Source organism: Castanea sativa, chromosome 5, assembly GCF_040712315.1.
Source record: "Castanea sativa cultivar Marrone di Chiusa Pesio chromosome 5, ASM4071231v1".
NCBI classification, from domain to species: domain Eukaryota; kingdom Viridiplantae; phylum Streptophyta; class Magnoliopsida; order Fagales; family Fagaceae; genus Castanea; species Castanea sativa.
In genome coordinates, this window is record NC_134017.1 from 44,152,440 (window position 1) to 44,294,212 (window position 141,773).

Sequence of the window (141,773 nt, forward strand, 5' to 3'; positions counted from 1 at the left end):
ATCCATCTCAAACAGCTTTGTCATATCTCAAGCATGCATAGACAAATCAAACAACAACAACAAAAACCAAAAAAAAAAAAAAAAAAGGCAGTAAAACAAATTAACTCACCAGCAGATGCAACTTGTTGGGGGTCTCTGTTGGAGTCCAGAAAATAGAGAGACACACTTCGACCCTCCGGAGCTTCATTCTGAGCTGCGATTTCCATCGCTGTTTGCTCTTCCTTCCCTATGCGGGAATTCACATCAACGATGACACCGATATTTATTTCTTTGTTCTTATAGGAATTAGCTTGGGCTCCATGATGACCATGGGGGAGGAGAAAGAGAATGAAAAGAAAGTAAACGAGCACAGGACTGAACAAAGGTTTCGAAACAGTACAAACTGTTATGAATGGAATAGGCATTTGGTATCGATCTAACTTTCTAATTACACTCAATTATTACACACACACATATATATATTACATGTTGGGAAATAAAAAGTGGCCATAGTCGAAGTCATGAAGTTGCATCTGACTGCGCGTGATTGCCGAAACGTGCAGTTGTGGGAGCTTTTGCATGGTCTTTTAACTTTCGGGGTTAGAACCTTTGAGTCTCCAGTGTCTTTGAGTTAACACTATTTTTTAATTTCTTACTCTTTTTTTCTTTTTAAATTTTGGATTTATCATGACTTTGCGTCTTTGAATTGGTCAAAATTAAATATTTTAGTGATCATTATATATAAGTATTACTACTTTTCTTGTTCAATATCTTTGAATTTTCCGTACCTGCATCATTAACATATCATAGACTCATTCAACTATCATTCAAGTTAGTTTCTTTCTTTCTAAAAAGTAATAATACTGTAATAAAAAGAAGAAGAGAAGGAAAGTTACATGTTTTTTTCACCATAAATTATATCACATTTTACATTATCCTCCCGAATAACAAAAAATGTATGATAAACCCCCCTAAACTAAAACTCATGTAACAATTTACTGTCTTTGGTCACTTTCTCAATTAAGTCTAACAGAATGTAGGATCAAAAGACTAATTTACCCTCTACTATCAATTTTAGAGGAAGAGGTATGTAAATTGGTCTTTTAATACTAAATTTTATTAAACTTAATCCCAAACAAATGGCAAATGATAAAGTGTTACAGAGTTATAATTTTGGAAGGTCAATCTTGCATTTCAATAGTTCATGGGTAAAAATGTAAAAATGGAGTATAAACCACTACAAGAAATTTGGGTTTAGGCGACGTTTTTAAAACGTCACTATAGGCACAAATGGTCTATAGTGACTTTTTTTTGCGACGTCCAAAAACGTCGCTATAGAGCCATCACTATAGGCCTATTGCAACATTTCGAAAAATGTCGCCATATGTTACTCTTTAGTGGCGTTCAAAAACTATTAGTGACGTTTTGGAAAACGTCACTAAATATTATAACATTTTCGTATATAATGTAGGAAAATACATTTAGCGACGTTTTTTAAAACGTTGCTATAGGATTGATTATTTGCAGCGTTTTAGATATGTCGCTAAAAAGGATTCCTCTTACTTTTTAGCGACATTTTTAAAACGTCACAAAAACTTGGTCATTATTTTAAAAATATATATATGTTAAAATGCTATATAAACCTACTTAAAATTCAACAATAACTAACACAAGCTTGTAATAGATCAAAATTCATCAATAACTAACACAAGCTTGTAATAGATCAAACATACCTATTGATCATCAATATTCCACAATAACACATTAACCACAGATTCAATATATATATATATATATATATATATATATATATATATATTTGTTTAATACCAATACATGTATCTTCTTGAATTGAACAAAACACTTGTCTACCTACACACACACAAAAAAAAAGTGTGGACAACCACCTAAACTATGACAATATTAAACAAAATACAATACTTCCAAAATAAATGTGGTTGTAACAAAACACCTGTCTACCTATACAAAAAAAAAAAAAAAAAAAAAAAAACCACCCAAACTATGGCAATATTATAAACAAAGTACAATAGTTCTAAAATAATTGTGGTTGTTCAACTATGTAATAGCCCATGGAGTCCTTAAAATATTGCATGTACCGCTATCCGCTAGTTTCTTGATGGGATGAAGCCTGTGATCTATAAGGAGTTGGAGATTGATGATCTAAACCGAAACCACTCTAAATACAAATTAAAGTATCTAATAAGTTCACAAAGAAATCATTTCGAGTAACAAGAAATCATAAAGAAATCATTTCTAATAAGTTCATGGTAGATATTCAATGTAGAATAAGGATATCCATATGAATGTTCTTGCTCTGATGATGATGTAGAACAATTAAAGCATATTAATATAGAATAATACCTTCGTTTTTGGTAAACTCCAATACTGAACAAGTCTATCAATATCCTAAACAAACCGTATCAAGTCTATCAATATCCTCATTCACACAAATGGACTAAGTCTTTAACCTCTTAAGAAACAAGCAATAACCATCTAAAGAGGATTACAAATAAACTTGTCCTATAATACACAAATGACTTGCAAGTCACACCAAGGTCCTAAGTGTAGGCATAAGGAGTCAAAATTCGTAAGTAATTTATTAATACATTCGGTAACTAATCAATATCTCTTGATAATTGCCATTTAGTTTGCATGTTCGACATGTGAAAGAAATGAAATAATCAAACTACAATTTATCACAAAGCAATTATCAATGCAAGCCATCCGTTTGCTCCAACTAAAGAATCCACCACAAAACAATTATCAATATAACAATATAGAATGCTTACAAGTATTGAAGTCTAAAAATTAATCAACAACCATAACTCAACCATATCCATCCAAATTTCCAAATTTAATAAACACTCTCAATATGAATATAAACCTCTTTATAACACCATGCAAGCCACCCGCTTGCTCCAACACAACAATCGTCCCAATACAATTGTCGTAATCACAAATATAGAATGCTTACAAGTATTAAAGTCCAAAAAGTAATCAATAAATATAACTCAAAAAATATCCATCCAAATTTTCAAAAAATAGTAAACACTTCCAATATGAATGTAAACCGCCTTATAGCACCATGCAAGCCACCCGCTTGCTCCAACTCAACAATCTACCCCAACACAATTACCATAATCATACATATAGAATGCTTACAAGTATTGAAGTTCAAAAAATAATCAAATAATATAACTCAACCATATACATCCAAATTTCCAAATTTAATAAATACTCTCAATTTCAATTGTAACAACATTATAACACAATGCAAGCCACCCGCTTGCTTCAACACAACAATCCACCCAATACAATTATCAATATAATAATATTGAATACTTACAAGTATTGAAGTCCAAAAAGTAATCAACAAACATAACTCAACAACATCCAAATTTTCAAAAAAAAGTAAACACTTCCAATATGAATGTAAATCACCTTATAGCACCATGCAAGCCACCCGTTTGCTCAAACTCAACAATCCACCCCAACACAATTATTAACATTTCAAGTACAAAGTTTTAAGCAAAAATTACTTACTATGCTCAATCCAAGCAATCACCTTTCTAAAAAAGTCCAAGCTTATCACAATAAATGAGTACTTAACCTGCAAAATAAAAGAGGACAATTAAATGATGTGGAAGGCAAATAAGGGTGCCATCGCAAAAAAAATTTATGAGTTAGGACTTGGAACAATTAGGCAAAAAAATTAAAGACCACTTCGCAGAAAATATTTGAAGTTTCATTGTATCCAAACTTTGTCATTTAGTACACATAAAGAAACTTACCCATTATGCCTAAATGTCCCAACTGAAAAAGGTACTCCAAATCATCCAAATTTTGCATATGAGAATGCTATTGCAAAAAATTTTAATGAGTCATGGTGCATGAAAATTGAGTACCAATATATATATAAAATGAGTCAACAGTCAATATAATGAGTCAATATATATAATGAGTCAATATACATTAAATGCATTTGTCTCTTTAATGAATCAATAGTTCTAGCACAATAGTTCCAACACATTAATGAGTCGGTGTTATTAAAAAAAACTATAATCACAATGAGTCCATGTCACTTGGTTTATTTAATAATTTTTACCTTATACTATAGTGGTTTGGATAAGCAATATTATTAGCTTAGGTGTTCAAACTTTTTTAGGAGAGAACATGGATGAGAGCAAAGACAGTGATAAGCAAATACTTACAATGATTCAAATACTTAAAATGATTCAACCCTTAAAATACTTACAATGATTCAAATACTTAAAATTAATCTCAAGCTAGCTAAACAAATACTTACAATGATTCAGCCCTAGATCCTCAAGTGCTTTTGCCCAAGAAGCCAAATCTGAATAAGAGAAAAAATTAGTATAAAACTCCATGACCCATTAAAGAAAAACCAAATCAAAGCAAACCCATAAGCCAAAAACAAATACTTACACTCCAAAGAAACTTGAACAACAAAAACCTTCCAACCAAAACCAAAAAATAGCAAAAATTAGCACAAAAGCTTCATGACCCATTAAAGAAAAACAATACAAACGCAAACCTATAAGCCAAGAATAAAGACTTACACTAGTTCGGCTTGCTACTAATTTTAACCAAATTGAATTTCGCCTAGTGGTTGATTTAAGCTTGTAAGCTCCATGGTTAAATAGTAAAAGTAAATAAATGACAACACCCTAAACTTGGCTAGGGTCTTGTGAATTATGTGAAACACAACACCCTATAATTTTGGTTTCCTATGAATGGATCTTGTTAGACCCATACCCATGTAAGACTTAAGGCTAACTACATAAACACTAGGACCATCAGAGAAAAGCTAAATATGCAAGCTAAGCAAGTTGATCAGCCACAATATAAGCAAAATAATGATCTTAAAAGAGAAGATGATCTTAAAATAATGATCTTAAAACAGGGCACAGATAATTAATAAAAAAAATTTTGTATTTCCCAATCAAAAGCTATAGCGAACTACTCAGAGGAGTTAATATGATGCTCTACTAAAAAATCTCAATATTCTTACCATTAACACTTCAATCTACTGCTTTATTTTAAAGCCAAAGGCAAAAAAAAAAAAAAAGAGTAATATTTTGGCATCCTAAAAGTATCATACGTAGTATTTAATAGATATGGGTTACTACATGTGCTCCAAAATCAGCATCAAGATGAATTAGAAAAAGATAATAATCGGAAAAATGATTTACCTGCTCAAAACCAAGCATAAGATTTGCCCACTCTAGATTCCTAATAATCAACAAATTGGACCTAACAAGGAGTGCAACCTGGGCCAAAATAAATCACAAAATGCCAAGTGAAACATTATCTATATGTTTCATAATAAAAAACTAAATATTTCATAATAAAACAACTAAAATGAAGTGAAAATGGCCAAATCTACCAAATAAACCTTGTGAGATCATGTAAATAAAGAAAATATGGAATAGACTCCCTGTGTCTTTGTGCCTTTCTTTTATTTTCATGGGTTGTGGGATGGGTATGGTGAGGAGGAGGGAGAGGAGTGAAGAAAGAGAGAGCAGATCGATGGCTTAGGCGGTGGATACAGCAGTGGCTATGGCTAGGGCGGTGGGTACAGCGGTGGGTATGGGTGGCGGCTTGAGGGGAGAGTGAGAAGAGGAGTTATGGGGAGAGAGAGAAGTGGTGGGAGGGGATAGAGAGAAGTGGGAGCTGAATGAACAAAAGAAAGAAAGAAAAAAAGTGTAGGAAAAAAAAAGTGGGAAATGAAAAGTTAGGCGAAAGTTTATGCGGGAAGAAAGAAATTTCTGGGGGGAACATATAGTTTCATTCTTTAGCTTCTGGGGGGAAATGAAATGAAAACGTCGCTACGTAGTTTCATTACTTTATCTTTCCTTTTGACAAGAAAGTTATGGAGTTTTTTTAATAACTATAGCGACGTTTTATGAAAACGTCGCTATAAGCCAAATAAATGCCCCTAAAAATGTATTTGTTGCGACGTTTTAAGAAACATCACTATTATTCAGGGTTATAGCAAAGTTTTTTTTAAAACGTCGCAAAAGATACACTCTTTAGCAGTGCTTGTCAAAAACATCGCAATATACCACTTATAGCGGCAGATTTGAAAATGTCGCTAAAAAAAACGTAGCCTAGACCTAGATTTCTTGTAGTGATAGTGTATGATGAAAATGTGTAATTTTTTCCCCAAAAAAAAAAAAAGTTATTTAGGACTGGACCATGTTGGGCTCCTAACCCAATCCATGAACGACACAAGCCCTCAATATTCATTCATACGACTAGTGGTGGATTATCTTTAAGGATGGATGATTTCTTCCTGGATTTGTTGCTACTAATTCTTCCACGAGCTTTTCCCCTACTCATAGATAGGAAATATATTTTCTTCATCACATCATATGAGAATTTGGTGGAATATTGTTCTAGACCTGTTAGAGTTTGTTCGTTGTACAATGGATGTCTTTAAGAATGTGTTCGGTGGAGTTGAGCATTATTAGTCCTTCCATTAATTGTCGTTACTCGTTAGTCTCCATGCCCCTAATGATCGATGCATTGTTGGGTTTCTATTAGCATATGGGTGGCGATGCATTGTTGGGTTGCGTTGGTGTTGGTGCTGGTGTTGTTGGAGCATGCATTCTGGCTAGGTTTGGGAGGTGGCGCCGCATTGGCATGGGCTAAACCCTCCATCAATTGGTTCATTATATTGACAATCGGGTTGATGCTGCGCAAGTTTCATGTGCACATGTGTCTAACAAGTGGCAGCAGCAGCATGGGGTGCCAATTACCAAGTAATTGTGGCTAGGGCTTACTTTGTGCATGTGTGGGATTTTTAAACAATGTATCCAAGGGGCATTACCCATGTTGTGGCAGTAAACATAGAAACAGTTACTTGGCTAAGTAATTGCTCATGCCAATTTTTTCATGCAATATAAAAACCTAAGCTGTTGGGGATGTCAGCAACAAGTGTGTATGGGAAAATTTTGTCAGTGTTAGGCAAAGAAAAACAAGGTTTCTTTCTATAGGATCATAGTATCTTTGTGTAGGTTATATATAGCCTAGGTGGCTGGATTTTTAAACTAAGGCAGATTTTGTATGAGGTAAAAGCCTTGGCATTCCTTTGTACTTTGAGATAAAGTAATAAAAGGTTGGAAGTTTTGCCATTTGTGTTGTGTATTTGCTCTGCTTGCTATGTGCTTGCATTGTGTGCTTGTTTATATTAATTCACAAAAATTGGTTTGGTGTCCCTAGTGTGTGTGAGTAGTGGCTGTTGGCTGAGACTAAATGGGCTACTTAGGGTGTGCACGTTTGGATATCGTTTAATTTGCTGAAAACTGAAAACAATGTAGCAAAATAATTTCTAAATATGTGAATAGTGCATGGGACCCACTAATGTGACATAAAGCCACTGAAATGCGCTTTTCCAAAAAAAAAAAAAAAAAACAAAAAAAGCAGACTTAAATACCGCAAACGGTCAGTTAGTGTCATCATAAGGTAGAAAATTTGAAGCTAAAATCTGTCATGTGACACTTGGATATGTAGCTGAGTTTTCTTTTTCTTATCTTTTTTGATGTAGCTCAATTTTCTTTATCAAAACAATTAAACAAAGCCACTAAAATAAACAGTTGTTAGATCTAAAATCTTCTTTTATTACATTTGAATTTTATATATATCACTTAAAATTTTTTTTTAGCTACTACCCCAAATCATAGAGAAATTAAGTGTAAATATGCCAAAAGTTTTTTTTTTTTTTTAAGAATACTAACTATTTTTAACACACACATAAACGGGAAAATGAGAGAAGATTTTAAAGAAACTTATAATAGTGTATATCCAAAATGGTCTAATTCTTAGATACATAATACAAGCTTTAAACCTCGATATCTCACAATGCTAAAAGTATATTAATTGTGCATATCAAATGAAATAAAATAGTGTAAAAGACGCACCAAATGGCATCGAGTGTAATTCATCTACTTAGGAGGTTAAATAGTAAGGTACTAAGGGGATGTTTAGTAGACTATAATAGACACTGTAATGTAATAGCTATTTCTATGGTTTAGCTATACAGTTGTTTGGTCATGTTTTTATTACATGTAATAATCATTCCATATGAATCCCTATTCTTTAAAATGAAGAATAGACATTCCTTATTAAAAGTACCGAATCCCTATTCCTTTACTAAACGTAATACGCTCTACTTAACAAAAATCCCAAAATCCCCCGCAACCCGTGTCTTCTCCAAAATTTCTTTCTCCTTGCTCTGTTAACAAAAATCCCAAAATCCTCTACTACCCATATTATCTCCAAAGTTCCTTCTCCTCTCTCTGTTAACAAAATTCTCAAAATCCCTCACTACCTGCATCTTCTCCAAAATTTCATCTCCTTCCTAAATTTTCCATCTCCCTCCTCTCTAAAATTTATTTTCCCGCTACTAGAGATCTATTTATATGGATATTGTCTTTCTCTCACCCTCAATTGTTGCTCCCTCTTCTCAAGGAAAATTTGTTTTCCTTCTTCCCTTAGGTCTTCGATTTCCACATGTATTGCACCCTATCTCTCTTCTTTTTCTCTATTGTTTTCTGCTACTAGAGATCTATTTGTATGGGTATTTCCTTTTTCTCACCCTCAGTTGCTACTCTCTCTTCTCAGGATTTTTTTTTCTGCCCATAGATCTGCAATTTCTATAGGTATCGCCCTCTATTTCTGTTATCAATATCAAAAAAAAAAAATTTGACATCATATCAAATTTGCCATATTTGATACTTTATAGCTGTGAGGTTCTATGAAACTGAGATTAGAAACAATGACCTTGATCAACTAGCTAATCTAAAGCGTATCAATGATATATAGAGGTGTGCAAACCATCACTGGAGCCGACAAAACCGACCGGCACCGATCCTCCCACACCGCCACTAGCACCGACCGACGGAGCCGATGCCGGCGATCGGAACGCGAACGGAGCTTCGACGCCGGTGCGGTGAGGACATTGGAGACGCAAAGCTTATACCGAATTAGAGCCGAACCGAACCGATACACAGGCATAGAGAAATAGTTTCAGTTCAGATCTGGGATACGGCGTCGTTTAGGTGTGTTCATTTTAAATTTTTTTACTAAACGTCGTCGTATTGGGTTATTATAATAAAAATAAATAATAAATAAAAACACAAAACAGCACCGTATAATGTAGGTTTTCAGATATACGACCTTAGTTAATTGACCTCACTATAAATTCACTCTTAACTCTCTCATAACTCTTAACTCTCTCTCTCACTCTCGCCCCAGTTGCCTCTATCTCTCGCCATCTCGCTGGCTTGAGTTACGCCTCGAAGGTCGCAACAACAGCAACTCACAGCGGGCCGACGGCAAACCATGGTAAGCCATCAGCCCCTTTCCTCTTGGCTAGACAGTGGACACGCATCATTGTCTGGGCTGTATTTAAGTAGGAATTGTCCTACTGAGACTTTGGTCGTGTAGTTCCTTACTTCCTTTGTTCTTTTTCTCCTTTACCAAACAAAAAAAAAATTATTTATAGTTATCAGTAGTAGATTCTTTCTTGCTCTCTTGCTTATAGTTATAGTTATAAATTTATAATGCTTGTCAGTTGTCAGTTTAGTTAATTTATACCGTGTAGTTTTATAATACTCTCTGGCTTTAGTTGCTTATAGTAAATGCTTGTCAGTTATAATGCTTTTGTGTGTTGGCTGAGAAAAATAATATTTGGCATTTTTACGTTTTTTTTTTAATGACTTTTCTTTTGCTTTTGTTTTATGTTTAACTAGGTTGGCACAGGTTTCATGAATTATTTGGTACATGTTTATTGGACAAGTTGATATATTGATATTGGGCTTGAAAGCCCAATTTTTTTATTATTAAAAAAAATAGTTTTTTTTTTTAATATTTCAAACTGACCAAACCGACTAAACCGCACCGCTATATATCAGAAAACCGACCTTAGGCGGTGTGTATCGGTACCAATTATAAAAAAAAAAAACCGATCTCTATCGGTTCGGTAATATATATATATATATATATATATATATATATATATATATATATATATATATATATTCCTAAATATAATGCCAAAATGCACAATTGAATAAAAATCGGTACCAATTATAAAAAAAAAACCGATCTCTATCGGTTCGGTAATATATATATATATATATATATATATATATATATATATATATATATATATATATATATTAACATGTCTGATATATAGCAAATTGTTCAATGCTATTGTTTGCTGTTATGGCCCGTTTGAGTTTAGCCACAAGGAATAGGATAAAGAAAGGAAGTTGGTTTGGTTGTGATGTTTTGGTTGGATATGTTACACATTGTTAGTATGTTTTTTCAATTATTATGCTTTATAGTAGAGTACTGTGTTCGAAAAAGATCATTGAAAGCAACATATGGTCATGATTTTCATTCAAGGAGAGGGGAAAATCACTGTTTATGCTATGAGAGTGATGAAACTTCCATTAACCAACTTAGGATGAATAGAAATGCATTTACCAGGTTATGTGATATACTTGAAACAATAGGTGGCTTAAAAGATACAAAACACATGTTAGTAGATGAACAAGTTGCCATGTTCCTACATACACTAGCTCATCATGCAAAAAATCAAGTCATAAAACACCATTTTAGGCACTCAGGAGAGATAGTGAGTAGATATTTCAATGACGTGTTACATGCTATCATATGTTTACAAGGAGAGCTATTTAAGAAACCAGATTTAGTTCCAGAAAATGCTTCAGATGAGAGAGGGAAATGGTTTAAGGTATCCAACAACACGAATTTTCTTTTCAAGTTATGAAGTAGAAATATTGAATAAATTGCTAATTGCATTTTTTTTTTTTTTTTTGTAACTACAATATTGTTTAGGTGCATTAGATGGAACATATATTAGGGTGAGAGTGCCTTTAGAAGACAAACCTAGGTATTGAAATCGTAAGGGGGAGAGTGCCTTTTGGATTGCTTAAAATACGATGGGCTATTCTTAGGAGTCCTTCACTCTTCTCAATCAAGACACAAAATCGGATTATTATGGCTTGTTGCCTTCTCCATAACTTCAAAAGGAGAGTGATACCTGTGGACCCAGTAGAAGAGGATTTGGACAATGATGAGCAGTTGACAGAAGGAATTAATGGTGACCCAATAACACATATTGAGACTTCAAATGAATGGAGTGCATGAAGAACCAATTTGGCAAATGAAATGTTTAAGATCTAGAGAAATAGGAGAGAAATATAGTTTAATAATATGATACTTTGATTTGTGACTTTTTCATGTATTGTTTCCTTGAGTTAATAATTTTTTTATTGCATTGATGTTAAACTGTTTGTTATGTGTGTCTAAAATTTTGCATATTATTTTATCATCTTGCCATTTTATTGTTAGTATTTGGAGAGATATGGAAACGACTATACTTGATTCTCAAAATCCTTCTAAATGAAAATGGACTCATGCTAAAAATATAGAACAAGTAGAGGCTTTGGTAGAATATCACCATGAAAAAGAAGGTAACCCTGAAAATAAGTTTAAGCCCGAATATTTGAAAATCTTGGAAGGAAAGATTTCTACCAAATTACCTAATACTGGGTTAAGAGCAAAACCACATATTGAGTCAAGATTAAGGACTTTGAAAAAAGAATTTCAAATTATCCATGAAATGTTGACTGGGCCTAACACAAGTGGGTTTGGATGGGACACTGTGAGGAAGTGTATTACTGCTGAAAATGATGTATGGGATGCATATGTGCAGGTAAAGTTCACCATCTTATAGATCCATGTATTTTATCTCTTTTGGTTTAACATAATTTATTTAATTTTATCTTTCCAATTTCATATTTTTGTTAATTGTTTTGTAGAGTCGTAAAGGGGCAGCATCTTGTTGAAACAAATCATTTCCGCACTATGAAGACCTTTGCATTGTGTATGCAAAAGACCATGATACTGGAAAAGATTCTCAAGCACCTGCATATGTTGTTGAAGAACTAGAAGCAGAGAAAAATGATGACAAATTAGATGATATTCATGAAGATGTGGATTGCACGCAAATTTCCACCCCTAGTAGTAACAGGAAAGAACAGAATGCTCGAAAAAAGAAAAGAAGAATTCAAAGTGGTGAAGATAATATAGCAGAAGCGATGAATGAAGATACAATGATTCTTGCTGCTCAGTTAAAGGATGCATCAAATAACCTTAGCAAGGCGGTCATTGGAGTAGTAGCAGCTAAAAGCAGGTCCAAAATCAATAAGGAATTACTGAAACTACCTAGCCTTACAAATAAGGAGCGTCACAAGGCAACTAAATTGATTGATTGTCAACATGAACTAATAGATGTTTTCTTGAGCATGCTAGATGTTGAGAAAGAAGAATGGGTGAAAGGCCTTATTAATGGTGACTTTTGAGTGGCTGACAAAGGTTGAAAAATTCAATTTTCATATATGTGTCTTTTTTATCCCACCTAAACATGGGGCTCCTAATAATTTTGGATGATTGTGGTGTTTTTTTTAGGTAAATGAGATGTTATGTTATTGAAATTTGATATAAATTAGGCATTTTAAGACTTTTTAATGGTTATTCAACCTTTAGTTTCATCTTTCTTGTTCTTTGATTTCATTCATGTGCACCGTAATTGTAATTTTGTTGTTGATACTCTAGCTAAAAAAGCTAGGAACATGGTGGGGTGTTAGGTCTAGTTTGAGGTCATGTTTGAAGGCATTGCATGATAGTTTGCTTTGATGTTCATTTGGTATTATTCAATATATTCCTAGGCTCATCTAAACTTTCTAAATGTTTAAATGCTTTTGGTCCAAGATACTTCTAGTTATGTGTACCTAAGGCATTGTCTTAGCAGTGCCAACTCCCCCGTTAACCATATATATATATATGGGAAAAAAGATATCTATAATACTGGGGCAGGGTCTAAGATTTAGTCTTTTTCTCTTAAGCTCCTAATAGAAACAAAGAACGTACATCAATAAAAATGAATGAATGGAATTTCAAAGTGAGATAATGAAAGAATAAAGTTGAAAGAATAATGAAATAGTAATAGTGTTTGTTGGGCAAATTTTACAGGTGTGAGACATGAGCATCAGCATTGAAGATTTTATCAATTTCCCACCCCTGGACACGTAGAGAAACAAAACTTTTTTTTTTTTTTTTATGAGATAGAGAAGCAAAACTTGTTTAACAGAGAAGAAGACAAGTTAATTTTATTGCAATGAAATGAAAGTAACACTTTATTATTAAACCAAAAAAAAAATATTTTCATTGGAGGTCTCCATTCAAGATTGGGTTTATTAAAGTAATCCTTATAAAAAAATGTATTTATTATAATAAGGGCATTTTAGGCAATTTGATTTTAAAAGCTTTCATTACATTGTTTTAAGATGTTGTACCAAACATGTGGAATATAGATTCAAGGTTCTATTACTATAGGGTTATCAAACAACTGAATAGGAATAATTATTACATTACAGTATCTTGCATTCTTTGTAATATCTATTCCTATTCCTATGTAATTATCATTATTGTGGGGAGTAAAAGGACCCAAGTGGGCATATGGGCCTTTGGACTGTAGCATGGAGGGCCGACCTGCTCCAAAATTAAACTCTATGAATTGGCCCATACACCGAAGATCCGAGGATATAGCCGAGGGAGAGCTTCTCCTCGGACAGACCCAAGAAAACTCAAAACTTCATTAGGAAGGTCAAGGTACAACTCTGGAAAGACTAATGGTTAAAGGGGGACACCCTGAACCTTCTAGATGTACCAGTGTTAAAGAAAATATCAAGAGCAAAGGCTGTCACCTCCGCATTAAAGGCTCTGCACCTACTTCCCTGGTCGCATTAATGAGGAAGTGACTCCTAAACAGTAGGGCTGAAACTTCTAGTGACTGTCCAAAAAGTATCAGGGAAGGAAGTATTTAAGGGGCGTGAAGGCCAAAGAGGAAGGGGATCGGGAACTAAGAAAGAAATTAAGAATTGTAATCTTTAAAGAAGAAAGAGAAATAGTAAAGAAGTAGTCCTCGGCTCAAGTCCAAGGAGATCCATTTGCAATTATCATTCGTTATTTACCAGTATTTATTTATAAAAGCCTGTTATTAAGTTCTCAGTACCTTTAATCTAGATTTCAAACCCACCCTCTACAAATTTCATTGTTTAAGGCTCATTGGGCCTGAGCCCATAACCATCTTTGGGTCCAGGTGCAATTGTGTACTTACAATTATAGTCTACCAAATGTACCCTAAGGTTGCACATGTAAAATTGCTAATTTAAAAACTTCTAAATTTTAGCAAAATTTTTTAAAAGTAGTTTTTTTTCTAACCACCTTTCTGCCTCATTTTTTGCTCACACTCTCTCCCATGTTGATTTTTTTAACTCCTAAATTTTAGCTGAATTAAATAAATAAATAAATAAACATTTTTTTCGAGCTACTTTCTGCCTCCTCCACATCTAAAGAATATAAAGTATAATAGTATTTTTTTTTTCTCTCATTCTCTCTCTCATGTTCCTTTTTTTTGTTTTTTTTTTTTTGTTGATAAACTTTTTCTCTCACGTTAGACATCTAGCCTCTAGGGAAAATTAAAAATAAAAATAAATAATCGTAGTAAAATAACTTAACCCATTACCAAGAGGTTTAACTTAACCCATTACCAAGTAGTTATCCAAAAAATAAAATGCAGTTATTCAAATTTAAAATTCCATCGAACCTATTATGAAATACTACAATAAACAAAGCCTATGGTGATGAAATCTAGTGAGGGAAATTTATTTCATCGCCAAATATGAACATTCAGTGATGAAATTTATATTTCACCACCCAACATGGAAAAAAGAATTAAATTAGCGATGAATGAAATTTTCATCACCATATGTCTCAAAAAATTCTTGTGCCAATATTATTTTGAGTGTGAAATGTGGTAGGGGAGTATGGTGAAAAAATATGTTGCCACAAAAAGGGAGCTCTAGGGTGATGAATATTTTCGTCACTAAATAGTGACAATAGGCGATAAACTGTCCAAAAAAATAGTGACAAAAAATGACATTAGGTAATGGAACTTTTTCGTTACTATAGAGTTTGATGAAATTTCAAATTCCAACACTCCCAGCCTCTAACTTTACCAAATATCACACACACACACACACACACACACACACACACTCTCTCTCTCTCTCTCTCTCTCTCTCTCTCTCTCTCTCATGTTATCAAAAAAAATATATTAGACTCTATTTCTTCTCTCACCTCACCCCTCATGACCCTCACAGCCACTCATGCAGCCAATGTCATAGCAAGTCATCACCTTGTCGTCACCAGTTATTTGTCGTCATCTCCAATTGGTGATCTCTCTCTCTCTCTCTCTCTCTCTCTCTCAAACACAAACCCTAGGTCCTTAGTCCTCAAATTGTGATGATGTTTTTGTTTATTGCAGAAAATTATTATCATTTAATTTAATTTGTTTTTTAAATATGACATTGTGAAGAAGGTAGTAGTTTGTAAATTATGTAAGGCATGGCTATATTTAAGACTTTTGAGACCAAACCTTTTGTTTCCCTTCAAATTTGGTGTGGTAATTGATAATTATAATTACAAAAAAAAAAAAAAAATTGCTCAATTTAATGGTCTTACAATTTTGGTTCAACTTGTATTAGATTTAGAATTGAACTAGTTATGTCATTTGTATAATATCATCCTATATATGCTTTTTTTCTTTTTTAGTGAATAAAAATTATATAACATGTGAATAAGGACTAGAGTTACAGCTTTAACATGGCTATTGAGTTATTTTGCTTTCAAAAAATAAATTTTTAATTTTTCGATAAATGTATGTGATTCTAATGAAAGGTTGTGTGCTTGGTTTTTGCCTTTTATGTTTTATTTTTGTTCTTTGTTTTTTGCTCTTCCGTTTTCAAATTTTCTTTGTTCTGTGTCTCAATGGATTAATATTTAATTAAACTATCGAAAATGGTTTGTTTTTGTTCCAATAACACTTTGAATGTTTCTCATTGATTTTTTTTAATTATTAATTGTTGCGTACTAGGAGGAAAGTCGTGCACAAGAACACAAAAAGAAGGGCAAGTGAACCAATAGTTAAGTTAGTACACTTGGCTTGAGTATAGTATGCACTTTAACTTAAATACTTTTTAAATTGTATAATGAAAATGATATGGTTGATGTTATGGTGGATTGTTAAGTTGGAGCAAGCGAGTAGTTTGTATGTTGTTATAAGGTGGTTTAAGTTAATATTGGAACTTGGAAGTGTTGATTGCTTTGTATATATTTGTTTGATCATTGAAGCGTATGATATATATAAAGTGCTTTGTGGATAAGGTGGTTTAAGATAATGTCTAACTAACAAAGCTATTCCATGCCAACGCTTGAAATTTTGTGTTGGTGGTGGTTTAAGTTAATATTTAACTTACTTTTATGTTTTAATAGTATATTGGCTCTTTATTTCCTTTTTAGATTGTATGGATGATTTGTTTTTGATGTGGTTGGAAATGAATGGATGATTTGTTTATGTATGTGGTTGGAAATGAACAAGTTAATGTAATGTAATGTAATGGCAAGTAAATGTGAAGAACATTAATAAAAAATATATATAAAAATGGTGACAAAAATTTTTGTCACCAATATCTGACTATAAGCAGAAATTGGTAATGAAATAATTCATCACCTAATTTGTTGAAATTGAAATTTTAAAAAAGAAATACAATCAGTGATGAAATATTTTATCACCTTATATGGTCAAATAAAAAAAATTACAAATTAAAAATCATTGGTGACGAATTTATTTCGTCTCTAAATATAATGTTTAGTAACAAAAATAATAGCTAACAAAAAAAATTTGTCACTTATCATTTTCTTATTAAAAAATTTTAGACCTATTAGTGATGAAATTTTTCATCGCCAGGACATTCAGTGACAAGGTTTAGGTAAAGAATGTTGTTTCGTCACCATATGTCTTTAGTGACGAAAAATTTTGTCACCATAGTCCACTTTTGTTGTAGCATGAAACACTAAAAAAATTATTAAAATTTAAAACTCAAAACTCCATCTCCAAACCCACTACTACACTTACACATACTATTTTTTCTTCGTTCTTCATTCTATCATTGTTTTTAAACTCAAATCAAACCGGCAGGTCTAACCTAGTTAATTGGGAACTGGTCCTTGGACCGGTTCTATAAGAACCCAATTCATCCATATCATTATTTTGGCTCTAAACCCACTACTACAGTTACACGTACTTTTTTTTTCTTTGTTCTTCATTCTACCATTGTTTTTATACCTGAACTAGAACGGTCGATCTGATTGAGTTAACCAAGAACCGGTCCTTGGATTGGTTCTATAAGAACTCGGTTCATCCATGTCATTATTTTGGTAAAAATTGATGAAAATATGAACCTGCTCTTAGCAAGTGAAATAATATGTCCAGCATGCAAACCATTAGACCACGCACATCTTGTTGGTCAGGAATGAAAAATTAATAAATATAACCCAATTTAAGTATCACATATAATAAAAAATTAAATGACACATCACGGTTTGACCTCAATTGAACCTCATTCCGATCTCAAAAATCTTGAACCTCTCCCTTTCCTAGTTCATTGGACAGTCCGGGTTTCAAAACCATGCATTCTACATGTCTCTCTATCTTTATCATCTTCTCTTTCTTCTTCAAATTCTAAAAAACAAATCCAATCATTACATCTATTCCCATATTCCCACTAATTTTAAAGGAAGGCAATCACTCAAAACTCAATTAAGAAACCATTTGTTTTTAATAAATTTCAGTGTATTGCTTTCTCTTTATATATTTTTCTCTAATTGCTCCTTTTTTTTAAAAAAAGTGCCTCATTGCATGTGCAAAGTGTGTGTGATGAGGCTAGGTTTTTTTTTTTCCCCTTGTACTTTAAATGTTTTAAAAAATTCAAAATGATCTAAAATCAATAATTATGTTATAGATAAAATGTTTAAATTCAAGTTTTTGTACTTAAAATTGCGTATAAAAGATGGATACTTTGATCGAACATTAAATAATATTAGATTAACACAAAACTGGGCATGCATGTTAAGAGTTAAGACCAAAAAAAAAAACATATAATTTAACGGTGATATTTTTGAAATATTAATTTATTAAAAATTATTAGATGGTGTAACTTTACTTAGAGTTATACAAGTCACGAGTGTCACAACCCAATCAATATTTATGAATTCAATACTTAAACTTTAGCTTCTATAATTTCAACATTTAGGTTGCATTTGGCATTGGTTTAAAAAACCAGTTTTTTTTTTTTTCCTATTTAGCTTATTTTGCTACTATTTATAGGTTTCATTGCACTTTTTGGTACTATTCATGAATTCCACTGTACTATTTTAGCTACCCTTTAGCTTTATCTACAGAACTTTTAACAAAAAAATTTTAGTTCCTTTTTTTTTTTTTAAAGAGAATCGTCAACTAAAATTTCATTCAAGAAGCTGTAAAATCTAATAACAAAACAAAGGAAATATTTGGAGGAACAGACTCCATCCAAGCCTCAAACAGAAAACAAAATTTGGCTCTCCTAGCTAAGGCATGTGCTACAGCATTGCCCTGCCTTAATATATGAGAGAAAGACAAACTCCGAAAGGAGCTTACAATGGACAAAGTGTCATTTATTAAATGACCCATAGAAGATTTCTGCATTTTGCCATTTTGTAATGTAGAGATGATAGTCACAGAATCTCCCTCAACAATGGTGTCTCTGAGGCTGACTTCTTGAGTAAACAACATTGCACGATGAGCAGCTAGTAGTTCCACCATCTTAACAGTGGATGGGTACTGAATTTTCTCCAACAAGGAAGCCATTACCTCACCCTTAAAGTTCCAGACCACTACACCAATGCCCGCCTCTCCTATTTCTTCAAAAATTGCACTATAGAAGTTCACTTTGTATATTCCAGCTAGAGGTGGCTTCCATTTTGCTCTTGTCGGTAGCTGTTTCATCCTTCTTTGTATGTTCCTATTCCTATAGGATGCATGGAAATGTTGGGCTTCGGTAGCAACCTTGTATAGGGGCAGCACTAATTCTTGGAGGCGCAGTTTATGTTGAAGCTTATGAAGATGAGTTAGAGGTCCAACGATAAGAGGAGCAAAACGACATCAGTAACAGAGTGTCAAAACACAAAACGGTAAAGAAGAAAAGAAAAGAAAAATGCACCATTTAACTAAAGGAAAACGCATCGTTTAATTTAAGAGTTACATTAGAAGCCAGCTGTCATTGTGTTATTGGTTGAAGTTTTGAAGAGGCAGTTATCTGGTTTAGGCGCCAAAACTCTCAGCCTCTGTTTTCCATGTATATAAATTGATTTAGCTATGTAATTTTGTAACTACTTGTAACAAATTTTTCTAAATCAATTTAGTGAATATAGTTTTCTCTCAAGCTGTTTGCAAGTCTCTTCTTTAATTTTCTCGTTTTACATGGTATCGGAGCACATTTTCTTTCACTTTCTCACTAAACAAACAGAGTTTTTCCTTTTACATTAGCTTTGTTTAGCTTTCCATGGCTTCAGATTCAACGAGTGAACCTTCTTCTTCATCTGCACCATTTATAAGTGTAGTCATGGCAGATGAATCTGCTAATAACCCATTCTTCTTGCCAACAAATGAGAATCCTGGTTTGATTCTCACATCTCAGCCCCTCACTGGTCCAGAGAACTACATGACTTGGGCAAGATCTGTGTTCCTGGCTTTGAGTTCCAGAAACAAGTTTGGGTTTGTTAATGGTTCAGTTCTGGAGCCAGATCCAACCACACCTTTGTTCAATTCTTGGAATAGATGCAACACTACAATCCTCTCATGGCTAACCAATTCACTTAGTCCAGATCTTAAGGCAAGTGTAATGTACATCAATTCTGCAAAAGACTTGTGGATTGATCTCAAGAATAGGTTATCTCAGGACAATACGCCTAGATTGTTTGAGCTTTAAAAGGAGATTTCACACTTGGTACAAGGATCACTCTCGATGAGTTCCTCTTTTACTAAATTCAAGACTCTATGGGATGAGTTTGTTAATAATCAACCTTTCACCGTTTGCACTTGTGCTTGCATTTGTGGTTCTAAATCATCTCAGTTAGATGCACAACAAAAGGAACGTGTATTTCGTTTTCCAATGGGCTTGAATGATCGCTATGGAATTCTGATTGGGCAAATCTTGCTTATTGAACCTTTTCCTTCCCTTAGCAAAGTGTGTTCTTTGGTTTTACAAGAGGAGAAAAGGAGAAATATAGGACCTACTGTTAATATGGTTCAACAATTGGATGTTGTGGCAATGTATGCTAATAAAAATAGGTCATTTCAAGGAACTCAAGGTCAGAATAGAGGTGGTGGGAAAGGAAAGAAAGACAGACTTGTTTGTACATATTGTGGTTTTACTGGGCAAATAGCAGACAAGTGCTATAAACTTCATGGTTACCCCTTGGTTACAAGCCTAAAGGTGCTAACAAACCAATGGCCAATCAAGTTTCTACAAATTTTGGTTTTGATGCTAGTACCATTGCTCAGCCCAAATTTAGTGCTCAATCTGGTTTTGGGAATACTATTGCTGCAAATTCACCTTTTGGTTTTGTACATGGTGCATCTGGTGGTTCTTTCCTGCAGTAGAGTTCTTATTCTTCTCAACTTCACACTAAATGGAGTAGTTACCAAATTCTAAACCACATTATCAAATTGGACTCCAAAATTAGGCAAACCATTGCCCCATATCTCAGGCTCAATGTGAGCAATTACTCAATTACCTGAAAGGGTGTATAGGAGCAAGTTCAGGTTTTGGCACACAAACAAGTCATGACTCCCAATACTGTTTTTGCTTCACCACAGGCACATTTTTTGCTTTCAACTTGCAATTCCACTCCTTGTTCTTCTAGTTTTTTAGATAATGCCTTTTGGATTCCACCTAATCTCTCTCATTCAATTTTTTCTGCCCAAGTAGTTGATAGAACTGCTTACAAATCTAATTCTTGGATAATTGATATTGGAGCCACTGACCATATGGTTCATTCAGTGGCTCAACTTACTTCCATTACCTCAATTGTCAATACTCGTGTCTATTTGCCTAATGGGGAACAAGCCTTAGTCTTACATGTGGGCATTGTGCATATTTCCTCCACTCTTGTTTTGACTGATGTGTTGTGTGTTCCTTTTTTTGGTTTCAATCTGATTTCAGTAAGCAAACTTACCAAATCTTTATTTTGCTGCCTTATATTTCTTGGTCATTGTTGCTTTATTTAGGACCTTGCTCAATGGAGCATGATTGGTCAGGGTAGAGAGCAATGGCTTGTATCTGTTGGTTTCTTCCATTCCACAAAGGTCTTCTGCTCTCACTGCTGCTACCACTTCTCTTTCAAGCATAGATTTATGGCATACTAGATTAGGCCATCCTTCATTTTCTAAAATTCATTTGTTAAAAGATGTTGTAAACATTGATGTTTCTAATAAAACTCCATGTTGTTATGTTTGTCACTTTTCAAAACAGAAAAGGCTTCCTTTTTCCATCAATACTCATGTTTCTTCTGCCACATTTGAATTGATTCATTGTGATCTTTGGGGTTCTTTTGCCACTTGCACTGTTGAAGGTTATAAGTATTTTTTAACCATTGTGGATGACTTTTTAAGGTGCACTTGGGCGTATTTGCTCAAGCTTAAATCAGATACTCAGTTTTTAATTCCAACCTTTGCTAATATGGTTAAAACACAATTTCACAGCACCATTAAGACCATTAGGAGTGATAATGGGACTGAATTTTATCTTAGAGATTTCTTTCAATCCAATGGCATCTTGCATCAACTATCTTGTGTTGATACCCCTCAACAAAATGCCATAGTTGAAAGAAAGCATCAACATATCCTTAATGTTGCTAGAGCTTTAAGGTTTCAATCTCAAGTACCCTTATGTTTTTAGGGTGACTGCATCCTCATTGTAGTTCACTTGATCAATAGGATTCCTTCCAAGTCTTTGGGCAACAAAACACCATATGAACTTCTATTTCATACTCTACCTTCTTATGCACATCTTAGAAGTTTTGGTTGTTTGTGTTTTATCACTACTTCACCTAATCATAGGCACAAATTTGCATCTAGGGCTAGAAAGTGTGTGTTTTTGGGCTATCCTCATGGCATTAAGGGTTACAATGTATTGGATCTTGCTACTAATTCAATTTACATTTCCAGGGATATTGTGTTCTATAAGTCCATATTTCCTTATGCATCTGATTCTTCCCTTTCCACTTCTTCTTTACATGATTTTGTTTTTCCTCATGTTACTTCTGACATTCGTTTTACTTCTGACTTTGTTTCTCCCATTGATTCCTCTCAATCTCCATCTCTTCACCCTTTTGTTCTAGTCTCCTCAGATCCTTCTCCTTCTCCTTCTGTTGCTTCTGACCCTGATCCTATTTCTTTAGATATTCCTACTTCTGATAATTTTCTATTGCACCCTCTTTTCTAATTCTGATTCTGTTATTCTTCCCACTGCTCCATCTATACCATCTATTGTTCTTCCACCTGATAAGTCTGCACAATCTCTCCAACCTGTTTTAAGAAGATCCTCTAGACCTCATGTTCCTTCCTTTTACCGTTCAGATTATTCTTGTAAGTCTGCTCTTGCCAAGCCTCCATCTAGTCTGCCTTATGCCATTTCAAATTTTATGAGCTATTCTCACTTGGGACCTACATTTAAGTCCTTTGTTCTAGCAGTCAGTTCTACTCCTTCAGAGCCTGTTTTTTTTCATCAGGTTGTTCAGTACCTTGAATGGAGGGCTGTTATGGACAAAGAGATTGAGGCCTTGGAGGTGAACAATACTTGGACTTTAACCTCTTTGCCTCCTGGTAAGACTGCCATTGGTTGCAAATGGGTTTATAGGATCAAATACTTACCTGATGGGGCCATTGAGAGGTATAAGGCTCGTTTAGTTCCTAAAGGTTTCACTCAAAAGCATGGCCTTGATTATTCTGAGACTTTTTCCCTAGTTGCCAAGTCTTTTTCTGTCAGAATAGTGCTCTCCTTGGCTACTGTGAATAGGTGGTCTTTGCATCAAATGGATGTTTATATGTCCTTACCACCTGGTTTTCATAGCAAGGGGGAGGGTTTAGTTTTCAAGTTAAACAAAAGTCTCTAGGGTCTCAAACAAGCTTCAAGAAAATGGTTTGGGAAGTTTTTAGCCACTATATTACAGATGGGTTTTGTCCAGTCCAAATCAGACTATTCCTTATTTACACATTCACAAGGAGGCTCTTTTACTATCCTACTGGTTTATGTGGATGATATTTTGCTCACAGGAAATAATCTCACTTGTGTTGATGCTTTGAAAAAGCTGCTTGATGATAAATTTGGTTTAAAGGACCTTGGTTCTTTAAGGTACTTCTTGGGTTTAGAAGTTGCAAGGACTGATGCAGACATTAGTCTAACCTAAAGGAAATATGCCTTGGAGATATTGGAAGACACAGGTTTTATGGGCTGTAAATCTGTAAAATTTCCTATGGAACAAAACTTAAGGTTGTCTAAATATGAAGGAAAATTGCTTGCTGAACAAGGGATGTATAGAAGACTTATAGGCAGATTGTTGTACTTAACCTTAACAAGACCTGATCTAACATATGTTATGCACAGATTAAGCCAATTTGTGTCACAGCCTAGAGAACCTCACTTATTGGCAGCACATAGAGTTCTACAATTCATCAAAGGTTCACTAGGAAAATGGATTTTCTTCCCTAGCAATTCAGAATTACATATTAAGTCATTTTGTGATGCAGATTGGGCTGGATGCCCTAATACTCGTAGGTCACTTACATGATATGCAGTGTATTTGGGTGATTCTTTGGTGTCCTAGAGATCAAAGAAGCAATGGGTGGTGTTCAGGTCCTCTGTAGAAGCTGAGTACAGGGCAATGGCTAGTGTAGCTTGTGAAATTACTTGGATAATGTAGTTGCTTAGGGACTTACAGGTTGAACATCACAGACCTGCTATGTTGTTCTGTGACAATCAAGCAGGTTTGTACATAGCTACAAACCCAATCTTCCATGAACGAACCAAGCATATAGAGGTTGATTGCCATCTGGTCAGAGACCAAAATTTTGAAAGGGAAAATAAAGACTTTTCATGTAGCAACAAATTCTCAAGTAGCTGAAATATTTACTAAAGCTTTAGGCATGACAGCATTCACAAGGTTGTCAGACAAATTAGGATTAAAGGATATATTTCAGCCTAAGGCATTGAAGACATCTAATTCAGTCCAAGTCACAGAGTCTTAGACACTAAACTTGAGGGGGAGTGTTGAAGCTGATGAAGATGAGTTAGAGGTCCAATGACAATAGGAGCAAAACGACATCAGTAATAGAGTGTCAAAACACAAAACGATAAAGAAGAAAAGAAAAGAAAAACGCAGCGTTTAACTAAAGGAAAATGCACTGTTTAATTTAAGAGAGTTAGTTACATTAGAAGCCAACTGTCATTGTGTTTAGCTATGTAATTTTGTAACTACTTGTAACAAATTTTTCTGAATCAATTTAGTGAATACAGTTTTCTCTCAAGCCGTTTGCAAGTCTCTTCTTTAAGGGTGCGTTTGTTTCGACAGTAAAGCAATTTCGGAAAATGTTTTCAGCATTTGTGGGTGTTTGGCAACACCGAAAATTTTGGTTAAACAGAAAATCAAACCCATTGACCGGAAAATAAACCCTCCCCACCCGTAAAACGTTTTCCATGTCTATTTTACCTTCAAATTGAAATTTTTCAGAAAACAAAGACACAGAGCACGAAGAGAGAGAGAGAGAGAGAGAGAGCACCCAGCCCGCGCCGGCGAGATCGCGCCTTCGCCATAGCCATCGCCATCGCCATCGCCGCGCCGGCGTGATCTCCCCTTCGCCATTGCCATCGCCGGGCCACGCGATCTCACCTTCGCCTTCGCCATCGCCATCGCCGCGCCGCGCGATCTCGCCTTCGCCATCACCGCGCCGCGCGATCTCCCCTTCGCCATCGCCGCACTGCGCCGGCGCGATCTCCCCTTCGCCATCGCCAGTCGCCTCTCTCTCTCTCTCTGTCTTCGTTCTCTCTAACCGGATTTGGTTTTTGATGATTTGTATTGAGAAAAATTGATGATGAGCTTTTTTTATTTTTGGGTTTTGTTGTGCTTCATTGAGAAAATTTGATGAGTTTTTTTTTTTTTTTTTTGGGTTTTGTTGTTCTAGATCAAGAAATGATATTTGTTTGGAAGTTGAGAAAATGTGAGAAAATGTGAGCAACAAATAGAAAATGCATTTTCTATAATATTTTTAAGATCACAACCAAACACCTGAAAATATTTTTCAAAGTATTTTTTAAAATGTTACCAAACACCTAAAAATATTTTCTTTTCCCGAAAATATTTTCAGCTGAAATTGTTTTACGCCCGGAAAATATTTTACACCCAACCAAACGTAGCCTAATTTTCTCGTTTTACAGTTTGTTTCTTCTACACCATAAAGACCAGGCCGTAGTGGCAAATTGCTCCAGGAGATGTGGCTTATCACGCATATTAAGCAGGTCACAAAAAAGTCCTTGTGACTACTAGTTTTTATCAACCCAACCAAAGCTATGATTCCACACTGGTTGGATTACTTCACATTCCCAAAGAGCATGGGAAATGGATTCATATGCTTTTGCACAAAGCTCACACACATCATTGTCCAAAATCTTCATTTTCATCAAGTTCATCTTCGTTGCTAGGGCATTTGAACAAGCCTTCCATAAAAAATGCTTGATTTTTCCTAGAACTGTCAGCTTCCATATGCCTCTCCAAAAAGATGTTATGTCTCCTAACTCTTCCAATGAATTTTCTTCTCTCCCCATGTTGTCCCTACCAAAATTTTCTAATCATAGTTTCAATATCTTTACAAAGACCCACCGAAAGTCGAAAAAACTCATGGCAAAGTAGTAGGTATGGCTTGTACTGCTGCCTTTAGCAAAATCTCTTTACTTGCTTGTGAGAGCAATTTCTCCTTCCACCCTTAGATTTTACCCTAAACTCTATCTTTGATGAAGTTTAGACTAGCCTTTTTATTTCTTCCCACCTCCGTTGGTCAACCAAGATATTTCTCATATTCCTTAATCTCAGGAACACCAAGAAAATCTTTTATTGAATTTTTGGTGGCTAAAGAGACAATCTTGCGAAAAAAGTGTCATCTTTGCTTTATTTATTTGCTACCCGATGCCTTTTCGTAAGAGGCTAGTTAGAAAAGTATAGCAAGAAAATGTTGCAAAACCTATTGCAGCGTTTTTTTTTATAGGAGTTTTGTAACATTTTGTGGCCATGGCAATAGAACCAATTTCATGTAGTGTGATCAAGGTGTGGCCATGGAATCTTCAAAGAAGAGGAAGAGTGGAGGTGATGGAATGTTTGTGGGGGCTAGTATAGCTTTTTGATCAAATCCACCTTCCACGAACTAGTATTCTAGTCAATCAAGTCTGTAACAATTCCATGGAGTAAGTTGTTGTCACTTAGAGTCTGATGAGATGTTTGAAACCAGTCAGGGTGAGAAAGGGGGATCCTCACGGTTAAGTTCCACATCACTGAGCTTCTTGGTGGCTAACCTATAGAGTTTCTCATATTTGTCAGAAAGCTTGTACAGTTTCTCATAGGCTGTATGGATATCATCTTGATCATCCATCTTTTCAAACTTAGATTCCACCAATTCTTTTTCTTCATCCACATCTTCAACAACCCCTTCAGTAGGATTGATAGTGACAGTGAAGGCATTCAAAAATGCATTGAATTCTCTGTATATCTCCTATTTGAGTACGACAAAAGAGCAAACTATCATTAGAAAAAAAACAAATGGGAGATTTTTGGACCATTCTTGCAAAGAGAGAAACCTCTAATTTTATTTTCTTGGACTGCTTGTTTAATGAGATCTGTCAAACAGCTTATTTAACCGAACTGAAGACAAGGCCCAAACTTATAATTATTGTTTCATTTCAAAGAACTAAAATTACACCTGGACTCAACTTTTCAGCCCAAAACTTGATTGATAAAACAGGGCCAGCTATTGATTTGAGACCCGCTCCAATTCAAACCGGGCCTCGCCCCTTTTTCCTTTCCAAACGAACTCGCCCAGAGTCAGAGCAGAATTCAAAAAGAGAGTAGCAGCAGCAGCAACCAGTAAGCAAGAACCGAAACGACGGCGTAGTAGCAAGAAAACACAAAGAAAAAACGACAATGTCGCATTTCTGGAAGCCCGGCACCGAGAAGCCTCGCATAGTCGACGACGAAGAAGGCGGAGTTCTGTTCTTGTCCACCGCTGCCTCTTCCTCTTCTTCTTCGGGATTCGGCTATGGAAGCATGGAAAAGCAGAGGCAGCGGCTTCCCGTCTATAAATACCGCACCGCGATTCTGTATTTGGTTGAGACTCACGCTACTTCCATCATCGTTGGCGAGACTGGTAGTGGCAAAACCACTCAGATTCCTCAGGTTCACTTTCTTCTTCTTCTTCTTCCTTTTTTTTTTTTTTTAATAGTAACAGTGAATTCAATATGTTGATGGTTATTTTTTGGTGAAATTGGCAGTACCTTAAAGAAGCAGGTTGGGCTGATGGTGGGCGTGTTATTGCTTGCACTCAACCTAGGCGTTTGGCTGTCCAGGTTATTTACTTTTTGATTATTGTGGTTTTGTTTTTGTTTTATAGGATTGATTATCCAATTATCTGAAAAGTACTTGATTTTTCTTTCTTTCTGCATATAACTAATTGAAGAGTGATGGTGTAATTTTAGAACTAGTGTCTGTTAGGAAATGTTAAATTCAAATCATGGCTAAAATGCTATTTTGTTTCCTAAACTTTACCAAAAATTTGTTTTTAATCCCTAAACTTTAATAAGTTCTTTGTTCATCCTTCAACTTTGTAAAGAGTTTTTTCAATAGTTCAGGGATGAAAAAAGATATTTTTTAATGTTCAAGGACAAAAATAAAATATTTTCAATAGTTTAAAAACAAATTTCTTATTATTTAGGGTTAGAAAAACAAACTTTTGGTAAAGTTTATGGATCGAAATAGTATTTTTACCTTTGAATCATTTAATCAAAATTTCGACACTTCCCTCACATGTGGGGTTCAAACTCTCCCTTAATAAGTGGGTCCCAATACGTGGGATTTTTAACTTTTTTTTAAATGGGAATTAGAGTAGAGACATGGTTCGAATTAAGGATCGCTTGCTTTTATACCATGACAGATTGTCAGTTATGGTAAAAGCTTAACTTTCAGAAATGGTGTATTTAATCATTTGACCTATATTATTTGCACCAAACAATCAAATGAGAAATGAGGAAGGATCTTCATCAATGAAACTAATGAGGCTGTTTTTGGTAAGGAGCGTCAAAGTAGGAGGGCTGGCTGGTTAGGGAAAGGTTTGACTGTGGAAATAAATGAATTTGGTAAGAGGCGGGTGTCTTGGCAACGTTACAGGGGTGATAAGCAAGCTGTACAGTGGGTGGCACGTAAGGATCACTCTGCCTAGGCTGTGTATAAAGGAATGGACAATGGGCCTTCTGAAGCCCATGCAGCTAAGAGATATTCTGGCCCATTATTGAATAGCCCATTTGTTTTTGAGGCAGGGGCTTGCTCCAAGCAGCCTGAAAACATTTCCAGCCCAGGTTTTACGGGCCCATTTGTTGGGGATGGTAAGATAGAGTCCAGCGCTTCAGGCTAGAGTTCAATCGCGATGGGTGCGAGTGCTAAGGTGCTCCTAGCAAATCCGGCGATCGACTCTTTACCTCAGAGTAGGCCGACGGTGGCTCCGATGGTCAATATGGGCTCGGATTCTTCCTCATCGGCACCGGAAAGTACTGGCGGAAGTGGGTCGAGCATGCCGGTGAGCTCGAGCTGGCTTACCCAGTGCCCCGCCGAGCCGTTATTGACAGCGGAAGGGGTCCATGTTGACGGTGAAGTGGTTTCAGCACCACTAGCTACGATTTGTCCTTCGATGGAGCTGCCGGAGACGGAGGTGTTGGCTGCAGGGGACCTGTTAGAAAAGATGGGTGAGAGGTCGTCATTTCCGGCGACGACGAAGGATGTGGATGATGAATTATTTGGTCAGGAAGTAAGAGTGTTGGAGCAGGAGGCTTCTGCTGGTAAGGTGGTACTTCATCCTTCTCCCACTATTAGGGATTGGGTCAGTGAGTTGGACAAATCATGGGGTAATTCCAAAGAGTGGATGCTCCAGTTGAGGGATGGTCGACAAGTAGTGATTCCGTTATCTCTATATCTTTCTCCAGAAAGTGTGTCGGAGTGTTCATTCACTGATGTAGAGACTGTAACAGGTGATGATTCTTTTATCAATGACGGTCAGATGGTTAGTCAGCGGAGGACTTGTGATGGGTTCGTTGATACTTGGTCTATTGTTAAGGAGGCAAGAGGAGGAGATGGGGGGATTTTAATGAGAGGCCGATGAATCGGGAGTGTAGTGGCAAGCCTCTAGTTGTGGTACCTCTGGCCACAGAAGTTCCTTTGGAATTGGAGTGTAGTTCTGTGCCGGGGGGTAGGTGTATGGAGTCGATTGATGGTGAAAATTTATCGCAATGGGTAACAAATTGGATTAAGGCTTTTAGAAAATCAGTGGGCACTTCGTTGGAAGGTTTTGAGGAGCAAATTACGGGTTTATTGCTGGCTATAGAGGCCAGGAAAAAGGATAAAAAGCTAAAGGCAGTCAATGATCAAATGAAACATGGCAGTCGTGCGAAAAGGTCGAGTGGGAGTTGAAGAATTTATTGACATCTATGAATGTCGAGGTTGGTTCATCGAAACGAGAGAATGTAAGTAAGGAGAGGTGGTGGTTCACCAATGAATTTGAAGATTATTTCTTGGAATGTTAGAGGGTTGAATGATCGGGATAAAAGGCTTCGGGTTCGTAATTTGGTCAGGAGATGGAAGCCGGATGTTATTTGCCTTCAAGAAACTAAAATGGAGTTGATAACTAGAGCTGTGATTCATAGCTTGTGGAGGGGTCAACATGTCGATTGGTCTTATCTAGGCTCTCGTGGAGCTTCTGGGGGGGTGTTACTGATGTGGGATACACGGGTTGTGAATAAAGAGGAGGAAGCTGTGGGGCGTTTTTCAGTTTCTTGTAGATTTACATGTGTGTCAGATCAATTTGTTTGGGCTTTTTCTGGCATTTATGGTCCTAATTCTGTGAGAGAAAGAAGGTTCTTGTGGGAAGAATTATGTGGATTGAACAGTTGGTGGAATGTCCCATGGTGTGTGGGTGGTGACTTTAATGTGGTAAGGTTTCCTTCTGAGCGTTCTGGTGTAACCTCTTTTACTGCGGCTATGCGGGAGTTTTCCCATTTTATTTCTGAGCAAGGTCTCATGGATATCTCGCTTCAAGGGGGATCTTTCACTTGGTCTAATGCTCGTGAGGTTGCTTCGAAGGCTAGGCTGGACAGGTTTTTGTTTTCTGCAGATTGGGAAGATAAGTTTCCATCTGTCTCTCAACAACGCTTGCCTAGGTTGTTATCTGATCACTTCCCGATTGTTCTTGAGGGTGGTTCTTTTCAGAGAGGTAGGAGGCCGTTTCGATTTGAGAATATGTGGCTGAAGGAGGAGGGTTTCGTGGAGAGGGTGCGCGCTTGGTGGGAATCTTATAATGTCCAAGGAGCGCCGAGTTTTGTGTTGGCCACTAAATTGAAGCTTTGAAAAATGACTTGAAGAAATGGAATGTGGAGGATTTTGGAAATGTTGAGGATCGGGTGAGAAAATTGTGGCAAGAGCTTAATGACTTAGAGATGATTGAGGATAGTCGAGATTTAGTTGTGGAGGAAAGGCTGGAGTTGGAGAGAGTTCGAGGGGAATTAGAAAAAGTTACTTTGATGGAGGAAATCTGTTGGAGGCAGAAGTCTAGAGTCCTTTGTATTAGAGAAGGAGACAGGAATACCAAATTCTTTCATCGTATAGCTAACTCTCACAGAAGAGTTAATTCCATTAATAGGCTTATGGTGGATGGAGAATTGTCCTCGCATCGGAGGCTATAGCAGGTGGTATTTCTCATTTCTATAGGCAGCTATATGCTGAAACTGTAGCTCATAGACCTTTATTAGATGATGTGGAGTTCTCTTGTATCTCGGAGGAGGATGCAATTTGGCTAGATAGGCCATTTGATGAGGAAGAGGTGTATGGGGTGATTAGTGACTTTAAAGGTGATAAGGCTCCTGGCCCGGATGGTTTTTCTATGGCGTTCTTTCAGTCTTGTTGGTGTATTTTGAAAGCTGAAATTATGGCAGTGTTCCAAAATTTTTATACTCAGGCTGTGTTTGAGAAGAGCCTTAACGCTTCTTTCCTTGTTCTTATTCCTAAAAAGGTGGATGCTGTGGAGATTAAGGATTTTTGGCCTATTAGCTTAGTTGGTGGGATCTACAAGATTATTTCTAAAGTGTTGGCCAATCGGCTCAGAAGGGTGGCACATGGGCTTATCTCAAATTCTTAGAATGCATTTGTGAAAGGTAGACAGATTTTGGACTCCTTTTTGATTGCTTCAGAATGTATTGATAGTAGATTGAAGTCAGGTGTTCCAGGAGTGTTGTGTAAGTTGGATGTGGAGAAGGCATATGACCATGTGAGTTGGGGTTTCTTAATGTATATGCTTCAGCGATGTGGGTTTTCAGAGAAATGGAGAAAATGGATAATGTGTTGCATATCTACTGTTAAATTCTCCATTCTGATCAATGGTAGTCCTTCTGATTTTTTTGGTAGTACTAGGGGGATTCGGCAAGGGGACCCCTTGTCTCCGTTGCTATTTGATATTGTTATGGAGGGTTTGAGTCGTTTGTTGGAAGTGGCTGCTATGACTGGTCAGTTTTCAGGCTTCTCTGTAGGTAATACAGCTGGTAACTCGGTGATGGTGTCTCATCTTTTGTTTGCTGATGACACTCTTATTTTTTGTGATGCTGATCCCTCGCATATAGCGTGTTTGAGAGCAATCCTGGCTAGATTTGAGGAGGTCTCAGGTTTAAGGATTAATTTGGGGAAATCTGAGTTGGTCCCTATAGGGGTGGTTTACAATATGGATGTTTTGGTGGGGATGTTGGGTTGTAGGCAATCCTCTCTTCCATTGAGATATTTGGGGCTACCACTAGGAGCTAAGTTTAAGGAGTTGTCAATTTGGAACCCTATTCTGGAGAAGATGGAAAGGAGATTAGCAGGGTGGAAGAGGTTGTATCTATCTAAGGGGGGTAAGGTAACTCTTATTAAAAGTACCCTCTCCTCCTTACCTACTTATTTCCTTTCCCTTCTGCCTTTACCTGGGAAGGTGGCAAATCGTATGGAGCAGCTACAACGAGACTTTTTGTGGAGTGGTATTAATGGGGAATCTAAATTACACTTGGTCAGTTGGGCTCAGGTGTGTAAACCGATGCGGTTGGAGGGTTGGGTATTAGAAGTTTGAGGAGTTTTAATGTTGCCTTGTTAGGGAAATGGTTATGGAGGTATGGTTTGGAGACCGATGCTCTTTGGAGGAGGGTTATAGAAGTGAAATATGGGAATGATTGGGGTGGTTGGTGCACAAAAAAGGTGACCAGTGCTTATGGCGTTAGTTTGTGGAGACATATTAGGAGTGGTTGGATGAGTTTCTCTAAACTAATTCGGTATGATGTAGGGGATGGTACTCGAGTGAAGTTTTGGAAGCATGTATGGTGTGGAGATCGTACTCTCCAAGAGGCTTTTCCGGAACTTTATTGTATTTGTCGAACAAAGGATTCTTCAGTAGCGGAGATTATGTGTTGGTCTGGTGGGAGGATGCATTGGGATGCTAAATTTCGTCATCCTCCACAAGATTGGGAACAAGAATCTTTTGATTGTTTCATGGATATGGTTTACTCTTCGACGGTAAGGGGATTGGGTCCGGATCGGTTGTGTTGGAAGCCAGCAAGGAGTAGAGGGTTTGAGGTTCGTGGATTCTATCTTTCTTTCTACCCTCATAGCAGCTTATCATTCCCTTGGAAGTTGATTTGGAAATCGAAGGTTCCTCCAAGGGTAGCTTTCTTTTCGTGGGCTGCTTCTTTAGGTAAGATTTTAACAACAGATAATCTTCGTAAACGCCGCGTGATTGTTCTTAATTGGTGCTACATGTGTAAGAATTGTGGGGAGTCGGTGGATCATCTTCTTCTTCATTGCCCCATTGCTTGTGAGTTGTGGTCGTTGGTGTTTTGCTTGTTTGGAATTCATTGGGTTATGCCTCAGAAGGTTATTGAGTTGTTTGAGTCGTGGCAAGGTAAGTTTGGAAGACATAGAAATATAGAGTTGTGGAGAATTGTGCCTCATTGCGTGTTATGGTGTATTTGGCGCGAAAGGAATGCGAGATGCTTTGAGGGCTGTGAACGCTCTATTTTAGAGATTAAGTCTTCTTTCTTACACACTCTACTAGATTGGAGTGTGGTTTTTTGTCATTTTTCTTGCTCTTCCATTCCTGTTTTACTTGATCGTTGTAATCTTGGTTTTTGATTTATGCCCCCATAGTACATTCCCAATGTACTCGGGTTGGCTATTATTCATTTTTTAATAAAATTTTCTCGTTACTTATCAAAAAAAAATGAAACTTCTTGTCAGTGAGGTCCTTGCATTGCATCATGATAATAATAAAATCATAGCATCTGTCGGTCAAACTATCGATATTGTTTAGGCACGATAATATTATGCCTAATTAGGGAGCGCAGTTGGAATAGTGTGTATATGCATCATGACATCCTAGTTCATTGGCAGAGCAGGGTAGGAAGTACGGGTATGCTACTATTTCTATTGTGCTATAGCAACCTTTAATATTTTTGCTACATCTGGTGGGAGATAAAAAGGTAACTTTGATAGGATAAATAGGATAGGATAGGATAGGATGCATGATGCTTCATGCATGATTCTTAACAGAAGTCCTCAAGAAGGAGAGTGTATCTTCATAAATGTGCAGAAATTCAACGAAAGCTTATTCTTTGCAATTAAGTTCGGACTTTCTAGTTTGAACATTTAACATCAGTTTTACCATATGAGAGGGTATTTGATTATAAATATGTGCAGAAATTCAACGAAAGCTTATTCTTTGCAATTAAGTTCGGACTTTCTAGTTTGAGCATTTAACATCAGTTTTACCATATGAGAGGGTATTTGATTATAAATATTTGCTGTATTGCTTCATAGTCAGTTGCTGCAAGGGTGGCTGAAGAGATGGGGGTCAAGCTTGGAGAGGAAGTTGGCTACACAATTCGATTTGAAGATCTTACAAATACAGTGAGACCTTTTACTTTCTTTTCAAGCTCTCACTAAATCTTTTATAGGATTATCTTCTATTGTGATAAGAGCATAATCTACATCAGAATGCTGTATCTTGCATGTGTCATATGATTCTTAGAAAAGTTCTGGTGTTTTAAACTAGAATTTGTGCAACAGCTTTTGTTGTTCTTTACTTCCTTGTCATGACTGCTGAGAATTTCCATGGTTTGGCAGCACAGAATACAACCATGATAAAGTTTCTAACGGATGGGGTGTTACTGAGGGAAATGATGGATGATCCTCTTTTGACCAAGTATAGGTATTGAGTGCACTTCTAGAAATTTTTACTATTCTCCTTCATGTTTTCAGCCTATCTTTAAATTCAATCTACTTTCATTCCCTTGTTCCTTCTGTATTGGTTCTGTAAAAAAATTTTGGTTTTAAAGATTAACTTATGTTGGTCAGTTTTAGCTGGTCTGCAAACGCTCATACATGTGCATTAAGATTTACATGCAAAAACCAACTACTAAAATTAGTGATGAAAAACAATTAGTCGATTGATTGTCGCTTGTACTTGCTTGTTAGTCCAGAAAGTAACAATAATTTATTAGTTTTCTTTTTCCTTTTTGTGACCAATTCTCACTAATCTGTTGAGGTTCCATAGCCGACCCCTTAAATTTGGGATTAAGGCTTCTTGTTGTTGTATACTATGTTCAGCAAAACTATAATTGTCTGTCTTTTTAATACTTGTTGTTATAAATGTTGTTGTATTATTTATAATCATATTTCTGTAATATTTTCCCCTTCAATTTCTCTGCTGTTTCAGTGTCATAATGGTTGACGAGGCTCATGAAAGGTCCATTTCAACTGACATATTACTTGGTCTACTAAAAAAGGTACCACTGGAAATTTTGAAAACTAAAAACTGTAAAATTCCCCCCCCCCCCCCCCCAACTTTTTTTTTATCTTTTTGAGTTTATAACCTTTTTGTTCATTTTCTTATTACTTCCAGATTCAACGCCGTCGACCTGAACTGCGCCTGATTATTTCCTCTGCTACAATTGAAGCAAAATCAATGTCTGCTTTCTTTCAAACCAGGTTTTCTTCTAAGCCTTTGAGTGAAGTTTGATTCTGCACTGGCTTGCTTTGGTTTCTGTTGCCATGGTTCTGGTTTACAACAAGCATTCCAGGAATAGTAGGTGGAATTTGAATTTCTTGTCCAATCCACCCCAAAGAAAATCCCTTAGAATATTTTTTCAATCTTTTAGCCACACCTACAGATAGTGGGAATAGAGATAAAAAAAAGTTGGGCTAGATAGTGAACTTTCGATAAGAGTGAGTCTCCTCCTTTTTGATAAGTGCAATAGCTTCCAGCCAGCCAGTTGATTATGTGTTCTCTCTATAATGGGATCCTAGGTTTGCCTTGCCTTGAAGTGAGCTCCCAAAGGCATATCCAAGTATTACATAGGAAGCAGCAAAGATAAGGGATTCATGGTTAGTGATTATTATAGAATTCTAGTTGGCAACACTATCTATGGTTTTCATTGGAAAAGTATTTGGAAGCAAAAGATTCCCTCTAGAGTAGCTTTCTTTGTTTGGACTGTTGCCTTAGGGAAATGCTTGACGATTGATAATTTACGAAAAAGGAAGGTGTGGATTTTGGATTGGTGCTACATGTGCAAAAGAAATGGTGAATCGGTTGACCATCTATTCCTTCATTGTCCTATTGCTATGGATCTATGGTCTATGGTTTTGGGTCTATTTGGAGTAACTTGGGTTATGCCACACACTGTTTTGGGGCTGTTAGGGTGTTGGTAAGGCAGCTTTGGTCGTCATCGAAATTGTTATATTTGGTCCATCATTCCTCATTGCTTAATGTGGTGTCTTTGGAGGGAGAGAAATAGTAGATGTTTTGAAGATATTGAGAGATCTATTTTGGATCTCAAGCTATTCTTTTTTAGAACTTTGTAGGATTGGTTGTTTGCTTTGCAAAAACAATCATTCCCTTCTTTTATTGATTTCCTAGACTCTTGCAACTTTTGTATTTGATTTCTTGAACCCTTGTACACTCCCTGTGTACTAGGGTGTTCCTTTTTGATATCAATAAAACTTATTACTTATCAAAAAAAAAAAAAAGTATTACATAGGAAGGGATGAAACATGACATCCAAGATCACTTGTAAACTAATTGGCACAAGTTCAGATATTCTCAAACTAATCATTTTCTATAATTTTCCATATTTTCCTTTCCAATTAATTTTTTTTTTCTACAACTCATTTTTACGAACTAGGGCAGGTTCCACTCATTTTATGTTTTAGTAGAATCCAAATATGTAGTAATTTTTCTTTTTTAAAATTCTAATGTTAAGATCATATTTAGTGCCAATTTATTTATTAATCCCCTTAAAAAATTAAGTAATTAACTTCCTAGAGTCAATGATCTAACCTTAAAATCCAAAAATCCATCAAAGTATGATATATTACACAATTTAATGAATCAATTGACGCAAATGCTTCTGATTTGCTTGACTATTGACAATTTACGTAAAAGGAAGGTTTGGATATTGGATTTGTGTTATATATTCAAGTGTAATGGTAAATCAGTTGACCATCTATTCCTTCACTGTCCAGTTGTTATGGATTTGTGATCTATGGTTTTGGGTTTATTTGGAGTAAGCTGGTTTATGTTGTAGTCTGTTGTGGGGCATCTAGCTTGCTGGCAAGGCAGATTTGGTCGTCATAGAAATGGTCATATATGGTTAATTGTTCTCCATTGGTTAATGTGGTGTCTTTGGAGGGAAAGGAATAGTAGGTGTTTTGAAGATAATAAGAGATCCATACCAGACCTCAAGCCTTTTTTCTTTAGGACTTTATTAGATTGGTTGGCTATTTTGTGAAACCAATCATTCTCTTCCTTTCTTGATTTTCTTGATTCTTGTAATTTATGTTGATCCCCTGTACACTCTAGGGTATCCCTTTTTTGATATCAATAAAATTTGTTACTTGTCAAAAAAAAACTTGTAAAATCCCTAATTTCTTAAACCCTAGACTATAGAAATTTTAAGAAATTAGAGTGATTAGCAAGAAATTCGTACCTTAGAGACTAATGATCTTGGCTCCAAAGTTTCAACCTTTACTCTTCTACCCTTGTAACTCTTAAGAAAGATCCTCTCCAGGGTCCTCTATGAGTGTACACCAATTTTGATGAGTTTCGTAACTTACAAGGGTAATTAACTATGTTTTTTCTAAAAGAAAATAGATATTATTATATTTTGATAGTTAAGAATAATTTTATGAAAAAAAGACTACTTCATGTGCAATGGACATGAAGAATCATAAAGAATTACAAGAAGAAAAAAAAATGTATAAAAAAAATGTGGGGGCTCTATGAACAACATTATGGAATTACTATTTAGAAAACCCCACGTTCGAGACCAATAATATAAGGAACTAGTGAAGGTTGCTAACAACTGAACCCTTGTACTTTTCACATCTTTGTAAGTGTGTTGATTGCATTCCAACCATATAGTTCACATCAAACATAATAGAACAAGGTACCAAATATCTGGTGAATGATTACAAAATCAATTCCTCCATTTAAACATAAGGTTGATGACCTTTTTCAATAAAACCTTTTTGTTTTTTGAAAAGTAAGTAAATTTTACTAATAAAAAAAAAGAAACAACAACCTGTTTTCAGGCAGTGTATCAAGATTACAAAAAATTACAAGAATCCAAAAAATCTAGTAAACTAGAGAAGGGATGACCATTCAAAGTTGCCCACTCATATAAAGTGGAAAGGAGTCCTATTTACTACTATAGATTTTTAGAATACCTAGATAACTTGAATTTTTGTTAACCTTTTTCGTATATTTATTTTTTCCCTGCTTGGATTTTCCCTTTGTATACTTCCCATGTACTAGGGTTGTGCCCCTTTTGCAGTTTTTTTTTTAATGGATATTATTGCTTATAAAAAAAGTTCCTGTGAGCTATAAGATTCTTTTTATTGTATTTTATTGGCTCTTGGCTTGTACAAAAAGTTATTTAGTGAAAGTAGAAGTATGCTAGTTGTTACTGCCAAAGCATGCTTCCTATTGTTATTTTTCATATGCTTTCATTAATACATGTTATCACCTTCATCATATTCTTGTATAGGTTCATATTTTTTCGTTCCAAAATTATCTTGATTTTCCTTTTTTTGTTGCCTCAACTTAGGTTGACCAACAGTAATTGTTTTCCATAGTATGTGGCCAACAAACATATTCTCTTTTTTGACTATCTGAATTGAAAAAAATTATTATTATTATTTTTCTGTAACTAGCAAAAGGCGTCGATTAGAAGGTGAGGAGCTTGGACCAAGGATGGAACCTGCGATCCTATCAGTTGAGGTATACTGTACTGCCAATTTATCTCTCTCTCTGGCCCCCCTCCTTCCTGGTTTTTCTAATTTGGAATGCCATTTCATTTAATCATTATTTTTGTTACATAACTACAGTAGTTTTCTTCAGGTAACATTATGATTTCTTATGGATATAGAATTGATATATCATTGTAATCTGCTTAACTTTTAGGGTAGAGGGTTTAATGTACAAATTCATTTTGCTGAGGAGCCCGTTTCAGACTATGTTCAGGCTGTTGTTTCAACAGTATTGTCAATTCATAATCAGGTACTCATAATTTTCTTCAGGTCTCTCTCTCTCTCTTCTGTCCCTTTCTCTCTCTCTCTCTTGCTATCTTTATATTTTGGATTGGTAAGTCACACATGCACCCAGTGAATCTTGAACCTACAATCTCACCTATACCTGTTTTTATTGGGGAGGAAGTGCAAATTTTAGCTAGAGCTCATTGGCTTTAAGGATTTCTAGTACACTTGCTGCATGCTAGAGTGTCCCTTTCGGAAAAAAAAAAGGAAAAAAAAGCAGAAAAAGTACATGCTCCAATTTAGATGTCTAACCAGCTCTCTTTCCTTCTTAGAGATCCTTGATTCTTTGCATTGGCTAGTTTTTACTCCTCTGGTGCCTTAGGTGCGCCCTTCGTGTAAGCTTCATGACCTTTGGTGGTGCTGCATTGGAATGATTCCTAATAAATTCCTAACTGAAATTGTATGGTATAACCCCTTGCTACTTCATACATTAAGTTGTAGCATCAATTTGATCTACCATTACATCACATATGCAGCAGATCTACATTGAATCTGTACTAGTGACGTATGCTTAGGGTGATGCTACTACAGCAAGGAACTACATAAGAAAGGTCATAACTAAACTGTAAACTGGAGGAACCAAATTGTTTTCTCCCCACAATGCATTAATCTTTAATTTTACAAATGAACTGTGCTGTGGATTGACTTCCTCACCAAGGAGTCATAAGTCCTTTGAACTTTATTCTTTTTATTACTGTTATTGAATGAATTGTAAATTGATGTACTACGTTATATTCCCTGAAAGCTTGTTTCCCAGCTGTGACTTTACATAGAACCTTGTAGGCAATGGCTTCATTTTTTTTAGTGGAAGTTACTAATAAAAAAATTATTGTGAAAGTTGATGAGAGGCTGCGTTTTTTTTCCAGTTTTGAGGATTACCTTCTTAATATGGGTAGAGAGAGGTATATTGTTTCACGAATATTTATTGTCTAAATTATATATGTTGCATTTAGGAACCCATGGGTGATATTCTGGTATTTCTTACTGGTCAAGATGATATTGATACTGCTGTCAAGTTGCTTAACGAGGAAGCTCAAAGCAATGGAAAGAACTCTTCAGGTTTGAATGACAAAGCAATTATGTCTAGACTTTGTAGTTTCTACATGCGTACATCCTAAAGTAGTTGTAATTTGCTGAAATACACACACAAGCTATATTTATAATGTGTACATGTTTGTGTCTATATGCAATCATGCGGCCATGTGTATGTGTGCATGTCTGTACATTGTGATTTATTAGATGCTCCATGGTTTGTAGATGGTTCTGCATTTATTAAATGCAATTGAGGTTTTGTGTCATAGAGGGCGTTTGGATTCAACTTATATTTTCCACGTTTTGCGTTTTGCTTTTTTTTTTTTTTTTTTCTTCTGCTGCAGGGAGACAAGTGCGCAGTGCGCGCACTGTGCGTGCACTGTTCATGTACTTTTTTATCAAATTTTTATTAAAATGGGTCCCGCATCACTATTCACACATTTAAAATTATTTTGCCATAGTGTTTTCAGTTTTTAGCAATAAGTTCTATCCAAACGGATCCATAATATCATAACTGATCCACATCCTTTGTTGGTATTGTCCTTTTATTATTATTATTTTGCTTCCTCCCTCTTCCTTTGATCGGTATTCACGTGATCATATTACAATACATGACCGTGGTTCATGAACCAACGGAATTGACTTGTATTAACAAAGAACAGGGGAGCTTGCTCTTTGCTTTGCATCACTGCTTTAAATTTGATTTTATTGAGTCGGCAGTATTACATGTTTATCTTGTAGATTAGTATTTAAGATTATATTCTATTAGACATTCAAAATCATTATGAAAAGTTTTGTTGGACATAATCATGAATCAATCTACATTTTCAGGATTACTTGTTTTGCCTCTGTACTCAGGACTTCCACGTGCAGAACAGGTTAGTTATCAATATGGTATCTGGGTGCAAAAACTCATTTTTATGGAGTCTTTGTTTGTCAAATTTCTGATTCACTGACTACCTTTTTTCTTTCTATAAGGAGTTGATTTTTACTCCAACTCCTAGAGGGAAAAGGAAAGTAGTGATATCAACAAATATAGCAGAGACATCGTTAACTTTGGAGGTAAGATCTCTGCCCTCTAGAGCAGTTTTTGTTGGATGTGATTAGTGAAAAGCAACCAGGAAGTGCATTTTCATCCAACTTTATGCTTCTATTATGTGCAGGGAATTGTGTATGTTGTTGATAGTGGGTTCTCAAAACAGCGATTCTACAATCCGGTAACAAATTTGTTGTTTGAATGTTTAAATTTATGGAGTTGTACTTGTATGATTAGTTCTCATACTCGCATCATATCTTGAATGTTTCACCTTGCAAAATTGTTTCTTGTAAATATATCAATCTTGCCAACTCCACTTGTGTCTATGATTGAGTGTTGTTTTTTTCGCTCACAATCAATTCCAGGCTCGGACAAAGGAGTGTTGCAGTAGGTTGACGAGCAGCGTAAAATTGTCACTTTTCATGATTGGATCCTATATAGATATATGTTAAGGTGTCCCCTACTGGGAATGTGTTGCATTGGATCCCTAGATGTAATGACAAGTGCGTTGGGGTTAATTAGGCTGTTGGGGTTAATTAGGCTGTTACTCGTAAGTGACACGCTACATAGGCACTTGGGTGTAGTGAGAAATTGGCAACGTTCCCTCACATTGGTGAATGGTTTTGGATAAAGAAGTTAATCCAGGAGAATAGGATTTGTATAGACACTTGGAATATGGGATATTTAACAGGGAAACTAATGGAAATAGTAGATACTATAATTAGGAGGAGAATAAATATGGTGTACTTGCAAGAAATTAAGTGGTTAGGGGATTAATCTAAAGAAATTGAACATACATATATAAATTATGGTCTTCAAGAAAAGATAAAAAAAAGAAATGGAGTAGAGATAATCATAGATAAGATTCTTTAAGAAGTTGTTGAGATTAGGATGATAAGAGAGAGAATTTTTTAATAAAACTTATCCCAGGAGAAGAAACAATTAACATAGTTAGTGCATATGCTTCTCAAATAGGGTTGGAAGAAGCCATTAAGCAAAACTTTTGGAAGGACAGGGATGAACTAATTCAAGGGTTACCAAATGGGGAAGTGTTTTTGTTGGAGGAGACTTGAATGGTCATATTGGAAAAGATAGTACTGATTTTAAAAGAATGAATTAGGAGATGCTATTTTTGACTTTGCAATGGCATACGATCTGATATTGGTGAATACTTGGTTCAAGAAAATTCACACTTAATTCCTTTAAAAGTGGGACAAACGTCAAATAGATTTCATTGTTATTTTAAAAGTTGGTAGTAGATATTACAAAGATTGCAAGACTAGAAGAGAGCATAACCCATAACCAATCCACATAGGTTGGTGGGACTAGATATTTGTATTAGAAGATGTTGAAAAGCAAGATATTTGACGTGGAAATCCAAGATTTAAATGGTTGGGTTTGAATGAAGAGAAACAAGTTATTTTTAAAGATAGAATGATCAAAGAAGGTAAGTAGGGCCTAGACGAAGCTCTTAAAAAGATGTGGAATGAAATCACTGGTTGTATTAAAAGAGTGGCTAAGGAAGTATTTGGAGAATTGAAAGGACAAGGAGTACCGACTAAGGCCTAAGGAGATTTGGTGGTGGAATGAAGATGTGCAAGCAACCTTTAAAATGAGAGAGTTATAGAAGCTTGCCTAGATGTAGAGACAATGCCACATATAAAAGTATAAAGTGGATTGGGTTGCAGTGTTAGGCTTTCGTTCTTTTTTTTCAATTCATGTTTTTATGGACTTTTGTTTTTTATGCATTTGATTTGTACTGTCCTTGATGCACTTCCTATATACTCAGGTGACACCCTTCTTTTTTAATTATTTTTTATTACTTAATATTTTTTTTTAATTTTTTAATTTTTTATAAAGTGTCGCAGAAGGAAGCAAGAAAGGCTATTCGGGAGGCTAGATTCTACGCTTATAATGAGATGTATAGCAAGCTTGGAGTGTATCAAGTGGCATTAAGGATGAAGATCAAAAGAGTGTTAGTAACGAAAGAAAAGAGTGTTAGTGAAGAAAGATGGAAGAGTTAATATGATTTTTAATGGATGTTATACAAGAAATTCAATTGAGGATAGAAAACATAGGTTTGTAAAAAAAAAAATAGGATGATTGAAATACATGACATATTGAGGAGATTGAAAACGGGAAAAACTATACTCCTTGAATTTTGGAAGTGTTTAGGTGATGAGTATAGGATTGTTAAAAAAGCTTTTCAATAAGATCTTAAGTGTTAACAAAGTGCCTAGTTAGTGGAGGAAAGATAATTTTATACCTATATACAAGAACAAAAGATATTAAAAAATATACAAATTGTCGTGGAATTTAGCTTATGAGTCGTACTATGAAACTTTGAGAAATAGTGATTGCAATTGAATATAGTCTAAGAAAAGATACAAAAATATTGGATAATCAATTTGGTTTTATACTTGGGTTACCATGGAAGCAATTAGATCTCCATATGGTTTTTATTGACCAAGTGACATTGTATGATAAAGCACTTAAAAGGTTTTGTGACAGGTTTTAGAAAAGAATAGAGTTTCTCTAAAGTATATTAAGGTTAAAGATATTTATTTGATTGAGTTGAACTAATGGGAGAACAAGTGGATTTCCTATCAAAATAGGTTTGCATCAAAGACCCACTTTAAGTCCATATTTCTTTGCATTGGTTATGGATGAACTTATTATATACATTCAAGAATCAAGGTGAAGTCTCATGGTGTATGTTTTTTTTTTTTTTTTTTTGTAGATGGTACAGTCTTAGTGGATAAAACTAGATGCAGAGTCAATGTAAAGTTGGAAGTATGGAGGGATGTTTTAGAATCTAAAGGTTTTAGGTTAAGTAGGTCTAAATCAGAGTACATAAAGTGTAAGTTTAGTAAAAGGAGAAATAAAGAATTCAAGATGAATGGGTTGTAAAACTTGATAGCTAAGAGATACCAAAGAAGGGGAAGTAGCTTGAGATGGTTTGGTTATGTGCAAAGGAGATCAAGTAATGCATGAGTGAGGAAGAGTGGTTTGTTTCAAGTCAAGGGATCGAAAAGAGATAGAAGACCTAAAATAACGTTAGTAGTAGTAGAAAAGGACATGTTAATTAAGGAGGTTACAACAAGTATTATTTTGGAACTGAGAAAATGATGAAAAAAAATACACGTGGTTGATATTGATTAGTTTATAGAGAATCCATTGCCGGTCCCTAAAGTTTTAATAATAAGGCTTTGTTTTAGTAACATGTCCTATAGCTTTGGAGCTGTGGAATATGGTTTCCTGCTATTTGGCCTCCATTGGGTTATGCCAATGACAATCATTGATATGTTTGCGGCTTGGCAGGGGTCTTTTGGTAAGCATAGAAATATTTCTTTTTGGAAGGCTGTGCCACATTGCATTATGTGGTGTCTTTGGCAAGAGCGGAATTCTAGAAGTTTTTTGGGATGTGAATGGAATATCCTAGAAATTAAAGCCTTCTTCTATCCGTATTTTGTTGGATTGGAGTGCTGGTTTTCTCTCTCCCCCTTGTTTTTCTTGCTTACACTTGTTTGATCATTGTATTTTGAATTGATTGTACTTCTCTCTTAGAACACTGCTGGTGTACTAGGTTTGTTTTTTTCTAATAAAATTTTTGTTTTTTTGACTGGGGGATTAAAGTGTGGATGATTGGTCTTGGTTTAGAATGAAGTAAATCATCTTTAGGTTGGGATGATTTAAATTTTTTGAATTATTTATAGAAACATGCTACACTATAATTTTAATTTCATATTCTTTCCCATCTGCATGTAAAAATTTCATTGTAATTATGATTGATTCTAATGGCATCTAAAATCATTCTGTCTGTCTACTCTTTCTTATCATTGAATCTGTTTTTTTTTTTGGCTGCAGATTTCAGATATTGAGAATCTGGTAGTGGCACCTATATCCAAGGCATCTGCTAGACAAAGGGCGGGTAGAGCTGGACGAGTTCGACCTGGGAAGTGTTACAGGTACCTATCTTAAAGGCAATATTTTACTTCTTGGGAAATTAGTGTCAATTAACTTGTAAAGTGACCTCATTTATAATCACTATTGTTAGTAATTTATTGCTCAAACCTTATCACATTCAATTCATTATAAATGAAGCAGTCAAGTGTTGTTGCTGTTTCAGAATTATGGATAACAGGATAAGGCACCTCTATTATCGTTTTTCCTTGTTATGCTTCAGTTTTGCAGTTAGGCATTCCTAAAGCATGTGACCACTCAATGCTCTTGCACCAAGAAAAGTACCTTTACCTTTGCTACACATGTACCTTCAACTAACATTATTGAGACAATGACATGCTTTTATATGAAGAAACATTATAATAAGTTAATCTTATGCATTAAGTACTATTCTGTTAATGGGAAATGACTCAAAAAAAGGCCATTTTAGTTAGAGGCAACTTGGTATGTGGAATCTGTGATTCCCATAAAAGTTCACATTCTCTAAATCTTGGATTATCAAAAACATTAGATGGGGGTGGCACTCCTTATCTCGTTTTATTATGTATGATATTGGAGATGGATCAAAGGTGCTGTTCTGGCTAGATCATTGGTGTGGTTCTTCTTCTCTTGCCGTTCGCTATCCGGAATTATTTAGGATTTGTCGTAGAAAAGAGGCTACTGTGGCGGATCTTTTGAGGTACACCAATGGAGTCCTCCATTGGGAGTTTCAGTTTTGTAGGGATGTGCATAATCGTGAATTGGAAGCTTTCAGGAGCTTCATCAATTCCATTTATAGCACTCCCGTAAGGGCGATTGGGGAGGACAAGTCCTGTTGGCTGCCCTGTAAGAGTAAGGGGTTCACGGTTAGTACTTACTACCATCTTCTTGTTGGCCATAAGGAGCAAATTTTTTCTTGGAAAAGCATTTGGAAGCAGAAGATCCCCTCTAGAGTAGCTTTCCTTGTTTGGACTGCAGCTTTGGGGAAATGTCTGACTGTAGACAATTTAAGAAAAAGAAAGATTTGCATCCTGGATTGGTGTTATATGTGCAAGTGCAATTGTGAAAGTGTTGACCATCTTTTTCTTCACTGCTCGGTTGCCATGGAATTGTGGGACATGGTCTTCGGTTTATTTGGAGTTTACTGGGTTATGCCAAGGTCTGTTGTTGGGCTTTTGGCTTGCTGGCAAGGTCGTTTTGGTTGCCATCGTAATGGAGATATTTGGAAGGCCGTTCCTCATTGCTTGTTGTGGTGTATTTGAAAGGAGAGAAATAGTAGATGTTTTGAAGACATTGAGAGTTCCATGCCTGATCTTAAGTCTCTTTTTTTCCGAACCTTACTAGATTGGTTCTCTGTGTGGAGAAGCCTTCCTTTTCTTTCTATTTTGGATTTTCTTGATTTTTGTAATGTTCGTCTTTGATTTGTTCTCCCTTGTATACTTCCTGTGTACTTGGGTGACTCTATCTTTTTTCAATAAATTTCTTTATTACTTATAAAAAAAAATCAGTTTCCTAAAAATGTAACATGCCCACGTTTGGTTCACTAGTCGAATTCTCGTCAGGTTCTTTGGCATGTAACATTCCTGTGTTTTGTTAGATCTAAACTTTTCTAGGATGATAACAGATTTTGCCCTAGACTTTCAAAAATACCCTTGTTTACTATTTAGTATAACAATATGATCTTGCGTTCTAGGCTTTATTTTGTGGGCTAACTATAGTTGTTGGCTTCTTTGGGGGGGGGGGGGGGGGGGGCTGGGCTGTTAGTGGTACTAAAGAGCTTCCACCAGCTCAATTAACAAGAAATGGTCTGAATTGGGACAACCTGAATGCAAGAAATGGGCAGTTTTGGATTATTGAAAATAAGTTCATTTCAGTTTCTGAACATTCTTCCTACCATTTTTCAGAAAGGAATTTTTAATTAACAAGGTTTGAATGTGGTGATGAGATTTCTACGTTTTGTGGAAGTGTGATACTCATGAAAATGTTACATTTCCAAAAAGTGCAGTTTAATCTGGGAGCCAAACATGAAAATCTGATCAGATTCTCAGAAAGAAATGGGATTCCACTAACCAAATGGCTTGTAAAGGTTTAGCTTGTAGAAACTTTCAAAACACCCTTTAATATATTTGCAATGATATCAGTATACTCTTATTTTTAGGTTTACATTATTTTAAACTGAGCACAGTCATGCTCTGTTTCAATTTATTGGTTCGCAAGTTCCAAAATCTTCAGAATTCGATTATAACTGCCAATTTTCATAAGCAATTAATTTTATTAGAGTTTACACACTGCTGATTCAAGCCAATTTTCCTTGTAATCTTTTATGCCCTGCGTTTTTATGATTTAATCTTTTGTGCCCATGTTTTTGTGCATTCTGCCTAAGTTTCAAAGGTTGCTATTTGAACTTGTAGAGATGATATGTTAACTGCATTTCCAGTTATTTGTTACATAGTTACATCTTGATCTTACTCCTGTGGCTGCAACCAGGTTATATACTGAAGAATATTTTGTCAATGAAATGTCTGCCGAGGGTATTCCAGAGATGCAAAGATCAAACCTTGTTTCCTGTGTGATTCAGGTATGCAGTTTAATTGCAATAAGTTCTATAAGTCATAGTGTGCAACTGTGTATCCTCTCCTTCCTTCTTCTTCTTTTTTATTTTTTATTTTTTTAATTTTTTTTTTCATTTTACAATTCCATAATGGGTTGACAAAACTCTTGTATTGCAATAATTTCTTGTCTTTGAAGTATTCACTTTTGGGTTGATTATCTTCTGATTTATGGTAGTGGTTATAAATTGACATGAAAAAGGGCGGAAGGAGAGACATAGCTTGAACTGGGGTTGACTTCTGTTTACGATATAATTTGCTACTTGTACCACTCCTCTATGTCTGTCATGCATAGTTGCTTCAAAGATTAGTAAAATGTCCTTTGCTGAAGGTGATGTGGGAGGCACCAAGAAATATTTGTTTTAGTTTATTTTTATTTAATTTTGGAAGTCAGTTATAATTTATTGGTCAATTGTTTATTTTAGGTCTTAGTGGTTATGACGTAGGACAACCACAATAGTATAATAGAGAAGAAAAATGATAGAGTAAACCCTAGGAGTCAGCACCTAAGGGCTGCTTGGAATCAGCACCAAGCAAACTGGAGTCGGCACCAGTGTAAAAGAAAACAAACGTTTTTTATATTTCTCAAAAGCTGTGTTACAATAATCAAAAAGTGTTTAAATAGCTACAACACAAAACCCTAACAACATAAAACCCTAATTATTAAATGTTCGGGCTTGCTTAATCTCAAGCCCAATAACTAATAGGCTCCATCCATAAGGCCACAGGTTGGGTCGTCTTCTTTTTGTTCTTCCTCCCATACGTGTGTATAATTGGGGGCCTATATCTCGTGTCCGCACCAACTCCCCCCGGGTGAGAGGAACTCGACTCCGTCGAGTGGAAAGCTGAAGAGCTCTGATAGTACTCCAGTAAGTCAGGATCCAGTCGCTGTAGCTCATCTCTAGTAATCCATGTGCAATTGGAATCTGGTCGCCCGCGCCACCGAACTAGGAAACGGTGAACTCCTCCATCCCTGGTAGAAACAATTTGCTCATCTAAAATAGCATCAATAGATTATTTATGTGCATAGGGCAAATTTAAGGGTAAAGGGGTAGGCATAGGGGCATCAATAGGATTAAGTAAAGGCTTATCAAAAGGAGTATCAGGAATAGCTGTAGGGCTTTTATAAGCAACTAGATCCTCAATATTAAAGGAGGAGCTAATACCATAATTATGAGGGAGGTCAATGACATATGCATTTGGGCCCATTCGTTTCAATACCTTGAACGGACCGGCACTACGAGCCTGCAATTTCTTAACGGTCCCAGAGGGAAACCGTTCAGGTCGGATCCGAATCATGACAATCTCCTACCTGAAACTCTGCATGACGCCGATGAGTATCAGCATGAATTTTATATTGAGAATTACTTACCTGAATTTTTTTGTGAATCTCAGTATGCAAATCATGAACATGTCGTGCGAATGCCTCAGCAGATTCAGAAATCCTAACATGTGGGGACATGGGCAAAAGATCTAAGGGCTTCCTAGGTGTATATCCATGCACAACCTCAAAAGGACTAACGCCTATAGACCTATTGACAGAGCTATTATATGCAAGTTGGGCTATAGGAAGAATTGAATCCCAATTCCGATTGGCTTCACCCACTAGACACCGAAGGAGGTTCCCTAGGCTACGATTAACCACCTCAGTTTGACTATCAGTTTGAGGATGAAATGTCGTGGAAAATTTCAATTTGGTGCCTACTAAATGCCACAAGGTCTTCCAAAAATAACTCATGAAACGAACATCCCTATCTGACACTATGGTTTTGGGGAGACCATAAAGCTTGACAATCTCATTAAAGTAAAGCTTTGCAATTTTAGAAGCGTCAGAAGTCTTAGAACATGGTAGGAAATGAGCCATCTTAGAGAAGCGATCAACAACTACTAGGATAGAATCATGCTTCCTAAAGGTGCGGGGCAAACCTAGCACAAAGTCCATACTCACGTCCTGCCACGGGCGATCTGGCACAGGTAAAGGCGTGTACAGACCAGTGTTTTGCTTGCGATGTTTGGCTAGTTGACATGTACGACACTGACCAACTATCTTAGCAACACCCCTCTTAAGACCAGGCCAATAGAATTGACGTTCCACTTCCTCAATTGTCTTATCTCGGCCAAAATAACCTGCAAGGCCTCCTGCATGTATCTCCCAAACTAGAAAATCTCTCACTAACGACCGAGGGATACACAATTTGTTGGCTTTGAACAAGTAACCATCTTGAAGGGTATAATCATCCAAGACGGGATGTGAAGCATACTTAGGCTAGTGTAGAGCTCCCCAAAATCTTGGCATGATTGATAGTCATCCTTAAGTCGTTCAAACCCAGTGACCTTAACACTCATGATTGATAGCAAAGACACTCTTTGACTCAGTGCATCAGCAGCCTTATTCTCAACTCCCGCTCTATGTTTCACCACAAAGTAGTAGCGTTGCAGAAATTCAACCCAACTACCGTGCCTAAAATTTAGCTTCTTTTGGGAATTGAGATAACGCAAAGCTTCATGATCAGAGTAGATAATAAACTCTCAAGACAACAAGTAATGACGCCAATGCCAAAGAGCTTGTACAATGACATAAAATTCTTTGTCATACGTGGAGTACTTCTGCTTAGCATCATTCAACTTCTCACTGAAATAGGCAATTGGGTGACGCTCTTGACTAAGTACTCCCCCTATGCCAATACCTGAGGCATCACATTCCACTTCAAAAGGCTTGGTGAAATTAGGGAGACGCATGACAGTTGCCTCAGTCATCTTCTGTTTCACCTCCTTGAAGGCCTTAGTAGCAGCCTTTGTCCAAGTAAACTCCCCATGTTTCAAGCAGTCAGTGATGGGAGACATAATGGTACTAAATCCTTTGATGAATCGGCAGTAAAAGGAAGCGAGCCCATGAAAGCTTCGAACCTCATGTATAGTTTTGGGCTTTGGCTAATCCATAATTGCTTGAACTTTCTGGGGGTCGGCAGAAACTCCTTCAGATGACACTATGAAACCTAGGAAGACAACTTTATCTGTAAAGAAAGAGCACTTCTTGAGGTTACCATATAAACTCTCCTTCCTAAGGGTTGTGCAAACTTGAGTTAGGTGGTCTAAGTGTTGCTCCCTAGACTTACTATAAATGAGGATATCATCAAAGTACACAACCAGGAATTTTCCCATAAAAGGCTTGAGCACTTGAGTCATCACTCTCATAAAGGTACTAGGAGCATGGGACAATCCAAAAGGCATAACTATCCACTCATATAAACCATCTTTCGTCTTGAAGGCAGTTTTTAACTCATCACCAGGACGAACCCTAATTTAATGATAGCCACTTTTCAAGTCTATCTTGGAGAAGATCGTTGCCCCAGCCATCATATCCAACATGTCATCCAACCGAGGGATAGGAAAACGATACTTCACAGTGATCTTGTTGATGGCACGACTATCAACACACATCCTCCAAGTCCCATCTTTCTTTGGAGTTAAGAGTGCAGGGACTGCACAAGGGCTCATGCTCTCACGAACAAAACCCTTCCTAAGTAGTTCTTCTACTTGTCTTTGCAACTCGGCATGTTCTGCAGGGCTCATCTTATAATGGGGCAAGTTAGGCAGGGTCGCTCCGGGCACAAAATCTATGGCGTGTTGGATATCATGCATGGGCGGTAATTGGTTGGGGAGTTCCTCAGGGAAACATCCTTAAATTCCTGGAGCACAGACCTCACTTCTTCAGGTTGCTCCTCACAGGTCTCTCCATGAAGTTCCCTAGCAACCAAGACAAACACAATGGATTCCTGAACTGCTACCCTCTCAAATGCCTTTGGGCTTATGATGTTCAGACCTTTCGCCTTCGGTACTTCTGGCTTCTTGCTCATATAGATTGGCTTGGGTTTCAAAGGATTAAGCACAATCTTCTTGCCTCCAAACATAAATGAGCAAGAATTGGATCGCCCATGAAGGGTGACATCCAAATCATAAAGCCAAGGTCTACCTAAGATAATATGCCCTACATCCATGGGAATTACGTCACACCATATTTCTGCCTTGTAGGTGAGGAATTGGAGTGAGACAACACATCTTTCTTTTATGGCTATGGAGGAAGTATCCACCCAAGAAACTTTATATGGGTTAGGGTGTGGGATCAATTTCAAGCCTAGGTGGGAAACAACGTTAGAGGACACCGCATTAATGCAACTCCCACTATCTATAATAACCTTGCACGTTTTGTCTCCACACTTAGTGTAAGTCTGGAAGATGGCACTTCTTCGCCAATCATCAGTTTCCCTTTGTTCTGTCAAAGCACACCTTACCACATTCACTCTAGGGACACCAAAAATAGCCTGGGAATCATCAACCTGAGGGGAGATGGCTCTAATGCACGTGAGGTAGCTGGGATCATCTTCCCATTCGGCCTCAACATCTTGGACTTCTTTAGCATTTGGGTCATACACTAGCTCTTCAACACTTTCTACCTTTTCATCATCCTCTTGAATGACAAGGGTCCTAGAGGGACATCTAGCTGCGACATGTCCAATCCCATTGCATTTGAAGCATTGGAGGCGAGAGCCTAATCTTGAGGGCTCATTGATCACACCTTTTCCCTTGTCCTCTTTTTGTATCAGGATGTTATTGGGGTTGACCTTAGGGGGTAAGGCAAGTTTAGGTTTGCTACCAAAAGGGTGAGGGTTGGGAGGAATGCTTCGAAGCTCAGAACGTCGCCAAAAGATAGATTTGGATGCTAACTCACAATTCCTAGCAAGGTCATAGGCTTCTCTTAAGGTGGTGACTCCTCGGGTGATAATCTCGCCTAGTAGGTTAGCATTTAAACCTTTCTTGAACCTATTGAGTGTGACAACTTCTTCCTCAACTATTCGAATTCGCCTCTAGAATTCCTTGAATTTCTCTATGTATTCGGTCACAGGAGCAGTGCCTTGCCTTAGGCGATCCCATTCCTCAAGGAGGGAGCTCCTATAAGTTGGAGGAAGATAATTCCTCGAGAGGGCGTCCTTCATCTCCATCCAATCAATAATGGGGGGGCAGCAATAAGTTCATTATGATCAATTATTATTGGTTTCCCAAATGAATTGGTTTGAGTCTTCATTTGCTTCATTTGAGCAATTATGTCTTGAACATTTTTCTTGATCTTTTCAGATAACTCCTTTAATTCCTTGATAGATTGCTCAAAAGTGCGTTGAGGACATGAAATGGAATGAAAATTCATCGTATTTGCTTCAACTTGAAAAGTACCACATTGAGATTGGGGTAGATACTTAGTTCGATAGTATGGTGACAAATACTCATCACAAAGCTTTTCCTTCATATCTTCCCACACACTAATGGCAGGTTCATTGTTTAGATAGCGGAAATATTCAAGCTTTTCCCAAAATTTTTGTGCTTTACCTCTTAACTTCAACTTGGCATACCTAACCTTTCTGTTGTTTACAAAATTTGCTTGCTCAAAGAATTGCTCCATCCCATTCATCCAGTTGACAAAATCTCGTGGATAAGTTTCATAACCATCAAAATAAGGTGCTTCTAATACCAAAACTGACGTAGGACAACCACAATAGTATAATAGAGAAGAAAAATGATAGAGTAAACCCTAGGAGTCAGCACCTAAGGGCTGCTTGGAATCAGCACCAAGCAAACTGGAGTCGGCACCAGTGTAAAAGAAAACAAACGTTTTTTATATTTCTCAAAAGCTGTGTTACAATAATCAAAAAGTGTTTAAATAGCTACAACACAAAACCCTAACAACACAAAACCCTAATTATTAAATGTTTGGGCTTGCTTAATCTCAAGCCCAATAACTAATAGGCTCCATCCATAAGGCCACAGGTTGGGTCGTCTTCTTTTTGTTCTTCCTCCCATACGTGTGTATAATTGGGGGCCTATATCTCGTGTCCGCACCAACTCCCCCCGGGTGAGAGGAACTCGACCCCGTCGAGTGGAAAGCTGAAGAGCTCTGATAGTACTCCAGTAAGTCAGGATCCAGTCGCTGTAGCTCATCTCTAGTAATCCATGTGCAATCGGTATCTGGTCGCCCGCGCCACCGAACTAGGAAACGGTGAACTCCTCCATCCCTGGTAGAAACAATTTGCTCATCTAAAATAGCATCAATAGATTCTTTATGTGCATAGGGCAAATTTAAGGGTAAAGGGGTAGGCATAGGGGCATCAATAGGATTAAGTAAAGGCTCATCAAAAGGAGTATCAGGAATAGTTGTAGGGCTTTTATAAGTAACCAGATCCTCAATATTAAAGGAGGAGCTAATACCATAATCATGAGGGAGGTCAATGACATATGCATTTGGGCCCATTCGTTTCAATACCTTGAACGGACCGGCACTACGAGCCTGCAATTTCTTAACGGTCCCAGAGGGAAACCGTTCAGGTCGGATCCGAATCATGATATAATCTCCTACCTGAAACTCTGCATGACGCCGATGAGTATCAGCATGAATTTTATATTGAGAATTACTTACCTGAATTTTTTGTGAATCTCAGTATGCAAATCATGAACATGTCGTGCGAATGCCTCAGCAGATTTAGAAATCCTAACATGTGGGGACATGGGCAAAAGATCTAAGGGCTTCCTAGGTGTATATCCATGCACAACCTCAAAAGGACTAACGCCTATAGACCTATTGACAGAGCTATTATATGCAAGTTGGGCTATAGGAAGAATTGAATCCCAATTCCGATTGGCTTCACCCACTAGACACCGAAGGAGGTTCCCTAGGCTACGATTAACCACCTCAGTTTGACCATCAGTTTGAGGATGAAATGCCGTGGAAAATTCCACGTTTGGTGCTGACTCCAAGCAAGGCCTAAGTGCTGACTCTTAGGTCATATCCATTTATTTTTTGTTGTTTCAATTTTTGTTCTGGTTGTCTTGCGTCAGGTTAACTAATTAATTCGTATAATTATTTTCCTAGATTCAAGATTTTTGATGTAATTCAATATTTGGGATTTTCCAAGTCATTTAGGATAAGGTTTCCATAGTCAATTACAATTAGAATTAGGGTTTGCCTATGTCAGTTAGAGTTAGGTTTTAGTTTTAGTAGTCTCTATAACCATATTATTGTATTCCTATGGGGAAGATCATAGTTTGATTGATTGAAAATTTTTTATAGTTTGGTTCTGACTGCAACCAACACCAACCCTAGGTGCTGACTGCTAGAGGTTTCTCTCTTGCTTGGTGCGGACCCCTAAATTATCTATTGTTCAATTTTATTATTGCATTGTTTTGGTTTTTTTTCCTGCAGCAAAGGTCTATTCTCTTTGTTGGTTATCTTGATTGTCATTATCATGTAGTTTGTGCAGCAGTCAGTAATACCTCCAACATGCTTAAGCTTCAAAGGAGTGAAGTATAAAGTGTTTTTTTTTTTTTTTCCCAATACTAGGGCAAACAATTATATTAAGAAGAATTATGTGAGAGCACTTCAATATGTAAATGATTTATTACTCCAATACCAACAAGCTAGCCACCCTTTATCCTTTATTATGGGGGGAGGAGTGCCGTCTGAGCCAAAGCTCATTGGATTTTCTTATCTTCTTATTTACAAGTGCCTGAAATAAGTGAAGTGTTATGATGGCGGATGGCTATAAATTGGTTCCTTTATGCCGTGTTTTTCTTATGATCTCTAGGCTTTTCTTCAAGCAAGAACTTAATATAGTACTGACTTGCCCTGGAAGAGTTATTTTATTTTATTATAAATTTTTTAAGCAATAGGTTTGATGCTAATTATTTTGTTCTGATCTATTAGTTAAAAGCCCTAGGTATAGACAACATCCTGGGCTTTGATTGGCCAGCATCTCCATCTCCTGAAGCAATGATTCGAGCGCTAGAAGTACTGTATTCTCTTGGAGTGTTGGATGATGATGCCAAACTTACTTCACCGGCTGGATTTCAAGTGGCAGAGATTCCATTAGTATGTTGCCAATAAACTACGTTATCATGGTTTTTAATTATTTATAAGCAATAAAATTTTATTGATGAGGTGGATCTACGTTTTCTTGGTTGATGCATATGATTGCTCATGTGTTTGATCCTCTACATTTTTTAAAGTATTTTCCCAGTCTGCTGGACGGGGAATGAATGTGAAAATTAGTCTAAAATATTGGCATGCCTGGTGTTATATTTTTCTGTATCTCGCAGTAAAATTGCTTACCTGGTAGTTGTTATTGCTGCATATTAGCCTCCCATTCCCCCCCACGCCCCCCAAAAAAATAAAAAAAATAAAATTAAGGAAAACCTATCCTGGAAGCTCTTGCCCTAATTTTTCATGGAATCATTATGTCTCTGTTACTTCATGGAGTAAACAAAGGTCTAAGTTACTTCTTATGACAATGAAACTGAAATAAATGAATCTTGGTCAAACGATCTCGTGCTTGTTATGTTTTTGGTTGCCTTTCATTCTAACCTGATTTTTAAGTGAGCCTATTATCAATTTCTGATTTTGTTCCATTGCTATCACTTTTCAGTTCATAGTAATTTTTAGAACTATATTTATGAATTAATTTGAAACCAACGCTTATGGAAGCATGAGGCCTTGAAAATATATTGTTTATATCCATCAAACATCTGAATGTTGTTATGTATTCTCTTACAATTATTATGTTTTAAACATAGTGTAATCTGGATGAGCTTGTATTACATTTTGGGATGTGTTTGTTGTAATAGGTTTGTTTCTGACATGGTTGATTTTTACCTTTTTTTTCAGTTGATAAATTAAAAAAATGAAACTCGAATGTGTGTGTTGAAATTTTCAATGTAGGAACCAATGATCTCAAAAATGATCCTTTCTTCAAATGAACTTGGATGTTCAGAGGAGATTCTTACTATTGCTGCCATTCTCTCTATCCAAGTAAATTGTTTTATCCCTCTTGCCTTAGTTGATTCTAATATATTATCACTTTCTCTGGTTCAAGGTTTATATATGGTACACTTTGATTAAGTGACAGATGCAGGAAAAATGCTCTGACTGACAAAGCCATGTTGGGCCTTGTCTACTCTTTTCCTTCCTCTAATTATTTAGGAAGAGAAAAAAACTGCAGGCCCCATGGGGGTTGTCCCACATTGGTAGGGTGGGAGTTAAAAGGCTTTATCAAGTGTTAAGCTATCCTATTAGTTATAGTACTGTTTTTGGTGTGGACTTGAGTCTTGCACTTAATGAGCCTCATGTGCTTCTCTTCTTCCTCTAATGAGAGAAAGAGAGAGTGATAAAAGAAGTATACAGTATATTGGAAAGATATTCATTTATACAATCATACAATGGATACAACTATACATAGGTATATTAAATAGTTCAAGTAAGTTTTATTTCACATCTAACCTGTGTTATGGCAGTCCATTTGGGTGTCTGGGAGGGGAGTACAAAAGGAACTGGATGAAGCCAAGTTGAGATTTGCTGCAGCTGAGGTACTTGATTTGAAATTTCAATTTTTCTGGACAACACAACTTTAAGAATTCCTTTACTGTACCTCTAGTCTTCATTTACCCAAAAAAAAAAAAAATCCTTATACCTCTGTTAGTTGTCAATTTTGTTTTATCTGTATGTTGGTCATATACTTTATTCTACATGCTTTGTTGTGCCAAGAAATCAATCTAATTTCTGAGTTTGAACTGCTGCACGTTCAGTCCAACTTTTGAGCCCCACTTCCAAAAAGAATACCCAAAAGGTTACACCTTTTGAATGATCAAATTTGAATTTAAATTGAGCTTTCACAATCTATCTGAAATGATTGTCTAACATATAAAATTTAGAATTGTTCAATCTCATTGTTTGGTGCTTTGATGTGTAATGTTACTACTGATATCTACTCAATGCATCTTCTGTTACTGGACCAATAATTCGTTTTTTTGGGGTTGGGGTGTAATATATGTGATATTTTTCTTTGCTCAGTAATGGTTGTGTAATGAATGCAGGGTGACCATGTGACATTCCTAAATGTTTACAAAGGGTTTCTTCAATCTGGAAAATCTTCACAATGGTGTCATAAGAACCATGTGAACTACCAAGCCATGGTGTGTCTCTGTGTTTAGCTGCTTTAAAAATTTTAAGAAATATTTTTTTAAAGGTAAATATTAACACATGCACCTGTAATTATTTGACCTGTGACCTCACATCTCCTACTTATTTAAGGCAGGAGGAGATGCTATATGGTCCAAAGACCATTGGCCAATTGATGAAATGGTTTAATTTTCACTTTTCTTAGTTCCATGTGCAAATGTAGCTCTAAATTTACTTGATTTAAGTAGTATTATCTTGTGCACTTTGTGGTTGTAGTTTTGTTTATGTTGATATTGGTTTAAATGCTGTGCAGAAAAAAGTGATTGAAATTAGAGGGCAGCTCCGAAGAATAGCACAGAGATTAGGCATAGTCTTAAAATCTTGTGAGGGAGATATGAAGGTAACATTCCAAGAGATTTACTGATAGAACAATGTCATACTTCCCTATAAAACATTTGTTTGCATTGCAGAGAAAAGGGCAGTAGATCAACCAACAATTCATTTTTGTTTCTCTTTCCTTGTCTCATTGGTCACCGGAAGATGTCATGTTATTCATACTTCTACAGGCTTAGAAGCTTCAGAGCTTTTAACCATTATTAATACTAGCTTATAACCTGCACTATGCATGGTACCCATTTAATATATATATTAGTAAGAGTTTGGCTAAGTAGTAGCATAATTATCTAAGTTGGATGTAGAGAAGGCTTTTGATCATGTGAATTGGATTTTTCTCATTCTTTTCTTAAGTGCAGTGGTTTTTTAAGAAAAGTGGAGGCAGTGGATCTTCTTTTGTTTATCTACTTTTTGTTTCTCCATCTTGATTAATGGCTCTCCTTGTGAATTTTTTGGGAGCTCTAGGGGGTTGAGACAAGGCAATCCATTGTCTCCTTTGTTATTTGTAATTGTCATGAATACAGTGGGTAGAATGTTGGCTAAAGCTGTTAATGAGGGCCGTATATCAGGCTTTAGGGTGGGCAATTTAGAGGGATGTTCTTAGTAGTGTCTCATCTCCTCTTTGCTGACAAAACTCTCATTTTTTGTGACACTGATCTTGATCAGCTTTTGCTACTTCGTATGGTGCTCATCTGGTTTGAGGCTCTTTCAAGTTTAAAAATTAATTTGGGTAAGTCAAAGTTGGTTCCTGTGGGAGCGGTTCCGAACATTATGCTATTGTAGGATGTGTTAGGATGCAAGCAGGGTTCACTTCCTATGAAATACTTGGGTCTTCCTTTGGGTGCTAACTTTGAAGAGAGGATGATATGGAATCCAATTTTAAAGGTGGAAAGGAGACTTGCGAGATGAAAATGTTTATATTTATCCAAAGGGAGGAAGAGTCACTTTAATTAAGAGTACACTATTGAGCTTGCTTACCTACTTTGTCTCTTTATATCCTATCCCCGCAGATGTGGCTAATTGTATTGAAAAAATCTAGCAGAAAATTTTATGGGATGGTATGGGGGAAGGACTAAATTCAATCTAGTTAAATGGGTGACTGTTTGTATTCCTCTTTCTTTCGATAGTTTGGGTATTAGAAGATTGATATTTTTTAATGAAGCTTTGTTAGGGAATTGGTTGTGGTGTTAATAGTCTTGAGAGGGATGCTCTCTTGAGAAGAGTGATAGAGGTAAAGTATGGAGTTAGTTTGTGGATAACTATTAGACAGGGTTGGTCTTCTTTGTCATGTCACATACAATATGAGGTTGGGGATGGAACATGGGTGAAATTTTGGCAAGATTGATTGTGCAAGGAGATTTTTCTTGTTGTATGTTACCCTGAATTGTTTAGAATTAGCTGCAATAAGGAGGCACGTGTGGCTGATTTTATGCAGTTCACCAATGGGATTCTTTAATGGGATCTACACTTTGTCTGGGCCATACAAGCCTGGGAATTGGAGTCCTTGACGACCTTTATGGATACCATGTATGGTATAGTAATTAGGGGGATGGGGGAGGATACGATGGGTTGGAAACCAGACAAGAAAAATGGCTTCAAGGTTGGTGTTCATTACCGACTTTTGGGTGCTGGAGTTGTTACTAGTGATCATCCTTTCCCCTGGAAAATATTTGGAGATCAAAGGCCCCTTTGAGAGTAGCCTTCTTTGTATGAACTGCAGCCTTGGGTAAATTTTTGACAATTGGCAATTTTAAGGAAGAGAAAGATAAGGATTACCAATTGGTGTCATATGTGCAAATGTAATGGTGAATTCATTGATCACCTTTTGCTACATGGCCCTATTGCTCCAGACCTATGGTCCATGAATTTGTTGAGCTTTTAGCTTGCTGGCAAGGTCGATACTTGGTATGGTTATCCCCCATTGCTTGAAATGGTGCATTTGAGGGGAAAAGAATAGCAAGAGTTTTAAAGATACTAAAAGTTCTATGCTTGACCTTAAGTTGTTCTTTTTCAGAACCTTGTTGGACTAGTTGTCTGCCTTGAGGAATCTTTCTTTATTTTCTATTGTTGATTTATTAGATTTATGCAATTTTTGTAACTGACTGTTTACCCATTACATCTCCTGTATACTTGGGTGACTCATTTTTCTGTTACATATATATATATATAGGGTCCGGCTCCCCTCCCATTTAGAATCCTCATGTTTTCTCCAGTTTTTGTCTAGATGACTGACATGTGGCAAATGACACATCCAAAGGTTAAAAAAAACACCACGTCAACTATGAATTTTCTTTCAATTTTTGAGTCTTTCCTTCTCTCTGCCTCTTCCTAGCTATCTCTCCAACATTATCACCGCCACCTGAACATTAGAGGCATCAAGATCAGAACTTGGGAAAAAGTGACCTGAACATTAGAGGCATCAAGATCAGAACTTGGGAAAAAGTGAATTCTAAAAGCTAAGAGAAAACCCAAGTCTGATTTTTTATTTTTTGGTTGACAAAACCCAAGTTTGCTTTCCTTTCAATCTTAATATACAACTGAACCTGAGAAAAGAAAACCGTGGAGGGATAAAAATCAATTGAAGTTTATGACGTCAAATAGATTTGGCCATTCAGTGATAACGTGTTGGGGCTTCAATAAGCCCAAATCAACAAGAAATTTCCAGTAAAATATGCGGCCAAACAACTGCTCAAAACAATGGAAAAAAAAAAGATAAAACAAAATATAAGAAATTAAAAACAAGATCGAGATAGAACAGATGATGGTTTAACAAGAAAATGAAAATGGCTCTACAAAAGGAGGACAATAACCTGCAGGTCCTGCACACCCACCTTGCACAATAGAGCTTTCTTGGCTTTTGGCAGAAAGATCTTTTATTCTTCTTTGATTTCCTCATCTGTTGTCCCGCTTTTACCCGTTTTTTCCAGAGAGTTATGATCTTGGGGCCTTTGATTCTCAGGTGACATTGATGATGTTGGAGAGAGGGGCAAAGAGAGAGAAGGAAAGAAAGAAAGAATAAAAGAGAAAGACCCAAAAATTGAGAGAAAATTCATAGTTGATGTGGTGTTTTTTTAACCTTTGGATGTGTCATTTGCCACATGTCAGTCATCTAGACAAAAAGGGAGGAAACATAAGGATTCTAAACAGGAGGGGAGCCGGACCCATACACACACACACACACACACACATATATATACATATATATATATATATATACATATATATATATATATTATTACTTATCAAAAAGTAATTAGTAACGTAGTCAATTCATAATTCATTCACCTAAAACTTCATCTATCTAGTGTTTAAGAAAACCATCTGGCTATTATCCACATGAATCTCTCTCTTTCCTTCTGTTTTTTGCTCTTTTCTTTTATTTATTTTTAAAATAAATTACTTAGGCACCCCATTCAAATTAGAGGGGGGAAAAATAGGAAAAGAAGAAAAAAAGAATTGAATGATGGCATAGGATTGTCTTAACCCATTAAGGAAGTTCTCTAAAATAAAGATTTTTTAAAATATGGTTATTTTAGGATGAAAACTAACATAATTAGAATTAAGGGATAAGTTATAACAAATGAGATTATACTTCACAATTGCTTGCTAGTGTCAATGGTATACTACACAGTAAAAGTATTATTTATCATCAGCATCGGCCTTGAAACATGCTTGCAACTGTTAAAGGCAATTCAGCATTCAATTGGAGGAAATCTAAAACCTAGTATGAAGTTCAAATGATCCTAAAAGGATGATAACTGATCAATCTAAAATTTTCCTGTGATTCACTTGTTCTTGCAAGCAGCAGCACCCTTGATGGCGTTGCCTTTTTAATAATATTAATTTTATCATCATCATCATCTTCTCCTTATTGTATCAAGACCTTCAATTGTGCTTAGCAATAAATCAATTTTTGAAGAGAACAAATCTGACAAAAGCCGAAAAAGCTCAACCAAATGACTAATAGTAATAATCAAACAGAGTAAAATGATGGTAGGATTAATAATAGCTGGTAATTAGGTGGTATACTATTAATTATTCACTCTCCAATCTCTAATCATTACTCTTGAAATGTAGAGGAATATTAAGAGTTTGATTGAAGGGCATAGACCAGGGTTTTGACCAAACCTTATAATTTTTGCCTATACACGTGGCATATAATGTGCAATTTTAGGATTGCTAGTTGTTCCATTCAGCATTGGCTTTTCCTCATTTCCAAATCATTTCTGTTTAGAACTTAGAAATTATCATTCTGAATAATTTAAAATCGATGTTTGAAGATCAAGAAACCTTTTCTTGTTATATTCTGAGTAGTTTGAAATCGTTAATGTTCTATTGTTTTTAATCCTGTCCAGGCGGTAAGAAAGGCAGTTACTGCTGGCTTTTTCGCTAATGCGTGTCGTTTAGAAGTGAGTAATTTCCTTATCAGACTATCAATGCACCTTGTTCTCTTTGGACATATGATTTTATGTTCATTCCTGTTCATTGTAAAACTTCATTATTTCAGCCATTTTGTTTCAACTCTTTTCTGAGTGACCCCCCTGATAAATTTATGTTCTTATCTTGTCAAAGGCATTCAGTCACAGTGGGATGTATAAGACTGTCAGAGGCTCTCAGGAGGTTTATATTCACCCATCGTCTGTATTGTTCAGGTTTGTACAGAAACTGGTCTGATATTTGACTTGATACTGTATTAATGAACTTATGGTTTTTCTCTTTTTGGTTATTTTAATGAAGGGAAAATGAAAGATTTTATTTATTTATTTTATGCATAATTTTTTAGTTTTACTATTATGTAGCAATTGAAATAACAATATTCAAATGTCACCACATGCTCTTCATATGATAATTAGTTTCCTGATCTTACACTGGAATCTAGTGCTACAGAGAACGGCTTAGGTAGGGACCTTGAATTTTGCTAGTTTTATCCTCTTTTGGTATAGGTTGGGTTGGGAAGTTCCCCCTTCTTTTCTTGTGCATACTTAAATAATTAATAAAAGTTCAATTATGGAGTAACAGGAATATGCATTCCTATTAGAATACTTGCTTATGGCAACCTACAGTAAAGAGTAACAGAGGGCAATCAACACACACTTCACTTATTTATTTTATCTTCTCAGAGATTGCTGCTATTTCCAATACAGGGTAGTCATTTCTCATATATTTGCACAGAGGTTCCTCAATTTCTAGGAAGCTCTTTCACCCCATGGTTTTCTTTTGTTTTCAATCACACCAATACATTTTTGTATGTATGTGTTCTCATTTGTTTTTGCTGACTGATCCGTGCTTCAACCCTATTGGCTGTTTCTCTTTTTGGGTGCTTCATCCATAATGTATTATCATCTGATTGGTACATGTGTTGTGCACATGCTATTATTTCATCTCAAATATGTGTTCATCATGCAGAGTTAACCCAAAGTGGGTTATATTCCATTCTCTTGTCTCAACTGATCGGCAGTACATGCGCAATGTCATCTCCATAGATCCTTCTTGGCTAAGGGAGGCTGCCCCACATTTTTACCAGCATCAACCACACAATGCTATTGGTCACTGAACTTGCTGTTTGATTTGCTTATGCAATGGATCAGGGGGAAGCAATTGGTATGGCATAGATCAGTAACCTAGGAATTTCCTTGAAAATATATGTATTAATTTTGAGAACTCTAAATCGCCATTGTTATATTCATCTCTTTTTGATATATAGTGTAACATATAGGGCTAGTTGACATTGGTTTTAGGCTGGCCTCTGGTTCATCATAAATATTATTTTTGTCCATAGTAGTGAGAATGAGGTTTGTGCGATTAAGTAATGGTAGTTTGAATGATAACCATACCTTTGGGTGATCCCTTCCTTTTTTCCTGGGAGGAAATGGAGGAATTATTATTGCATTATGCTTATGTTTTTATGTGCTTTTTAACTGAGAAAGGGTGTTGGGGAACATATTTAGTAAATTGAGCGATGCTAACAATTTTTTAGACTGTTTTACTTGTTTGTACCAAACATTTGAGAAGTAGCAAATGGCCTTTGTACTTGAACTTGAGTTTGAGTGTGTACTAAACGTTTTAAGTATGAAGAATTGCAGGCAATGTAAACATGCATTTTTGCCCCCAACTTTGGTTCGGAAAAACAAATTTAGAGCTTATATTTCCTTGAACCCGTTGATCTCTATCTTTTTGCCAGTAATGGTTTGCAGCTCTTGTTGTCGCCAAGCTTAGGAGATGACCGATAACTGTTTGTTTTTATTTATTTTTATTTTTATTTTAAATTGTTGTTCAAGGTTCTCTTGTCCTGATCTAACTTCACTACATCCACCTCATCGAACATCGTGTGAACCTACTCCATACCTTGGGAAATTCATTATGCACAATCTTCCATCACCAATCAAATGGGCCGTTTGTTCATTCGGTTCAGTGCAAGTGGGGTAACATGTGTATCAATTTAATTTCGACATCTACGGTAAATTAAATTAGTTTTGTGGCCTCGAATTTGTGTCCTATTTGGATTCATGACCTATTCACGGAGATTATAACATGTATGTGTCAGTGTCATCCGGATAAGAAAAATTTAAGAAATCTGATAACATGTGCCAGTGCCAGTCGGTTTAGTCAAATTTAAGCAATCTGACTTGGTAGCTCGTGATCTTCCTCAAACGTGCTATAATTAAAAAATTAAATCAACTACGAGTCCCAACTTAAGACTTTGATTTTCAGAAACTAGGGAAGGGCAGTGAAGGGAAGGCAGGATAATTCTCCATTTACAAGTTGATAATAGTTTTATCTAAGTAATCTTACAATGAATTGGACAATCTTCTCATTCTACTCATTTTGTACCAAAAGTCTAGCATGTATAGTTATAAAAAGTAAAAACTGAGTTTCTGGTCTTTATAGTCCTCATTCCTCTTAATGGCCGATTCATGAATTGCACCACAAGTCTTTTCAATAGACAGGAATTATTAAAAAGAAAAACAAAAGGTTATTTGTCAGTTGTTGAGCTCAATATTATAATTTACCGCATCACATATTTTCAATAGCTATCTTAGCTAGTGAGCAGTGGGATTTCCTCATTCTTAAGATCATTCACATTAGCTCGGATTTCCTAGTTGTTAAGAACATATTAGCTTGGATTTTCTCGTTGTTAAGAACATTCACATCAGCTCATATAAAAATTTGTTTTATTTTAGAATAAGAGTTACATTTTTATTTTACATAATCATTTTTCAAAAATACAAACATTAGATTATCTATTATACTCTACATTTCTTTAAAATATTAATTTTTTATCAAATTTTTTATTCTCTCTCTCTCTCTCTCTCTCTCTCTCCAAATATAAATAAAGAAGTACTCCCTCCGTCTCAAAGTACTTGGCCTAGTTAGGAAAACCCGATTATTTCAGAAAACATCATTAATTGTCTTATCTCTTAAAAAAAGTTAAAAATTTCCTAAATTACTCTTAAATAAATTTATCAAAAAATTATTTTAAAACATTTTTTTTATTTTATAATTTGAATAAAGATGACATATATAGTGGATTCAAAATTTAGGTTTTAATTTTTTTTTTAAATTGAAAAAATGTTATAACAAATAAATTAAGGGCATAAAGAGAATGTTAATAAATTAATGGTATTTGACTTTTCAAACAGGACATAATTTTGAGACATCTCAAAATAGAATACAGGCCAAACAATTTAGGATGAAGGGAGTATTAAAAAATAGATTTTTTTTTTGAGTAATTAAAAAATAGATTTAAACATGAATAAACTGTGTATATTTACTTGATTAGAGTGCTAATATTAAGTTCTTCCATGATGGCCAATTAGTCAATTACAGAATCAGAGTAGTGGATTAGCTGATTTATAGTAAGTTACCTTCATCTGACGGCTTGCACATGTATTTACCAACCAGTGCTAACTAGCTTTCATTTTTTTTTATTTGAAAACCGAGAGAGAAAAGTCAGGACTACTACGTTTACAATTGCAAGTTGCCTGGTTTTGCATGCCCATATAACTCCTTAATAAACCGGCCAAGTTGTGACTCATCAATCCATCTTGAGCTTGTCAATTTCACCAATTTGGCACACAAGTGTCTTCAAGACAATGTTGAGAGTCTCATTTATCAGTCTCTTAGTCCTTCTTATAACTCATTTGGGGAATGGCCGTTCCTTCAAAGAGAATTCCAACCTTATATCCGATGGCATAGACCAAATAAGCCATTCTTCAATCCTTGAAGTTGATGTTAAAGTAACAACAGTGACTTGTGAGGCCATTTATGGCTTCTTGCCTTGCACAACATCGGTTTGGGGGGAGATCTTCATGATTGTTGTATATGAGTTCTTGCTGTGCTTTGCAGAGAAGTATGTTTCAAGTGGGGCTGACCTTTTCTTTCAAATGTTTGGAACTGGTATCTTCGGTGCTAGCTTATTCCAAATACTTGGTACAATCCCACAAGTGGCTTTGGTACTTGGTAAGTGCCTTACTGGTTTCTCCTCTCATCGGTGGACTCTTTTCATTGACTCTTTTCCTCTATAAATATTTTGCTTTAAAGAACTTTATACATTTGAATATCAAGGCCGGACCTAGACATTTTGGGGCCTTAGACGAGAACTAAAAATTGGGTCTTTTTTTTATACTTATATATTAATTAAATTAATGTTTATTTAATATTTTTATATTATAATATATTTCATTTAAAATCTATTTTTCTTGCCTTTTAAGATGCAAATTGTTTAATTAAATTTTTGTATTCAAGTTCTTCTAACATCTCTTTTTCAATCGATAATATAGCTAATCCACTTAATCTATTTTTCTTGCTCATTTGTGATATTTTCATCTAAATTTTGTGTTATATTTTATTTATTACTAATAACAAATTTATCTATTGATCCTTTTTGAGACTCAATTATTATTATTTTTTTAAAGTTTTTCATATCTAGATGCATATTTTCTAGTAGACATTTCTTATCAAACAATATATTTATAGAGACTAAAATAAAAAATAACTTTCAAGTGTAGAGCAAATGAGAAATAGAACCTGATTTATATAAAAAAAATATTGTTGTAGTTTCACCGAACAATAACAAGTTGTTAGCAATCTCAATCTGCATAAATAAAGACTTATTCAATATATAACCACTAAGTAAAAAAAAACACAAATAAAAAAAATATAAACAAAAACACGCAGGCTTAAAAAAAAAAAAAAAAAAAAAAAAAAAAAAAAAAAAAAAAAACTGATACAATGATGAGCCAGCCAAAAACCGCAGGCTAAAAAAAAAAAAAAAAAAATTGAAGGCCCAAACCAAACATGAAACATCCAGGCATGAGCCAGCCATAACTAAACTCAATATAAACAAAACACAAAACAGGCCCAAAATATGGATAACAAATAAAATGAAGAGAAAGCCAAGCACCCAAGCCTTTATTCTTTATACCTAAATTTGATATATTTGAATTTATAACGTCTGATGATTACTCTTTATTATCAAGTTAAGAAATTAATTGAGTTTCTATGTAAGAGTTTTTATTTGGCAACAATATATTTAACTACTTGTGTCATCTCAAATTTATATAGTTTTTCCTAGTCCAGAATCAATAATAGGCAAAACATCTTTAAACGTGAATATCAAATTTTATTTATTTATTTATTTATTTTTTACAATTCATATAGTGACTATGAGTTTTCCAATATCATGAGACAAAAATTATGAATTAAAACATTATATGTTGAAAGTGATTGTCACCACCAAGTTCTTTTGTTTTTCAAATATAATTTCTAAAGGACATTCTCTTTTGTTTTACAAATATAATTTCTAATGGACATTATCTAATATGTATAGAAAAGGTGCATATTTCTTCTTTCCTCTTGTTAAAATTCACAAGCTAAGAAAAGATCTTAGATCAAAAAAGAAAATTGTAGAAGTTTCAAGAAAGCTTGAGAAATTGAGAGAGAAAATTCAGAGAGAAGAAAGAAAAATTCTTATTGCTCTGAGTATATGAATTACAAGAAGTACCTAATATACATATTAAGCTTGTATTTATACAGGTTACAAATCAAAAATACGTGGGAAAACTCTAACCAACTCCTAACAGATTTCCTAATAAAGCTCCTCCAATAAACTTAAGACACATGTCACTCCCTCTAACTACTTAGCTAGCCAACTTCACTCACATGCAGTGCACATGTCACTTAGCTACTCAATGCTTCAAGTAGCCTCTTCAGCCACACTTTGAGTTTCTTCTGATGCTTTATTTGTGCACTACTTGTCTTTAAAACAGAGTTACTTCCTTTCTTTAATCCTATTTTACCCTTCTTCAATTCATCTTCATCTTTACTTTTACCCTTCTTCAATTCACCTTCTCCTTTAGCTTTAGGCTTCTTCTTAACAGCCCCCCTCAAGACCAAAGCTGCTTCTAATGTAGAAATAGCTTTTGTGTCTTGCCATGATTGTGGAAATGTAATGCTGGAACTAAAAATATTAATTAAGCCTAATCTACTGATCAAGTCTAGGAACCCAGGTGCACCAAGTGCCTTAATGAACACATCAGTCAATTGCAAATGAGTCTTGACATGAAAGGTCTTGATCATACCTGCCTGTATCTTTTCCCTGACCAGATGACAATCCACTTCAATGTGTTTTGTCCTCTCATGGTACATAGGGTTTGCAGCTATGTGTAAAGCTGCCTTGTTATCACAGTAGAGGAGTGCAGCCTTAGAATGCTCAATCTTGAAGTCTTCAAGAAGATAAAGCAACCAAGTAATTTCACAACATGTTAAAGCCATTGATCTGTATTCAGCTTCAGCTGAAGATCTTGACACAGTATTTTGCTTTTTAGATCTCCAAGATATCAAATTCTCACCAAGAAAGACACAATACCCTATCATTGATCTTCTGGTATCAGGGCATCCTGCCTAATCTGCATCACAAAATGCCTTTAATTGAAAATCTGACTTGGCTGAGAAAAAGAATCCTTGCCCTGGAGAACCCTTGATGTATTGTAAAACCCTGAGTGCTGCCACCATATGAGGATGCCTAGGCTTGCTCAGAAACTGATTCAGACTAGGGGTGTGCAGAAAACCCACTGACCCGCTAAACCTGACCCAACCCACTGGGTTGGGTCGGTTTTTAGGGCTTGGTGGGTTAGGTTGGGTTATAAATTTTTTTTTTGTAGTGGGTTGGGTTGGGTTTGGGTCATAAAATTACAAACCCGCCAAACCCAACCCGACCCACCCATATTTTAATATATATTTAAAATATATTATATATTTAATAAATATTTTTTTAATAATAAATAATCCTATTACTTGTATAATAAATATTTCCTACAAACATATATAATATAAAGTCCTATTACTTTCTTTAATATATATTTAAATATATTATATAATTAATAAATAATAATAAAAAAAATGTCCAACCCATGGGTTCAACCCGATCCAACTCGACCCACGTGGGTTGGGTTGGGTCGAATTTTTTTTTACCCACCATGGTGGGTTGGGTCAAAAAATTCCCTCAACCCGACCCAACCCGACCTATGCACACCCCTAGTTCAGACTATTTATTGCATAACAAATGTCTAGTCTGGTCTTGTCACAGTTAAGTACATCAACCTACCTATTAACCTTCTGTACTGTGAAGGATCATCAAGCAACTCTCTCTCATCCTTAGACAATCTAAGATGCTGTTCCATAGGTGTTCTCATAGGCTTGCAACCTAACATGCCTGAATCTATCAACACTTCTAAGGCATATTTTCTTTGGTTAAGACTAATTCCCTTGTCACTCCTTGCCATGTCTAAACCCAGGAAATACTTCAAGGCTCCCAAGTCTTTTATCCCAAACTTAGTATCCAAAAGCCTTCTTAAATCTACTATACATTGAGCATCATTACCTGTGATCAATATATCATCTACATAGACTAGAAGGGCAGTAAAACAAGAACCCTTTGAATGTACAAAAAGAGCACAATCAGATTTTAATTGGACAAAACCCATTTCAGTAATTGTTGTTGACAATTTAGCATGCCACTACCTACTGGCTTGCTTCAAGCCATAAAGTGATTTTCTCAACCTACATACAAGAGGTCTAGCATCAGTTAAATAGCCCCCCTTGCTGTGATAGCCCTAAGGTAAAGACAAATACACTTCTTCCTCTAAATCACCATGGAGGAAGGCATTATGTACATCCAACTGATGTAAAGGCCAACCTTTGACAGCAGCAATACACAACGACACCCTCACAGAAACTGATTTAGCAACAGGTGAAAAGGTTTCAGAATAGTCTAGCCCCTCCTGCTTTGTATACCCTTTAGCCACTAATCTGGCTTTGTACCTTTCCACAGAACTATCTGGATTGTATTTAATCCTATAAATCCATTTGCAACCTATAGGAGTCTTCCCATGAGGCAAAGGAACCACATCCCAAGTGTGATTAAGCTCCAAAGCATCAATTTCCTTGTCCATTGCTCCCTGCCAAGCTTTTGAAATCACAGCCTAATGGTAGAACTCAGGTTCAACTTTAGCACTAGCAATAGGAGCAAAAACTTGATAGGAAGAACTAAGGTTAGCATAAGAAAGGTGAGAGTTTATATTATAGGGACTACTTGGTGAGGGTTTGGTGGAAAGCAAAGAACAAGAATAATATTGTAAGTAAGTAGGAAGTCTATGAACTCTAGTGGATTTCCTAACCTGAGGGGAGGAAATAGTAGGGATTGGTGTAATAGTGCAAGGATTAGGTGCAGGAGAAGAGGGATTAGGATTAGCAATAGTACCATCTAAAGGAATACATTCTACAGTAGCATGAGTGTCTATTGCAGAAGTTGGAAGATCAGGAATGAAAGACTCATCTGAGATGTTAGGCAAGGGAATAGAATCTAAGGAAACAGATGAGGGCAAAATGTTAGAATCAAAAGGATCAAGATATTGAGGAAGATCGGAAGATTTAAAAGAAACAGGGACTCATAGAAGTGCACATCTCTTGATATACTGAATGTGTGGTTAAATCCATTACCTTATAACCTTTGAATCCAAAGGGGTAACCAAGAAACACACATTTAATGGCTCTAGGAAAAAATTTATGCCTGTTATGTGCAAGTGTAGATGCATAACATAGACAACCAAACACCCTAAGATGTGAAAAAATAGGCAACTTACTAAAAAGAGCTTCATAGGGTGTCTTATTAGCAATAGCAGAATTAGGTAACCTATTTATTAGGCAAACAGCTGTGACCACACAATCTCCCCAAAATTCCAAAGGAACATTGGATTGAAACTTAAGTGCTTTAGCCACATTTAGAATATGTTGATGCTTTCTTTCCACAATGAAATTCTGTTGAGGGGTTTCAACACAACTCAATTGATGGATGATGCCTTTGGATTTGAAAAACTCCTTTAATAGAAACTCAGTGCCATTATCAATCCTGATGCACTTAATTTTTTTGTTAAATTGAGTTTCAACATAAGCATAAAACTGTGGCAAGAGAACTTGAGTTTTTGAGTTACCTTTCAACAAATATATCCATGTACATCTAGAAAAATCATCAAAAATTGTATGGAAATACTTGTAACCATCAACAGTAGGAATAGAAAAAGGACCCCACAAATCACAATACACCAAATTAAAGGGCTGATCAGAAACATGAGTACTATCAAAAAAAGGAAATCTTTTTTGCTTTGCTATTGGACAAATGTCACAATGAGCAGTCTTATTACATTGTACAAATGGCACAATCTTATTTACAAGCTTAAGTTTACCACTTGAAGGGTGCCCTAGTCTAGAATGCCAGAAATTAGAATGAGCAGCAACTGAATTACAATAGGTATAAGCTGGAGTAGAAGACAAATCTTGGTATTTGTTATCCTGTAGATACAATCTATTTTGTTTTCTACCCAGACCAATCGTGCTCCAAAGAGCAAGATCCTGAATAAAGCAAAATGATCCAAGATAAATGAGGCAACAATATTGTGATTTGTTCAATTTACTAACAAATATGAGGTTAAAAGTAAAAGAAGGAACACACAACACATCAGTAAGAATTAAGGTATCATTGAGATGCACTATCCCTATATGAGTTACTAAGACCTTTTCACCATTGGGTAAGTAAACATAGAAATTAGAAACACAAGTAAAAGAACTGAAGACTGATGCAAAATGGACCATGTGATCAGTAGCACTTGTATCAATGATCCAATCTGTTTTATTGTAAGCTGATCTATCCACTATTTTAGCAGAGAAAATAGTTGAGTGTGGGATTGAATTTGGAAAGCAAAAGAGGAAAAACTAAAAGTTTTACCTGAGAAGTTGTTGATGTAATTGGTAGTGGATGCACTTAATGCCAAAAGCTGGGAAGTGCTTGTTCCTCTAGTATTTAAGCTAGTTAGCTGCTTTGAAGCTGAAGTCAAAAGCTTAGCAGTTTCACCAACTGACTGTGAATTCAGAAATGCTAAAAGCTGTTCACATTGGGACTTGGAAATTGGACACTGTGGAGTTGAAAACATAAACTCTTCACCAGTCTGATTAGGATTAGTAGCTCCAAAACCTGCTACTTGATTGGCCATGGATTTGTTTTTAAACTTGAACCCTAGAGGAAATCCATGTAGCCTATAACATTTATCAACTGTATGCTTTGTCTTCCCATAGTGAGTGCAAATAGGTCCCCTTTTGGAATTTCCTTTGCTATTCTGACCATGTTTGGAACTAGAACTAGCATTTGAGTACAATGTTGTGGCTTCAATGGGATGAGCTATGACAGAACCAGTGAATTCTCCATTCTTGAAGCTTCTTTGATTTTCTTATTGCAAGATCAAAGAAAGAACTCTATTAATGTCAGGTAGAGGCTCATACAACAAGATCTAACCCCTGATAGCTGAATAGGAGTCATTCAGTCCCATCAGGAATCTCATCACTTGATCACGATCATGAAGATCTGAGGTAGTTCTTTGAGCTCCACAAGTGCAAGGACACTTACACATATGCATAGTCTGATAGTTAGCCAATTCATCAACCAAAGCCGTAAACCTTGTGTAATAATCTTCCACAGACAATTGCCCTTGAACAAGATAGGCTGATTCCTTCTAAAGTTCAAAGATTCTAGGACCACTTTTCTGAGAAAACCTACGGCGAAGATCAAGCCAAATTTTTCTAGCGTTGTCAGTATACATAATGCTAGAAGCAATGTTTGGTGAGACTGAATTGATAATCCAACTAAGCACTGTCATGTTACACCGAGTCCACAAAATGAATTGTGGTGAATCTGGACCTGGTTTTGGTATAGTACCATCAACAAAACTAGTCTTGTGCCTAGAAGTGAGTGCGATGATCATCGATCTCGCCCACGGAAAATAATTCTTGCCTCCAATCAACTTCTAAGAAACAAGCTGCACAATATTGTTATCACTGCTACTAAGATAGAATGGATTTACAGAGTCACCATTCGCAGCTGTGGAAGTTTGATTGTTTGAGGATGGACTATTTGAAGTTTCTTCTGTGGTCATCATTAATGGAGCTTCGAACCTTGAAGAAGATTAGATGTAATTTCAGAGAATCCAAAAAAAGATTAAACGAGAGAAAAAAAAAACAGAGAACAAATTGATTTGATTCTGATTAGCGCTCTAATACCATGTTAAAATTCACAAGCTAAGAAAAAGATCTTAGATCAAAAAAGAAAATTGTAGAAGTTTCAAGAAAGCTTGAGAAATTGAGAGAGAAAATTCAGAGAGAAGAAAGAAAAATTCTTATTCCTCTGAGTATATGAATTACAAGAAGTACCTAATATACATATTAAGCTTATATTTATACAGCAGTTACAAATCAGAAATACGCGGGAAAACTCTAATCAACTCCTAACAGATTTCTTAATAAAGCTCCTCCAATAAACTTAAGACACATGTCACTCCCTCTAACTACTTAGCTAACCAACTTCACTCACGTGCAGTGCACATGTCACTTAGCTACTCAATGCTTCAAGTAGCCTCTTCAGCCAAACTTTGAATTTCTTCTGATGCTTTATCTGTGCACTACTTGTCTTTAAAACAAAGTTACTTCCTTTCTTTAATCCTGTTTTACCCTTCTTCAATTCACCTTGTCCTTTAGCTTTAGGCTTCTTGTTAACACCTCTCAAGGAAAGGTTGAATATTCTCATTACATCATGCATGTGAAAAATAAGATATTCCCATGACGTCATTCATGTGAAAAATAAAATATTCCCACAATACCTAATTTAAAGGGTGTAAACTAAGTAAAATCATGTAATGATAAATGGATTTTATTTTTCAACAAAACCTAGGTATAATATTTAGGTGTTGTTCTTTAGGTTTCACTTTTAAAATTCTGCTACATGAATTTTTTCACATAAGATGAAAGTGTATTAATACATTGTTAAATCTTAAGAGCAACCACATCAGTCCATGGATAATCTTGCAAAATACAAAAAACAACACATTTTACACATTTTGACAAAAAAAAACACTTATATCAGTGGGTGTAAAATTGTGCATAAATGCACAAGAGCTATAGTAACCGTGCATATATACACGATTACTGTAACTCTTATATACATTATTTAAATAATTTCTAATTTTGCTCCTTTTTTCTCTCCTCCATCTGCAAAACCAACGCCCTCATCATTTGCTTCTTCCTCTGATACACATACTCTCACATACACAAAATCAAAAATCAACCACAAAAATCAATCACAAAAATATTCAAAATCTGGATGCAAACGTTGTCAAAATCTGGACGCAAACGCACTAGGAGACAGCCTCTAAAATATTCAGTGAAAGACAATCATCTGAGCCAGTCAATATACGTATTCCATTCCACACAATCTCATATATTTGAGTATATGTTTGCTTGTAGCGACTGGAGTGACAGCAAGTACAGACACTGTTGAAGCACAAGCAAAAATGGGAATGAGCTTACTTGCAGGAAAAACAATCATGCTTCTTACATTAATCTGGGGTTCTGTTATTGCTTTCGGTAGCTATGATCTTTCACAGCCTTCGGATTCATCAGACGTAGAAAACAAGAGACCATTCAGTTTAACTGGTTTTTCTCCTCTCTTTTCTGACTAATATAAAACGTCTTTGTTCAATGTAATTGATGTCCCTTTGTATGTGTGTGTGATGCAGGTTATGGTGTTAGCACTGACGTTGAAACCTACCATACTTCAAGAATAATGATTGTATCCATGATCCCATTTCTCATTCTTCAAATGGCAAAAGTTCTCAATTCATCTTCAGGGAGACGAATTGTAGTCTTAGTCTCTCTCACTGTTACCCTAGCCTTCCTCTTCCTTTACTTCACCTATCAGGTAAATAAAATTACATTAGCATGAGAAATGTTCCCCAGTAAACGAGTCCTAACACGCAGGATTTTTAACTTAATAAATGAGAGGTAGAGCGGAAACATGCTTTGAACTCAGGATTAGGTGATCAAATACCAATAGCACGTTAACTTATTAATGAAATAAATGTGTAATTTTTTTTCCTTTACAAAAAAAATGGTGCAGGTTTTCCAGCCATGGATTCAGAGTAGGAGACTTGAATATCTGATGAGCAAGCATGTGCAAAAAAACCTACTACTGAGTCTTCTCACTGGTAGTGGCAGACCTGACGTAACAATTATAAGAGAGTAAGCTTGTTAAGTGCTACTTCAAGGTTCTTTAGCCACCTATATTTTTCAAGGATTTCTGTTATCTTATCAATTAGTCACTACTTCATATATTTGCAGCCTTTTTCACAAAATCGACAAGAATAATGAAAATTATATATCACCTAATGAATTGAGAGCATTAATCTTAGGAATACAAATAGAAGAAGTAGGTTTGAATGAGGATGACTATGAAGCAATGGTGATGGAGGAGTTTGATATCCCTGGTGATTCTCATATAACTGAGACTGAATTCATTAAAGGGCTCTCAAAATGGATTAATAAGGCTCAGCACCCTGCCAACAATCAAGGTCATGACAAGCCAAAGTTTTCTAACAGCAATTCAAAGGTAAAAGATTGAAAAATTGTAAGATCTGTTTTAAAACTAAGCACAATTTATAATTGGATAATATTGCCTTGATCCTTAAGACACAACTGCAGAAATCAACTGAAGAGCAACAGAGGCTACTGGCTCAGAAAAAGGAAAGTTCGGGAACTAAGAAATCATGGTTGAATTACATTAAGGCAACTTTTCTATTGATTCTTGGAACTGCTATCACCGTTTTGCTTGCACAACCCCTAATGCAAACTCTCGAAGAGTTTTCTACTGCTGTAAACATCCCATCTTTTTTGGTATCATATGTTGTGATACCCTTGGCTTTGAGCTACAGACAGACACTAAAGGCAATTACTTCTGCCAGACAGAAGACAGAAAAAGCTATCTCCTTAACCTTTTCTGAGGTTTACTTCTCCCCCAAACTTATCTTTTCATTTGATCATGAGATAACAATTCCTAGTTTCATTTCTAGTACAATGGTGCTGCTTACATCTTATATTCTCATCGGAAAGTTCAATAATTTTTTGATAAGTCAATCAAAAAGTTCTATCTTTATGATTTAATCAGGTGGTTATATCTCTATTGAAAATTAAACCTGCCCATGTGTTTTAAATAGTATTTGTATTTTGCAACGAATTCATTGTTTTGCTTTGTAGCATTTACCTAAGTTGGTCTTCATTATTTTAGATCATATTTATTTGACACTTGGAAGGTTTTTGGCAGATTTATAATGGAATATTCATGAACAACATGATGGGTTTAGCCATCTTCTTGGCCCTTGTTTACATACGAGATTTGTCATGGGATGTCTCTGTTGAAATTCTGGTTGTTCTACTTATCTGCACAGCGATGGGACTATTCATCTGCTTCTGCACCAAATTCCCTTTCTGGACAAGTATCCTAGCATATCTTCTGTACCCCTTATCACTGCTGCTCATTTATGTTCTCACTACTTTTTTTGGATGGTCCTAAGTTAGTACTTGCTATACTGCTCCAGGGCAAAAAAAGTGCTTCTGTAAATGCAAAAAAAAAAGTACAATAAATCAAATGTCATAACATTTTTCATAACGGCTGAGGTAACAAATTGTAGTTGGTGTACAATAGAAATGATGTTTGTGGTCCTAGTGAAAGTAACATTGCTTTAATTGGTGGTTTGATTTGAGAGTGATATTGTTTTAATCACAATTTGCCACCTCAATCATGAGATGTGAAATTTGTTGTCTCTAGCATTATCAAATGAACAAATATGTATTTGAATGAAATATTCACAATGTTGTGATGTTGATATTTCTCTCTCTCTCTCTCTATATATATATATATATATTTTTATTGAATAAGAATTTTATTAACAAACTGAAAAGTTTACAAACACACAGTAGTCCAACACTACTAACCACACAAAATCAAACTAAACAACCAAAAAAAAAAGAAAGCACCAAAGAAAACTACACACAGGCTTACATCAACCTTTTGTTAACACTACTTAAACCTATCAAAAGGAATAAAATAAATTATTATCCATAGCCAGACCACATATATAAAAATCATTTGTTGTGAATTGGAAAATTAAAAAGATAACTTAGTCAATTCGAGGTGACTAACCTCCTGAACTTGAGAGGGATAATAAAGTTTTTGGTTTAATTTCTGCTTACTTCATTCATAATTCCCACGTACATAAATACTAGTGAGGAGATAAGTTTCATCACAACTAAGTCCTAAAACATATATAGGATCCAACTCCTATTTAAATTTAAATACAAATTGAAATTGAATCTTAATCCTCATCCTAATCTACTACATAATTTTATTAGAATTCTATTCAAATTCAAACTTTTTTAACTACTTCAAAATTATTTACCATTTGGCCTTGAGACATAACATTCCCTTCCCCTTTAGATGAATCTTGTCCTCAAGATTCTGCAACATAGAAATTAACCCTTGGTCACATTGATTGGAGAATACTCGACCTCGGATTTTGAAGTGTTGAAGGAAAATTATGACCATGGAGACTTCCACCAATTCTTTAACCATTTTTGTGAGCACTAGAAACAAAAATATCTTGCTTTTCATACCCTTGAACTCATTAGGAATGACGAATTCAATATGTGGGATTGAGATCGGCTCATTTGAATTCATGAAAAGATCCATTTGATCAATGTTTTGTTGTGAATTGAGAAAAAAAAAAGATAGTGTAGTCAATTCGAGATGACTAATCTCCTGAACTTGAGAGAGGAAATAGACATTTTTTCATTAATTTTCTGCTTGCTTCATTCATAATTCCTATGTACATAAATACTAGTGAGTAGATAAGCTTCATCACAACCAAGTCCTAAAACATAGGATCCAACTCCTACTTAAATTTAAATACAAATTGAAATTAAATCTTAATCCTCATCCTAATCTACTGCATAATTTTATTAGAATTCTATTCAAATTCAAACTACTTCAACTACTTTAGAATTACTTGCCATTTGGCCTTGGGACACACCATTCCCTTCCCCTTCAGATGAATCTTGTCCTCAAGATTCTACAACATATAAATTAACACTGGCTCACATTGATTGGAGAATGCTCGGCCTCGGATTTTGAAGTGTTGAAGGAAAATTATGACCATGGAGACTTGCACCAATTCTTTAACCATTTCTGTGAGTACTAGAAACAAAAATATATTGCTTTTCATACCCTTGAACTTATCGGGAATGACAAATTCAATGTGTGGGATTGAGATCGGCTGATTTGAATTCATGAAAAGATCCCTTTGAACAATCTTTTCCACTTCATTGAACCTTTGATCTTCAAACTCATTTTTTGTAGAAAGTGCACCCTCCAACATATTACTTTCTTGAATTGTTGGTGGTTCTTTGATCACCAACACTTGAATTGTTGGTTCTTGAATATTTGATTCTTGAACGGGTTGGACAAGATTTTCAAATGATTTTTCCATAGGAACCTCCATTGATACTTCATTGATTGGTATTCGAAGTCGATTTTGAAGGGTGCATATGAACTCCACCCAATCTGTACATAATCTTGTTGCCTCTAAGGTTTGAAACCAACCATGTGCCTCTCCTTCGATGTAATATGAGGCAATGGAAACCATATCATTTGACGGTGTATTGTTAAAAGCGAAGAATTTGTAGACCTTACAAAGCCATGAAAAAGGATCTCCACCTTTGAATTTTGGTATCTCCATAAATTTCCTTTGAGTCACAGACATGATGGCTTGATAAGGTTTTTTTTTTTTTTTTTTTTGGTGTTGCACGTGGAAACTTGTTTGAATGGCTTGATGGGTACTTTGTGAGTTGAGTTTTGGATTATGGTGGGCACGAGGATTTTTTTTCTTCTTCTTTGGCTTATGGTATTTAGTGGATGGCTATAGGTTGATGTACGGTGGGTTTGAAAATAATATTTTGTGTGTTGATATTGGTGTTGGCTGGATGTGGGTTTTTGTGTTGAGAAGGGTGAGTTTGGTTGCTTATTGAGATGCGGTGATATTTCAAATGGATCAAAATGCTCTGATACCAAATGTTGTGAACTGAGAAATAAAAGATAATGTAGTCAATTCGAGATGACTAATCTCCTGAACTTGATAGAAGAAATAGACATTTTTTGATTAATTTTCTTCTTGCTTCATTCATAATTCCTATGTACATAAATACTAGTGAGTAGATAAGCTTCATCACAACCAAGTCCTAAAACGTAGGATTCAACTCCTACTTAAATTTAAATACAAATTGAAATTAAATCTTAATCCTCATCCTAATCTACTGCATAATTTTATTAGAATTCTATTCAAATTCAAACTACTTCAACTACTTCAAAATTATTTGCCATTTGGCCTTGGGATACCAAATGTTGTGAATTGAGAAATAAAAGATAGTGTAGTCAATTCGAGATGACTAATGTCCTGAACTTGAGAGAGGAAATAGACATTTTTTTATTAATTTTCTACTTGCTTCATTCATAATTCCTACGTACATAAATACTAGTGAGTAGATAAGATTCATCACAACCAAGTCCTAAAACATAGGATCCAACTCCTACTTAAATTTAAATACAAATTGAAATTAAATCTTAATCCTCATCCTAATCTACTGCATAATTTTATTAAAATTCTATTCAAATTCAAACTACTTCAACTACTTCAGAATTATTTGCCATTTGGCCTTGGGACACAACATTCCCTTCCCCTTCAGATGAATCTTGTCCTCAAGATTCTGCAACATTAAATTAACACTGGCTCACATTGATTGGAGAATACTCGGCCTCGAATTTGAAGTGTTGAAGGAAAATTATGACTATGGAGACTTGCACCAATTCTTTAACCATTTTTGTGATCACTAGAAACAAAAATATCTTGCTTTTCATACCCTTGAACTCATCGGGAATGACGAATTCAATATGTGGGATTGGGATCGGCTCATTTGAATTCATGAAAAGATCCCTTTGATCAATGTTTTCCACTTCATTAAACCTTTGATCTTCAAACTCAATTTTTGCAGAAAGTGCACCCTTCAACGTATTATTTTCTTCAATTGTTGGTGATTCTTGGAGCACATCACTTTGATTCTTTGACATTTCATGAGATCCTTGATCTTTTGATTGTTCTTTGAGTTCCAAAAGTATATTGAATTGTTTATCTAAGACCTCTATCATTTGATCCCATGAATCTTGCATCCTTGCTATGCTTTTGGACATGTCCTTGACAATCTCTAACATGTGGTTAACATGCTCAGACATTGTTCATTGTTCTTCGGGATTGAAGATTTGATATAGGCTAGACATGATTTACCTTGAGCTTGATGCAAAACTGAATTTTCAATTATTTATTATTATTTTTTTTTTGGGTGTGGGTCGTGGGGACTAGTGTGTGGGGTTTTCTTTTTGACTGGGCCAAGAACTATTTGGGGTTTTAAGGCAGGGGCTAATAAAATGCAAGTTGAAGGTGGTATGATTACTGGTTGACAAGTTGACTCTTGATGGAATGGGTTGTTTGGGTTTTGTAGATCTAGTGTTGTTTTGCCTCTTTTTTTTTTGGTGGGTTACAGTTGGTGGCTAGTTGACAAAGATGGTAGTGGTTGGCTCTAATACCAAATGTTGTGAACAGGAAAATTAAAAAGATAACTTAGTTGATTCGAGGTGACTAGCCTCCTGAACTTGAGAGGGATAATAGAGTTTTTGGTTTAATTTCTGCTTACTTTATTCATAATTCCGACGTACATAAATACCAGTGAGGAGATAAGTTTCATCACATTTGGTACAAATTGAAATTAAATCCTAATCCCCATCCTAATCTACTGCATAATTTTATTAGAATTCTATTCAAATTCAAACTTTTTTAACTACTTCAGAATTATTTACCATTTGGCCTTGAGACACAACATCATTTCACTTGAGCTTTAACATCTGATAGAGGAATAACCCATTTGCAGAAGATCAAACTGTTCTTAATTATATTCTTAAAGTTCCCTTTTGCAATTACACCAGACCTTATGATGCAGCACAAGTAGGAAATAGGAGATAAAAGAGAAATAAAAGTAACAACAGAACAAATCCTAAGCTTCACCACCTAGAACTACCTGCAAACCCTAGGCATCACCACCTAAAGAGTAAGGGCAATTGGCATCACCACCAAATAGAGAAAACAAGGAGGAGACATTTCTCAACTCATAAGAATTAATCTTATTCAAACTCATCTGTCTTCACCATATGAAAAGCATCTAATCAAATTCCTAAAAAATATGATGTGGGAACCAAGATTTTATTTTTTTAATTTGCAATTAATTTTGTTTTTGCATTTGAATTTTGAATTTGGTTATTAATATAGACAATTCTTAGGAATTTGATTAGATGATTTCCATATTAGTATAATCCCTAAAACTATTTAACTAGCACTTCTGTAAGGGTGAAAGATAGATGAATTTGAATAAAGATTAATTATTATGAGTTGAGAATGTCTCCTCCCGTGTTTTCTCTATTTGGTGATGATGCCAAGATGCCTAGAGTTTGCAGGCAGGTTCTAGGTGGTGAAGCCTAGGGTTTGTTCTATTGTTCCTTTTATTCCTCTTTTATTTCTTATTTCCTATATGTTTTGCATCGACTTGGTATCAGAGCATCCGATCCTTTCAAACCCACTCCAAATTTGTCCTAGTGTAAACAGCCACCACACCCCACAAACTCCAACCACCACTAGATTTGCTCACCTAAACCGGGAAAAAAAAATCACCGTGTTTTCTACCACCAAAAACCCATCCACCAAACCACTGAAAAAAACCACCATCTGCCGCCACGAAAACACCTCACCTACTAGTAGCCGAGAACCCTACCAGCCAAACTCTTAACCCAAAAATCTCTATCGTTAACCAACAGCACCGTCAAGCCCAAAATCCATTTGATGCCACTACAACATCACCACGTACCACTAGATCTGAAGTTGACACTGTCACTTCAGCCTAGCACTGCAGCTGCAAACCCCTCAGTGCCGTTAGTTTCGCTCCTCGCTTCCTCTTTTATTTTGTCGAGTTCTTTGAATTGTTTTAGGGTTGTAAACGTGTTGCCCTTTTCATCAATAAGTTTGTCACGTTTTTTTGAGTTTATTCAAAAAATCAAGAGCCAAAGAAATATTGGGATAAACTTGCACCTAGCCTGTATCTCAATTTGAAGATGAGATGAATGTTCGAATAATTTCTAGTTTTAAGCCTAATGTGACTTTGCTCAAATTCTAGTCCCAAGCCCAAGGTGAATTTTTGTTTAAAATTTGGTCCTAAGCCCAAGGTGAACCTTGGTTCAAATTCTAGGGCTAAAATGGTCAAATACCACTGTTTTTCAAAATATTTTGCAATCTACCAATGTTTATGAAATATGTAGAGATCTGCCACTATTTAGGTACTCGAGTTTGAGGAACTTGAGTTCTACATGGTACTCGAGATCTACTTGAGCTTGCCGACGTGGCAGTGGTTGAGCTGGAATTTTTTTAATTAAAAATGTCACCTTGAATGCGAGCTTGTGGAGCTCGAGTTATATGTTGACATAACTCGAGGACTTGATCATTGAGTATTATAATTAGAAAACTACACGCTACTAAAGTTCCTTAAACTTGAGTAGTATGTAAGTACATTATTTCATTTTCACTTAACTATAGAATCACCCAATAGCTTCAATTTACTCAGATAAATACAAATTGACCACATAATTCGAAGAATAAATCGAAGAATTAATATTAGCCAAACCAAAATAGATTTATATAGAGAAAAAAATTACAAAAAGATATTAAAATTTATTATCTTTTAAAAAAAATGATTTTTACTTTATGTTAGACAAGACAATTTTTAATTTAAGAAGCAAATAGATTTATCATTAGAAACCATTTTGAACATAAGGCTAAAAGAGAAAGACAACCCAAAATAGATATATCATCAAAAACTATCAAAATGCTAGCTAGAAGCCAAGCCACCCCAGTTCAACAGAAAGCTCTCAAAAATAATTTAACAGAATGCATGCATGACTTGCACTAAGCCCCTTTCTATCTAGCAAAAAACACAGACATAACCTTCATATTAGTTACTTACGTAATCCCCATGTGGAAAAGTACCGTGTATGTAAACAGTAAGTACACAAAAACCTACATACCTAACAGTAAGTGCCTCTATTGATGCCTCATCATCGGACATATGTGTGGGATCCTAGCATATGCCCACAACTGAACCAATAGTAGTACACTGTCAATTTTTTTCGTAGTATTCTCTGACGTCTTACGGAGGTGTTTATATAGACAACTTAGTGCTGCACTACTTTGACTATACTTCTGTGTTGATTAGATTAAAAAGCTATAGATACATGACTGAGAGCCATTTGCCAAACTTGTCCATAACAGCATACCACCCAACATCTCTAGTATGTAATACCAAGCATACCGCTACAATCGTAAGTCAGTGGCGTTTGCCTGGAGAGGGTCACTAAACTGTGAGAGTGAGACTGAGAGCAAGAGTGAGAGGGAGATTGAGAGTGAGATTAAGACTACGAGCGAGAGCGAGAGTGAGAGGGAGAGTGAGAGTGAGAGTGAAATTGAGAGCGATATTGAGAGTAAGACTAAGACTGAGACTGAGAATGAGATTGAGTTTGAGGGTGAGATTGAGATTGAGATTGAGTCTGAGAGTGCGATTGAGAGTGAGAGTGATAGTGAGAATGAGAGCGAGATTGAGAGTGAGACTGAGAGTGGAGGATGAGTTAGGGCATATAACATGGTACTCGAGTGTTATAAACTCGGGTATGTAGTTACATAGGTTAATAACATTGTATCCGAGTCTTATAAACTTGAGTTTTTTCAACACAGAACTTGACTTTCACAAAATCAAGTTCAAGGTGGCATTTTTAATTTGCAAAATTCTAGCTTAGCCACTGCTACAATGGCAATCTCAAGTGGAACTCGAGTTCTATAAACTAGAGTATTGCGGGGAACTTGATTTCCTCAAACTCGAGTTTCCTATTAGTGGTAGATTCCTACTTATTTCCAAAACAATGGTAGATTGATATATGTTTCGGTAAACAGTGGAATTTGGCCATTTTGGCCAAATTCTAGTCCTAAGTTCACTCCATTGCTATATTCCATTGAAGTAGAACACAAATTCACAAAAATAGAGCACAAATACACTGCAGTAGAAAACAAACTTGAGAATCTCATGAAATTAGTTTAAGATTAACCATACACATGGTCAATCTCTTGAAATTGGAGCAAGCACTAAAATAGTTCTTGGATTTGGAAATGTATAGAGTATTTATCAAACTACTTGATCAAATAGAGAGAAAAGCTAAGAAAACATAGAAGAGAAAAAGAAAGATAGAGAGAATGATGAAAGAATCACAGATATAGATATAGATCTGTTGGTTGTAACAGACAGTGGTGTACTTCTTTGTTGATGAAGAAGAAAAGTGCAGGGAAAAATAACTTTATTCAGTTTTCAATGGAAAAGTAAACCAAAGTCCTGGGAAAAAAAGTTTTTTTTTTTTTTTTTAACGAATGAGCAAAAATTTGAAACAATTTTTTTTTTCTTTCTTATAAAATAAATATTTTAAGATTAGTGCTATTGAAATAACACTTTCATAACAAAATCTATGTGGCAAGTTGTTAAAGGTAGGAAAAAAGTGATGTCAGTTGTGGGTCCTGATAAAAACCAGTTACAACTTGCCACTTAACCTTTATTGTTAAATTATTATGAAAATATTATGCAAGTAGCAATAAAATGATCATATTCAAAATTATAGCAGCTGGGTTTAAACAAAATTTAGGGACAGGGGTTCAAAATTTTATTTTAAGGGCTCAAATTTTTTTTATTAAAAATCATATATATATATATATATATGTGTGTGTGTGTGTGTGTGTATATATATATATTGACCAAGTCAGGGGATTCATTTGAACCCCTTGGGCTTAAGGTAATGCTGCCCTTGAGAATGTTACATAAGAAAGTGTAACATTAGAGGGTGCACATGATGTGGAAGTTGATGAATTTGCTTTTGATTGAACTTTTATGGTATACGAAGATAAACAATTTGTTAAAGTGGAGAGAGTGGATATCATGGTGCTTCTTGTGGTTCAAGATAATATTGTGATTGCACACATTGATTTTGTCATCCCAAAAAGGTTTACTGATGTGATGGAGTGCAAATCTTCATTATTCTTCATGCTTTCAAAGTTGATTATTATAATGAGGCAAGTACTACATACTGGAGTTCTAATCCTACTTCACTTTAAAACTCGAGGTCAAATTTTCTCCAACCAGAGGAGTATGATGCAGGGAACCAAGATTTTAGGTTTTAATTTGCTGTTAATATTGTTTTTTGAATTTGGTTATTAATATTGAGGGTTTTTATTGATTTAAATTAGATGTTTTCCATATTGGTGTAATCCCCTAAACTTTATTTAACTAGTATTCTTGTAATGGTGAATGGTAGATTAATTTGAATAAGATTAATTATTATGAGTTAAGAAATGTCTCCTCCTTGTTTTCTTTGTTTGGTGGTGATGCCTAGGGTTTGTAGGCGGTTCTCAGTGGTGAAGCTTAGGATTTGTTTTGTTGTTACTTTTATTTTTCTTTTATCTCCTATTTCCTACGTGTGCTGCATCAACTTGGTATCAGAGCCAGGTTGTGGATGGGTTGTGTGGGATTGTGTTTTTTTGTGATTGGGCATATTTATCTTTGGCTTGTAGGATTGGGTTTGGTGGCTTTCTTTGGTTTGCTAGAAGTTGGATCGGACACTCTAATACCAAGTTGATGGACAATAGTAGGAAAATAAATGATAAAAGAGGTACAATAGAACAAATCCTAGGCTTCACCACCTAGAACTTGCCTGCAAACCCTAGGCATCATCACCTAGGGGCGTTTGGCATCACCACCAAACGAAGAGAAGCAAGGAGGAGACATTTATCAACTCATAATAATTAATCTTATTCAAATTCATTTGTCTTCACCATTACAAGAATGCTAGTTAAATAGTTTTAAGGATTATACTAATATGGAAATCATCTAATCAAATCCCTAAAAATCATCAACATTAATAACCAACGCTCTGTTTGTTTTGCTGGAAATAATTTCTGTAAGGATAGTTTTCCATATTTTTCAGTTTTTGATAGCACAAAAAACTGGTCACTGGAAAACTATGTTTAATAAACGAAAATCCCTAATAAAAATAAAGATTATATTTTATAGGTTTTTTTCCAAAAATATTTTTTAGAAAACAATCTCTCTCTCCCGCGTTCCATCTCCTATAAATATTATCTTCATTTGTAGCCGTGGGAAACATAATTTTTTGGCACATTCTCTCTCTCTCATGATAAGCTCTCTCACTTTTTCTCTCTTCCTTTTGTTTTTTCTCTCCTCACACCCTCGCTGTCACAAAATCTTGTCTCTCTTCTTCCCATGGATCTCTCTCTCTCTCTCTCTCTTTCTCTCTTATCCATTTTTTCCCTCTTTGTAACATGGTTCTCTGAATAGATTTTTTCCCCCTCGCTGACCGATCAATAGCATCTACTTGCAAAGGAGAATAGATTTGCAGCAATAATTATTTCATTCCTCTCTACCAAAATCTCAATTCTTTGTTTTATATTTCAACATTGATTTTATTTTTTCTCTAAGAAATTTTCAGTTTGATGGATTCCAAGAAGAAGTCACTTCCTTTTCACACATAAAAGTGCCCAAAAAAAAAAAAAAGAAGAAGAAGAAAGAAAGAATGGAGTAAAAAATGAAAAACTTAAACATAGTGCCTATATGGCTCTAAATTTCTTTTACATAGGACAATCTTTATAGTAAATTAATAATATTGTTATAGAATGAATGATAATTGTTTAGGGGAATTGCATTTGTTGGCAGATACATTACGAAGATACTATGCAGTGATGATATATTATGCAAATACATTATGTAAATACATAATTTATAGTAATCTATATTGAAAACTTGTGGTTGACCATAGTAGACAATTAGTGTACAAGTAAAAATAGTAGACAATTAAAAGTTATAGTTATTTGTACTTATTGATGTATTTTCCTATCAATTATATGTGTGTGTGTGTGTGTGTGTGTGTACGTTATTGTCCATATATATGAGCAAGATAAGTGGTAAAAATCATGAAAATTTGACAACTAATTTTGATTGTATCCATATATTGTCAAAATTTTAGTATGAAAACCAATTCATTCTTGGTTTATTTGTATTAATTGCATTAGTTGATTTACATAATATAAATGAAAAAATTGTATACCAAACACCAAAAAAATTCTCAAGCTTATTTTTAAGGTCGTTACCAAATACTAGAAAATGAGACAGTCTTCTAGAAAATGCTCTTTGGAAAATGAATTGTTTTTCAGAAAATGTTAATGTCGAAACAAACAGAGCGTAAATTCAAAAAAAAAAATTAATTGCAAATAGTGGGTGCAGCCGTTTTCTCCTTGAAAAGAGAAGGGAGGGAGTACACCTAGGCCGAAAGGACCGGGGTGGAGAAAAGATGGAGTCGCCACTTCGATTAGGTCTAGGAACTATAAATATAACGCCTTTACATGGAAGAACTGATCTTACTACCAGAGTATGGGTCTGGAGTTTAGATATGGGGATGATAAAGTGTTAGACACCCAATCCCACTCGACCCGTGGGTCGGCTTTCACTCGTTATGTCTTACTTCTTAATCTCATTCAAGGTATGTTCAATATTGCATTCTAGACTCACATATACACTTGCATCCATTTAAGCATACAACATGACATTTTCATCCTAAAACCCTAGCATACATATATCATACATAATACTCACATAAAACCTAGCATACACCTACCATACATCTCATCATATCATATCCAAGGAAAAAACAAACAAGCATATCATACCTAAGGCATAATCATAGACATGGAAGCATTGAAACAAACATGTGATGGGTATCTAAATATATCATTCAACCAAGCATGTTCATATCCCTCATCAAAGCACAAGATAAATGCATATTCATGTGAATGCATGCCTTACATTGCTTACCTTACTGTATCACAACACCTATGCATAGACACATGAATGCGTGTTCATGGAAAATCAAAGAAAACATTAAAGGTAAACACTAATCTAGCATGTTAAAGGCAAACAAACAAATAAATAGAGAAACAGAAAGTCAAAAACATAAAATAAGGTAAAACGGATGCATATGACATAAACAGAATAACGAAATAGAAGCAAAAAAAGGTTGAATTAGGGTTTCCAGGCCTGAATATGTGCACGCATGCATAGGGCCTACGTACACAGCCCACTGTATGCGTACACATGCTTCAAGTATGTGTATACATGCAGAAAGCATGCATATGCATACATGCTCTAAAACCCATAAACATAAACACAAAAAAACAAAGTAGAACTTAAAAACTACAAATCTAACAACTTAACATGCTTTAAAACAAAAGGCTACTAAATCCTAGGCTACCTAAACATATTAAAACATAAGCAAACAAAAAAAAAAAAGAAAGGAAAATTAAAATAAAGAAGAGAAAAAGAAAAGGTTAGAATTGAATACCCCAAACACAAAGCTTTTCAAGCTTGATTTTGACCGTTCCTCTCAATCAATCTATTCACAACCAAACAAAATTGATTAGCAAACTTCAAAACTCAAAGATCAAAGCCAGAAAAAGGCCCTAATTAGAAAATATTGGCTTGAGGATGTTTTGTGAAAAACTCCCTCTTTGATTCACTATTTCTAGTGAATTTTGTTTTTTTCCTAAGGATTTTCTATGTGTTTTGAAAAGGTACCATGTATACCTTTTTATATTGAGAAAAAGGGGTTTGGAACGACTTCCAAACAATGTGGAATTCATTTCAAACCTCAATTTTAATGTAGAAAACTTGTTTTTTCATAGTTTCCGGAACCCTAGCATGCGTACGCATGCCCGGGTATGCATACGCAGGTCTGTAGCATGTGTACACATACATGTGTCTATGTACACATGTCCTAGGGTTTCCATGGTTTTTATTTTCCAAAAATAGTTTTATTCAGCTCATAAAAGAGTTATATTTTTCATAAAAACCTTTCTCAAGTCAATTTCAATATGATAGGGTCCTAAACCAACTTTGGGCTTTAGAATTTTACCAACCTTGGTTCCCTTCATCATGTTCCTCTAATCGGAGAAAACTCGATCTTGAGTTTTAAAGTGAAGTAGAATTAGAACTCTATATGTAGTACTTTCCTCAATATAATAATCACCTTTGGAAGAATGAAAAATAACGAAGATTTGCAGTCCATCATATAAGTAAATTTTTTGGGATGACAAAATTAATGTGGAATCACAATAAAATCTTGGTTCCCTGCATCACCTTATCTCCCCTAGCCTATATTCTTTATTAAACTTTCTTCATTCAGAATTTGGTCCCTAAACCAGCTTACAGATTAAAGCATTGAGACCCACTCCACCTCAGGCTTAATTATCAAGTTCTCCATAAGGGCTTTCTATACACTTCCGGAGAAACCACAATTGAAAAAGAGTTAATTAATTCCCACATTTTGTATTTTGTCTACAAAAACAAACACATTGGATCATCCTAATATCTCCATTGCGTAGCAATCTATCTCTATCTGACAACCTATTTTTAAAAACCAATCACATTCTAGTAACTTTTATTCATGTGCAAATTTATTTATTTATTTTATCTCCTATATAATTTATGGAAGCCACAAAAGAAAACAAACTATTAAATTTTAATGATTATAGAAACAAACTTGACACTCTCTCATATTTTTAGGAAGTCTCACTCTCAGACGTCACCCATCTAGTCCCAACTCTTTTTTCAAATTCTTGATCACATGGCTTCATTATTTTATACCTCTTAAGTAATCTGTTTTCGACACCTTAAACATTCAAGGCACTGACATTGAAAATGAGACTTGCAATTCTTGGTAAGCTGCCTTCTTAGAGTTTGAGGCTAAGATCAATGTCATCCCCTTCTGCCTCATCTCTTTCACTGTTTAAGCTAAGTGTTAATTCTTTACTGCCCATCTGCTCCTTTGATTGTACCAAGCCATGAAAGGGTCTTTTACCATCTGGCCAACTTTGTACTGACCTTTGATGTGAGATCTCCATGCTTTCCTTCAAAATTATAATTTACAAAAGAAATAAAGTAAAAACACCAAAATAACACAGTTAATATAACATAAACTATATTTAATCAAACACGAAAGGAATTGCCGTTAGCAAAGAAATGAACTAAGGAGGTTTATATTCACCCATCATCTTGTTGTTCTGGTTTGTAGAGAAAGTTGTCTGATATTTGACTCGATACTGTATTAGGGAACTTATGGTTTTTCTCTTTTTGGTTATTTTAGTAAAGGGAAAATGAAAGATTTTATTTATTTATTTTATGCAAAGTTTTTTAGTTGTACTATTACATAGCAATTGAAATAGCCATATTCAAATGTCACCACATGCTCTTCGCATGATAATTAGTTTTCATGATCTTACAAACTGGAATCTAGTGCTACAGAGAATGGCTTAGGAAGGGACCTTGAATTTTGCTAGCTCTTTTATCCTATTTTGGCATAGGTTGGGTTGGTTGGTCGGGGAGTTCCCCTTCTATTCTCGTGCATACTTAAATAATTAATAAAAGTTCAATTATGGGGTAACAGGAATATGCATTCCTATTTTGCTCACGGCAGCCTAGAGTAAAGAGTTACTGAGGGCAATCAACACCACTTCACTCATTTATTCTCTCTTCTCAGAGATTGCTGCTATTTCCAATATAGGGTAGTCATTTCACATATATTTGCACAAAGGTTCCTCAATTTCTAGGAAGCTCTTGCACCACATGGTTTTCTTTTGTTTTCAATCACACCAACACAGTTTTGAATGTATCTGCATGTTCTCATTTGTTTTTTCTGTCTGATCCATGCTGCACCCCTATGGCTGTTTCCCTTTTTGGGTGAGAATGAGGTTAATTTGTCTGATAAAGTAATGGTAGCTTGAATGGTAACCATACGGTACCCCATTTAGGTGATCCCTTCTCTTTTCCTGAGAGGAAATGGAGGACTTATTATTGCATTATGCTTGTGTTTTTATGGGCGTTTTAACTGAGAAAGGGTGATGGTGAACATATTTAGTAAATTGAGCAATACTAACAATTTTTTTAGACTGTTTTGCATGTTTGTACTAAACATTTTGATAGGCTAAGAATGTATTGATCTATTGGGTAAATTAACCAATTAATTAGCCAAGTGAATTAATTAAGTCAATTTAACATGTAATACATGTGGTAGCACAAATAAATTACCAAATAATTAAATGCAACGAAAATTAAATTTGACACAGACGATTTGTTTACGAATGGGGAAAACTAACGTGGCAAAACTCTACCGGGTGAATTTAAGGTCACCACTTCTGAGAATCCACTATTATTAAAACAAGCGGTTACAAGTAAAGGAATGTCACTACCTTATACCAACCTACAGTTGAACCCGTATCCCAATACACAATTAGACTTGTAATGTAGTGACAATCTCTCCTTTCAATGTAAAGCTCCAAATACGTGACTAACCAATCGATGCACAGATCTCAGTACGTGACTAACACACTAACTTAAGAAGGATGTTGGCTGCAAAGTTCTTTAGTTCATCCATACGATGAAAATCAAGAAGCTCCTTGGTTACAAAACCTTATGGCGCACAAATGCAAGAGTTTCTTCAAGAGAAAGATGAACTAGGGGAAATTGTCTCCGGTCACAATATGCATCAATAAAACATTTTCATCACTTGAGACGGCCCTTATAATAATTCTTATATATGTCTAGGGTTATGAGAAAAAAAACCTAAACACATAGCTTGGATATGCATGAAAAACAGATTTGGAAATCTGAATTTTGTAATTCTCCATAAATATAGTTGTCGAGCTATCTATTGAGCTTCGAATATTAAACCTCGATAGATACATCTGTTGAGTTATCTGTTGAAATTTTATGAATATCACTTCTTCACTTGATTCTTAGACAGATTTGCATGACTTCAATATTTGAACTTAAACTCTTGTTCCTTGAAGTATTAACCACATCCTAAATCTACCTAATTACAAGTAAAGTATGTTTTGAAAAAGGATTAGCCAATTCTAAATGACATATGTTTATAACATGTTCCACATATCCTAACACATTTGAAAAGTAGCAAATTGCCTTTGAACTTGAACTTGAGTGCACGTGTATTAAGCTTTGAGTATGAAGAATTGCAGGCAATGTAAATATGCATTTTTAACTTTGGATCTGAAAAAAAAAAAAAAAATTTAAAAAAAAAATTTAGAGCTTCTATAGCCTTGAACCCATTGATCTCTATCTTTTTTCCAGTAATGATTTGCTTCTTTTATTGTTGCCAAGCTTCGGGATGACCAATTATCATCTTGTTAAACAAGATTGTCCCTTTCTTCTTGTACATAATTCTCTGTTTTCTTTTTGCTGCTTGTAAATATTTTGGGTAAATTATTTTGAGGTAAATTACAATTTATCTACTTGTAATTTGACTGAAATTTAAGTTGTCCACCTGAGATTCGTTTCATTAGGCTTCCGTAACCCTCTTCTATACTTTCACCATTAAAAACAAAAAAACACAAAAATCAAGATCTAAAAGCATATTTTTCTTTGCCTTCTTCATTTCTTTAATGTAGTTTTCTCCTAATATAATTTTTCTTACCTATCTTTTGTTTTTTGGGTGAAAATTGTTGTTCAAGAATCTCTTGTCCTTATCCAGCTTCACCACATGAGTCTACATCGTGTAATATTTAGTCATAACCTACTCCATATACCTTGGAAAAGTCCTTATGCACAATCTACATCACCAATCAAATGGACCGTTAGTTCATTCGGTTGAGTGCAAGTTTGGTAAAAATGTATATCAATATAATTTCAACATCTTTAATAAATTAAATTAGTTTTGTGGCTGCGGACATTCTAAAATCATGTGCAATGACTAAGCATTCATGTCTTGTATTTGTGTATTACTTGGATTCATGACCTATTCACACAGATTATAACATGTGCTAGTGCCAGATGGATAATTCAAGTCTAACTGATTAAGCAATCTGATCTTCCTTGAACGTGCTAAAATGAAAAAAAAAAAAAAAAAATTAAATCAACTACCAGTCCCAACTTAAGACTTGCTTTTCAGAATTCAGAAACAAGTGGAGGGAAGACATGTCTTCCCTCCACTTGTTTCTTGTACAGGGTAATTCTTCAGTTACAACTTACAAGTTAACAATAGTTCATCTGAACCATCTTACAACGATTTGGACCATCTCTAGCTTCTCTCTCTCTCTCTCTCTTCTTTATTTATTTATTTTTTTTATTTTTTATTTTTTTCCATTTTGTACTAGAAATCTCTCAAAAATAGTGGTAAAAAATAATTAAAAACCGTGTTCCTGGTCGTTATAGTCCTCACTATGACCGATTCTTTATTGGCAGGATTTTTGTTTTTGTTTTTATTTTTTATTTTAAAAAGGCTCATTACCAATTGTTTGAGCTAAATCTTAGAATTATAGCGTGCATCACAAGATGTTTTCAACATATCTTTAGCTTGCTAGTAGTGGGATAAGGTCTTCCTCATCCTTCAAAGTCAAATATTGAAAAAAAGAAAAAGAAAAAGAAAAGGAAAAAAGGAAAAAATGCTTGTCTACCTCCACTATTTCACACACATATCCACAATTAATGAAATAATGTCCACATTTTAAACCTAAAAATGAATGTGAAAAAAGAGACGAGAAATAGTAGATGTGAGTGAGAGAATCAAAAGCGATGTTAAAAGCTCTATACATTTTATATAAAAATATATAAAATAAAATAAAAAACAGAAATTCAGGCCCACTACTATTTTCCTTGGGCACAATGCTGATGCTTCGTATTCTCATTAAGACTGCTAGTTCAGCTAGACCAATTGGACATGTGAGTCTCAACATTATATTAAGTTTTGAGGTTGCAGAAATAGGAGAATTGACTCCAGCATAATGGCCAATTAGTCAACTACAGAATCAGATTAGTGGATCAGCTGATTGATACATATATAGCAAGTCATCTTGATCTGATTCCCTGCAATCCACTTCTATTTGTAGCTTTAATTTTTTATATGAAAACTAAGGGAGCAGGGCCTTTGGGACCTTATTATAAAAAATTAAGGGAGCATGGACTTTGGCCTTAGACAAAAATTTTAAAAGGAACTTTTTCTCTTTTTTTAGAAGTTTTTCATGTCCGGATAAATATTTTATAGTAGACATTTATAATGAGAAAATATTTATATATAAATAAAACAAAATTTATAATTAAAAATGATAATTTAACTAAAAATAAAATTTAAAGTATAGAACAATAGAACCTGATTATTTCAATTTTTTTAGAGCCGTGACCACTTTAAAGTTTAAACCTACACAAATAAAAATTAATTTAATACATGACTTAATAAATTAGTATTACTATAATACAAATGAGTTGATATAATACATATCAAATTATTAATTGGTATAATAATTTATAATAATAGATAAACTGTCAGATAAAAAAAAAAAAAGAAGTGAGAAACTTATAACGGTGGGCAGTGCGCTGTACTCCTTACAAAAAAAAAAAAAAAAAGGTGTAAAAATGTGTCCAGCCTGTACTCCACTACTCCTATCATCCATTGAATTTCATCTTGTGGCTAAGTTTTAAATAAAAAACGTGTCCAATCAGTTGTGAATTGTCACGGGAGAAAAGGGTAGAAAAGCTACGCAAAAAACGTGTCCCATCCCATCAAACAGTTGTGCAATAAAACATCATAACAAATTAAGAGTCCGTTTGGATAGAACTTATTGTTGAAAATTAAAAACTGAAAACTAAAAACACTGTAGCAAAATAATTTTTAAATGTGTAAATAGTGTTGCGCGACCCACTTTTAATAAAAAATTGCTAAAAAAGTACATACACAGTGCGCGCACAGTGCGCGCACACTGCGCGCTTGTCTCCTACAGCAGCCAAAAAAAAAAAAAGGCAAAACTTGGACGCAAAACTTGGACGCTGCATCCAAACCGCACCTAAAAATATATATAATTTAAGTTATATAAATAGAAGATTCTAAGAGTCTGTTTAGATAAAATTTATTATTGAAAATTGAAAACAGAAAATATTGTAATAAAATAATTTTTAAATATGTGAATAGTACCGTGGAACTTATTTTTAATGAAAAAGTTACAGAAAAGTATATGAACAGTGTATAAATAGTGCATGAATAGTACTTGCACAGTGCGTGAATAATGCTTCACCGGAATCAACAAAGAATGCATCTAAACTGCACCTAAAAATATATATAATTTAAGTTATATAAATAGAAGATTCTAAGAGTCTGTTTAGATAAAATTTATTATTGAAAATTGAAAACAGAAAATATTGTAATAAAATAATTTTTAAATGTGTGAATAGTACCGTGGAACTTATTTTTAATGAAAAAGTTACAAAAAATGAAAAAGTTACAGAAAAGTATATGAACAGTGTATAAATAGTGCATGAATAGTACTTGCACAGTGCGTGAATAATGCTTCACCGGAATCAACACAGAAAATTTTCAAGCTAACTAACCAATTGAGTTTATAGAAAAAAGATCAAGAATCCAGATGAAGATAAAGAAAAGAAAGGCAAGACCGTGAGAATATAAATGGAGAGACAGAGAGATGAGAGGTTTTTCTTTTATTTTTGAAATTTATAATCTTTATTTTAATATATTTTAAGACAATTACGCTATATTACTAATGAATTTGTCTAGTATTAATTTTAATTTTAGCATATTTCAAGAATAAGTTAATAAATTTGTCCCTTAAATTTAATTTTGTTAGTTGAAGTTTGATTTTTTTTTTTTCCTTTTTAATCTTTTGTATTTTAAGATACAATGGAGCATTTTTAATGCATTTTATTAGCCAATAAGAGTGCATAATTTTTTTTAGTTAAAATATATAGATAAATATATTATATGTATATAGTTTTTTTTACAACTTATAGGCCTTCTTTTATTTGGAGGTCTTAATCGATTGCATCACCTATTAAGCAGGCCGGAGAAAAGTCAGGACTGCTGCGTTTAAAATTACACGTTGCGCAGTGTTTCCTGCTCATCTATAGCATTCTTAAACTGCTAACTTGCTCCTCAATCCATCTTCAGCTTGTCATTTTAAACACTTTTGCACAGAATTTTCTCCAACACAATGTTGAGAGTCTCTTTTATCATTCTCTTAGTCATCCTTATACCTAATTCGGGAAATAGCCGTTCCTTCAGAGAGAATTCCAACCTTATATCCGATGTCATAGACCAAATAAGCCATTCTTCAATCCTTGAGGTTGATGTTAAAGCAACAACAGTGACTTGTGAGCCCACTTATGGCTTCTTGCCTTGCACAACAAAGGTTTGGGGGCAGCTCTTCATGATTATTGTATATGAGTTCTTGCTGTCCTTAGCAGAGAAGTACGTTTCAAGTGGCACTGACCTTTTCTTTCAAATGTTTGGGACTGGTATCTTCGGTGCTAGCTTATTCCACATGCTTGGCACAATCCCACAAGTGGGTTTGGTACTTGGTAAGCATCTTACTGGTTTCTCCTCTTATCATTTTGAGGTGGACTCTTTTCTTCTATAAATATTTTGCTTAAAAGAACTTCACCCATTTGAATATTGTTACACCTTTTTCCTAGTTTTGATTGATAGTACAAGATTTGAACTATTGTCAATCTTAAATTTTTCTTAGTTCTCACATATATGATAAGATTTGAATCTAGAATTGGCTCTATGATAATTACTTTTTATCATCAAGCTAAGAAATTAAATCATTTGTTTTAATGTAAGACCCCTATTTGGCAACAATATGGGTCTATTTAATTGTGTTGTTTAAATAAAAGTTTTTGTTATTTAAACAATACAATATTTATTTTTATAACACTTTTCCACTCACACGTATTTTCATATCACTTAAACAACATTACTATAATAATATTACTAAAGAGCTCTATATTTTACAAGTTATGGATCTGTAACTTATACAATTATTTTATACAACGGAATGCTTGTTTTGTTTTTAGAGACTCTAACCTTGTAGCTCATTCCTTAGCCCAATGGGCTTATTCTTGGGACAGGTCTTGGGACTCCCCCTTCTCTGTAGTTTCCGAGTTTGTAGAGGGAGGAGTTGGTTGAGTCCCATCCCTTTTTTTGGTTTTGTTTGTTTGATGTTGGTTGTGTTGTTTTCCTTTCTCTGTTAATGCAATTTCTTATTCAGCACCCCCACAAGAAAAAAAAAAAAAACCTACACAATTCTTCCTAGTTAGAATCAAGAAAAAGCGAAGTACCTTGATATAATTTTTGCTACCATTTATATATTTTATTATTATGAGTTTTCTAATATCATGAAACAAGAATTAAAACATTATATGATTAAAGTGAATGTCACCGCGAAGTCTTTTGTTTTTCAAATATAATTTCTAATGGACATTTTCTAATATGAAAAAAGTGCATATTTTTTCTTTCTCCACTGGGAAAGGTTGAATATTCCCATTACATCATTCATGTGGAAAAAAAAAATTCCTACACGAATTTAAAGGGAGACTAGAAACTATCTTAGTGGGAATTAGGTATAATCATGCAATTATAAATGAAAATTTTAGTTTCAACCCTCTTCCTTTTTCTTTATTCAATTAAATTTCATGTAAATTTGGGCTGGGTCTTTCCAATTCAACGATACATTATTGCATCAGTTACAAACAGATGACCATTGACACTGACAGGTACATGTAATCACCTTCCTAGGCAGCATAATAAAGTACACATGTTACCAGTTTCTAGTGGTTAGCCAGTATACTAATTTGAGGCAATTCCCACTTCATGGTCCATTACTATTTTGGGACATTAATTCATCTTCCATATTTAGATCTACATTTAATATTATGATATAAAGCTTTACGATCCGCTTTGCGTTGAATATAAAACTCGATCCCATACGAAAGAACATATACTTCTTTAAAATATAGTATACTTTAAGATCAACTTCACGTAGCATGTGTCCACAAGGCCGATTAATTATTCTCTCTTCATTCTTATAAAAAATTAAACATTCTCTCTCCATAAGGTGACAAGATTAGCTATTCTCACTCTAAATTCCAAAGTGGACACTACTGGACAAAGTATAAATCAACTATACTTTTTTTTTTTTTTTTGAGAATCAATCAACTATACTTAAGATAGGAGAAAATGAAATGTAAATAAGCAAGCTAATTTAATGTGTGATACAATGATAGTTTTTTTTATATAATAATTTGATAGTTATTGTATTAAGACTTCATTTGGGAGCTGATGAAGGTTTCGGCATATTTTAGTTTTTAATTTCTTTTTGGTACTATTCATGGGCCCTATTGTATTATTCAGCTAGCTTTTAAATTTTTTTTTCTATACTTTCAGCAAAAAATTTCCAGTTTCAGCTAAATAAGTTGTTCCTAAATGGACTCTATATCACCATGACGGCAATGTACCCTCTTTCTTTCTTCTTTTTTTAATTTTTTTAAAAATTATTTTTAACTTTCTCATATTGAGTCAACATGGTTTTTATATTCTAAAAAAGAAAAAAAAAAGTTTTATATACATACAGATATACATACAGTATTTTTTTTCTATTGAACTTTACTTTCACGGAAAATTCTTAGGTAGTCACGAAGTATAGTGAAATGGTACTTCCTTTTCTCACATTCATGGTGGACCCTACCATGAATTTAATGAGCAAACCCCACCATGAATGTGAGAGGAGGGAGCACTATTCTCCGTGCTCTGGGAGTACTTAAGAATTACTCTACTTTCACTACCTTTAAAATATTCTTTTCCAGTTTAGTGAAAAATTGAACTTAAGACCTACCCAAGCGTCAGCTCAATCTTACCTCCCATTCCCTAGTCCCAAGTCCCAGGGAATGCCTCTAGTGGCAATCGTTTCTTATTAACAAAGAAATTATTGGACTGGGAAGGAATAAATTGAAATTGATACAAGTTATTTCTTCAAACAAACATGTACTTAGAATTACAAGGAATTTTTTTATTTTTTATTTTCTAGGTGTCTCCCTTTCTCTTATTGAATCAACAATATGGTATTTACATAGATATTTTATTAATTAGGAATTAATATTTTCACATGTTTTTCTTTCATAAAATTTTCTCTAAATCTATCGTGTGAGAGGTATCGTAATTATTTTAAAAAAAAAAAACCTTCTTTTAAAAAAAGAAACTTTTAAATGCACTACTTTTTCCCCTTTACTTTAGTAAAATGGAACTACAGATTTATCCAAGCCTCATCTTACCTCAAGAGATGGTCTTATGTGGCAATCGGTTTTTGCTTCATAAAGAAATTAATCTTTACGGATTGAGAGGAATAACTTGAAATTTATACCCCTTAAAATAAATTTAGATTCGACAATTTAGAAATGGATACTACTTAAACCAGCATTTTGTTTTTTTGAACACAAGAATTTCACCAATTAAGTTTCAAATTATCAGTGAAAAAGAAGAGACTCTCCAGACGACAAAGTTATTCTACATTTTTTAAGTATACATCCTTAATTATGTCATTCTAGTAGACAGGTTTAAGCACTTCTTTTTTCTAATATGTTTAGTACATATGATTTATAGTTATTAATAACTTTGAACAGAAATCTCTCAAAAATTAGTTATATCTCCAGTCTCTAGTTAATTATTTAATTAATTTCTTCATTTCTTTTTTTGTTGAACCACATAAATAAATATAAATAACCCTAGTTTGTATCAACATGAACTTTTTTTAGAGTAGTAACTAGTAAGTTAATTATTATGCATGTATCAGCTAAATATCTTTATTCAATTGTTCCAAAAACTCCAATCTCATATGATTAAGAACATATTTGTTTGTAGTGACTGGAGTGACAGGAAGTACAGACACTATTGAAGCATTGGCAATAATGGGAATGGGCTTACTTGCAGGATCAACAATCATGCTTCTTACATTAACCTGGGGTTCTGTTATTGCTTTTGGCAGCTATGATCTTTCACAGCCTTCAGATTCACCAGACATAGAAAATAAGAGACCATTCAGTTTAACTGGTTTTTTTCTTATCTCTTCTATGACTAATATAAAACATCTTTGTTCAATGTAATTGATGTCCCTCTATGTGTGTATGGATGATGCAGGTTACGGTGTTAGCACTGACGTTGAAACCTACTTTACTGCAAGAATAATGATTGTATCCATGATCCCATTTTTCATTCTTCAACTGGCAAAAGTTCTCAATTCATTTTCAGGGATTCGAATTGTAGTCTTAGTTTCTCTCATTGTTACTCTAGCCTTCCTATTTGTTTACTGCACTTATCAGGTAAATACAATTCCATTAGCATGGGAAACGTTCCCTAGAATATGACTCTGAACAAGAGAGATTTTCAACTTTATAAATGAGAGGTAGAACAGAAACATGCTTCAGACTCATGATCAAGTCCTCTGATACTAATACTACGGTTAATTATATTAATTGCCCCAAAAGTTCAATCTATTAGAAAAATGTTGAATTTGATTATTTAACCATTATTCTAACTATATATAGGTAATAACTTTACTATTTTAATGACATAAATTTGTAATTTTTTTTTTCTTCACAAAAAAATGGTGCAGGTATTCCAGCCATGGATTCAGAATAGGAGACTTGAATATCTGATGCGCAAGTATGTTCAGAAAAACCTACTACCGAGTCTTCTCACTGGTGGTGGCAGACCTAACATAACAATTATAAGAGAGTAAGCTTGTTAAGTACTACTTTAAGGTTCTTTAGCTACACATATTTTTCAAGGATTTCTGTTATCTTATCAATTAGTCACTACATATATTTGCAGGCTTTTTCACAAAATCGACAAGAATAATGATAACCATATATCAGCTGATGAATTGAGAGCATTAATCTTAGGGATGCAAATAGAAGAAGTAGGTTTGAATGAGGATGACTATGAAGAAAAGGTGATGGAGGAGTTTGATATCTCTGGTGATTCTCATATAACTGAGAATGAATTCATTAAAGGAGTCTCAAAATGGCTTAATAAGGCTCAGCAGTCTGCCAACAATCAGGGACATGACAAGCCAAAGTTTTTTAATAGCGATTCAAAGGTAAAGATTGATGAGTGTTAAGATTTATTTCAACACTAAGCGCAATAATATCGCCTTGATGCTCATGACACAAATGCAGAAAACAACTGAAGAGCAAATAAGGCTATTGGCTCAGAAAAAGGAGAGTAAGGGAACTGACATGGCATGGTTGAATTACATTAAGGCAGCTTTTCTATTGATTCTTGGAACCGCTATCACTGTTTTGCTAGCACAACCCCTTATGCAAACTCTCCAAGAGTTTTCTACTGCTGTAAACGTCCCATCATTTTTGGTACCATATGTTGTGATACCCTTGGCTTTGAACTACAGACAGACACTAAGAGCAATTACTTCTGCCAGACAGAAGACAGAAAAAGCTATCTCTTTAACCTTTTCTGAGGTTTACTTCTCCCCCAAACTTATCTTTTCATTTGATCATGAGATAACAATTCCTAGTTTCATTTCTAGTACAATGGTGCTGCTTACATCTTATATTCTCATCAGAAAGTTCAATCCTTTTTTTGATAAGTCAATCAGAAAGTTCTATCTTTGTGAGTTAATCAGTTGGTATATATCTCCATTGAAAATTAAACCTGTACATGTGTGGTTTAAATAGTGTAAGGTCACAATTTGACCCCAAACCCAACAATAAGAAGGGGATAGGTCCAAAAAACTCAATACAGTGAAATTTGTAAAGAGTAGGCTTGAAATTTAGGTTTTAGTGATGTTAAACAACAAAAATGATGGGCTAGATCGTAACATCATACACGTTGGATTGTTTATGTAACAAAAATCGTCCTCGGATTCAAGCGGAGGATAATGGATCTTATTTTTCACTCTTTCAAAGATAAATTACAATCATGAGTGCTAATGTGTACAGTATTTTCTCCCTTTTTTCTTCGATCCCCCTCCTGAATGTCTTCCTTCGCCTTATATATCATCCCCCTTCTTCTCCCCTCTTCCACGTATGGATCAGATTACTGATTTAGATACTTGTCCTATCAACCTATCCCTAAAGTCGTTGGAGGCAGCTGTAAGGCTAAACCTTGATGCTCAGGCATCATTTCCCCATTAATGTAGCCAGAGAGTTAGCTACAAAGTATTCAATGCGGTGGTAACAACTTTATCTTAGATATTTTATAGCCATTCTTCTTATTTTGTACATCCACCATGCCTATCCTTACTTATAGAATTTCCTAGAATATCGTTTTTGGATGCCAAACAACCCTCTCCTACCTTGGCTTTACAAAGCCAAGGACATACTCTTCCTCGGACCACCTTCTTGGATAAGTGTTGCCTTTTGGGTTAATATTCCCACATTCTCGGACCATTCAATGTCCTTGAATTAGGCCTCAGGCCAACACCTATTCCTGGGCCCATTGACCCCACAAATAGTATTTGCATTTTGCAACAAGTTCATTTTCTTTTCTTTGAAGCATTTACCTAAGTTGGTCTTCAATATTTTAGATCATTTTATTTGACACTTGGAAGGTTTTTGGCAGATTTATAATGGAGTATTCATGAACAACATGATGGGTTTAGCTATCTTCTTGGCCCTTGTTTACATACGAGATTTGTCATGGGATGTCTCAGCTGAAGTTCTGGTTGTTCTACTTATCTGCACAGTGATGGGTATTTTCACCAGCTTCTGCATCAAATTCCCATTCTGGACAAGTATCCTAGCATATCTTTTGTACCCCTTATCTCTGCTGCTAATTTATGTTCTCACTACTGTTTTTGGATGGTCCTAAATTAGCGCTTGCTATACTGCTCCACCGAGTGCCGTGGGGGGTGGGGGTGGTGGTGGGAAATGTGCATCAGGAAATGCAAAAGAAAAATACAATAAATCTTATGCTTATGTCATAACATTTTTCATAACTACTAAAGTGACATACTGTAATTGGTGTACAATAAAATGATGTTGGTGGTCCTAGTAACAGTGACTTGCATTAATTAATTAGTGATCTTAGTAAAAGTGATATTGCATTAATCACAATGTGCCACCTCAACGAGATATATCTCTAGCGTAATTGAAGGAATAAATATGTATCTAAATTAAAAATTCACAATGGTGTGAGGACAATTTTTTTTTTTTTTTTTTGAACAAGAATTCTATAGACAAACTGAAAAGATTACAAACGTACAGATGTACAACACTTCTAACCACAAAGAAACTCAAAAAAAAAAATAAAAAAAATAAAAAATAAAAAATAAAACTACACATTGGACTTGCATTAACCTTTTTTTAACACTATTTTAGTCTATCTTTTTAGTCAAAAAAAAAAAAAAAAAAGAAAACAAAACAAAACAAAACAAAGAAAACAAATCAATTATTATCCATAGCGGGAGCAAATATGAAAAATTCATTTCACTCGAGCTTTAACGGCTGACAGAGGAATACCCCGTTTACAGAAGATCAATCTGTTCTTAATTGTATTCTTGAAGTTCCATTTTGCTGTTACTCCAGGCCTTTTTTCTCCCAGCTTATACTCTTTATTATGCTTTCTTCATTCAGAATTTGGCCCCCAAACTAGCTTACAGATTAAAGCAATCAGACCCTTTCCTCTAAACCTTTGCAACCTCAAACAAACTAATCAGCTAACCCACTCCACCTCAGGCTTAATTATCAAGTTCTTCATAAGGGTTTTCTATTCTCTTCCAGAAAACCCACACTCTAAAAAGAGTTGATACTTTTTATGTATTGTCTACAAAAACAAACACATTGGATCACCCTAATATCTCCATTGCAGCAATCTGTCTGAGTCTTTTTAAAAACCAATCACATTCTACTATTCTAGTAACTTTTTTTCATGTGCAATTATTTTTTAATCTCCTATATAATTAATGGAAGCCACAAAAGAAAACAAACTATTGACTTTTAATGATAACAGATACATGCTTGACCACATCCCTCTCATATGTATTTAGGAAGCCTCTCTCAAACGTCACCCATCAATTCCAACTCTTTTCTCAAATTGTCACATGGCTTCAATACTTTATACCTCTTAAGTAATCTGTTTTCAACACCTTAAACATTCATGACACTGACATTGAAAATGAGACTTGCGATTCTTGGTAAGCTGCTCTCTTAAAGTTTGAGGCTAAGATCAATGTCATCCCCTTCTGCTTCACCTCTCTCATTGCTTAAGCTAAGGGTTAATTCTTTACTTCCCATTTGCTCCTTTGATTTTAACAAGCCATGAAAGGGTCTTTTACCTTCTGAGCAACCCTGTCCTGACCTTTGATGCGCGACCTCCGTGCTTTCCTTCAAAATTATAATTTGCAAAAGAAAGAGTAAAAACACACCAAAATAACACAGTCAATATAAGATAAACTATATTTAATCAAACACGAAAGGAATTGCAGTTAGCGAAAGAAATGAAATAATGTGAATTTATCATCTTACTTGGAAAGGAAGCCAGTCAAATTTGGCTAACCCTCCTTCAGGACTTCTTGTGGTGATGGGTGAAGGAATTGCGTTGACAGGGCAGCCATATGTGTACAAATTATTATGAGACGCTCCATAGTCTGTAATGCACTTCTTTGTGTTGATATCCAAAGGGCCATGCCATCTTGTATCTCTGAGAAAGGTGTTCAAAGAAATTTGAACCAACAATTAATGGCAACAAGTTCAAAAGAGAGACGAGTGAAGATCAAACTAGACCAACCTGGAGATTGTGTTGCTGGGATAAAGAACAAATGCACCACAATTATCACTTGAAGATGATTGGGTCTCTCTGGCCGTGCGAGGATCAATCATTGGAGGAACTTGGAAAGGAAATAGAGGGCCAGGGGAGTTTTCCACTGAGAAAGGCTTTGGCCTCTTCATGCCAAGCACCTGTATAACACATAGTAACCACAAATGTGTCTTTTAACAAAATGACTCCATATTTACATTTTCTCTACAAGGGATAAGAAAGAAAAACCATACAATATTCGAAGAGAATAAGTGAAAAGAAAGGAATTATGTAAGAAGATAATTGCATATAAGTTCATTTATTTACTTTTATCTCTATTTCATTTTGTTAGTAACCTTCTGTTTGGTCGCTGGGAAACAATATAAAAGGAACAAAAAGCTGAACCCCTACTTTTTGTGGACACCCAAAAGTTATAAACTAAAGAACTGAAAGATATGACTTCACCTACATTATTCTAGCAACCAAACACATAAAATCAGCATCAAAATCAGTGAAGTATAGAAAAACAGGATGTGCCCAGAACCACTCTACAACAAATTCTTGATACATATGAAGATAAAATACTAATATAAGACAAAAAAGACAGAAATAAAAGCAAGGAAATCTAACTTGCCTTCTCTTCCTCAGGCCAAATACATGTATAGCTTTGACCAGATCTTTGGTTTGAAGGGAGCTCTATAAGATGATTCAGTCCGGCAGATAATGGGGTTGAGATAGATGGCGTAGAAGACCCAGGAAAAGTAGGATTCACCTGCAATTTACAAGCTTTTACATTAATCTTCTAAAAGAAATTATATTATATACCAAGAAATAACAACTAGAAAGAGAGTGACAATTTTTTTTTTCTGTTACCGTCATAGAAGAATATTGGTAATTTTTCCTTTGCAACAAATTTGATGGCCACATTGGATATGATGCATTGGAAATTTGTGTTGGTAATACTGGAATCGTATCAGTAGTGGACTTGCAAGAACCCCATGTTACAGGAAATAAGGCCTTCTCAGCCAGAGACACACTTACACTACTACTGCTACTATGACCATATGTGGTATCACTAGCAGTCATTGGTAAAGAAGGTGGTGGGCTAAAGTGATCAATATATGGGACTAAACCAACATGTGTATTTAAAGAAGTGGATTCAGGAGAGGCATTAGAAGAGGGATAAGGAGGAGTGGAAAGAGAAGATGAAACCAAGCATGATGAAAAGCCAGTGTCTTTGTTTTCCTGTTCACGCAAAATCTTCTCTAGTTCAGCCACACCAGGTCCTCTTTTCAGAACTTTTTTGCGCTTGAACATTTTTTTTTTATTTTAATTTCTGTCAAAACATTGAACAAGTCCATGAATTTTTGTTTAAATATACAACAAAAGGAAGCAAACCAGAAGACAGAATTCAAAAAGTAACAAGATTTCCGCATTTTCAAGATCACCATATCTAATTTAAACCAAGCAACAAAGAATAATATATATTCAAATGTTACCGTGATATATGGAATGGAAATCTCAGAGGATGTTGGAGTAGAACACAAGCACCTATGAGAAATGAACAAGTGGAAGTGGAGCCAAAATATAAGAAGTTTAATTAACCTGGTTTTCAGCTCAGAAAGATCTTAGTGAGAAAGAAAGTATCCGAGTTTCCGGGGTTCTCTCAGTTTATTTGGTTTGTCCGAGAAAAATATAATGAAAGTGAGAGAGAATTTTGAAAGTGTGGAAATCCAAGTAACATTTTTGATTCATCAGAATCTTCTCATATCTCGTTTTTTTCGCCCAAGTGTTCTCTCTGTACTTTCCTGTGTGCTGTGTGAAAGTGAGTGTGTGTGAGAGCTTTCTTAGTTGTCACAAATCCTTGTATGTTACACTTGAGCGTTGACTAGTTGACCTAATGCATGCATTTTGTATTTGTACCTTTTATAAATCTCTGAGAATATTCTTTGCCATTTTGATAAATAAAGCAGTTTTGTAATTTCCCTTGGGTTTTATTGAGCGATATTTAAAGTATTCAGAAGTGGACCCCGATTGTGCAGAAAGGCACATTGAAAGCCACTGAAATCAAGCAGGAAATTTTTTTTTTAGTCATTGCTACTGAGGTCTGTTTGGCTGCCTTGAAGAGACCAAATTTCAGTAATGGATTTGTGCTAATTCTTTTTTTTATTTTTATTTTTATTTTTTGAGAAACGGATTTGTGCTAATTCGAGATATTGGTTTAATAATAATTGTTAAATCTTTTTATAGTTTTTTCTTCTTCTTTTTCCTCCCACTTCCAAACTTTAAGAAATTGGATACTGAACTTTTTGGGCTTAATTTTGGGGGGGTGATAATTTTGGTGTTAAAATTGAATTAAAGATTGCCTTATTTGGTAATCTAATGCAATTTACAACCTGGCTACCGCGTAGTATTTTGCATTAATGAGTGAGCATCTTCAAAGATACACAGTATATAGTGCTATAAGGCAATTAATTTATGTATCTTAAAACCTTTTAACACTCAAAAGTTTTGAAGAATATTCTTAAATAAATTTAAAAATTCTATGGCAAGCAACGTCTACAAGCGGATTCACGTTTCACAAGATCAAAATCTCGTTTCATTATGATGAGGATCCCAAGGTCATCATGAAGCTCTTCGTTTGGTTAGCTACATGCAGGCAGAGGCAAGATCAATAATAGGTTAAATTTACTTTTTATGAAGTTTCATTATTGAGTTTTCATTTAAATGGAAATAGTTCATATTGCTTGGTAGGGTATAGATGGTAAATAAAAAAGAAAAATACCTAAGCGAAAGCCTTCTGCAAGATACAAATTCGGTCACTTTCATGTTCCAAAAATAATGTAGTAATTGATTGTAGCCAGTAGGAAAATAAAATATCAAAACCTAGTTTGACCTAAAATGAGTTGATTGATGGTTTGGAATCTGGCTTCATTAATGATTTATAGCCTTTGGTTTATGAGAAATTTCATGAAGATATCTGGCAAAAGATTTAGCCATTTAATGTGACGATTCACCACGATTATTTAATTAGAACCACTAAAGATTAACGTCAAGAAGGTATAAAAAAAGAAAAGAAAAAAAAGATTAGCATCAGGAGATTATTGGCCATGAAATTCTACCTTAGGATAAATTGAAGTTTTTCTTAAATATAGATCGATGCAATTGAATTTTAACGTGATGATAAAAATTTTTATTAATTAAACTAACTCAAACTAACTAAAAATTCAAAAGTTGATATGTTACATTAATTAGTTAATAAGTCACGGGTCTAGTAAATTTCTCTGAAACCTAAAAGAAGATAATATTTGGTATCACAGTCACGTGAATCTCAAAAAGTCATGCAAATTGCAATTATGTTTCAAATTATAAATTTAAAGACAAAATGGTTTGATTTAGCACTATGTAGTCCAAATTGTTTGATACTAGGAGTAGAAGTGGGAAAATGGGGGGGTTGGCTCGGGTTGGGTCAATCGGATCACGAGTCAAAACGGGTCGTTTTTAAACAGGCTAATCGGGTTGCAGGTTGGGTCAGGTTGACCCATATTTTTCAAACGAGCTTTTTCTTTTTTCAATTATAAAAACAAATTAACATAACTTGTTTAAGGAGAACGAATAAAATCAATGACAACCTGTTTAGAAAGAATGAATAAAATCAATTAAACAAATCAAAAACAATTCTGACAGTTTTGAGCATGACAAAAATTCTTTATAGTCATAAATTCATGATAGAAAAAGTCTTTAATGTCAATAACTCACTGTCAAAATGCATGTAATTACAAGTTTACATCTTCAAAAAAAGATAGATATTAAGGAGTACTGAAAAGTATATATTTTAAGTTTACATTACTAATAATATTATTCCCACAAAAGAAAAAGAAAAAAAAAACTACATTTCATGGACCATGTCAAGTTATCAGCCTCCTATATGTTCCTATTGCATTTAAAATAATAGTAAAGTTATATTACTTAGAAAGATAAACTAAAAATAAAAAAAAGTTTTAAGAATAAACATAACATATAAAGTGAAGAAGAATAAGTAAATATTTTATAAGAATTACTCCTCAATCTCAATCTACTCAACTTTGGTAGTAGATTTAGCACTACAAATATTTATACTTACAAATTGTAACTCAAGTTGGCCTATTTCGTCATTTATCTACAATATAATATTTTAATATAACTTAAGGTACCACGAAAGCAAATCAATAAAGAATTATAATTGTATAATAGAGGCCGAGAAAAGAGTAGAGGCGCAAGAGTTGTTGTGAAATTTTAAAATACTCGCAAGTGTACGAACCGTACCAAAGTATAGTTTGACAAGAACGAGGTCGAACCCACAGGGACTTGAATGAACATAGGAAAATTAATTAAATCTTAACCAAATTAATCATAATCTAGTTTAATAAAAATTGGTTGTTTTGAAATTAAATAAACTAAGCAAATAATCAAATTAAGCAAATAGTTAAACTAAGAAAAAGCTATAAAGCAATAAAAATATATAAACAATCAAGGGAAATGAATTAAGGTTTTGGAATCCGTCTTGTAAGTCATATCAGCATATTTTTTTATCATTAATTTTTCCCAACTCACTACATGATAATCTAGAAATCAATCTTGCTATCATGGAAAATATTCTCATTAAAATCCTTATTTTAAAAATCAAAAGCATGTCCTTCTTTGCTTCTTAAGTATAAAATCAAATCATCAATTGTATTCGTAGCCAAACAAATCACAAGATATATCCAATTCTAAAAATCAAATCATAAATTGTATCCATTAACTGACAAATCATAGGAGATATCCAATTTTATAATCAAGGATTAATAAACCAAGCATTCAACTAATTAAGATAAATCATAAATCATGAGAAAAACATGATTGAACTCATTTCTAAAATCTCATCTTAGTCAATTGATATGAAGCAAGAACAATTTAAATCATTAAAGAACAACTATTGTAGGAAAAATCAAATCACATAAATATTACTAATAATCCTTAACAAGGTTTCATCCTCAACCCTAATTATAAATTTAGCTACCCATAGTAATTAAAATAAAACACAAGAATAAAATACTAAACATTAAACTAGACAAATAAAATAGAGAAAGAAATAGTCACAGTGCTAGAGAAAAGTCACAAAGGAAGCCACATGCGGCTGCCTCTTGCTCCAATTTTCTGTTTTGCATCTCAGCATTAGTACTAGCCTCCCTGAATTTTGCCCTCAAGAATCTTTAAATAGGTCAAGGAATCCTATTACAAGTTGAATTCCCGTTTGGGGAAAATCCTAGATTTTTAGATTTCACTTAACCGATGATTTGGGCCCATTTAATGTCAGAATTCGGACTTTTACTAAACTACAAAGTTATAGCCCTTTAAGTTAACTTTCCATCCCAACTTGAATCATCTCGATTGGACATCTAAACCGAAAGTTATGCCAAAAATACTAACTGATGTGCAGGCTGGAATCCTAATCCGAATTAAACTTGGATTTGATGCAAATTTCCTTTGATTCCCTGCTCCAATTGGACTTAAATTTAATTGGGTTGGTCTTCTTTAACTTCATCATGACCCTTGTAAAAGTAAAGTCCATTAGCTTTCTTCTTTGCACAAATCCATTTATTTAATTCCATTCTCCTACAAAAGATAAATTCACGCAATAAGATTCAATTAAGCACAAAATTGATTATTTACCATTATTCCAAAACCAAATATAAAATGCATGAATTAACTCAAAATAAGTATGATAATGCTTTCTAACAATGATATAAATATGCAAAATTAAGCTATTATCAATGCACATCAAGAGTCTTCTCTGAAAGACTGAAATTGTGAAAGGCTGAAAGCTCTTACTTCTTAGTGGTTTGTGCCTTTCAACCTTTGTGGACTATAGCTACTACAAGTTCTTCTTATTTTTGTTTTTTTTAGAATCAACTACAAGCTCTTAAGTCTAGCCATTTACTGTGTTAGTGAATAGTGAGTAGGTTAGTGTACTAGACTACTAGAATACATTTGATTGAAATTGTGAGTCAAGTGTGTGAGCTCAGAGCTGTGAAGTGTCCTATCAAATTGAATGAGATTTTTTTTTTTAATAAATGAGTTGTCTTGTCTTGTCTCATGTCTGTGAAGTGTGAACATCTATTTATAATCTATTAGTTCCAGTGTTTTGTGCTTTATGCACCTAATATTAGGACGTAGTTTAAATATTTTTTTAGCAAATTTTTTTAATGGGTCGGGTCACAGGTTATTCAGATTGGGTCTGGTTGACCCGTAAAAAAATAAGGTTGGGTCACGAGTCAACCCATTTTTGCTTCGGGTCAAAAAATTCAGGTTTGGGTCAGGTATTTTTCGGGTTGAGTCGGGTCAGGTTAAAAAATTCTGACCCATTTTGCCATGTCTAACCAGCAAAAGCATTATCATACATGGTGCTTAAACAATTTGTAGATATTCCAAATTATTTCCTCTATATTTATTTATTTCTGTATGTATAGAAAAATTCATATTCCCTCTTTTTTTTTTCTTTTTTTTTTTTTGGTTTTGATTTTGTATTAATTAAATGTTTCAACATTAATCGAAGATTTGGGATCAAATAAGTTTATATATATATATGTATATATATATATATATATATATATATATATATATATATATATATATATATGTAAGTGCACAATTTATACCCGGTCCAATCTATAGATGGACCCAGGCCCAAAGAGTCTTATACAATAAAATTTGTAGAGTATGAGTTTGAAATCTAAGTTAAGGGATATTGGAGAGTTGATAAATAGGTTAGAATACCGCAATCTGTGCAATTAATAAATGAATATGACAAAAAAAACTCTCCTCGGATGTAAGCCGAGGACCACTTGTATTGCATTTCTTTCTCTAAGCAAAAGATTACAATTGGTCTTCAAGTTTTTCCTCCACCTCCCTCTTCATACCTCTCCTCTCCTCTTATATCCCTCTTCTTCTCTTCTTTCTCTCTCACGTGTAGCACAGATTTTCCTCTTAGATACTTGTCCCATCCACCACCTTCTTGAAGTCTTCAAATAATAGTTGGAAGGCTGAATATTACTGTTTAGAGGTCATTTCTCCATTAATGCGGCCAAGGAGGTAGATGCAGGGTCTTTAATGTGGTGGTAGCAGCTTTTTTCCTCAGATATTTCTCACACGTTCCTCCTTCTAACGAGTGCTTGGATCACGCCTTTACCCAACAGATCTTCCAGAATTCTGTCTCTAAATCCTTTAGCACGTCCCATGGCCTTTACTGGGTCCGTTTAAGGAGATACTCCTCCTCGGACAATTCCTTTGCCCTTGTAGTGCGAACTGGCCTGTGGGCCTCGAAGATTCTGATTGAACAGACTTATACCAACAAACCAGGCCCAAGGCCCAAATGTGCATTTAAGCATTTTTACCCTCGACAATAGCCCCTCAAAACTTCATTTTTCCCCCCATCCGAGGAGAGAAATGGAGTTTTGAACCAACAGCGTACCCTCCACACACTTTGCATACTACCACACATGTAGGGGTCCTTTCGTTCCTTTAAAACTGCCCCTGACGCTTCGAAACCCGGAACACTCGCATTAATGACTGCAAGTTACATCTTGTTCCCCACGTTTAACGGTGAGATACACATCCAACGGTCTGGGTTTGCTCTAAAAATTTGGGCGGGATAATTCTGATGTGAGGCCGCCTCCCACACTCCAAAACGCCTAGGAAACCGAATCTCCATCCATCATTTCAGAAATCAATCAAGTCTAAGAGTTACTCACTCTCTTTCCTCTCAAGAAGCTCATGAAGAATCGCCTAACTATTTCCCGTAAGTTCTCAACTTCCTTTACTCATTTCTCATCGGCTTCTGTCCTCGACCACCAACTAGACCCCTCCCTTTCTCTAAACTTTCATTCTCACTCCTACCAGATGGGTAGATTTAAGTGTTTAGTAGATACCGACGCCGGTATGGAGGGTTTTCGGGCCAAATATCATATTCCGCAAGATGTAGGCTTAAGATATTGCCTAGTAGAAGCCATAGGTAACGCTAGAAGAGAGGGAGAAGTTATCATCCCCATCATTACATTCCTAGAAGGTGGGATGACCCTTCCTATGAGAAATGTAACCACTAAATACCTACGTAACCATAGGTTATGCCCAGATCAGTGCACACCAAATGTATTTAGAGTCTTAGGTTGTGTCGACGCTTTAAATGAACAAATGGGTCTGAACCTCACATGGCACAACGTTGTTTACATGTACGAGTGCCATAAACTTAAAGTCATAGGATATTACCTTAAATCCAGATCTAACATTATTAGGCTCATATCCTATCTTCCCAAATTCAACAAAGGTATGAAAGACGACTATCTTATCGCCTCGGGAAACTAGTCTGACAGTCCTCACTACCCAGTCGAATGGGGAGACTCAGGCGTGACTCCATAGGAGTTAGATTCCTTAACCTGTAACTTAGTCCCATTAACTTTATCATTTTTGGTTACATTGCATATTACTACATCTTTCTTTGATATTCATTGCTGATCTAACCATGCTCATCTCCTTAGATGTTTTTCATAGATAAACAACACGTACAACCGCATCTAAGCCTTTGCAACGTCGCGGACCTCAATCGCGTTCTTCAATCCGAAGTGTTTGTTAGCGAAGACCTACAAGTGAGAGTAGCCTACCTGATATTAGGATACGATCCTTTATCAGACGATTTTTAAGAGATTGACAACGCGATCACCGCAGGAGACCAACGACTCAAAAGAATAAATATTTCACGACGAGGCTTCCTTTCTGACCACGAACTCCCAGACGACCCCTCCATCATATTGTATTCTGACCCCATCACTATAGTTCCTCTCTCAGCACATTCCCAAAAGACAACCATCCAAGAAGAACCATCATTTTCGCAACGATCGCTTGAAGAGGAAATTAAACAATTTCGCCTTGAAGAAGCTGAGAGACCTTGAGAGGATCAACTCGTCATCCTCTCGGACAAAGAGCACGTGACTGCAAAAACTTCTAGCATAAAGGGTTTAATAATAGCGCAACCCGACTCTAGCTCCGAGGAAGACGATATGTCTAATCTTAGGAAGCTGATGTCTAAGAGGGGCACAAAAGCCTCTAAAAATGGTGCGGTTGAGTCACAGATCCCTCCCCTTCTACCACCACCCCCTCCTCCTACTGATCCCAAGGTTCACATCCCAAATCCTAAGAAGAAGAGGAAGAACAAGGCTGAGGAGACAGAGAGGGAAAGGCAAAAGAAACTCAAGCAACAACAACAACAACAACAAGTAGGCCAAGGTAAAACTCGCTCCTCTTCAGTGGAGAGTGGGGAGAACCATGACCTGGCCGAGGTACGCCGTACACAAGCCAACTGGTCTCCTGAACTGAAGCTAGATGGGGCCTCAATCTCCTGCCAATCTAGCATCAGGGTGTTCCAGCATCAGGGTGTTCCAGCAAGGACACGCTCATCACTTGGCTGAGGCTTTGGAATGACCTTTTCTCCTACCAAAGGACATGGATGCCCAAGACAAGATGACTTAACCACATCTTTTTCTCTCTCTCAAAAGGGACTTGGCTTTGGTGAGTGTCTCGTATTTACCCCCACCTTACTACTTTCATTACACTTTAGCGAAAAAATCATTCACATGTACTTTGAATTTGCTTTAACAACAATGCATTTATTTTAATACTTTAACACAGGCCATACAAGAAGTCTTTGCTGCAGAAAAGTGGGTGGAAGACTCTCGGAAGAAGGCTGCAGCTGAACTTGAGGTCAAACAGGAGACCGAGAAGGCCTTAGGCCAAGCCCTTGCGGAGAACGAAAACCTAACCAAGCAGCTGACAGAGGAGAAGAGGGAGAAAGATGGTGCCATGACCAGCCTTAAAACGATGAAAACTCAGGTGGAGGGGCAACGCAAACTTCTACGTCAAAAGGACGAGGACTTGTCCAAAGCCCATCAAGAAAACTCTGACCTGAAGAGGGAGCTTGCTCGAGTGAAGAAAGAGGCTCGTACCCTTAAGGAAAGCATGGAGGCTGCCAAGAAGGCTGCTTACAAAGAAGGGGTTGAGGCGACAAAAAATCAACTGATAGAGGAGTTCGTAGAGCTATGCAGGGAGTACTGCCAACAAGTGTGGGTAGAAGCTCTAAATGTGGCAAGGATTCCCACGACTTCCGAGCTTAGGAACCCTAAGAACATTTGGCTTCCTCAAGACATCCAAGTGCTTGAAGAGCTTCCTCATGTCGCACCTACCCATGAGATAGCGCCTTCAACACATCCATCCATCATTCCAGAGCCCATTCCAACTCCTAAAGAACCTGCTAGTTCTGACAAAGAGAAGGAACAAGGCGACGAAGCCGAGAAGCCTCCGAGCAAGAATGCCTAGCCCAATGTTCCTCCACCAGCGGCAAAAGACAAAGGGAAACAAGTCTAGACCTCATTCGAAGCAGAGCCAAAAAAAACAAAGGAGGATAGCAAAGCAAAAGGGGCTGTCAGCACATCCAAACAGGACCCCCTCACCAAGGTTTAAGACCTAGGCCAGTTAGGACTCCCTCCCCTTTCCTCATGTAATAATTTTTGTATTAGGGCTTTCATTTCCAGTGTATATCTTGACAAAATTAATGAGAAATTGGAAAGGTTTGGTCTTCAACTGACTTCCAACCTTCAGTACAAAAATACTAATTCGCTTCTCCTTAGCGCAAAATTACATGAGTGGAACAATTAACTCCACCCCCTAATACATAGTAAAGTCTTTACAACAGTTCGATTACCAGTAACTTCAAATAAAAATACATACACTTAGTATGTATATGTAAATTATGCCTCAAAACCATAATATATGCAATACAGCAACACATAATCTAAAACTAAACTTAACATTTAGTTTGGGGCATAAAGCAATCCACTAAACTTACTGTGGCTCATCAACACATCAACACTCATGAGGCACGGTTTCTGATAATTTCTCCAAAGTAGAGGGTCCAAAGACCCGACGTAACTAAGGTTCTGTTTAACAGTCAATAAGATATCAATTTCCACGAGGTATATAGTCCGAGGACCATGCATGACCAAGTTTCTGTTTGATATTTAGAAATAGCGAATTGAAATGTTAATTTTCCCAAAGTAGAAGGTCCGAGGACCCGACATAACTAAAGTTTTAACAATCAATAAGATATCAATTTCCACGAGGTGTATGGTCCGAGGATCATGCATGACCAAGTTTCTGTTTGATATTTAGAAATAACGAATTGAAACGTTAATTTCTCCAAAGTAGAAGGTCCGAGGACCCAACATAACTAAGGTTCTGTTTAACAATTAATAAAATATCAATTTCCATGAGGTATGTGGTCCGGGGACCATGCATGACCAAGTTTATGTTTGATATTTAGAAATAACGAATTGAAATGTTAATTTTTCCAAAATAGAAGGTCCGAGGACGCGACATAACTAAGATTCTATTTAACAATCAATAAGATATCAATTTCCACGAGGTATGTAGTCCGGGGACCATGCATGACCAAGTTTCTGTTTGATATTCAGAATAAGTAAATCGAACTGTTACATAATGATAATTTGAACAATGAACGACAAAAGTGTTTTTTATTAATAATAATACCTTCGTAGGTTATTTACATTCCAAGGGTGTTGTACAATTTTTTCATCTAGATCAGTTAAGCGATATGACCCAATGCCCGCTACAGAAATGATTTCGTATGGTCCTTCCCAATTTGGTGCTAGTTTTCCCCATGCAGGATTTTCGGAAGTACTCATGACTTTCCTTAACACCAAATCCCCAAGCACTAGTGGCCTTAGCTTCACATGAGCACCATATCCTCGTTTGAGCTTCTCCTGATAATAAGCCATTTGGACCATGGCGGCATATCGCCGTTCCTCAACCAGATCCAGGCTTTTCTCCAGGAGGCCATCGTTATTTCCCGGGCTGAAAGAACTCGTCCTCAATGTGGGAAACCTAGATTCCAAAGGTATCACCGCCTCAGCCTCGTAAGTCATGGAGAAGGGTGTTTCTCTAATGGATCTTCGTGGCATAGTCCGATATGTCCACAAAACGTGTGGCAATTCCTCTACCCATCTACCTTTTGCGTCATCTAGCCTCTTCTTAAGTCCACTGATTATAACTTTGTTAATAGCCTCGGCCTAACCATTTCCCTGAGGATAAGCTGGAGTTGAGTATCTATTTGTGATGCCCAAGTCATTACAATATTTCCTGAAAACTTTACTATCAAATTGCACGCCATTATCTGAAATAAGTGTGCGAAGTACCTTAAATCTAGTGATAATGTTCTTCCAGATAAATTTCTTGGTGTCCACATCCCTAATATTTGATAAAGGCTCAGCTTCGACCCACTTGGTGAAGTAATCAGTTTCCATGAGTAGCCACCTTTGGTTTCCCACAGCCCTCGAAAAAGGCCCAACTATATCCAGTCCCCATTGAGCGAATGGCCAAGGACTAGACAAAGGATTAAGGACACCACCAGACTGATGAATATTAGGAGCAAACCTCTAACACTGGTCACATTTTCTTGCGTAGTCTTGAGCCTCTCTCTGCATATTGGGCCACCAATATCCTTGAGTCAGAACTCTATGGGCTAAGGATCTCCCCCTAGTGTGACTTCCACAAATTCCTTCGTGCAATTCTTCCAAAAGTGCCTCCATCACTTTAGGGAGTACACATAGCAGGTATGGCCCGAAAAAAGAGCGTTTATACAGCTTTTGATCCTCAGACAACCAGAATCGAGGTGTCTTTCGATGAATTTTATCTGCTTTAGACTTCTCCTCGGGCAAAACATCGCTTTTTAGAAAAGAAACTACAAGGTCCATCCAACTAGGTCAGAACCTTATCAGATGGATACGGACGGCACTTGCGGTGGTTAAAGTCAGTTTCAGCAAGTCCTCGACGAGGATAATCCTAGGTAGACATTGAGCTGAGGACGTCACTAAAGTGGCTAACGAGTCCGCATGTGTGTTTCCACTTCTAGAAACATGCAAAAGGATGAAAGAATCAAACTTGGATTGTAAACATTTGACCTGAGTCAAGTACTCTTGCATTCTTGGATCCCTAGCCTCCATGGTCCCTGTCATTTAGCCCACAACTAATTGAGAATCCGAGGACATGTGAACTGCCTTTCCTCCCATTCTCCAGACCATATCCATACCGACTAAGACAGCTTCGTACTCAGCCTCGTTATTAGTGGCCAGGAACGCTAATCTCAAAGATTTCTCAAAGGTAATTCCCTCAGGGGATACCAAAACAAGTCCAACGCCTGATCCCCTCTGGTTTGCTGCCCCATCAACATACGCTTTCCAAACTGGAGGCCTTTTGCATGTGATCATGCCAACTGATTTTTCATCCATGTGCAATTCCTTTGCAGTTTCTTCTAACGATGATTCGGTGAACTCTACCACCAAATCAGTGAGAACCTAGCCCTTCACCGAGGTGTGCGGCATATATTTGATATCGAAAGCTCTCAGAATAGTTCCCCACTTGGCTACCCTCCCCGAGTAATCAGCACTTTGCAATACTGACTTGAGAGGCGATTGAGTCAAAACCACGACGGTGTGGGATTTGAAGTAGTGAGGAAGCTTTTGTGTAGCATGGACTACAGCCAGAATTCCCTTCTCCAAAGGAAAATAACACCCCTCAGCTTCATTCAAAGATTTGCTAACATAATAAACTAGTCTTTGTACTCCACCGCCGTCCCTTATCAAAACCAAGCTGACTGCATGGATAGCTACAACTAAGTATGCAAACAGGATTTCATTGACCTCCGGCCGAGACATGATGGGTAGCCGGGAAAGATATTCCTTAAGTTGCTGAAAAGCTAAAGTGCACTCCTCGGACCATTGGAATCCTTTCCACTTATTTAACAATTGGAAAAAATATCTACACCTATCAACGGACCGAGAGATAAACCTGTTGAGAGTAGCAGTCATCCCGGTCAATTTCTGAACTTCCTTCAGATTTCGAGGTGGTTGCAAGCCCTAAATGGCTCTGACCTGTACTGGATTTACCTCTATTCCTCTATAAGTCACCATGTAGCTTAGGAACTTTCCGGAGCCCACCCCAAAAGAACACTTTGAGGCATTAAGGTGCATCTTGTACTTCCTGAGTGTTTGAAAGGTGTCGTCCAAATCTTTTACATGCATAGGTACTGTCTTACTCTTCACTACCATATCATCCACATATACCTCAATGGTTTTCCGAAGCTGCGATTCGAACATTCTGGTCATCATCCTTTGGTAAGTAGCCCCTGCATTTTTCAAACCGAATGACATCACTTTATAGTGATAATTCCCCGTAGGAGTAATGAAGGCAGTCTTCTCCTAATCACTTAATGCCAAAAGTATTTGGTGATAACCTTGGAAGGCATCCAAAAAACTCATCCGAGGATGCCCAACCGTAACATCCACTAGCTGATCAATGCAAGGCATCGGGAACGAGTCTTTTGGGCAAGCCTTGTTCAGGTTTGTGAAGTCCACACATACTCTCCACTTTCCGCTCTTCCTTTTTACTACGACAGTGTGCACCAACCATTCTGGGTAGAAAACTTCTTTAATAGCCCCAGCCCTTTTGAGCTTGAGCACCTCTTCCTTGATGGCCTTGGCATGTTCTTTCAAAAAACGCCGAGGTGATTGCCTCCTGGGAATAACGGCAAGATTGACGTTTAAATGATAGTAAATGAAACTTGGGTCAACCCCCGGAGCCTTATAGGGATTCCATGCAAAAACATCGATATTGTTTTTCAAAAACATCACCAATTCCATCTTCTCTTAGTGTGGTAGCCGTATCCCAACTTGAAAGAACCTTTCGGGGTCATCATTTATGAGAAATCTTTCCAACTCTTCACACGTGGCCTCCTCTGCTGTACCACACCGGGCGCATCCAGAGTTGTTAATTGCTATAAGTCTTCCACAAGCAAGATCGAGGATTCTGATTCGGCTTGATGCAGCCTTGCTACCGATATGCATTGCCTTGCTACTGATTGGCTCCCAAGAATTTCTTTAATCAATCCACCTGAGGGAAATTTCACTTTAACATGTAAAGTCAAGGAAACAACACCCAAAGCATGCAGCCAAGGCCTTGCAATGATGGCCGTGTATGGAGAATATGCGTCAACCACAATGAAATCTACATTGACCATTTTCGAGCCCGACTATACGGGCAAACGAATTTGTCCCTTTGGTATGACAGTCTTCCCTTCAAAGCTTATCAATGGTGAATCATAGGGAGTGAGATCTTTCAGCTCTAACTTTAGCCCCTTGAATAAGTCAGGGTACATAATATCCGCACCGCTACCCTGATCGACCATCACCCTCCTGACATCATAACTCCCTATCCTCAAAGTGACCACCAAGGCATCGTCATGCAGTTGAATAGTCCCAACCTTATCCTCATCAAAGAATCCCAAAATAGGCGTACTCCCTTTGATCCTCTTAGGCCTCGAGCCAAACTCCTCGGCCTAGGAATGTGACACCGCCATCACCCTTGTAGGACAGGAACCGGTCCTACCAAATGTAGCGAAGATGATATTAATCGTTCCCAAGGGCAGCCGAGATAATTGTTCTTCTAATTATTTGAACCCGAATGATTTCCTTGTCTGTTGGGTTGATACAAGTGCTGCTTCAATTTTCCCTCACTAACAAGCTACTCTAAATGGTTCCAAAGGGTCCGACAATTCTCAGTAGTATGATCGACATCTTGACGATACTGGCAAAAGAGGTTCTGATTCCGTTTTGTAGGGTCCCCCGCCATCTTACTGGGCCACTTAAAGTAGGGTTCCTTATGGACTTTCTCCAGCAATTGGTGCACTGGTTCTCGGAATACGATATTAACTACTTGAGGAGTGGTTGAACCAGATTGCTTAGAGAAATCTCTCCTCAGCTTATTGTTATGGTACCTGTCCGACTTGAAATCCTTTCTCTCCTAAAGGATAACCTTCGCCTTACCCTTACCTTGTTGTTGATCTTCCTCAACCCTTTCGTACTTGTCGATGCGATCCATGAGGCGACGTACACTCCGCATGGGCTTTTTGGTCAGAGATTTCCTTAAATCGTGATCAGTTGGGAGGCCCACTTTGAAAGTGTTAATCGCCACTTTGTCAAAATCACCGTTGATTTCATTAAGCATTTCCCAATATCTGTCAGAATACGCTTTCAAAGTCTCACCCTCCCCCATGGCCATGGATAACAATGAGTCCAAAGGCCTAGGGACTCTACTGCATGTAATGAATCGAGACGCGAATGCCCTAGTGAGTTCCATGAAAGAATCGACAGACCCCGGCTTTAGTCCGTTAACCCATCTCATAGCAACAGGTCCCAGGCTAGAGAGAAAAACTTTGCACATCAAGGTTTCGTTCTGAGAATGTACCGCCATCCTCCGATTAAAATGGCTGACGTGTTCGACTGGGTCTGTCCTGCCATTATAGATGGTGAAGGTGGGCTGAGTGAATTGTCGGAGGAGCCTTCCCTTCTCGATCCTGCGTGAGAAGGGTGACTTGGATAGTTGGTGCAACGCTCGGCTCATAGCATCGTTTCCCAAGCCCCTGGAGGGAAACTTCTTATGCTTACGACCTAAAAGCTCATCCTTCTTGTAAGAGAAGGTTTCGCTAGAGGGAGTCCTAGACCTTGGACTGTAACTGCTTCCCTTGGACCCCCTAAAGGAAGGATTGGACGGAGGTGAAGACCGCCTTCGTTTGACACGGCGTAGCTTTTTCTTAAGGTGGTCAATCTCTTTCTGCATGGCCTTGGCATCATCCTCATGGGTGGCCCTGCTTCCACCACGCGAATGGCTTGCATTAGGGTGTACTGTATGCACACTTCCTTCTCGATCCCTCCGACATTCAAGACGCTCAAAATGATCTTTGCACTGGGACCCCTGAGACTCTGCATGATGCTAACCTAAGCCTACCATGATGTTCCAATGCCTTCAACACTAGATTCCCACAGACAGCGCCAATTGTAAGTGCACAATTTGTACCCGGTCCAATCACTAGATAAACCCAGGCCTAAAGAGTCTTATACAATGAAATTTGTAGAGTATGGGTTTGAAATCTAGGTTAAGGAATATTGGAGAGTTGATAAACAGGCTAGAATGCCACAATCTATGCAAATAATAGATGAATATGACAAAAAACTCTCCTCGGACGTTAGCCGAGGACCACTTGTATTGCCTTTCTTTCTCTAAGCAAAAGATTACAATTGGTCTTCAAGTTTTTCCTCCACCCCCCCCCCCCCTCTTCATACCTCTCCTCTCCTCTTATATCCCTCTTATTCTCTTCTTTCTCTCCCACGTGTAGCACAAATTTTCCTCTTAGATACTTGTCCCATCCACCACCTTCTTAAAGTCTTCAAATAATAGCTGGAAGGTTGAATATTACTGTTCAGAAGTCATTTCTCCATTAATGCGGCCAGGGAGGTAGATGCAGGGCCTTTAATGCGGTGGTAGCAGCTTTTTTCCTCAGATATTTCTCACATGTTCCTCCTTCTAACGAGTGCTTGGATCATGCCTTTAACCAACAGATCTTCCAGAATTCTGTCTCTAAATCCATTAGCACGTCCCATGGCCTTTACTAGGCCCATCCAAGGAGATACTCCTCCTCGAACAATTAATTTGCCCTTGTAGCGCGAACTGGCTTGTGGACCTCAAAAACTCTGATTGAACAGACGTATACCAACAAACCAGGCCCAAGGCCTAAATGTGCATTTAAGCATTTTTACCCCCGACAATATATATATTTATATATATATTTATTTTGCAAATGAGTCAAATTCAAACTCAATTTTAAGCTTGGCTATTAAATAAGTGAAGTTAGAAAAATAATTATGTGTTCATGAGAAACTCACAAATATGAGATTCAGTTATGTATATATAATATTGTTAATTATATATATAAGGAATTCATGTCTCAATATTATACATGTATATTAAGTTACTTAGATAGACTTAATACTGGATTTTATAATTAAGTTTATAATAAGTTCATAAGAAATTAAATTATTATTTAAAATTTATTGACAATGTAAATAATCTATTTTGTAGTAAATATTATATATAACTCGTTAATTTCATGCAAGATGTGCGGGTATATTATAGGTTCATTTTGAAACTAAATATACGTAAAAATTATCTTTATGCTCAATATATAATACAAACTATGTATTATAAAATTTGAAGAATATTTAGGTTAGATTATTAAGAAGAAATATAAATTGTTAAAAATTAATATAATTAAAAATATAAATATATTGAAGTGAATTGATTAATATCGAATTATTCTCACAAATTTAAGCGCACTATTTTTTTATATTCTTAATTGTGTGTTTGTGGGAAGGAGAGATCCAAACCAAAAAATGAAGCCCATAAGTCCAATCCGAGGAAAGGAAAAGGCCCATCCAAGCGCCAATCAAAGCCTGACACGTAGGCAGAGTCCAAGGAAGTTAGACTTGAAGACAATGCTAGTTTAGGCTAAATATGCAAATAGAGGTCCGAGGATGGGATACGGTTGGACTCATTGTTCGAGGAGCTCGAAGAGCCGTAGCACCTTGGGATGCCCCAACTGTCCACCAGTACCCAAAAACTAAACAACATAGAAGCCATCAAAGGCATGCAAATAGATAAGAGAGGAAATATATGTAGAAGGTAACCATCACCTCCACATTCAATACTCAACACCAATTGAGCTGACCGTATTTATGAGGAAAAGATACCTAAACAGTAATCTCACAGCTCTCAATACTCTCTACCATCTCCTAAAGAATCCTGATGAGACAAGTATCCAAGTCATTCCCCTAAGACATAAAGGTGATGGGCTGAGATGCCATAGAAAAGACTATATAAGGAAAGGAACCCCTCTAGAAAAGGGGATTGACATTTTTATGAACTTATGGGGGAAAAAAAAAACCAAGTATTACACTGTAGAGAGATTGGCTTTGACTGTTTATGAACAATTCATCCTCGAACGAGCCTAAGGAAGTTTTTATAATGAATTTGTACTTCATCTATTCGTATTAAAAGCTTTTGTCCTTTTAATTTCGAGCTTGGATCTTACTTAGCATTGCAGTTGACTAGGAAAACCCACACTCTTAGAAATTTATTGTGTTGAGCTTAAAGTATTGGGTACCACTATTCTAAGTGAGCTTGGACTATCTTTTGGGTCCATACAGTGTTATTAAATTAGTTTTTACCCTTTTACTTTATTTTGTAGGAAAATTATTAGATACTCTGAGAGTAGAGATGGCCATGGGTATACCCGATCCATACCCGACCTGAAAAGTTTACCCATGGATACCTGAATATCAATATCCATTAGTATCCATACCCGAATCTTACCTGAATTATTATCCATGGATATCCATACCCTACCCGAAACCCTTTTTTTTATTTTTTTATAATAATATCCATACCTGAATCTTACCCGAATCTTACCCGAAACCCATAGCTTTATCTTAAAAAAGAAAAAACCAATCAATAAAAAAAAATTTAAAAAAAATAGCAGAGATAACTTGCCACTACCAGATTGCATTTTTCTACATGCCAAAGATACTTCCATCAGTTGTAAGTTCAAAAACTCACAAATGCCAATGCTGAAAGTGTGCTTCATCGTGGAGATGTGGTAGTAATACTCACAGCAGAGGCAACAAGTTCAAAAACAGAATAATATGGGCAAGTACAAATTATCAAACCCAACTGCAAGGACTATTAAAAAAATGCATAAAACCAAGATTTAAACTAAATTATGATTGTACTAAGTCATTCCACAATCTTGCCGTTAAAATTTTTACTTATGTGCAGCAAGAATCAAAAATATCATGTGGCGTTCACATCAAGGTTATAGGACTAACTTGATACATTTATTATGCCATTTGGAGGTTATGCTATAGGAAAGAGAATAAAAATGAAAGATAGACTACTAAAATGCTCATTGATAAATTGATTAAACTAAGTCAATACCCAATTGCATAGTGAACTACGTACGTGGATCATGGCAACACAATCTAACTCAGATTAAGAACTCCAAAGGTATCAGAACACACATGAAATACATCCAACATATTGATTTCAAATCACACAACCAAGAAATTAATAGTATGGGCAAGTACAAATTATCAAACCCAACTGCAAGGACTATTAAAAAAATGCATAAAACCAAGATTTAAACTAAATTAGAGTCAACTCTATGGATCCAAGTGAACATATTAGGGTCAAAAACAAATTCTTTTAAGAACATTTAATATTAAATATCTTTGAAAGACAACTGCTTATCAACTCACTTCATGGAACCTATCAACACAAAGTCGATCAAGCAGCATCTAAAACATCAAGGCCTAAACTAAATAAAAGTCATCTAAACTCTATTATATACTATCATCAGAAAATACTACTATTTCCATGGTAGTGAAGATCAACATGTAAAATTGCATCAAAACTTAGGTCTATGTTTTGCAAAGTCCACATCTTCTGCAAGTTGCTTTCCTGCGCTGGGAACACCAAATATTTGTCAGCAGTCACCACAAATTCACCAGAAAGAGCTCTTAAAAAAAAAGCAGTAGAGAAAATAGAGGTAACAAAGGTAAACAGAGAACATACCAGTAATGTTCTTATCCCTTGGAACATCAACTAACCGTGCAAGACCTGTCAAATTAGTATTTTTGAGCTTATGGATTTGTCAATATATGTATAACAAATGTACTTCAATAATTATTATTCAATTTATGTATAACAAACTTAGGTCTATATTCAGATTTCTGTAGCATGCATTACGCCTCTCTCTAATTAGCATATCATTCTAACTCTACCTAAACTAAAGTACCAGTTTCCAAACATAGACCAAAATCAAGAAAAATAATACCCGTCCATTATTCTAAAAGCTCCATGGCATGACTTTCCTCCACTTCATTTTCTTCATAATCATCAAGAACGGTTTGAATGGTAGCATGTACACCTTTAAGTTTGCTCCATAACCAACTTTGCCCACACATCAATGCTTCTAAGGTATCATGATGAAGACAGCTACGGTGTGGACTCAACAATCTCCCACTAGTGCTAAAAGCTGACTCTGAGGTAACTATTGTCATAGGAATAGCCAAAATATCCCTTGCAATGCGTTCCAAGGTAGGATACTTACTACCATTTAGCTTCCACCAACCCAAAACATCAAATTGTTCAGTTCTAGGTGACACTTTCTCACTAGCATAAAGTTCAAACTCCGATATAATATCCCTACTCCTTTGGCCTATGTTAGTAGTCGCATTACTAACAAACAAATCATAATCCCTCATTGTATCATCATGTTCATGTGAAGCACTTGATGTAGATGTAGAAGATGAAGCTTCAGAAAAAATGACTGCTTTATCAATGTTTTCTATGTCATACTCCGCAAATAAGTCAAAAAGAAGGTTCTTAACCTTGTCAATTTCTTCGTTAGCCTTACTACCATTAATTTTATTAAAATAAAATGTCAATAACATCAATTGATATCTTGGATCTAAAACAATAGCTAAACTCATGATGCCATGAACGTCACTCCAATATTTATCAAACTTAGCTAACATCTTTGTTGACATTTTCTTAACCAACTCATCTTCACTTGAAAGCTACTGATTTAATTCCATTTTCAACTGAAAGACCGAAGGAAAATAATGATTAGCCGTAGGGTAGGCAGTACCAGAAAGCAACTCAGTAACTTTATGAAAGTAACCCAACTTCTCACAAACAATTTGTGCTACCTCCCAATCCCTATTAGTTGGAGCAGACTGATACTGAGGCTCACAACACAGTAAACAGGGAAATACATCTTTATAAATCAAGGCAGTTGAAAGCATCAAATATGTGGAGTTCCAACGAATCCTACAATCAAGTACCAATTCCTTAGTACTTGCAATATGTGATTGGCGAGATATTTTTTCAAAAATTTCTGCTCTTTTTGGTGATTGTGTCCAAAAATATACACTACTTCGAACCTTCTTAATACCATCACCAATTACATTCAAACCCTCTTGAACAACCAAATTCAGAATATGTGCTACACAACGCACATGCAACACTTTTCCACCTAAAATCAAGGAAGTCAATACTGTACTGGAGGTTGTACCGATTTGGCCTACAGTACGATATATTTCGGGTACCGGTCAATACCGGTGTACCGTTTCGGGTTTACCGCTATTTTTTACTATTTTATATAATATACAAAATTATATTTCTAATAACTCAATATATTACTTTGACAACTTTTTATATATATATTTTTTGGAGTTATCATCATTAATATAAAAGTGAGAAGCCAAAAAAAAAAAAAACCTATTAAATAATCAAAGACCCACCCACTCAATAAATGCCAACCCATCTTCTGATGCTTTGAAAATATCAAAAGGCTATGAAGTCTTTTCTTGGGCAGACCGGCAAAGAGGTTTGAAAAAAGAAAAGTTTCAAAAAAAAAAAAAGAAAACCGAGAAAGAGAGAGAGAAAGAGAAAGTAGCAGAGACGCTAGAGAAAGAGAGAGGAGAAGAAGAAGAAGAAGATGAAGATGAAGGAGTAGCAGCAGCCAAATCAGTCCATGACCCCAACTTGAGGTCAAGAATGTCGAGATCGTCGCCGCCTCGCCGGTGGAAGGTGAGAGTGACAAAGAAACATAATTCTTTTTCCGGTCCGATATGCATTTACTGGCTGGAATCTGAAATTTTCCTCCAGTATGGCCGAAATAACCCGGTATGGTCGGTATATTTTTCGGTACGAAACAACCTTGTTTTTGTACCGGCCAAGGTGCCAGAACGGTAAATACCGGCCAGTACGGTACAAAACAGACTTCCCTGCCAAAAATAAGTGAACTAGCTTGAAGCTTATCCGAAACAAGTTTCATCATGCCATCATTGTTGCTAGCATTATCTACAGTTATGGCAGATAACTTCAAATCAATGTTCCAATTAGAAAGACACTCCAAAAGGATTTTAGAAAGAGAATACTTATCATGTGGAGATGGCATAAGAATAAACCTAAAAAAAAATAAACATAAATATGGTTAACTAAAGAAGGCAGAAAGTTAATAAGCTTGCTTGAGAATCTAAAAACTAGTACAGCAAAATGACCCCAAAGAAAAAAAAATACCTAATAACTCGGCTTTCCAAAGCCCAAGACTCATTTATGTAGTGCGCTGTGATTACCATGAATGACCTCTTACTGTTGTTTGCAGTCCACAAGTCTGTTGTGATTGCAACTTTACTTGCATTCTTGTCAATTTCTACCATAGTCTTCTGCTTCTTTTCATTATAAATTTTTTTGATATCTCGCTTCAATGTGTTTCTTCCTATTATCTTAAAATTTGGCCAAAGGCCACCAACAAAATCCCGAAACCCAACATGATCAACAATTGCAAGAGGGTACTCATGCAAAATGACCATTCGAGCAAGATCCCTCCTCAAAGCCTTCTGATCCTCTTCATTAAAAACACTAGGGCTTGAGATCCCTTTACTTCTTGTCCTATTGTGTTGTTTGACAAGAACTTGCTTCCTAATATCTGTTACTTCCCCTGGAGGACTTGCTTCCCTCGGAGCACTTGGACAACTTTTTGCTATGTGCAGTTTTAAATGAGTCGTCCCCAATGTACTTGCTCCAGCCATAAGTCTTCCACAATAGTTGCATTGGGCCTTAACTTTCCCATCAATATTCTTTTTCCTAAAATGATTCCATACATCTGAAGTTGTTCTTCTTTTAGTGCCTTGTTGTTGTGGATTCTCAACTGGAACGGACTCAACTTCCTCTCCAAACAACGATTGTGATTCTGATGTCGTGCTAGTTGGGGGCCTTGGGGCTGGGGTTGAGGCAGAGGATGTGGCAGACATGTAGGCAACTGCAAAGAGAGAGAGAGAGAGAGAGAGAGAGAGAGAGAGAGAGAGAGAGAGAATGATTACTGATAAATCTGGTTAAAGTTCGTAAATACATAAAAAATAAAATTGTATACCCATCTGTACAACGTTTTTTTACTTATCAAAAAAAAAAATCAAAAATCAAAAATTGAAACTTGAACCGTTAAACAATTGTACATTTGTGCTAGATATATTTTGAATTGAACTCAGCTATCTCACACATAAAGTTGAAGACTTGGGAATTTAAGTTAGTTTAATTTTCCTAATTTTTACTCAGAACCCAATACCTAACACATCATCATCTTTTGTTTTCCCACTTATTTCTCTGCAACCAAACAGCAAAAACAACATTGAACTTATACCCATCAGAGACAAAGTACACCCACATCAGAAAAACAACTGAACATCCCAAAAGTCCAAAAACACATTTAAAAACAAAAATTGAACTTATGCCCATCTTTTTGTCATCAATTTCTCCGCAGCCAAACAGCGGTAACAAGCAATAACATTGAACTCATACCCATCACAGACAAACCACACCCACATCAGAAGAACAACTGAACATCCCAAAAAGTCCATGAACACATAAACATCAAAAATTGAACTTATGCCCATCTTTTTTTCCCAACAATTTCTAAGCAACCAAACATCATAAACAACATTGAACTCATACCCATCAGAGACAAACCACATTCACATTAGAAAAACAATTGAACATCCCAAAAAGTCCATAAACCCAAAAAAATTAAAAATTGAACTTATTCCCATCTGTATTTTCACCAATTTCTAAGCAACCAAACAGCAGTAACAACATTGAACTCATACCCATCAGAGACAAACCACACTCGCATCATAAAAACAATTGAACATCCCAAAAGAAGTCCCTAAAAACAATAATGCACATGATTGATAGGAAGGAATTGGGCTTGCCTGGAAACCGTTTCGGTTCAACTGTTTAATAGCGACTTCAATTTTGGAATCAGAAACCCTAACGAGGCCTCTGAAGATGCACCCAAACCCACCTTCCCCAATCAGCAACGACTTGTTGAACCCTCTAGTTGCCGATTTCAGCTCCAAGAAGCTGAACACTTGCAGATCGTTGGCTCAACCGAGTCAGAACACAGAGAGAGAGAGAGAGAGAGTGACGGTGAGGAGAGGAGAGGCAACGAGAGTGTCTGAGTGTGAGTGACGGTGAGGATGAGGAGAGAGAGTGTCTGAGTGTGAGAGAGGTTTAGGGGTTTTTTTTTTTAAATACGGGTCGGGTATGGATAATATCCATACCCTACTTGAATAATTCGGGTAATATCCATACCCTACCCGGTTAAGCTCTACCCATGAAGAGCCGGGTATTACCCGGAACATTTGGATCGGGTAGGGTTGGATATCCATTACCCAATGGGTATGGCCATCCCTATCTGAGAGTACCATAAATGCATACTCCTCCTCTCTCACATGAATCGTGGGTCCCACCATTAATTTAATTAATGGGACCCACAGTTATGTGAGATGATAGAGTACGCATTTATGGTACTCTGAGAATACCCAATAATTACCCATTTTGTAGCTGCTAGGCTAATTACAAAAGAGCTGCATGACTTTTACACTATAGGGCTCGAGTTGTGCATCTGTTGTGGTAATGACCGGATACAGCTTATCTTTTGGAGCAATATGTTTATTCACCAGCCTAAATAAAGTTATTTGAAATTGGACTTATGACCCTTTCAAGTTTCAACAAAAGGTTTGTCTCACTTCGTTCTTAAGAGAATATGATTTATGGACTAGAGGCAATAATAATTTTTTTACAATCATAGATAAAACTTTGAAACAAATTTCCGGATAAAATTTAAAATAATTTAAAAAAAAAAAAAAAACCTCCATGACTTAAAGGTTCAAACATTAAATGATGCCCTCCTGGATAAGGATCCTTTCTTAGAAATGGAGAGGATTCAAACCTGTTTAAGGTAACTAGGCATTCGGAAATGACTCATAATCCGAAGTGATCCCCAAAGGGATGCCTCGGAATAGGTCAAATGCCATTTTCCATGCATAAATTGTAAGGAACGTCACTTATTCTAGGACCACATTGCATTAAAATCAAACAAAGTGACATGTTGGCTCCCTGAGATTTATTAACAATCCCGATTGGCTTATCAATTTACAACAAATCATTTTTTCTTCCACCTTGGATTAACATACGTTCATACCAACTTTTTTTTTTTCAAATTTGGATCGGGTGGGTATTGCGACATATGTAATTACTCTCATTCTTATCTTCTTCTTTTTTTCTAATTTTTTCATTACTTAAGAGTTAAGATTGAGAGTTGTTTTTTTATACTCTTAATCTCAATCGTTGAGAGTAATTGCACAGGTGCAATACCTTAGCAAATCTTTTCCTCTCCTCTTCGGTCCTAATGTCCCATGAGAAGAATATTGCTTTTATTCAAGGTATTACTGTATAAGATGAGAGCAGCAGCCAAGGAGGGAACATAAAGTGACAGTGAACAATTTTTTCTGCCTTTTGATTACCTAATTATTAGAAATAGTAAATAGAAAAAGGTGACATAGGAAAACAGTACTGTAGTTTTCTGTCTCTAGTACGTTAACCCGAAATTCATGTGCATAATAAAAATCGCTCGAAGAACTATCAGGATGAGTTTTGGAAAAGCAATTGAGCAATAATGCAATATGCCTAAACAGCTAATACTGCCAATAATGCTAATTAGGTCTTGGATCCAATAATATTGATAATACTAGTATAAAAATAGCTGAGTGGGGTAGCTAATGATATTGTGAAAACCACAGTTAATATATCTAACCCATTTTCTTTATTGAAATTGTTATGTGAATTGAAAATGGCCATCAAAATTCTTTCTTGATATGTTTTAACTTTTAACTGGGGTAGCTAACTCCTTTTATGGTTTTTTTTTTTTTTTTTTTTTTTTTGAGAAGGCTTTTATGGTTAATTAGAAAGCATATTTTTTTTATATATAATAGTTTAGCAAAAATAAATAAATTAATTAATGAAAGCATCATATACTAAATTGATTTTTTTCTTAATTAAAAGTTGGTGGCACATGTGGTACGTGTACATGAAAAACACTTTCAACTATCTCTATTAGGTATTGGGTCTAAAGCATGATAATTAATCTCTAAGCAAAGAACGATATCAGTGGATTAAAATTTGGAATCAGGTTATACATGGAGGTTCCACAGGGAAGTTAATTTCCAACTCCAAGTAAGCTTGAACTAAGTTATCATATACCAATGACACTTTACTTTTTATTTTTCATAAAGGATGAACAATTTTGTTTAATTATATAAATGAAAGATACTAAATTCTATAAGGATTCTGTACAAAATTCTTATATACCCTCCAATAAAAATATTGACACATGAAATATTTTTTCAAATACAAGAATAAAGAATAGAACATACAAATAAAATACCGTTAATTAGAAAACCTATTAATTGTATAATTATCAACTTGAGTTTGGGCAAATAGAGAGATGCCGAGATAGACTTGTGTCCTGGAATAAACTTGAATTTGGGCATGTTGGTAGAGCTTGGAACTTCGGGGTGACGAGGTGGGGCAGATTGGGGAAGTCTGACGGGCTTTGAATAGTTGGTTGGAAACTGAAACAGTTATGTGGCATCAGCGATCTTGAAATATGTGGTTGGTGGGGGTGACCTAAACACTAGTTTTTTTTCATGCAAAAGCTTCAACGCCAAAGAAACTTGATAAAAGGGATGTGTGATGCGAGTGGCGTGTGGCAGGAGGATGATCAATGAGTAGACAACATTGTGGATTACTTTGCAAGTATTTACAAAACAAATGGCCCCACGGATACCTCAGCAGTAGTGGGTGCAATCCAACCCGTGGTGTCTGAGGCTATAAATTTTAGCTTAATCCAAGATTTCTAGCCAGCTGAGGTGTTAAAGGCCCTGAAGCAAATGCATTTAAAAAAATTACCAAGACCTCTTCGTATGTCTCCTCTCTTTTAGTAGAATTATTGGTCTTTAGTCGGTGATTATGTTACCCATACTCTCCTGGATATTCTTAATCAAGGCATTAACCCTCCAAATTTTAATGAAACTCATGTTGTACTCATACCAAAAATAAAATACCCAACTAAAATTACCCAATATTGGCCTATTAGTCTCGATAATGTTGTGTTGAGACTAGCTTCCAAGGTTCTAGAAAATAGGTTGAAACGTTTATTTCCACAAGTAATTAGTGAAAATCAAAGTGCGTTTATGTCTCAGTGCCTCATCACTAATAATGTAATGGTTGCTTTTGAAACAATGCACCATATCAATAAGAAGAAGATGGGTAAGATTAGAGAGATGGTTATGAAACTTGACATGAGTAAAGCATATGATAGAGTAGAATGTTTGGAAAAGCTTATGGGTAAAATGGGTTTCCATGAAAAACGGGTCAACATTATGATGAGATGTACTTGATCTGTATCCTACTCCATTAAAATTAACATGAAGTCTCATGGTCATATTACTCCTACTTGGGGTTTGCGCCAAGGTGACCCTCTCTTTACCTATTTGTTTTTGATTTGAGTAGAAGGTTTATCTGCGCTCTTAAAGAAGACTGTAGAGGAGGGAGAAATGAAAGGAGTAGCGGCTTGCCACAAGGGTCCCAAAATATCACATCTATTTTTTTGCTGATAATAGTCGTATTTCTTGTTGAGCTAAAAGGGAAGATTGTTCAAGCTTGGAAAGAGTTTTGGCAACTTATGAACACGCCTCAGGACAACAATTGAATCGAGAAAAAACTTCTCTCTTCTTCAATAGCAACACACCTTAGGATATTCAAGATGACATCAAAACTTGCTTTGGAGCGGATATAATTCATCAGCATGAAACTTATCTGGGCCTCCCATCCTTGGTTGGAAAATCAAAGTGTAACACTTTTTGACAACTTAAGGAGAGACGGGATAATAAATTATTGGGGTGGAGGGAGAAGATGATATTGAGTGCAGGGAAGGAGATTCTTATAAAAGTAGTGGCTCAGGCTATTCCTACAACAACAAACAAGACCTATGGTGACGAACACTTTTCTTCATGAAATACCCTCATTTTGTCGCGTATGACATATGGTGACGAAACATCATTCGTCGCATAATCTTGGTCACCGAAAGTCCTAGTGACAAAAATTTTTGTCACTAAATTGTTTAATTGTTTTTACTAAAAGAATTATAGGTGACAAATTTTTTCATCACCTAATTTTTTTCCTCACTAAACATTATGTTTAGAGATGAAATAAACTTGTCACCAATTTTTTTTTACCATATTCGGATATGAAATATTTCGTTACTAATTTTATTTTGGTTTTCTTAAATTGCCAATTTCAATGGATTCGGTTACGAAGTATTTTGTCACTTATTTTTTTTTTTAATTTTTCAATTTTAATGGATTTGGTGACGAATTATTTCATCACCAAATTCTGTATATATTCCAATTTCAACCTATTAGTGACAAAAAATTTCGTCACCAATCACATTAACGTGTTCTTTCCATTAAATTACACAGCTCATTCATACAACTTTTTCCAACCACATTTATAAATAAATCATTAATACAATCTAAAAAGTAAATAAAAAACCATTATGCTACTAAACCCATTAAAGTAAGTTGTTCACAAAAAAATTACAACAATATATATATAGATAAAATATGTCTACCCACAAGAGACAAACCCCATTTTCAAACCAAAACCAAATTAAAATCCCATTTTCAAACCTTCCCTCCAAACCCAAAATCACCAAATCCCTAAATAAAAGGACATCTAAACCCATTTCAGCCAATTAGAGAGAGAACATCGATGAGAGAGAGAGAGAGAGAGAGAGAGTGATAGGGTTTTTTATGCAAATAAAATAATAATAATAAGAAATTGGGTACTAAAAAAATTTAGTACGTGCCCAAAATTTGGAACAGCGTAGGCGATATTATTTGTAAACATTAGGTGATGAGAAATTTTTTCATCACCAACAACACTAAATCTTAATATTGGGTGACGAATTTAAAATTCTATCACGTATGGTAGGTCTTTGGTGACGTAAATATTTTGTCTCTCAAGATCTAACCTTTTGTGGTGAATAATTTGTCACCATAGACACCCGTAGGTTTGGGGCTTGAAATAAAATTTTTGTCACCAATTTGAACATCCTTAGAGACAAAATATTGATTTCATCACCATTTTTAAAAATTTTAATAATATTTGGTGACGAATGCTTCTTTTCCTCACTGAATGTTATCATTTAGAGATGAAAGTTTTTCTCCTCATTAGATTTCGTCACCATAGTTCACTTTTGTTGTAGTGATACTTTGAGTGTCTTCAGACCCCAATACTTTATGTGACGAGCTGACTAGCATGGTTCAAAAATTTTGGTTGGGCAAACAAATGATAGAACTAAGATGGCTTGGCTTAGTTGGGATAAGCTTTGTACATCAAAAGAAAATGATAATTTAGGCTTTCATAATCTTAAAACTTTTGATATGACACTGCTAGTCAAGCAAGGTTGACGACTTCAAAAATACATCATCTATAGTCCATAGAGTTTTGAAAGCTCGTTATTTCCTAGAGATTGACTTTCTTGGGGCAGAGCTAGGGTCTTGTCCATCTTTTTACGGAGAAGTATTATGGCTGCACAAAAAATTGTAAGACAAGTTTGTAGATGGCAAGGGGGCGATGGAGCTTCAATAGGAATATGGTCTGATAAATGGCTATTTGAACCATCCACATCTAGAGTGCTCTTTCGACCTAACACCATCCCACCTAATTCAAGAGTCAACTCACTCATTGATATTCACACATGTGAATGAAGAACAGAACTGGTAAAGCAAGTCTTCCATCCCGATGATGCCCGCTCTATCCTAACCATCCTATTGAGCAATCACTTACCATATGACAAGGTAGTTTGGGCCTACACCCCAATGGGCAAATTTATAGTTTGCATTGCTTACAAGCTTCCCTTAGCTGAGTTTGTTAACAACATGGGGGAAACTTCAAATAATAAAAATCACAAGACCTTCTGGCGGAAATTTCGGGGTTTGAATTTGCCGAATAAGATCAAGACTTTCACATGGAGATTGTGTAGAAACATTTTACCTACCAAAGAGAATTTGTGCCATCATTAGAGCATCCACATCAGCTGGTGGACAGTCATGTATAATACAAAAATTCATCAATTTTACACATTTTGAGCAAAAAATCACCTACATCAATAAGTGCAAAGCTGTGCAAAATTGTGAAAATTCATCCATAAGCTATAGTAACCGTGTAAATATCCACGGCTACTATAGCTCCTTCATTTATTTTTTTATCAATTTTCGGTTCGCTCATTTTTTTTCTCTCTTTTCTGAGCTCAACGAACTCAGCAACGTCTCTCCTCATCTTCTTCTTTTTCCTCAGATGCACACAAACACACCCACACAGACAAATCAGAGAATCAACGCAGAGATACACATTTGCTCAGGGGGAAAAAAAACAGAGATACACAAACACAGATCGGAGCTTGATCGGAACGATCGATGCTTGTGGAACGATCATGGGTCTTCCCTGATCGAAGCTAGGGAGATCTCAGATCTGATTCGGCTCTTGTAGATTGGAGCTAGGGAGATCAATGCTCGTCAGTTGGGGGTGGGAGGCGAATCGGCACTTGTGGATCGGAGCTAGGGAGGGGCGAAGGAAAGAGAGGGCTGAGGCGGCGAGCTGGATCGGCGGCGAGGCGGGCTGGGTGAGGCGGCTGTGATGGAGAGAGTGGGTGAAGGAGGGGAACGGGTGAGAGTGAGAGTGAGTATGAGTGAGTGAAGGAGAGAGAGCTGAAAATGAAAAATGGTACCAGTGAGAGTGAGAGTCAGTATGAGTATTAATAAATAATAATAATAAAATAATAAATAATATTATTTAATTAGAATAGAGGTATAAAATAGATAAACTGATGTGGGTATTTTAGAAATGCGATAGTGTAAAATAGAAAAAGTAGGTTTTTAGTATAAAATAGACAAAATTTTTAAACGGACTGATGTGGTTGCTCTTAGGTTATAGACGAGGCTATAAGTAAGGTTTGTGGGTCGGGCGACTAGAGCAGTGGACATTTTTTTCGGGAGTGCGAGACAGCTCATGATGTGTGGCTTCAATCTAGAATTACTTTTGAAATGCAGGGAGTTTGGTATCATAAATTTTTGGACTTGGTCTAGTATTTAGTGTTTGTGCAACATATTGGTGGCGGCCTTTTGGAGCTGATATTTATGATAACATTGTGTATGTGGTTTAGTAGGAATGCCACTAGACATGGTAGCCCTCAAAAAACTGCAGCTACAATTGTGTAGAAGGCCCAGGCTATGCTAGACAAGCTCTAGATTGCCAATCATTCTATTCAACAACCGCAATGTAATTTGTAGGAATTTTGGAATACCATTTGAACATAGCTCTAAAATCAAATGTGGGCGAGTCGGTCCTTACTTAAATTCAGCAAGTTGGCGTCGGTGTGATTGTCAAAGACCATGAAGGTAAGGTGACAGCAACCATGCATGAGCAAAAAGATTCACCAACCGCTTGGGCCGTTAAAGATTGAAGCGAAAGCCATGGTGGAAGGGATTTCTTTTGCTTGGGATGTTATTATACGTGAGGTGGTCTTGGAGTGTGATTCAAAGATTGTTTCTGATGCTCTTATGGGTTCTTGTGTTCCACCAATTACCATTTCAAACATCTTGGAAGGGATCGGGCAGAAACTTCTAGGTTTTCTATCAGCCTGGGTCTCTCATGTGAAACGGTAAGGGAATAAACCAGCACATATCTTGCCAAAATAATCCAAAGAAGTAGACAATTATGATAGTTTTGTAACCTAGATAGAGGAAAATCTACTGCTGATTGAGTCGGCTATGTAACACCCCAAACCCATACCAAGAAATTAGATGCTCGATCTGTCTTATAAATAATCAACATTTTCTATAATGGAACATAGCGTAATAAAATATCCACAAATAATAATCCAACCATCAAATCTTTCTTGTAAAAACCATCAAACTAAAACTTTAATGATAAAGCCTTCAAATACAATCCCAAATAGTTTCACGAATACTAAATTCACTATCCTATGAAAGCATAATAAAATAGTCCATCAACTAACATAGCTCCAAAAGAAGTCTTCAATCTATGTCACTAATAATCTACCTCCAAAAGATATTCCACTGCTCTAATTTGAAAGGGTAGAGAAAGGGGAGTGAGCTAGAAGCTCAATAAGAGACTACATAACATGAGGATGTCTTTCAAAACAAAACAATAGTATCATTGAAAAAATATAATATTTACAAATAGTTTTAATAGTAATATAATATATATTCTATAAAACTGTCAAGAAGAAACATTTAACTATAACAGTGTAATGAGTAAATAAAATAGTAACCACTTGAGTTGGCCAAAATACACTAAATAGATAGAAACAATATAATATAGTAATAAAAAATTTGTCTAGCTATAAAGGCCAATAACAATATAACAATAGTTTGATATGGAAAACATTAGTCAAACAAAGACATAAAGTGCTAAACACTCGATGGGTGATTCCCATGGGAAATAATAACACTAACCTCAAAGAGACAATACTGGCTCCAAAGAGCAAACGATAACACTGCACCACACCACAATAACACTACTTTGGCCGAAGACCAACACTTAACCACGCAAAGGCTGCAGATTGTCTAATTGACCACTTGAAAACATTCTTACTTTATTGCAATATTATCAATACCAATCATATATCATATAATGAATAATTTCTCAAAAAAATAAATATAGTTTTGAGCCATTCTTAACATATACAATTTCAAAATAACACACAAGAAAAAAAAAATTTTAAATTAAGGTATGTATAAGACATTGACAATGGTATAAGTTTTTTGAAACTTCACTTTTGTAAATTTGTATATATATACATGTCTTGAGAGACATCATGTTCTGAAGTCTACTTACCTCTAGTTGCTAGACCAAGCTTCACTTCAAATGTCTGGAATAATGTCAACTAGAACCTAGTTAAGGATCAAACATTTCAATAAGGGCAGGTTCCGAATAACCCAAAAGGTCCTCTTATAAAACTTTTCCTTAGTCACTGTGAAGACTTCTCAATATGAAATCTAACATAGCTTTCTAATATACATTGTGTCAATATAGGATTCTATATGAATTGTAGTATTTTATATATATATATATATATATATATATATATATATATATATATATGCCATTTGAACACCACCTATGGATGTCTATATAGGCTTAACTTATAAATAATGTTTATGCTACTCCACGTATACATTAGGATCTCTTTTAAAACCCATAAACTAATGTACATCAATATAGGAATTTACATGATGAACTCTATTCCTATGAATCTATCAATAAAATTCTAAGACTACCATATGACTATGAGATGAAGAATCCTAAGTCGAAGATGCGTTTAATGTTTCCAATAAAGCATGCATAGACAGATGTTTACCTCAATACAAACAAACTTGCTAGCTGCCTCTACAAGTACCATGTTATTCTATTCTTTTCAATGTAGAGAAACCCTAATTCTCTGCTCTTAAACTTTTACACGCTAAGCATTAACTTCTTCTCTCTCTTTTTCTCGTAATCTTGCAGTCTCTCTCTTTTTCTCGTAATCTTGCAATCTCTCTCTCTCTCTCTCTCTCTCTCTCTCTCTCTCTCTCTCTCTCTCTCTCTCTCTCTCTCTCTCTCTCTCGTGGCTAACATAAAAAAATCTAGTATATACCTCTAAAATAACACTCCAATTCAGTCTAGGAAGACCAATTCCACTCCAATTAGTATTCTTAAATAAATTTAGCTTTACACGTTAAGTATGTTTCCTACTTGGGTTGGAATTTAAGGCCCATTAAAAATTATCCTTTTAGTCTCCAAGAAGCCCATAAAACTTAAATATGCTTCCAAGACTTTAATTGCTAATTAAACTCAAATTAAGGTTATTTAGATAGGCTAGAACTCTAAAGGATTCCAGTAACACTTAATTCCTAATCCAAATAGGTTTTAACCTCTTATCATTTTCCTTAATTCATAAGGAGACTAATATGAATAATCCACAAAATAACTCTCCACATTACATCTTCTTTTATTTATTTTCTTTGTAGATATCATAATATAAAATAATATCACATTCAAAATAAGTTAAATAATTCATTAACTCCACTCTAAAAGCAATTAAATTAAATTTAAGTGAGACGGGTGTTCAATGGCGGCTCCAGGAATTTTGTTTAGGGAGGTCATTAAAAAAGTTAAATTAACAAATTTTAATAAGGAAAAATTACACTTTGCCAGCCTGTAATTTGCTCAAAATAACATTTTGCCTACCTGTGATTTAAAAATTGACACTTTACCCTCTTGAGGTTAACTCCGCTTGTCTCTCATTACCCACCTCTATTAAAAACAAAGATAAATTTATATTTTTGTTACCCTTTTATGTCTCTCTCTTCTCAAAACATAAAAAATAAAAATAAAATAAAATAAAAAACCAAGAGAAAATAAGATCTAAAAGCTAGATTTTGTAAAAATTGAAACCTAACTTTTACATTTTCTTGTCATGTATCAACCTTTAGATATTATAATTTAAACGATCTAAAAATTAATAATAATAATAAAAAATAAAAAAAGCTTCAACCCCTTACCGACAAAGTCAGATTTACCTTTCACGAGAAACAAAAACGTGCCCAAAATTAAGAGCCATAACTTTATTCAGGATCAAAGGGAACATGAATGATGAACCGCCGTTTAAAGACAATAACTTTCCAAAGTCAAAGAAGAACAAGTCGGCCACTCTTGCAACTTGCTATTAGTATGATATACAATAATTATACATATATACTCTTTTCTAAATAGAGACTCAATGAGAACACGAACTCAATTTGCCCAAAGACTAAAGTAAAAAATAAAAAGAAAAATAAAAAAAGAAAAGAAAAAGTGTATTGTTCCGTGAATTCCACGGAAGCTCAAGAATGGACTTTTGGTGACCACCATGGCACTACCATTTAAAGATTCTGAATGGGAAATCGGATATCTTTCGCTTGGCATATACATGTTACCTATTAAGCATAGAGTGTAGGCCACTAGGAACTAGTTTGGAAAGATTGTAACTTGAAAGCTCTATGTTTTTTTTTTGGATGGGCTGTATGGGAATGGTAAGGACTAAGGAATACGAATGTGACCAATTTTGGGCTCTACATGTTTTTGTCGTTTAAAAAAATCTAGAAGTTAATACATGAAAAGAAGATGTATAAGTTAGTTTTTAATTTTTACACAACCTAGCTTTTAATTCTTTTTTTCCTTTGATTTTTTTAGTTTTTTATGTTTTGAAATGAGAGAGACATAAAAGGGTAATAAAAATACAAATTTACCCTTGTTTTTAACAAATGTAGGTAACAGGAGTCAAACGGAACTAACCTCAGGTGGGTAAAATGTCAATTTTTAAATCACATGTGAGCAAAGTGTTTTTTGGGCAAAGCATAAGTGGGCAAAATGTAATTTCTCTTTTTAATAAAAGAGAACTTGAATATATCTAGTTATTGACAAAAAAAAAAAAGTTTTACAATTTCCTTCTACAAGTTTTCAAATTTTGAATTG

At 35.6% G+C, this 141,773-nt stretch overlaps 6 protein-coding genes and 2 pseudogenes across 7 annotated transcripts in view; 5 read left to right on the top strand and 3 right to left on the bottom strand.

The window, feature by feature from the left end:
- Nucleotides 1-576, bottom strand: part of LOC142636900 (glutamate receptor 2.7-like) — an 8,212-nt gene extending 7,636 nt beyond the window's left edge. The window contains exon 1 of the mRNA XM_075811185.1: nt 110-576. Coding sequence (XP_075667300.1) covers nt 110-404 — 295 coding nt within the window. The 5' untranslated portion in view covers nt 405-576. The remainder of the gene's footprint in view (nt 1-109) is intronic.
- Nucleotides 577-11,419: 10,843 nt separating this feature from the next.
- Nucleotides 11,420-12,441, top strand: LOC142633880 (uncharacterized; annotated as a pseudogene).
- A 6,046-nt stretch (nt 12,442-18,487) lies between these two features.
- On the bottom strand, nt 18,488-19,003 carry LOC142635251 (uncharacterized). Its single transcript, XM_075809442.1, has one exon. It carries the CDS (start codon nt 19,001-19,003, stop codon nt 18,488-18,490), a length of 516 nt encoding a protein of 171 aa, XP_075665557.1.
- Nucleotides 19,004-19,559: 556 nt separating this feature from the next.
- On the top strand, nt 19,560-20,659 carry LOC142635252 (uncharacterized). The gene is made up of 3 exons (XM_075809443.1): nt 19,560-19,889; nt 20,130-20,449; nt 20,548-20,659. The coding sequence occupies exons 1-3, from the start codon at nt 19,560-19,562 to the stop codon at nt 20,657-20,659; spliced, it is 762 nt and encodes a 253-aa protein (XP_075665558.1).
- Nucleotides 20,660-27,087: 6,428 nt separating this feature from the next.
- Nucleotides 27,088-63,925, top strand: LOC142636903 (putative pre-mRNA-splicing factor ATP-dependent RNA helicase DEAH9). Of its 2 annotated transcripts, none has more exons than XM_075811190.1 (22): nt 27,088-27,495; nt 27,591-27,665; nt 34,192-34,281; nt 34,503-34,582; nt 35,090-35,159; nt 35,276-35,361; nt 38,584-38,650; nt 38,834-38,929; nt 39,918-40,023; nt 40,828-40,874; nt 40,975-41,058; nt 41,160-41,213; nt 44,900-45,000; nt 47,462-47,552; nt 55,334-55,498; nt 56,345-56,434; nt 56,917-56,988; nt 57,496-57,594; nt 57,894-57,980; nt 62,329-62,382; nt 62,546-62,625; nt 63,380-63,925. In XM_075811190.1, the coding sequence occupies exons 1-22, from the start codon at nt 27,244-27,246 to the stop codon at nt 63,525-63,527; spliced, it is 2,094 nt and encodes a 697-aa protein (XP_075667305.1). In that variant the 5' UTR covers nt 27,088-27,243; the 3' UTR covers nt 63,528-63,925. The 2 variants fall into 2 exon arrangements, with proteins under 2 accessions (XP_075667305.1, XP_075667306.1); XM_075811191.1 differs by having other exon boundaries at nt 27,209-27,466.
- Nucleotides 63,926-66,066: 2,141 nt separating this feature from the next.
- LOC142634021 (sodium/calcium exchanger NCL2-like) lies at nt 66,067-77,061 on the top strand. The gene is made up of 7 exons (XM_075808283.1): nt 66,067-66,433; nt 74,819-75,007; nt 75,091-75,272; nt 75,471-75,592; nt 75,692-75,959; nt 76,052-76,351; nt 76,671-77,061. The coding sequence occupies exons 1-7, from the start codon at nt 66,067-66,069 to the stop codon at nt 76,917-76,919; spliced, it is 1,677 nt and encodes a 558-aa protein (XP_075664398.1). The 3' UTR covers nt 76,920-77,061.
- A 19,489-nt stretch (nt 77,062-96,550) lies between these two features.
- LOC142634216 (sodium/calcium exchanger NCL2-like) lies at nt 96,551-103,375 on the top strand. The gene is made up of 7 exons (XM_075808508.1): nt 96,551-97,024; nt 100,362-100,550; nt 100,638-100,819; nt 101,113-101,234; nt 101,331-101,598; nt 101,678-101,977; nt 103,080-103,375. Exons 1-7 carry the CDS (start codon nt 96,658-96,660, stop codon nt 103,326-103,328), a joined length of 1,677 nt encoding a protein of 558 aa, XP_075664623.1. The 5' UTR covers nt 96,551-96,657; the 3' UTR covers nt 103,329-103,375.
- Nucleotides 103,376-126,127: 22,752 nt separating this feature from the next.
- On the bottom strand, nt 126,128-129,145 carry LOC142633269 (zinc finger BED domain-containing protein RICESLEEPER 2-like; annotated as a pseudogene).
- Nucleotides 129,146-141,773: the final 12,628 nt, after the last annotated feature.

What these genes read in the sequence shown, in the direction of transcription:
- LOC142635251 (XM_075809442.1), bottom strand. Translation starts at nt 19,003, where the DNA reads ATGAAACAGCTACCGACAAGAGCAAAATGGAAGCCACCTCTAGCTGGA.
- LOC142635252 (XM_075809443.1), top strand. Translation starts at nt 19,560, where the DNA reads ATGGCTTCAGATTCAACGAGTGAACCTTCTTCTTCATCTGCACCATTT. An exon ending in CACTTAGTCCAGATCTTAAG is followed by an intron (nt 19,890 to 20,129) that starts GCAAGTGTAATG and finishes AAATCATCTCAG; the next exon opens with TTAGATGCACAACAAAAGGA. An exon ending in ACTGGGCAAATAGCAGACAA is followed by an intron (nt 20,450 to 20,547) that starts GTGCTATAAACT and finishes TTTTGATGCTAG; the next exon opens with TACCATTGCTCAGCCCAAAT.
- LOC142636903 (XM_075811190.1), top strand. Translation starts at nt 27,244, where the DNA reads ATGTCGCATTTCTGGAAGCCCGGCACCGAGAAGCCTCGCATAGTCGAC. An exon ending in AAACCACTCAGATTCCTCAG is followed by an intron (nt 27,496 to 27,590) that starts GTTCACTTTCTT and finishes TGAAATTGGCAG; the next exon opens with TACCTTAAAGAAGCAGGTTG. An exon ending in TACTTGGTCTACTAAAAAAG is followed by an intron (nt 35,160 to 35,275) that starts GTACCACTGGAA and finishes TATTACTTCCAG; the next exon opens with ATTCAACGCCGTCGACCTGA.
- LOC142634021 (XM_075808283.1), top strand. Translation starts at nt 66,067, where the DNA reads ATGTTGAGAGTCTCATTTATCAGTCTCTTAGTCCTTCTTATAACTCAT. An exon ending in GACGTAACAATTATAAGAGA is followed by an intron (nt 75,593 to 75,691) that starts GTAAGCTTGTTA and finishes ATATATTTGCAG; the next exon opens with CCTTTTTCACAAAATCGACA. An exon ending in TTTCTAACAGCAATTCAAAG is followed by an intron (nt 75,960 to 76,051) that starts GTAAAAGATTGA and finishes ACACAACTGCAG; the next exon opens with AAATCAACTGAAGAGCAACA.
- LOC142634216 (XM_075808508.1), top strand. Translation starts at nt 96,658, where the DNA reads ATGTTGAGAGTCTCTTTTATCATTCTCTTAGTCATCCTTATACCTAAT. An exon ending in TTTTTAATAGCGATTCAAAG is followed by an intron (nt 101,599 to 101,677) that starts GTAAAGATTGAT and finishes ACACAAATGCAG; the next exon opens with AAAACAACTGAAGAGCAAAT. An exon ending in TCTCTTTAACCTTTTCTGAG is followed by an intron (nt 101,978 to 103,079) that starts GTTTACTTCTCC and finishes GGTTTTTGGCAG; the next exon opens with ATTTATAATGGAGTATTCAT.